The sequence below is a fragment of the Callionymus lyra genome, chromosome 3 (genome assembly GCF_982586985.1).
Source record: "Callionymus lyra chromosome 3, fCalLyr1.hap1.1, whole genome shotgun sequence".
NCBI lineage: Eukaryota > Metazoa > Chordata > Actinopteri > Syngnathiformes > Callionymidae > Callionymus > Callionymus lyra.
This window is the reverse complement of record NC_141820.1, coordinates 29,141,872-29,268,118: the sequence shown is the minus strand read 5'-3', so window position 1 is coordinate 29,268,118 and position 126,247 is coordinate 29,141,872. Positions and strand designations below refer to the sequence as shown.

Below are 126,247 nucleotides of genomic sequence, written 5' to 3'. Positions count from 1 at the left end.
TTCTGGTGTTTTTATTAGTGGGAAAATATTCCACACAACGTTATATACTATATATATATATATATATATATATATATATACTGTACATGACACTTGTATGGGCTGTATTTTTTGAGGTCAAAGTATAATCATGTTTACTAATTTTTTCAACACTTTTTTATTTCAATTGTACAGAACAAAACACGAATCAGTATCATTGTGAACATTTTTAATTTTAAACCCTATACAGAAAATAACTTAAAACAAAAAAGACAAACAATAACAACAAAAAGAAATTGTCAGATACCCGAGTGGTACAATAGAGTACATTATGAACCACCGCGGTGATCACAGACAGTGTAAAGAACAAAGAACCAGTTCACACCAGTAGTAAAATCTGTATGTTAAACCCAATACCTCTGTAACCCACCCACCCAAATTTCTGTTTCTTAATCAACATTATCTGGAATATATGAAATGTTTATTTGATAGTAAGATAAAGAAGGGGCATCCATGTTCTTTCAAATTTGTTGGATGACTTCTTTTTTTTTCCTCAAAATGAATTTGAAGGAAATTTAAGAAATGTTCAGATTTTACTGTATGTTATTTTGATTCTAGGTTTTGTTCCTTCATTCTATTGCTTGACGGCTCCTTACAACAGTCACGGTATATAATTTGGCCACTGAGTACATTTTATTTCCCTCCCTGCAATTCACCTTAGTTGTTGGATTTATTTGAAAAAAAATTATATATTTTGAATATGAACACAATTTTGATGATGACATCGGTGTGTTAAATGCAAAACTATAAAGATTAACAGACAATAAAGGGAAAACCTACTATTACAGCTAACACATGAAGAGGTGTGAGATTAGTTACTTAAATAATGTCATTTCAAGATGTCTCACGGCTCCACCGATGATCCACATCATTGCTTTTCTCCTCAGATTCTCCTTCACCTTTTATTTTAAGTAGCTACAAATCACAATATCATCAGCAAACATCAATGTCCATCTAAACGTCTAACTAACATTTAGCAGTCTGGCCTTTAAGAAAGGTTCAGGAACTGATTCCTGAACGCTCAATGAAGTTCTGAACATCCAGATTATTTTTGAAAATACTAACCAGAACAATTTCCTTTAATCTCTTCTTCACTACAGTTATTAACTGTACACCCATGGTTCTTAAGACCTCAGTCTGTAATTACTGTTATTATTATTATTAAAAATGTTATAATGCAATAAGAAATACCTGTATTTTGCATTTTTAATGTATTAACGAATCTCTTTCCTCATTGAACATTGAATTCATAAGACTAAAAATGATCAATGACTTGATAGACTTTCATATTCACACCAGTAATACCTGCCACTAACATCACGTTCTAGTGTTGATTTTACAGCATCACTACAGTGTTTAGTACAGAATCTTGTGCCTTAACACTCACTGTAGTATCCACCATGAAAGTTACATACTCTTTTACTACTTTTTATTAGTTATTCAATTAATTTTCAAACTCAAAATCCAATGACACAAATAAGAAACCCAATTTGAAAAGTCGTGGCTGAGAACTCCTCCACAATATGACTGCGTGGATGAAGGTGTCAAACACAATAATATTTATAAATACTGATCTCTGTGTGTAGGAACAACCTCAGTGTAGCCTGTGAGCTGCCGGAGTCTGGAGTAGCTCTTTGTGTTACACTTTGGCTTTGAGATATCATATGAAAAGTACTTTATAAACAAACATTGATCCAGGTATTTTGCGGTTCTTGTGGATTATGTCAATGTATTACATGTCAGAAGCTCAAAATAAAACCATGATTAAAGCTTCAATTTGACATCTGCGTTATGAAGATATATTTTTGTTGTATTTTATTTTTCTATATCAAATATGTTAAAATAAGGGGTGGGATTACAAATCAATTACAAAATAATCGTATTTATTAAACACTGAATAATTAGTATCATTGTATCTCATTCAATTACAATATTATTCATCACAAGTAGCAATACATGGTAAAATGATCAATTATTGGTATTCATGATCATCTGATAGAGGAAGGTTAGTAGTTAATGCGTTGACTTCACAGCAACATTGTGGCACATTGAGATGCTTAAGTCAACTTCAAGAACAAGAGTTTGATCAAAAAACGTTCTCTAAACCTGTGGTGCCCAACCTCTTGGTACCGGTCCCTGAGTCATTTGTTACTGGGTCGCACAGAAAGAGAAAAATGTTGTATAATTTATTTTCTATTGATTATTATTGTCTAAAATAACCAACATGTTTTCTTTCAAGTAACATTAGCATGTGTTAATTGACATGTTTCAGTCATGTTCACTCAAATAATAAACCTGCAACCTTGAGTGAAACACATATAAATATATATATATATATACATATATATATATATATATATATATATTATTGTTTTAACACAAGCATCTTTCCGCAAATATAATGACATTAAACCAGTTTGCGGTGCTAAAAAGGTTGAGGGGCGCTGCTCTAAACTGTCTGTATGTGTGAGTTTGTGTGTGAATGTTGTGTGTCTCTGTGTGTCCTGTGATAGGCTGGTGATCTGTTCAGTATGTCCTCTGCCTCTCGCCCTGAGCAGCCGGGATGAACTCCATTTCCTCACACCCTGCAAAGGGAATAAGCAATAAAAAGTAAGCAGCAGTCAAAAGATTCTCTGTGATTAATTATTTGTTGTTCCATGTTTAAGTCCCACCTCCAGCTATAGATGTGCTTTGCCATGCATTCTCTATTTGGTTCCATGTTATGTTTTAAGTAACATCCTTATCCTTCTGACTGAAGTCAGCGAACAGTATCTCTGTATCTTTAAATCATCAAACACGAAACTGTGCTTTTGAACAATGAGAATCATAGATAGCATTTTGGACGTTAAAAGCTATAGTTATATATATAGCTGTAGTTAGTGGGGCTGGAAGGGTGAGCTCATGAGGATTAACTAAAAACACCACAGTGGGTGTGTCACCGGCCCTCGTATATAAAAGACTCCCACACCAACTTAGGCAGAGTTCGGGGTATCAAGCTTTTGCCGGGTTCTGTCTACTTCGTCTCTCTCGACTTTCTAACCACAAAAGAAAGCTACAACAACCAAAATGGAGGCCATCAAGAAGAAGATGCTGATGCTGAAGGCGGACAAGGAGAACGCCTTGGACCAGGCTGAACAAGCGGAGGCCGACAAAAAGGCAGCCGAGGAGAGAAGCAAACAGGTCAAGTCAATACTTGCAGTTGGTTGTTGGTTTGAATAGAAAGTATAACCTTCATTTGTCCTCACAACAGCATGAAGATGAACTTCTTCAGATGCAGAAAAAGCTCAAAGGAACAGAGGATGAGCTGGACAAGTATTCAGAAGCTCTGAAGGATGCTCAGGAGAAGCTGGAAGTGGCCGACAAGAAGGCTGCGGATGTGAGTAAGCTTCCTTAAATATATCAGGAGACGGTAAGACAGTGGGGGGTTAGAAATATTCAGATTGTTTCTCTGCTGCGTTCCGCCGAACCCCACATGTTGATCCCCCCCAGCTGTCGAAAGGGATTGGGGGTCATATTTCTACCCTGATGTCAGATGCTTGTCCACCGCTCTAACAATGGTCAGGTCCATTTTAGGCGACGTTTTAATATCCACAGTTTTACAACTTGTTTGTCATTAAACGAATGGGAAAACAATGATAAAGATTGTTAAATTAAACAATAAATGATCCAAGGCCCATAAACAGCTCATATTGCAAGGTTCTTTCTTTTCCAAAATGTGATTATTAATAGAAATGGTAAAAGTTATTTTTTGTATAGCATTTATATGATTATTTGACAATCTATCTTTGACTTTATTGACTTCTTACTTTTAAAATGATTTGGCCAAAATGTCATTGATGCCTTTAACGTCAAATCTTTATTATAGACAATAAAATTTCAAGAACAATGAGAGACATTCATTCCTTTTCGCTGAATATTTGAGCCTGTATGAGACAGGTACTCGGGTCAAAAGAGTGGAAACATTTCAGGGCAACACAAACACATTCTCACCTTTTTAAACAATTTACAGCCACTAGTTACCTCTGTGTGGCTTTGGGCTGTGAGAGCAAACTTGAGTAAGTAAGTAAGTAAGTAAAGTCCCCAAAGTAAAAAAACAAAAGGCAAACATGAATTCCACACAGGAAGTAAACAGGCTTTCCTTTATTTTCTGAGACTCCTGTGTTTGCCTTGGTGTTGTCTTGACCATTTAGCATATATTTTATGGAGTATTGTTTTGATTGTTTAAGTGCTTTGTGACCCTGGTCTAGAAAAGCGCTCTACAAATGTAAATTATTTACTTAATCTAAGAGTGTCCTGTTAGTTATGAGGCAAAACAAAGTCAAAATAAAACATAAAAAGACAAAACATAAATGTAAGAAGATGATCTAATAATCAAAGGGATATCAATTTGTAAGTGACCTACCTGTTGTCAATACATAATGGTTAGCATCATACAAAAACAGATTTTATTTTTTTTAAATGGACACCATGATCTTTGATGATTGTCGTGCTACTGCAGAGGTAAAAAACACTAAATTAATAGTCAATTTCTAATTTAAATAGTGTCACCAGCACTTTGAGCCTGTTTTAAATTGGACATGCAATCTTAGTATATCACTCGCAATCTGTGGTTAAGCCCTTGCAACTCCTGGGCCGCGCATACCTTCCCTATCCGTTACTACGGATGGAGATCAGCTGCCATCGTTCATCTTTCAGCGATCTTCACACGTCCATGACACCGAAGCCTCCGGCAGCAGCATTACTTGAGTCAGGACCAGAAGAAACATCTTGCCAAATGTTAGTGACCAGCTTTCGTGTCTGACACAAACATTTAACTTGAAATCACTAACAACACTGGTGTCTTGGCCACGACTTGTTCATGTTGAAATCAATCGTTTTCAAACCACAGACTCTTAAAGATGATCATTTAAATTCCAAATTTAAGTTCTGTCCACTGTGCCATGTCCCATCAGGCGGAGGCAGAAGTAGCTTCCTTGAACAGACGTATCCAGCTGGTGGAGGAGGAGCTGGACCGAGCCCAGGAGAGGCTGGCAACGGCTCTGCAGAAGCTGGAGGAGGCTGAGAAGGCTGCCGATGAGAGCGAGAGGTAACTCTAGAGGGAGGTTCATGTGCCAAACACAAGTTGTCAAACACAAAACAATCACATGACCTCTGTAACTTGAGTAACTTTTATTATGTTAGACTATGTGTTGTCTCTGGGGCAAGGTGGGAAGGGATACTACAAATACATTTGTTTTCTGGCATTTGGGTCACCTTGACCCAGAGATAACACAAGGTTAAGATAATTAAAGTTAGGGGCGTCGAACATACTCTATCAGCAGTCTTATCACAGGCCGATAGAATTTATATTTATCAGGAATTTTGATATTTCCCTTTTTTTTCTATTCTTTTTTTTTGTTCCAAGTCTTTTTATTGTCAGATGTACATTGAAAAAAAAGAGTTTTTACACAAACTCCCTTCCCTCCCTCAAAAAGAAAAATATTGAATTATTATTTTAGGGTTGATTCGTCTTAACTATCTTTGTGATCTTCATCTGCTATTTACTTAATTACTCACTTGAAAGTTGTTGTATAGGGTTTGACATCTATCATCTATATGTCAACATATAAACATAAACATCAATCTAGTGTGATTCTGAGTCAGCGTAAAGTAAAGGATCTTGCCTTGAGTTAGATACATGTAGTTCAAACTTTCTTACTGGGAAAAAAAAAAAACATTTTTCTCTTGATATTATAAACTCCAGTCTCTCAAAGAAGTCACCCACACGAAAATGATCTAAGATGTATGTTATGTTGGTTTATTCTGATGCTTTTGTTAAGTTTTAAAAATAAATAAACACCAAAGTCATCATTCTTGTCCTCTAGAGGGATGAAGGTCATTGAGAACCGAGCCCTCAAGGATGAAGAGAAAATGGAGCTCCAGGAGATCCAGCTGAAGGAGGCAAAGCACATCGCAGAGGAGGCCGACCGCAAATATGAGGAGGTGAGTTGACTCATTCAAAGGTTCAACATGGACGTGCAGATGCACTTCAGCACACGTCTTCTTGTGGTCCAGGTAGCTCGTAAACTGGTGATTGTGGAGGGGGAGCTGGAGAGGACAGAGGAGAGGGCAGAACTGGCAGAGGCGTGAGTTTCAATCCCTCTTTGTCTTCGATACTAACACAAACATTAAACATATTCTGGCTAGAATTGACCCCAATCTAAAAGCTTGTACTGATCCTTCCTGCCCAAAGTAAATGTGCCGAACTTGAAGAGGAACTGAAGAACGTCACCAACAACTTGAAGTCTTTGGAGGCCCAGGCTGAAAAGGTAGACAATCCCTGGTTATCACGATTAAAGTAGTTTTTTTTTCTAAATACTCTTTTGTCATATTATAAGATCCATTAATCGTATTGATTCTTGATTTGTTTTCGATCACAGTACTCGCAGAAGGAGGACAAGTATGAGGAAGAGATCAAGATCCTGACAGATAAGTTGAAAGAGGTAAACATGACATTAAACCATGTGTTCTGATGAAAGATGATTTAAAGATGTACAGATGATGTGTGTTCATGAGAGGTGAGCTACATCACAGCCTCACTTTCTGTTTCAACAACAACAAAACTATTTATTATTTTGTTTGATTCCAGTTAAATCAAAAAGTCCAACAAAATATTTGTATCTTAATTTTAAGCTTGGAAAGCATATAAAACCAATTCTAATTGTAAATATCTCAAAATCAAGTGCATTTAAGAAGTAATAATGATTTATTTACTCGCTAAAGATCATTCAAAACCAGAAAACTATTTTTGCCAGTATTGTAAAAACAACACGCATAATTTTGGTTTAGTGGAGTACAGTATGAATTGTAATTTAAATAATAAGAAATCATATAAAATAAAATTATTAAAAAATTAAAGTGGGCATATTAAGATCCAATAACTTAAGTTCCTTTCATGATCCAAAAGTTCATGGAAGATACAAGATTCAAATTTAAGGAAAATATTTTAGAGACCCTTGTTTACTTTCCAGGAATTTTCTTGGATATTTAAATTGAACGTCTCAAGGCTTTAGGTGTGCTCTCTTAACTCATGAGTTAGACCGTAATGGTCACAGCAACCTCTGGATAAATGGACACACAGGACTTCTTAGCTCTGGTTTCACGTTCAACTAAATGCTGGTGTGTCTCCACCATAGGCTGAGACAAGAGCAGAATTCGCTGAGAGGTCTGTGGCCAAACTGGAGAAGACTATCGATGACCTGGAAGGTAAACACTCAGTCACCGCTGATGTTTAATAACCACTGTCTGAGACTCAGGGATGACTGACGTTTTTGTCCTGATCCCAGATGAGCTGTACGCACAGAAACTCAAGTACAAAGCTATCAGTGAGGAACTGGACAACGCCCTGAATGACATGACCTCCATGTATGTAATGACCGACACAAAAGCACAAACATACCTTTTCTTGTGTTGTTCTATCTGTTTAAATAGTTTAAGTCGATTTTATATTAGAGCTTACATCGCTATGATGAAGACTTTGGTGAGTATCAGGAGTGTTATCAAAAGATGGAGTCACTTGTGTCGATCTAGAAGAAACATCTTAACATTTTCAACACTATTGATCATCAATCCACCAACTCATCACTTGTGTTTATCTCTCTAGATAAAGAACGGCTCACAACGGAAGACAAAATTAAACACCTACCATCACGTTGTCTACATTCATTCTTGGTCGTCTTTCTTTGCGGATTCTGTTCCTGCACTTACCTTAAAAGAGAACTATTTCTTTTATATCCTTCAGTGAATTATGATTTAAAAAGGACCATCTCATCTCGGGTAGTTTTTCCAACAAATAAAAATAAATTGTGACAGGAAACTTTTTACGGAACTGTTTTCCTTCCAGGTGGTCGCAAGTTGCATTTTAGTGTAGAACATGTTTATTCGGAGAACATGAACTAAGACTTAGAGAAGAAGACTGAGGATGCTAAGTATTTAATCTGTTGTCCAAATGTCCTCGGAAATGTTTCACTGATTTTGTTTTTAACCGGCAAACAATCTATAATGAGAAATTGAAATGTGGAAGCATATGAAGAAGATGACGTTTGGAAGCCTCGTGTTGGTGTCAGAGCAAGTGAACCCAGAAGTAAAGATGCTTCAAAGCTTCGTGACCACTGCTTGTGATGACCTCCAGCATGACATAGGAAATCTTGCAATTGAAGAAGCTTTAAATTAGACCATGCAAGAAATATATATTATAATTTTCCTCCATTATAACTACTACAACAAACAGCTGACGATCAAATTAATACATTTTTAAAAAATAAAACAAAACAAAAAACACTATCTCTCTCATTCTTCTTCCGGCCAACCTAGGTAAACACTTCACAGTCTATTAGTTCTTGTTTTTGGTTGTTTTACTTTTTTTAAGATGAATCAATTGCGTTAAATTAATTGCTTAAGGTGCCCCTCAATGTTTGTCGATTTTTATTCTGTGCCATTGACTTGCCCAGTGTTTATTCAACACATATTACTGGTTAGTTTTGCTAATTCTATCTTGTAGATTAATTATAATTAAACATGTTAAAGTCATTCATTAGCTGCAAGATTAAAGTTTCAGAATCTAGAATATGATGTAGATTTATGAAAACCCTAAATAATAGAAGTATATAATGGAGAGTAGTGATGTAAAAGTCAAAGGAAAGAGGAGGAATTGTTGTTCAAATAAACAAGGGACTATAAAAAACGCTTAAGGCATGAAATAGAATTTGTTTTTCAGGTAAAGAGCTTTTTGCCTCCAGACATTTCAGCTACTGGGAGGCCAAAACAAATAGAAAGGCTAAACATATTCCCACTGACCTTCACCTCACCTTGCCACTCTTTCAAACATCCTCCGACAAACACCATCTGGACATTTTTAATTAAAACAAATGATTATGAGTGAAGCTTAGGTTGTTCAATTTAATATATATTTATATATATATATATATATATAATGTGTGTTTCTTTTATTGTAACGTATGTAAACAAGGGCGATATATATTGTGACATTGTGAAATGTCTTGGCTGTTTAGAGACTGGCTGGTAAATCATTTAAATCGCTCTTTCAAATCAAAATGTAGGCTCGGATTCAGCGTCCGGTGGAAACTGTGTAATACTCTCCCGTGTCAGTAGGTGGCAGCAAGTGGCTAGACTATACTGTGAGAGGATTTTGGGATTCGGATCCAGACGAAGAACTAAGTATTAATGCGGGCCAAATTTAAACATAAAACAAAGACTGGGTGAGTTTTAAGGATAATTAGAAAATTATTTTAATTCATTCTTATTTAAGAATCACTTTATATTGTTGGGCAACAGATTGCATTCATTTTATTTCTAGGCTGTTTGTGTGCCTCGAGATTATTTAAAAAGAAAAGTTTAAAAAAGCACTAGGTTGGATCACTATAGTCCGATCCAGTTTGCACTTAACCAGAATCATTTCTCTTCAGTCCACACCGAATGAATATCAAATTGAGAAGACGGTGAACATAAAATGTACAACATTATATAAGGTAGTTGATGTAAAAAAATAGACGTTTTTTTCACCATGTTTTGGAGATTAAAACAAATAAATCACCAATAATTAATTCAATAATGCTATGGTGCACATATACAAACAACAATTTATTTAGAAGTTCAATGACACCCACATGTAATCAAATAGAATCAGATTAAATCAGAATCAAAAATATTTTATTGTCAAGTTTCATGATACAGGTATCGTACTTTGGTGTGATTTGCATAAAAATACATGTATTGAACTTAAAATAAAAAACTAAACTCTAACTACTTTCACAGTTTTATGTTATTTATAGATAGATAAAACGTTATTGATCCCTCTGGAGATCTCCTCTTGATAAATAAAACACATCACTGCATCACAAAATTGTCACATCATTATAAATCGTGTTTTATAAATCAAGGAAGGTTCAGGTTTCCCTAGTTGTAGGAAAAAAACATGAAAGAATTTATCTTCATCTTTACCAATGTTCATGACCAGAATACAAGAGTAAGACAAAAAGCTGTTACACACAAAAAAACCAGGAAACCTTTTGAATTTTGCAGCATCACAATTAACAAGCAGACTAAGCTTTAATATCACGAATGAAAACGTGCGAATTATCTTTGATGATATTATTCTTGAAATCATTATAGGAACTTCATCTTCATACCAAGATATACCTATAAAAATGTTTATTTAGAATTACACTTTGTATGATTTCAGAAAGAAATGTAGGATGTAATTTATGTAATATTTTGATTGGATTTTTTGATTTTGACTTGATTGAATATTCATGTTTTTCCATTATACAGATATACAGTAGTTTTAGTTTCGGATCATTCCAGACATGCACCATTTGATGAATTTAATGTCAAGATTGAGATCAAATAAATAAAATCTCTCACTTTCTTGAACTTACTTACTTCACAGGATAAGTTGAATAGTTAAAAAGGTTTAAATACACACCAACACTGAATTTTGTCACATGCATTTACTTCACAGATCAATATTGGTTTCTTTTGATATGATCTGTGCTCAGGTCACTGTTAAGATGTCATACATGTCCTTAGATTTTCCCAACATAGTTTCAAATTGAACAAAGGAAGAAATGAGCTTCGTCTCTCATCTGTCAATAAATGAAGTCTGCACCTCTCAGTTCAGAATCACTTCAGAGGTATTTGCATAGCAATATAAATGAAGAACTCACTATAGGAGATACAGAGATCCAGAATCCATCTACTGTGCGTCTTCTGTATGTACATGTATGTATAATGTGATGAATATTTTCTCACTTTTTATCATTTTCTTAACAAACCAAGCTGTTTTGCATGGTACAGTGGTGGCACCAACAACCTTAAAATAGATTTCTACAACATTTTGGTCCATATACAGATTATAATTTTGTTCTGCCCCCATCATACGCCTTGTAAAGCAATGACTTTTTCTGAACCTTCATCTGAAGCACAAACTGTTGCGGTGGAAAATGTAGTATATCCAGTTTGACTAATTCAATTTGGTTCATCAGATGAAGAGGAGCTTTACCTCATTTTTTTGACAGTTAAATTGAAAACTTTTTTCCCGAAAAATATGATTTATTTTTTAATCTAACTGATCACTGTAACATTATGGGTGTTTTTCTTTACTCCCTGCTGGGATAAACTACTACAATAACGTGACGTGTCCGGACTACATGCTGTTGAAAGAAAGTCACTTGAGGTAGTTTCTCGGTTCGTTTCTTGAGAAGCCCCTCTTAAGAAAAACACTTCAGCTATTGTGCACTGGAACAGATAATCTGTGAATCAGTATTTTGTGACATGCTGAAGATTTTAATTTTGAATCATTAATCTCATTTTCCAATAGACATAAAAGACAGTCACACATAAATAGTGCCGTCGTCAAAAAGATGGGCCTGGCTTTGAATCATCTGCTTCATTGCTTTTGGCATTCGAATGTGCAATTATTTTAAATGATTCTCTTGTTGATAAACACACTTAATATACAAATACAAGACATTAAGTTTGCTTTTTATTGTAGAGATTATGAGTCCTATGACATTTATGGTCTGTACTCTTGGAATGTACTTTTCACAGTGATTTATGAATTAATAAAACAGTCAATGACGAATCGTCTTTCCTCGATTAAATCATTTGTGTGACCTCCCTGGGCTAGATCAGTGTTTCTCAACTGGGCTGGCTTTGGGACTTGTCATCTCCCAGTAATGTCAGGCTGTGAAATTCAGAAAAAAAAACCTCTAAAAAAAAAGCATTTTGAACCTGAAACATGTATAACAAAATAGTATTTATAACAACTGTCACATCTTGAAATTGACAGAGTTGGGCAACTGTCAAACAAATTCAATTTCAGGGCAAAATTATTTGGTAAATAAAGCCACTAATTTGGCTATTGGTAAGAATTAAAGCTATTTTTTTCTTTCCCAAACAAAGGCTGGAAACATCTCCACGACCACTTTACCAGTTAGGAATTATGACCTAGACTGTGTGTGCTATTTAGAGTGTGTCTCTGTAGGTGATGTCAGAATTGGAGGCGTTCACCTCCACACAATAGATCAAACCTCGACAAATCTGAGCCGGACCTCTTTCAGACGTAACAACGAGTCGGGCTCAGGGAAGAGTAACTCAGGATCAGTTCTCTCAACGGCTGCATGATCAGCAATAAACAAAACAAATCTGTGTTTGTGTGACTGTACTGTGACTTGTGCGAGCTGATCTTAGGAACTGCTGCTGAGGCGTCGTCGCAGCAACGAGGCAGGCTTGCTCTCCATGTCTTCTACATCACTTTCACATTGTCTCTACGAAAGATTCACGTGGTTAAAAGTTTAGACGCTCGAGTCCACGAGGTGAACCGAGAACATACCTCTTCCTCGTCCTGATCTGTGCAGCGGCTTTTCTTCAAGAGATTCAAATGCCTCAGATGATTACACATCCACACCATGTTGTACGACATCTGAAGGTTGGAGAGGTCAAAGCAAATGAATTAAGCTGCTGCCTGTCAGTCCGATACATCTTGAATCTGTAAACTGGAGCTAGAATTTAACCGTATAGCCTGTGATGACGAAGTGATTCCCAACTCAACATGGCAGCATCCGACCACAGAACACGGTAAAATGTACAACAAATCTCAAGTTTAACTCAAGACAACTAAGATAAAACTAAACTAAATCATATTAGTGATAAATGAGTCACATCCATGTAACATCTTGGAATGTTTTGATGCACTGTGCCAGCATGTAAAAAGTGGCATTTGTCTCACCATTAAACATGTTACACTGTGATAGTACAGTTTTTATACACCTTAAAGAAGTGCAGTAACATTTAAATCTGCTACAAATGCTCCTAGTTGTGTTGATGTTGCACCGTACCTGACTGAACTCCTTACATAAACAAGGCCAGAATCTCAGATTATCATCATCCATTAAGCTCACTATTACTCTTTCTGGCCAACAAGGAAATAAAGAAATGGCTGCTTATGCATTTATAATAAACGTCTGTTTAAGTCTTCAACCAATCAGGCTCTTTACGAAAATGTAACCTTTTATTTTATGTCTTGTGTTTTTTTATTGTAATACTTCCCATTTGTGTTCTTTCCTGAGTTTGTGCAGGTGCCTGTTGCTTTGCATTAGCTTATAAATAAATCAGCGGTTTAGCTTATATATAAAACTCTTTCTCAGCAACAGGCGCCACATTGTCATCACTGGTCTACGTCTTCCTCAGTTTGATCACCACCTTGTTTTTGGTACGCTTTGAGTCAACGCTTGAACATTTATTTTTTTGTCTTTGTATTTTGTGAATAAACCTGTGTGTAAACTCAGTTTGTGCCTGTTGCTTGGTTGTTCAACTTGTATTTGGGTCCAGCTCATATCCAGTCATCACTTTTCACAAATGTCAGTTGAGCAGCTAATTATACCAATAAGTCCTTTAATAAACAAAATAAACATGATTCAACTGAGAATTTTTTGTCGCCATTATTGTGATTTTGCCCAGAAATTAAATGACTGCTCTGTACTTTAAGAGCGACATCGAGGGTGAAACAACCACAAGATCACACTTCTGGACAAGAAAACCACACAGACACAGACACAGACACAGATAATGAAACCAGGAAACATCTTTACCGAGTAGTTCATGCAGCTTCTTAACGAAACTTGAAGCTGTTTTGTGCAAGATTTAAAAAAAAAAGTTTCTGGCAGAAAGGTGTGACTGAATTGTCATGGAACCTACAGACCGTCTGAAGAGTCGGTTTCTAGTTTTATCTTCCTGGTAAGTTGAAAATGTCTCTCAGTACTTCATTTAAGAAAATGCTGTTAAGCAGTTTGGTGGTCACATGACACTCACAGACACTGCACCGTAGGACAAAGGATCGTTTTTTTGGTCCTTCTAAGGATGAGAAATTATTATTTCTGTGAACCTACTCTTACCGTCTTCCTATAGACAGTGAATCCCTTCCTATCGTTACTTGAATGGTGCGTCCAGAGACTCACCTTCCATTTCCTTCTGGCATTGAACTTCTTAAAGCTTTTCATGTTGATGGACGATCGATTTCTTCTGGCCAGCTGCTTCTCATTCACCGGCTGCAACAGAAGTGGTTTGAGTTCCACGAGAGAAACACAAAGTAACATCCGAGAGTTTGCGGAGAGATGGAAAATGACCTTGATCCAAGGATGGCGGAGACTCTCCTCGGCCGTCATCCGCTCACTGGCAAGTCAAAGACAAATGCGTACGATTTAAAACATCGTAGTCATAAAATGTTTGTCCCGGCAGAACTGGACTCCAGGAAGAACCAGGACCAGCTCATCTCTATCACATGAACTTACCTCGGGTTATTCACCAGCAGCTTCTGGATGAAATCTTTGGCCAAAGAACTGGTGAGGCTAAAATAGTGATCGTCAAACTCGTAAGTTAAGGCAATGACGTTCCTCAAAGTCTCATCGTTGTTGTCGCCTTGGAACGGTGACAAACCACTTAATCTGAGGAGGAGCATATTAAGGATTAGCTGCAAATCTCTTTTGTCACAGTACAGTAATTAACCAGATAAAGATTTGAGAGGTGGATTTTTGAGGTAAATAAACTGTCAACAAATATGTTTTTGCAAAACTGAATTAAGTTTGTTCCTGAATTATAAAAAATGTACCCAAATAATTAACAAATTGAGTGAGTAAAAAAAAAAAGAAGACATTTCCAGGTTATAAATGTAAACTAAAAAACAGACAATAAGACAATGTTTAAAAAAAAAGAAACATGCAATCAGAGAGCTTTATTCTTTTTTTTTTCAAGTTAAATTTGAGTCTGAACTTCTGTATCATTTTGACATTTGTGTTTGTAATCTGGAACGTTGAATACAGGAGATTGAAATCACTTACAGGATGTAGGTGATGACGCCAATACTCCTAAAGAATAAGGTCATATTCAGCTCAGAGATAAATGTGGTCAGACATATAAAAAAACTCAAATAAAACATGATCATCAATATTCACCACATATCTGCTGCTGTGCTCAGAGGCTCACCGTTGATAAGCTCTGGTGCTGCAAGAGAAAGAAAAAATATAGGTTTTGCCACATGACGTTGGGAGACGGCAATTTCATTCATTTCTATCATCTTATTAAACCAAAGATCATTTTTCTGCGATTCATACACAAATCCTATATTGTTTTTGTTTTTTTTGGTCAATAATGACATTAAAAAAACGACTGTATTACAAAAGTAAAAATAGCTTGTTTGTCAACTGTGATCCGGGTCAGAGACTCACCTATATACTGAGGGGTGCCACTGCTGCTCCGGTACTCCTCGCCCTGGTAGAAGCGGTGTGCCAGGCCAAAGTCGATGAGCTTGATGTTGGGATGCGGGCACTTGTTGTCTGATAGCATGATGTTCTCTGGCTGTTTGGAGACAACAAATCTATGAGGGTGCGCAGATAAAGAAGTGTGTGTGCTAGAAAGATCAAGGTTCATATTATAATGTATAAAATGTGTTCTTATGAGAAACACAATGATTTAGATAATTCAAATCTCAACACCATAACATTTATATCAAATATCATACCAATGCCAAATAGACACTTTTAAATTAAACCAATGAAATAAAGTGTTATTATCTATTAGACACTACAACGGTGTTTTAAATCATAACTTTTTCGCTACCTTCAGATCAAAGTGAGCGATGTCCTTGCTGTGCATGAAGCCCAGTCCTTCAAGGATCTGCTTCATGAACTCGATGGCTTCACTCTCCAGCAGATTCTCCTTCTCTGCGATGAAGTCAAACAGTTCTCCTCCACCGACACTGAAAGTTAAAGATGCTTGTGTAACTATTTACTGTCCCAACAACGGAGAATGTGATATCTGGAATAAAGGACTCACATCTCCAGAATAAGTACCACCTCTGATTTGCTCTCAAATACATCTTTAAGAAAAACAATGTTGGGGTGCTGTAGAGCCTGAAGGACCTCAACTTCCTGTTCCACTTTGCTCTTATCCGTGCCCAGCCGACTGCATGAGTTCTTCCGCACCTTCATGAATTTGCCGGCCCAGGGAGTCCCGGTCGCCAGCTCAGTGACCTGACGTACCTGGCCGAAGTGCCCTCTAGATCGCAAAAAGTAAAATATATACTCAGGTTTAGTTATTTTTCACACCTCAAATTCAAGTTTAAATTTCACTCATGTAAACCACCGAGACAGGATCAAAATAAAAATACTGAGTAGATGCTTTTAATGTGGTATTTACTTCTTGATATGGAAACACTAACCACATATCTCAGTGCAAGAATTACATTTTCCATCAGAACTTTTTTTTTAAAACAATTTCAACCAAGTGGACTTTTAAATATCTTATATGCTGGGAAAGTATAAACACACTAAGTAAGTAAGTAAGTAAGTAAGTAAGTAAGTAAGTAAGTAAGTAAGTAAGTAAGTAAACATCATTTGTAAAGCACCCTTCTAGACCAGGGTCACAAAGCGCTTCAACAAACAAAAACAACACACAGCTAAAATACATGCTTTAAAAGGCTAAGTCCACTTAGGCCATAGACTTGTTGGTGATGAAAATCCTGTGTACGTAGATTACCTTCCAAGAATGTCACCAATACTGTAGAAGTCTTCAACATTCTCTGGTTTGAACATCGCCATGGTGACAGGCGACAGTTACCTAATTTCTGTTAAACCTGATGTTCCATCAGTTCTGCACGACCCAATCAGACCTGAGCAACAAAGACAACACATACTTGACAAGTTCAAACCATGCAATTCTGATACATGATTTCTGAACATCAGTGTTGAGGTGAAGTAAAAGATCAATAAATACATTTAGAAATCTTGAAAAAAAAACTCTTGTGTAATGTTTCTAAATGGTTGACCTTCATATTCAGCACCAATGTCGTCCTTTATTTATATTTTAGCCCATTCAGATAGAATGTCTTGTGTAAGAAGTAGATTTCCTAGAGTGAGAACAAGTTCTCTTTCATTCTTTCAACCACAATGTTAACAAGAAACTTCACATGAAAACATTGAAATAATTATTTCCAAAGATATGATCCATATGTTTTTACCATGGATATCAATAATAATAAAAAAGAATATACTGTATCTGTAGATGCTCTTGCGAACACTCAAGAGTTGTCTGTTGTTTGCAGATGTCTAGTTTATCATCAGAAGGGTGAAGCATCAATTGGATTTCAACAATTTCGGCTCCTTTTCTGATTTTCCTTATGGATTCTGATTATTAACGATTCTCTTGACTTAATATTTAGTGTTTTTGTTTATCATTAAAATGACCATATACAATAAACAATTCGACTTGAATATTAGTAGATTAAATATATAAGAATTCAATCTTCAAACAGATTTTCGTCGTCTTTTGAGGCATCGGTGCAGAATAGTGAAACTGGACTAGCAGATTTATAATTAATATATTTAATAACTGGAACTAAAAACCTGGAAAAAGCCTTAATGTAATCCTGTTGATTACAACAACAACAAAAAAACTAACATAAAAAATGACGCATTAATTACAGAGTCTGTCTTCTAAGGAAATTTCCGTTCTTCTACATGAACTCATTAAAAAAACATACTAGTTCCACAATTACACACAAGCAGCTTTTAAATTATCACTTTTACTTCAAAGCTTTACCGATGCCAAGTACTTTCTTAATGTGAATCAACTCCAAGTCCAAACGTAGCCAGCATTCGAGTGTGTATTAAGTCAACTTTGTACTAGTCGAACACAGCCTGTTACAGAAATGTTTAGGAGTTTTTTCATTGGATCGATTGCGAAATCATACAATAAAATGTAAAATTTGAAAGAAATGGAGTTTCAAATACTTCTCACTGTTTTAGACTTTGTTTGGAATGTTTGCTGTCCAGGTGCAAAAGTAAAAAAAACGTGAGTGCAGTGTGTGTGTGCGTGCATGTGTCACAAGTGACCACTATTCAAGAATTAGAGATTTTAGTCATTCGGATCAACAGCTCTGTAACCTGTAAATATTCAAACATTCGATAAATGGGCATTATGGACGATAGATGAGTTCTTCGTTTCTCTGTGTCAATACTGGAATAAGTTGTCAATTATTTTTAAATTGGAAAATCATTGAGTGGCTGCTGCTGACATGGGACACTTGAAACTTTGCTACAGGAAGGAGGGATATTGATTGAAATGCTTGTTAATCGTAACAGTAAAAACTTGCAGTACGAGTTTATTTGAACTATGTTTAAAGATTAGTTAAACAAGTCTGTCTGTTTGTCTTGTTCTTATTAACTCCATATAGATTGGTTTGCAACAGCCGACAAACTAAGACGACAACTTGTCAGGCTAGTGCAACATTCTAAATTCAAGTGAGAACCCCTCCTACATTTTCAATTATATTCAACAAATTTGAATTATATTTGAAAGGAGGTTTGCAGATAAACAAATTAAATTTGAATTGGAGGAAGAACAATTTCAATTCAATCCCACAGGTAAATTTGTTAAACTCCAATGTATTCCAATGTTTCTCACTGTCCAATAAAAAGGTAATTGACTAAAACGTATTATGGAAGATGGCAAAAATACATATTATATTTAATTTAAAAATAGAAATGTTATTTGAAATGTGATGATCTGAGTTAGTTTCCAGAGAAATGTTTGTCTGCGATTAGGCTCTGCTTCCTCCTTTGGTTACGCATATACATAAGTTTGAATCCATTTTCAATTTATATATGCTTTAGACAGTACATTAAGTATTTTTTAAACTAATTATTATAAATGTGAATCATAACATTTCTTGGTTTACATTACAAAGCTGTACACATACTGCACTGCTAAATTCATGAAATATTTACAAAGATTACCTTACAGTACACATACATAAAGCTCTATAGCTAATGCATGGAAGACTGTGTTGGCAATAACCAACAGGATGTTTATTATTAATGTCGTGTTTTCAAAAATCAAAAATAAACTCGTTATTTTATCAATGAAAGTATATCATAGGTATCAATAAAGTCTACCTATCTATCCATCCATCTATCCATCTATCCATCCATCTATCAATATTAATGAAGTAAATAACATTTCCTTAGCAGGACAACATGGTACGAATAATAATTCCGATCATCCCACTAGATGGGAACATCTTGACAGACAGGTATTAACAAATGTAAATAATCCGTTTAAATTAATCTCGGTGAACACTTCGGTAACTTGGTTCCTTCTGGGATATAAATCCATTTCTACCGATCCTAAATAAAAGCGCGTTTTATTCTAGTTCTCGTCACTCACTTTCGTTCGGAGCCGCGAGCCTCTGGTCTACCTGTCAGGACCTGTTGCTGGAGAGACGCATTCTTGACGCTCGTCACTCTTCTCACCGAATCTCAACTACGTCTCTCACCCATGAACGCACGGACGAGATAAAGTCTGGGGCGGAACCGCGGCGCAGAACTGACCCATATGAATCCCGCCGACGTCCGTGTCCGTGTCTGTGCTGCATCAGGCTGGACTAGAATGCGGAAAACGTCCTTTCATTAGTTTGATGTCAGTTCCGATTCATGCGTGGAGAGTCCTCTCGTTTATGTTGCCATCTGCTGGTTCACACTTGGAACTGCATCGTAAAAACTGTCGCAATAATACACTGCAGCCACAAAACTGTAATATAAACTATAACCACCAGCTGAAACCAGTTTCTCTTGCGTATCAAATACTGTTGCTCTGTTTAAATGTATATAAACTATGAGGCTGCCTGAACATTAGCTCGTGTCTCTGGCAATTCTCTGTTTAGTTATATATTGCACTGAACTGTTAAAGAGTTTTGACAGTGTGTTTGTCTCCTTGTGTACATTTGTTTGCCTAACGGATTTTGCTGTAGACCTCGTGTAGTTTGTTTTTTATAAAGTTACAACTTTGCCTTAACTAATACAGTTCCTAACATCTCATGCCTAAATAATATTTCAACAAGGGCTAAGAAATAAGACAATGTCCCATCTGTCTTCGGAGAACAACATGCTTTGATAATGTGAAATGTTTGACATTTACAGAGCAACAGGTTTTCCAAGTTTGGATTAAGGTAATAGTAATAAAGTTCTTAAGACAACAAACATGTCAGCAGAACGCTGAAGCATAGCTGATTCATGACCGAGTAATTCAGAGGTCTGGGGCTTCATCAGGCTTAAACAAATAAAAACGTTGGAATGAGGATTAGTCAACATTACAAATGAAAACAGCAACCCTAGAGGACATGATGCAAAAGAATAAAGTTTACATTTCTAAAATGAAAAATTAGATTTGATAACAATGTACATTGATTGACATTATGTGTATTGTAAAACGGCTTGTAAGACTCTTAGGTTGGTACTTTGGTATTAGTCTGAGGATTTCATTGAATTGTAGCGCAGTACTTCGTGGGAATGAAAACAACTACAAGACTGTGAAAAAGGACTGAACTTTATTGACTGGAGTTGAATATCTAAACACTGAAGAAGCATACAGGTTTATTTCTTCCTCCCCCAATATGGGTTGTTAAGTTAATCTGAAATCCCTGGCCCTCTTCAACTTCTCCCACCACCAACTCTTCAATCCTTAGTTCTTCTTCTTTGGGGAGTCGTACTTCCTCTTACTGGAGAACCAGAGGAGCAGAGGGATGCCGATGGAGGGAAGAGTCATCACACCAAAAGCCAGCCAGTCCAGCTGATGACATGATAAAAGGTCATTGTCAAGGGGATCTTATCAATTCTGGCCAGAAGAGATCATCAGTTCTACTTACATAGTGGGGGGAGAAGCGTCTATCGAACTCCCTTTGAGCCAAGATTCCTCCCTGACCGGGAGCGCTGGTGTAACCAACCTGCAAGAAGAAATCCATCATCCATCTTCATGCTCAGACACAATCCAGAAATTGAATATTTACCACGACTTGTCCGCCCTCCTGGGCCAAGTAGCTGACAGTAGCAGAAGTGAAGTTGAAATAGCCAGCCTTCAGGGGGCGCAACACCACCGTGTGAGAAACATTACTGGCACTGCAGTAAGTTGAGTTAAGGTAATGTGACAAGTACAAAGTGGTACAGATTCTGTTTGGGTCTTCTTCCTTGTACCTCAGAGAAACATCTGCATTCATGTTGAAACAATATTAATGCTATTAATTGAATTAATGCAAATTATGATTCAGTATTTTAGAATCAACACAATCGTCACAGAGAAGTTGCTTTAAATGTTTAAAATCTTTATGCCCCTGTAAATGAGGCAAGAGCAACAAGTGATGACCTTTTGATTTGATGTACAATTGATATAAGTGTTGTTCCAAAGTATATAGGAAGTTAAATCTAAAAAGAAGTGATCTAAAAGTAAGGAAAAACAGCAATAGGATACGGTGCAATTCTGTCCCACTTCACGTTGAGCATTCCGGAGACAATCCCAAAGTCTTCCGGGGGAAAAGAATCATCTGAAAGTTCCACTTCCAGGGCAGCACTGGGGAGAGAAAGAGATCAAATACAGCCCCAATCACATTATAATAAAGAAAGAGTATTTTTTTTAATATAATTTTTCTCCCTTTAAAAAAAGAGGGATACACAAGTTGGTAATAAGAGTCACCAAACATGGTGACCTTTTGATAAATGTTGAAAAAACTAGATGTTGACTATTTTGGGGAACAACATGTACAAACATTTAATGTAATGAAAAGTTTTAACAGAAAATAGCTAAAATGTTCAGCCTACTGCAAGAAATAGCCGAATATTTTATATTGCAACCAGTTCAGTATAATATCAAGCTGATCAAGATGCTGAGTGAGAAACAAACAAACTGAATAAACAAATGTAAAACTTGATTAAGACGTTATCTTTTGTCACATAACTTTGACACTATTGGTAGTTTTGGTTGCTATTGGTTTAACATTAATTTGGATTACAACAATTATTGTATTTCATATTATCTAGATTATGGTCAGCAGTGTAGCAGCTATAGTAGGGCTGTGTGATCATAGCAAAAGTCATAATAATGATTAAAATCAACTTAACCGAGTTGAAAATGTTCTTTATTTAACATAAATTTTTACTGAACCTTAAACCAGAAAAGTAGAAAATAACAAAAGAATAACAATTTATTGCTCATGTGAGCTCTATATTTATTTAATTTAATTATATATCCTTTGGGTTTTTTTGTCAGGTACAATGACTGTTTTGTTAACCACAATTACAACAGCCTATTTTAATTAGCAATTCTCCTCTAAAACATAAGTGTACAGGGGTGGGGCGCAGAACTGCAGCAATACAGTAAAGATGAGAACAATAAGCCAGAAAGGCTAATAGAAATAATTGCTTATGTCAAGTATTCTGTTTTTGTACTTGTGTAAAGCCAAAATGTAATCTTGACCAATAGCCCAAATGTATAATAGTATGAAATGGTTGGAGCAGAGATCATGGATGGACTATAGAACGAAAAGGTTAGAGATTAAGTTTATTGATTCAGTGTGATAAATCAAACTATTTAAACCTTTGTTTCAATCCACAATACCATTAGATTAGCTGTTTACCACATACTGTTCAATTATTTTGAACTAGTTTGAACTGGGACATCTCTTCAGAACCTGCCATACCCAGAGAGACACTAACCTGGATCCCACGTTGTAGATGTTGTACTGCAGAGTGAGGTCCCGACCCTCCACAGCATAGCGGTTCAGCAGAGACTTGGATGCCAGAAGACGAGCTCCATCTTCCCCAGAGCCCAAGCTGAGCAAAGCCAGCACCAAAACCAATGGCAGCGTCCTCAACTGTAAACATACACATTGAATGATTATTTAATGTCATTTTTAAACAGTAACAATGGGAGTAAATGTATTAGTGCTCATGACAAACAATGAAAGTGACACATATAAATGTAGTCACTATTGTCTTGTGTTACTAACCTTACAATAAATACATTTGAGATGTGTGACTATGAACGAATAACGATTGTGTTATAAATCGACTAAGATAACGATAAAAAGTCAAGCATTTAAATGTCAATTCAGTTGAACTGTTGAAGCTGATGAACCAAGAAAAAGATCGATGAAGTCAACAGACAGACTGTCGGGACGCTTACGTGGACAAAAAAAGAATGAATGTGTTCCTCGCTTAGTAAACACTCGCATGTTTCTATGCTTCTTACGACTTATGATCACTATACAACATATACATGCGTCTGCAGCAAAGAAACGTGAGCTAAGAATAAGGATAAAAATGAAAAGATTCGTAAGACATTACCATCATCATCCTGGGCGAATCTTGAACCGTGTAGAAGGAGTGGCGCATGCGCAGAGTTTTACATCTGCAGTTTAGGTGACGTGGGTTAGTAGGACTCGAACTGTTACCAAAAAGAAACAGCGCCTCCAAACGCAAGGAGGCAAAACTGCAGGTAAACTTCAGCAAACCCGCTGTTGATGACGTTTATCTCTAAATTTCTACAGTAAAATCTCTCCAAATTTAGCATGATAGTATTTAAGGTCTTCATATATTTAAGGATAATTTATTTCAAATTTCTACAGTAAAATCTCTCCAGATTTACCAAGATACTAGTCAAGGTCTTCATGAATCATGATCCAGTGGAATTTTTCACTAAGCTTTTAAGAGTTTCATTCTAGGATGTTTAGAATACATGTGTAGTAATTGAAAGATTATAATGATATTATTTTGAATTTACCCCATAAAAGTTCAAGATAGATTTCCGCTATAGCGCTATTAACACAATTTAAATTAGTTAATTCGTATTGTTGGTTGAAATAAATAAATGGAAACATAATCAATATAAATAAACAATATAGAACAGGATTGCATCAGGTTAAATAAATACAACATAAAACATTATTACTGTTAATTTATTGCGTGACAAAAACAATTTTCAAGTTAGCTTAAGCGTAAGCTTAGCAATAGACGCGCAAGATTTCTTCAGCGCGGGCTAACGTGACGGTCGTTCGCTGACTGCGGGCTCACGTGATGGCTATCCCAATAGTGTGTATACAAAATAAATCTCTGTTAATCCGGAAAATAAAAGAAGTTAATGTAATATATGGTCGAAATACCGGTCTAATAATGATTCACAAAGACTTTTTTTAAAGACATTAAAACAACTCCTAACAAGCTCAAAGTCAGACTCGTTGGGAACAAATCCTCTTTATTCTCGTGGGAAGGCCCCGCGGGGTTCTGGCACCTTATGACCCATGATTACATCATTCAAGCGCTGGTTAGGTGAGGCTTTCAGTTTATGTAACGTTTTCATATGTTCATTCCTCCACCCAGGAAACTGAAACTATTTATACTTGAATTAAATGACTTGGTTAAAGTTTCTGCCCAAGTACCAGTGTTTTAGAAGTTTCCATAAATATTATTTCTTTTTCTTTTTCGCTGTTTTGTTCTTTAAAAAAGGAAAAATGAAATATAGAAGCATACTTCTGTGTCTTTAAAATATGTTGCTTATGTACATAAATATATAGTTTAGGTGTAGGGTATAATTATGACTTTAAGTAGCGCCTTCTGTTTAACTGCAGTTTTACAAACTACACTTTACAGGTGCAGACATGTAGTTTGAAAACGTGTAAATGATTGAACCAATTTCAGTTTGTCATTCTGAGAAGAGGAATCTATGCATGTACACAAACCTCATAGTGTCGATACTACTTGCTTGTATTTACATCAAGTTTGTGCAGATTGGTTGGACACTAATCTCCCCTTACCTTGCTTAGCAAAACTGCTGCCGGTAAAATACAGATTTTGTTAAAGCCTAGAATTGAAGCGTTTATTTTTTCAGTTTAAGAATAAGTATCCTTTTAAAATAAACTGAACTAAACTGAACACATTAAAAGAGTAATAAATACATGGGGTATGTATCTTAATGTCTTCTGTTCACCTGGACAATCTATATACATTGGGAATTACTTTTGTAGATTAATCTATTGAAATAAAATTATATATAGAATGGATGTTTTAAATAAATTATAAAATTGTCCATATTTAGGTAATTAATCTCACAATCTCACAATTCCTGTCAATTAATATTGGATTGTTGTGTATTCCATTATTAAGTATATTAAAAATTAATTTAACGCGTTAAACAGCATGTGTTAAATGATAAGAATCTGTTATTTATTTATTTTTTAACTTCAACTTGTTTTGCTATAAGAAAATTTGGGGGCGGGGGCGTTTGTTTGCGCATGCGTGCGCATGCGTTCTCGGAGGTTTCCTGGATCCTATGCTGAAAAACGAAGGAGAAGACCGCCATCTTCGTGAGGTCAATTCAGCACTTTAAGGTAATAATCATTATTTTAATGTATACTTAGGACGAAATTACGTGCTTGATGACCATTTACGTTCTTAACCAGTGTATTATTTAGTGGTTTGCGTGTTAACATCCGTAAAAATAGCACCAAACCAACATAGACTTGCATTTAAATACTTGCACATTTTTTTAAATCAGTGAGTTCACTGAAAACATTTCTTTTAGGTAAAAAAAAATACTATCTTGAACATATTTCGTGCATTTGGTTGTGACATTGAATAATCCATACATATACAGTGTTGTGAAAAGTCAATTGAGTGCAATATTTGTATTTAGTTTCTATTCATGTTAATATTCTTTTTTTTAAAAACCTTTTACTAAAAGGCTTTTAGATTATTTCAAAATCCAGTAACGATAATGTACTGTAGTTGGGAAATCTGCTTTTTAATCTTCCTCTGAATGTTCTTAATGAATTATGTTACTAAATGTATGAATCTACAGATGCCCAGACATTGTTCAGCGGGGGGCTGCAAGTCACGGGACAACAGAGAGACCCGTGTTGCCGGAATCACATTTCATAAGTAGGTTTTTCATGATGGTGACAAAGAGGACTAGATTTAATAAATGAACAAGAAAGAAAATGGTTCTTTGTCGTTGTGTTTCCAAAGGTTACCGAAAAGAGCAGGTCGAAGGACCATTTGGATCAACAACTCCCGGCGCCCTGACAGCTGGGATCCTCGTACAGATTTTGTCTACTTTTGCTCAAAGCACTTTACCCCAGAGAGCTTTGAACTGACGGGATGCAGGTCAGGCAGGAAAAATATGTCATCGTATTTTTTGTCTGCATATTTGAATTTTAAATATGTAGCAAACCCCACTATTCAATCTAAATTCTACACACAGATGCACAATTGTAATATGACATCAAGTTTCAAAGATTGCTCTTTAATATTCAATTACTGTTGACATTTGTTAATAAGCTTATGATCCACATGCTTTTTATTAGGTTAATGTCACATCAGCTTAATTAAATTACGTCACAGCGAGACTGAAAATAATAAACAAACATCTGAAATGACCATGTGACTTCCTTCATGTCAACGTGAATTTTCATCAATGCTAACTCAATGTATGGATTCCAGCTGCTCATATGACAGGGCTCTGCAATAATCTTGTCTTTCTGATGCAGTGGGATTAGAAGATTAAGAGAAGAAGCGTTACCCACTATATTTGATTTCCCATCAGGACGCTCAAAGAAAAAGGAGAACAGGTAGTAAAACAATTCTAGTTTATTCATTTTTGTGAAATGATAGAGGATAGGCCTTGATTCTTCTGTTTTTCTCTCGCAGCAAGAAGAGTTCAGTCCTGGTGGAACAAGACGACGGTCAGAAGACGGCAGTGATCGCTTCAGAAGTAGACAGAGGTAAAGAGACGCCTGATGTGCAACCAGTTGTTGGAGAAGAAGAGTTGAACGAGCATATGAAGGGATCGTCTCCACCGCCATCTGACCCCGTGTCACCCTCACGGTACATGAGGCGCCTCCCACCTCCTCTGGGATTTTATTTGCCCAAGGAGCACAGTTATGCTCAACTGCACCCCCTGCAGTGGAGACGGCGTTACGATCAGGCCATCGACTGTCTGGAGAGGGTGTTACGACAGCTGCACGCGGCCCGGAGGAGGGAGAACCGCCTGCGAAGCACTGTACTCAAACTTCGTGATAAAAGACTGAAGCAGACTTTAAATGGGTCGCAAGAGAGTTTATGGAACCAGGTGAGACCTTGCAAGGCACTAGGAGACCAGGAGGTGTGCTATGCAGGTGAGGATTCTGGAATACTGGCGGACACTAAAGGCTGGAATGAAGTGAAGACTCCTTGCATGTATTGTGGTAAAGAACAACCGAAGGAAAAGGGGAAGATTGTGTCCAAAAGGGGGCGCAAACAGAGTCTTGCGAGCAGTGATGTTGACCGTTATGAAATAAGAGACGCACCAGATGAAGTAAAAGAGCTTTTAATCCCTGGGTTACAACATGTTCTAGTAGCAGCAGAACCTCTGTCTTGTACCGAACAGGAGCTTCATCCTACGAACATTTGTGACGGATCGGACCTAGAACCTCCTCAGGACCCTGAGCAACACTACTGGATACAGGAAGACTCAGAGTCTCACCTCATACTGGTTCCTGTCACCGCTGAAGATGGAATACAAAGCTTTTTAAAGATGGACCATGTGACTAGTGACAGGCCGACAGTGATGGTTGCTGATCTGAACCTGTCGAGAGATGTTGGTATTCTAAGTAGAAAAGATCAACATTCTGTTGTCAGAGAGGATGTGAGGGAGAAACTCAAAAAGCACCTGGAGGGGTTCCACCTTCAGCTCAGCACAGAGTTCTCCGTCAGCCCCTGATGGAACAAGAAAAGCGCCTCTGATGATGCAACAACAATGAAACAATAAAACAAGTTCCTTGAAACAAAATAACTTTATTTGTAGATATGTTTTGGTTTTCTGTGCAATCATTTATTTGAAGAATATTCCTAAAAGCAGGCATTTCTAAGCAAACAATCAACTTGTATTGTGCTGTATTATATACTAGCTATAGTTGAATCTGTATGAACAGACATGTATGTATTAGGTCTCTAAACTGGGTGATCCAGATCTAAACAAGGTTTGTGGGTCTTTGCCTGACGAACTAAACATTTTATTTTGAAGGGAATAGACCTTTACATGTTCTTAAAAAGTGTTCCTGTTTTTAAAATACTCTTCTTTATCCCCTTTAATTAGCCGTCACTGCAGAACAATTGACCAAAAGTGGCGACTAAATTCTTTTTCTTGATTTAGCTCACAGCTTGTTATTACTGCGAGGTTTTGGGTCCGACCAGTTAAGAACGCCCTTAACCATATTTACTCCAACAACAGGTGTTAATCCAAATGTAAACATTTGTCTGCAGTAGTATATTTGTTCTGAGCTAAGGGAATGTGTAACCTCAATTAGGGGGTCAGAAATAAGATGTATAAACTGATAAGTAGTTTATAGTAAAATGAAGGAAAACCTTTTGTAAAAAATGCATTGTGATGTCTTTGCTATTATTGTAAGTCGTTGCATTTTAAGGTTTGAAAATATTACCGCGATGATAAGTACATGTGATCATGGCAGAGGTCATTCAGGGTCTGTGGAATGGGTCTTTATTAGGTTTAAGTCCAATATATTTGGATATGTGGAAGTTGTTGACGGGAAAAAAACTTTTTTCATGTTTCTGATTCACATCATTTTGACACCAAAAAAGAGATTTTTCCCTGCAATAAATTGAAAAACGTTAGTGAGTTTTGAGATCTGTGAGGCGAGGTTCTTCCCGCTTTCTGTGGTTTTCTGAATCCCAGTGTCATCATACATAGTGCCACGCCCTTCAGGGATATCAACTGAACACCTCTTTCAGTTTACTGGTTCTCACTCTTGCGCAAACTCCCGCTGACTCAGAAAACCGGATTGAAGGAATGCCATTGTGCCTGTTTGTCTCGGCAGTGAAGAGGTTAACCTTCCGGGGATCAGTCCAGCCCAACCTTGTTGCATAAAAAGTTTTACCCAAAGCTTTCCAGATGTGCTGCTTTGGTTCCAATCCAATAAGTTTGTGCAAGAATAATTGTGACGTCCATTGTCATCTATAAAGTTACATAGAAAAAGTACAGAATTTACAGGCTGAGAGATTTGAGCCGTGCGTGAAAAGGCATTCCTGCGTCTTCTTCCTGGTTTTGTCCGTGCGAGGGGGGAGGATCCTGGAAAACAGGCAGCTGGTAACAGAAGATCCACTGACACTCGGGAGCAGACAGCCAAACACGCAGCAAGAAAACTTCCCTCCAGAGTCGCCATGACTCAGGTAAGAACCCCTATTTCACATTTCTTGCTCCTTGTTTTTCTACTCATAGATTTTGTGAGGTGAGTAAAGATTTTTAAAAAATGATCAGAAAACGTTCCAGGAATCATTTAAGGGGTTAAAGAACAAACTTTTGACAGCCTTGTAAAATCTTTTTTTTCCCCCTCATCTGAGTAAAACAGACCTCCAGCTTCTTATCTTTCTGGTCATTTGCCGTTCTGTCTACACGTTGTCTGTGAGCGTCTGCTGAGTTTGGGTGGTGAAAGGCTTGCAGCAGCTTGTGGTACTCCAGTCATACTTCAACTTTGGGTGTGGTTTTCACTAAGCTGTTGTTTCACTCAGAACTTCTAGTCAAGTCTGCAAGATGGCAGCGAGTCACCACAGCATCTCTTAAGTTAGGTTAAGAATTTGTGAAATTAAAACTTTGTGACCATGTGTACCTGGAATGTTGGCCCACACCCTCTGCTGACTACAGTAGGGGGCGACGCACCCAGAAAAATATAATAGATACTTTATAAAAAACAAACTACTCCTTTTATTGGACAATAAAATCGCTAAATCTCGTAAGTTATAGATTATTTGGCAGACAAAAGTCTTTCAGGAAACAAAGCCACATCTACACACTTGGTTTTGAATGTTACATTTGAACTGAGGGTTGACCATAATTCTCTCTTCACTGCTGTATATCTGGGAGTGGTTTTTCATGGAGGCCCACATGGGAACGTTGGACCAATAGTTGAATTAAAAAAAACAAACAAAACAAACACTTTTTAAGAAAATGTATATAAAAAACTCAAAATCATTGTTAGTTCTTGACTATTAGAATGACTGGCTTTGATTAAGAAAGAAAAACTCAGTGGAGTAGACACACATAACAGAAATATCAACAAATAGAACTTAACATGCAGACATGTTGAGCTTTTATGTTTAGATCTGAGTTTTTCTTTCTTTCTTTTTCTCACATAGTTGGTTTTTCTTTTTTTACAACCCAAAACTTGGATTTTCTCTGAAAGATTTCTCTTTGTGATCTTCAGTTTCAACATCTTAAACTTTTAAATGTAGATGCATACATAGAGGAATTATGAATACTTTATATATATATTTATATATATAAATATTTACACATTAGGGTTTTTTTTTTCTTCATTTTTTGACTAATTTGGACTTTAGTACTTTAGTACTTTAGAACGTTAATTAAAACCCTCAAGATTATGTACATATCTATGATTACTTTTGTAAACAATAGATTCCCCTCAAATCGGCTGACACCTTTCCTGACCACGCCCTCCTGTTCTTCTGTTACTTTATGAAAATGCAAATGAATAAATTCAATAACGGTTACGATTGGGAGTCAATTAAATTTACGATTTTTTTTTTATAGCCCTTTAAGTCTAATTTCATCAGTAGATTATATGAGGGGTTTTTTTAAACTTCCTTTTGTACATTAGGATTAGATATTTATACGAACATTCCCTATTTTAAATGGTAAGATTTCTATACCATTTCTTTGTGATTAATGGATTCATTTTGAATGATTGTACTGACACTTTCTGAATGTCACTGACTAAAGAGAAACATACGATTTTGTTCAAACTGATCAGTTACATCTGTCAGGTTGCAGGGACTTTCTCAGGTTATGACGTCAAATATTAAAACATAAATATATATATATAAACTTCATGATGAGGCTCTTTCACATCATGTAGAACAACACAAGACCAACATTTCTATATATTTTAAGTCAAAAAGTTCTCCCAACAGATGTTACTCTGTCCAATAAAACATTAGTAAAGGTATAGTAGTAAGTATTGCACTTCTCAGAAGATTATGAGGCAAGTATATACTATGTACTGCAGTTTAACGCAAAATTCGATCGGAATAATGTGTTTGATATTGGGTCATAAGAATGGAATGACTTGGCTACAAGCAAGTTTATTCTTCATCTGGAAATCCTTCTCAGCTGACTGACAATCATTTTAAACGCATTTTTTCTGAACACTGCCTTGGTGTGAACAGTGAGCGGCTTCAGAAAAATGTGTCATGTGAAAATAATTTCTGGTTACAAATACTTTTTGCACTGTTTTGTGATGTGAAAGACTAATGTGTGAATTAGGACTCAAGTCGGTTTTCTCTCTGTCTGCAGTTTTCAGACCTCGAGAAGGCCATTAACACACTGGTCACCCAGTTCCACTCTTTTTCGTCCGACAACTCACCAAAGCTGAAGGCCGATGAATTCAAAGGCATGGTGTCTTCCCAGTTGCCAAACCTGGCGAAGGTAAACGCTCTCTCTCCCCCCCGTGTCTATTTGTCGGATTGGAAGGGAGTGGCAATGTGCAGTTTAAACATGCTCAGACTCATTGAACACATGCTATTGTTCACTGTAAGTTAGCATTACTATCACACTACTAACAATGAGTCTCAATGTGTAGTGTCTGAGTACTTTACTTAAGATAAACTTTACTTTTTTAATGCTGCTGATTCCATTCTCAAAAATCTATATGTATTTTTAGTTTGTTCGTTATTAGTATAGGTCATGCAGTGATGAATGTCAACTCATGTATACATTTATTTATGATATGCATACGCATATTAATTACCCTTATTATGGGGTTATAAACTTGTAAAGGAAGCTAAAAGATAGACTAATAAATAGACAATGAGAGGTTATGAACAGAATAAAACAACTTATATTCTCTTTACTAGTTAAGTTGACATCTCTCCCTCAAATGTCTAATTAAGATTCCTATTAAAACTAAGTCAATTTTAATCAAAGTCATTATCCTTTTTAATTCTCTTTTTTTTATACATTTAATAAATGTTCTACTGTGTCCCAGTTCTTGTTTTATTTGTCATTGGTCCAATTGATTGTTTTTTTGTTTTTTTTTTAATTCTCCAGAGCCGTCTAGCTTAAAACTAGAGCATGGAATTGATTTACAAAAACAACTGATTAATTGCAAAGTTAAAAAAAAAAACGTTATTTACATTGTCAGCTTCTAATGAATCTGTTCATTTAGAGAAAGGGCATATATTTAAAGTAAACACTTATAATGTCTTCAAGACTAAGCTTATAAAACTGATACATTTAAAATACTGTTTCAAATACTTCAATTTGATGTCAATATTGGGTTATCGTAGCAGACGCACATTATCAACATTTTTATGAGGATCCAACAAGATTATAAAGTATAATCTTGTCAGTTTGGAAAGCGACCCAACTCTCTCACTGAACGTAAAGTAATGGGACGAGTCACTACTGATGTTGAAATGCTTGGCTCTTAGGTGATGAAGAGTTACACCCATAGTCATTCAATTACACTTAGTTTTTAATTCAAATGTATTTATCTATGATCGTGTTGTTTATTTCTGAATTACTGGTATCATGGTCAAAATATTGAACACAAGAATAAACTCAATTGACAGTTTTTGAATTTAAAATGGAGTATTTATAAGTGTTTTGACTAATATCTGATTTCTATCTCGACAGGGAGTCGATATGTCCGCATTGTTGGGGAAGATGGGTATGACTGACGCGAACGAGGGCATCTCTTTTAAGCAGTTCTGGGGCCTCATCCAGTCACTAGCCACCAACCAATGCGGTCTGCTGAGCAGCCAAAAGGGCACATCTTGCAGCTGCAGCCTCCTGTGAAGACTCGACATCGTTTTGGAAACTGGGACCAAGATCTTCTGCTCATCTCGCTAGTATATCAAATGATGAATTCTCATATCGTATTTTATACTCACTCAATTGAAACAAAGTGTCCAATCAGAATTGTTTACCCTCCATTTTCAGTAAGAAAACCAATGTAATAAATATTAAAACATAAATTTCTGCTTTTCTTTTTTTCAACAAATGCCAGTGTCATGAATTTAATGTCAGTAATTATGATCTGGCCATGGATCGCCAGATTATAGTAGGAATACCATGAAAGTAGAATACTTCAATAAATTGGTCAATTAAATCAAATATTTCTGATGCATCACAATTTTTTCTGTTCAGTTAAACAATAAAACATATAAAAACAGAAAACTTCTCTGTAAGGGTCAGTGAAGTATTCCTGTGCTATGAAAGGAGGATGGATTGTATCTATCATTAATCCGTGTTTCTGATGACTGTGATGTCCTTTTTAAAATGTCTCCTCAGGAAACCATTTTAGATACAAGCTGACACATTATTCTCTCGGGGAGTGTGTGTAAACAGTTGGGAGTGGCACATCATGAAATGATTTGATAGAAATCTCAGATTAAAAATTAACTCAAAAATAAGATTAGATTCAGTTTCAGTCAACGGGAATGTTGTTTAACCTTTATCCAACTAATTGTTTGTTTCCCCTACACATATTCTTCGATAATAAAGGAACTACAAACAGGTTTCTTGGTTATTTAAAAAATGATGTTTAAAAAAAATAGTAACTTGACTATGTAAATATATAACAATGAATAAGAGTAAAACTCATTAAGGTTATTGAACAGGGTTTATATGCCTGATGTTTAGTTTATCAATAGTTGTTGATAGTTGCTATAATGGCGTCAATAGAGCTGTAGCTGAATATTTGAAATGGATCAACAACTTTTTACCTGAGCAGACAGTGCTGCCCTCTAGTGGCTACAGCTCCATCTTAAACGCTGGCGGTTTAGACCTACGTTATCACATGGCTCTTTCCAGGTCACTGCTAATCCTCTCCAATCTTCTTTTTCTCCACATTAGCCATCGAACCCTGTGCTTTCCCTGAAGCTGCGACAGACCACCTGGGAAGCTTCTCTGGGAAACCAGGCTCTGGCTAAAGCTGTCATCAACAGAATTGGGTTTTCATTATTGTTTCAGGATATCTTGGAGAGCAGCCGCTCTGATGTGGAGTACTCTGAGTAGACCAGGGGACACTGTGGAGGACTCAAGAACACCAGGTACATTTAAAACGAGCGAAAATAAGGAATGCTACGTGTTGATCTGAATGTTGATGTTGCAGCATGAATCTCATCTACACTGTTATATATTTCTAAATTATATATTTTAAATTATATTTATATGAATATGAAGATTTCATTATATTATATTAAAATGTAAATTTTAGATTATTCTAAATTTGCCTTTTTTAACTTGTTAGATGCTTACTTTATTTTCAAGACGGTCATTTCTTTCTTTCTTTTTTCTGGAAAACCAGTTAATTAAAAAATAAAATAAACAGCAGACAAACGCTTTTGTCCGAAGAGGTTAAAGTTCAACTTGTTGATTAGTCTTTTATATTAGCAGATGTAATCACTTGTTAACCTGTTGTTAAATAGGAACCTGAGGTCAAACATGTGTTCATCAGTTTTATATTTATTTCTGAGAAAAGTTTGTGGTTTCCTCCAGGGCTCTCTTTTTTCATTCCTCATTTTAAACAGATAGAAATAAACAGAGAGGCATATTATTTAATGATCCCAATTGCAGTGTAGCAGCACTACACAACAAATGAAGACAATATGCTGTTGCTGTTAAAATGTCAATAACGACAATGACAACAGAATTAATTGACTTTCTGAAAGGTGATATGATTTAAATGATATGTCTTATTAATATATATTATATTATCTATGATTATATTTTAAATGATTTAATGAGCAGAATACATATATGCTTGTTTGTTACATTAGTGAATTGTATTTAAAGGAAATGTAATAGTGCCACTAACAAAAAACTGCACACAGACTCCTCCTCTGACAAATTTATTATCTGAACTTGACTTTTAACTTAAAAAAAAAGTTGCGATATTTTTAATATGTATGTACACATGTAAAATGACTACAAAATGATACTTAAACAATGAGATTACATTTTTTACGAGCTACATAACAGATTACATTATTAACAGTACATTATTTAATGAAATAATATGCTAAAAGAAATCTGAGTAAAATAACATTTTCTTGTGGGGACACCATGTGTGCAGAACTGCCAATGCTCACAATGTGCTCTTTTTGTGTAGAATCGGTGACATTCTAAATATTCCTTAAACATTAAACATTAAACATTTAATAGGTGTAAGTCAACTTATAAAGTACTCAACACATAAACACTAGAAACACGACTCACTATTCAATAAAATTCAATTTTTGACAAAGTTAAACCTTATTTCAAATGTGAGTTAATGGTACAGTATACTTTGTACAATAAAATAAAATGAATGCCTTTTTTTTCAAAAAAACCGGCGCTTTTCATATTTAAATTACTTGGTTGCTTTTTTACTATTCATTGAGTTGACAGTTTGTGTTGACCTGTGCTGGCGCAGTACCCCTGCCTGTCCAGTAGATGGAGCACGGTGAACCGTTGGAGGAGAAGGCTTTGTTATCATAGCAAATGTTTTCCGGTCAGCGTTTCTCTCTTCTTGTGCCGACTTTCAACATCAATGGAGGAACAGCAGGAGAAATAGCAGCGAGAGCCGTACACGGACACACGTAAGATCATTTCTCCGTCTAGTCGAGCGCGTTACTGACCATTGTTGTGCTGGTTTAATGAAAAGCACGTGTGTTCTTTCGCTGCTCAGCGTGTGATGCCACAGTTGTTCTCTCCAGATGTTCAGCCTCTCTGTTCCAAACAAAAGTATACTCCGTTGAGATAAGGCATGTACGATAGTGGAAAAACGGGTTTAACGATTGATTTTTTTTTTGTATAAAGAAAAAGAATAAGAAGAAAGAGAGAAAACAGTCAAGACTGTAAAGGTGAGGATTGTAGTACAACCGCATATAAACTGTTTATTGGAAGAACAGACGAAGAAGAGAAGTGTCATCAAGTAACACGAATGAGCAAAACAAACAAAAAAACAACAACCTTTGACGGTCAATAATAAATAGAACTTTGTCAATATCCCATGCACGTTTTATTATCCATTTACAAGTAAATACTTCCAAAAAACGTTACCTTGGTTTTACTATATGGATTTAGTTTTAAAGTATGTAGTATTTAATAAGTCCCCCTAAATGCCGCACAGAAAAATAAATAAAATATATAACTTCTGTTATTTTGATTATGACTAAATGTGTTTTGTTTTGAAAGAAGATTGTACTTTCTCTGACCCTTGAGGTATCAAGTTTACTCAAAAATGAATCTTGTAAACTGCTGGTAAAAATGTTTTCATATAAAGGTCGGTCCATGAATATAATACCCACATTAAACCGGTGCAAAGAAAGGTTGGGGACCCCTGCACTAGATTACAGTTCATCTAAAAAAAACTACAGTTTTGTCAGCTTTGTTCCATGAATAAATTAAATGTTTGGACTCAATAATCTTGAATGAAAAGTGATTTCCATGCAACACCATCTAAACCTTTCATAGATTGACTTTCCAGTGACAAGTTGCAAAACTCTTGCAGTTTCAGGCTTTTTCTTTTAACAATAATGTAGTATAATATATAATAGAATAGCATTAACCTTGTGTTTCAGATCCAGCGATGATCTTCAGTAGAACAAGAGGGTGTGGCTCCGTCAGCATCCACCCATCCTAATAGCTCCGCTACTCCGTGCTGACCCAAAGTGACGAGACCTACCGTGTCATGGAGAACTCCAGATTAATGTCCCTCGCCATGACTTTAATCGGCTGTCTAAGCCCGTGTCTTACCTGGCTGACTCCCAGAGTCTCCTTTCCACTTGGTAGGCCTCCGTTTCATTCTGCAAGAATCATAATCTCATAGAAGACTAACTCAGTTATTTGACACCAGGTAGTCCAGGAAGACACTTGGTCCACTTCACCAGCCCAGATGTCACTAACACCACCACACTGCTGCTCACTGAGCAGGAAGATGTGCTCTTTGTGGGAGGGAAAGATGCAGTGCTGGCTCTGTATGTTGGTCTCAGGGAAACTATTGTTCTGCAGAAAAAGGTGAGTCAACCAAAATATATATATATTAAAAAACAACATTATTGTGTCGTCTTAAAAGATTGGTTGTCATATACAGGGGGTGGTCAGGTTATCAAACTTTTGACAGTTGTATGACAAAAATTGCTCTTAGCGTTGCTGAATTTGAAGATGCTTAAGACCAGTTATATAACTACTCTACTTTAATATTCCACCTTCAAAGTCACCACTCTGTGGGGAGAAAACAACTGTTCAGCCATTGGAAATATAAACACAAATCCCTTAAGTGTCTCTTAATCTTTTTAATTAAAAAAAAGTATAATTTCTTATTAAAAAGACTAGGGTTGATGCCATTCCCACTGTTTAAATAATGGTTATTACAGGGATGGCAGGTGACAGTAATGAAGGAATAATTTGCTCTATTTGTTAGCCTGACAAGTGCTTTTAAGCATATCATCCTATTACATGGAACAGAAAAGTAAACTGTTTAAACTGAATGCTATACTTGTTAGCTTAGCTAGTGTCTAACAGTGCTAGCTGCAGTCATTCATTGGTGAAAGATAGTGCTTTGTATTCTTCATATCAAAACCTAAAACTTTGTATATTAAATCAAGGTTGACCATTTTTTACGACATGAAGAAAAATGATACGTTTTCAAATAAGTCATTTCGACTGACTCTGCTCTAGGTGAAAAAATATTTATTTGTTTGCTCTACATTGACATAATAGAAAAGAAATATAAAGGATGATCGATTATTAAAAATGTGAGATTCACTTTTTTATTCTGCCAAAGGAATGTTTGAAATCAGATACTTTTATTGCGTGTGTAGGAATGTTTTGTGGTGACAGTATGGATGTTCTTTTGTACATTTAGTTTAATTATAATGAGGTTTTTTTTTTAATGTCAAATGTGTTTAATGATGTAAAATATTGTAAAATGTATCATACTAGTTTTTACCATCATGCTTAGAGTCACTTTTTATCACTTGTTGCTAGTTTGGCTCTGTCTATATATAGGTTTATTTAATATTGTTCTTTTTTAAAACATCAGTCAAATGTTTGCTTTGTAGATGGATTGGAGCCCTTCGGATGAAAACATAGAGCAGTGTTCTATGAAGGGCAAGAAAATGGTAAATACAGATCTTCATCCACCTCTCTGGTTCAAAGACAATTGTGAATTCAAATCTATACTTTTTTTACCCTTTTTCTCAGACGGACTGTCCAAATTTCATCCGTGTTCTTCAGTTCCTGAACAAAACTCATATCTATGCTTGTGGAACATTTGCCTTCAGCCCTCGCTGCACATACATTGTAAGTTCTCTCTTTGATCCTGATCTATGTCTTTAAATATTTTACTTTAAATTATCTTTATTTCTATTTCTGTCTAGAATTTGGAGACCCTAACAATGAGTACTAGAGTGGACGAAGGAAGAGGCCGCTGTCCCTACGACCCTTATCAGCGCAACACTGCTCTTATAGTAGGTGAGATCTACACAAACCACTGTCTGTCGTTGCTTCTGGATATTAAAGTGAGCTGGTGTGTCCTGCTGTAGATGGAGAGCTGTATACTGGAACTGTTGCTGACTACAGAGGGAACCGGCCTGTCATTGCCCGACACCTTAGTCATGGCACCAAAGTTGACCTGAAGCTGGAGGACACATTGGGATGGTTGGAGGGTGTGTGTCTCACAATTAATTCATGTTTAATGATGTCACAAACTAAAAACCTTAAAGATGTTTTTTTTCTGTTTGGATAGATCCCACTTTTATCAGCTCCAGCTACATTGAGGACGAAGGGAAGCTCTACTTTTTCTTCAGCGAAGTGGGAAGAGAGTACGACTTCATCGATAAATTCACCGTCTCTCGAGTCTCCCAGATCTGCACGGTAAACAGATTTCAGGATTTTACATTTATGAATCTTTTCTTAGCTATTTCCTGGAATTAATTCAGTTGTCTTCTTTACTGAGTCACCTTAGGGTCATAGCTCTTTCTGGTAAATAAGTTCCTTCATATTTAGAGTTGATGATGCAATGATTGGTCTGCCATCTTTGGTATATTGGTCTGCAGTGCTGTCTAAGAAATGGGAATACAGGATTTTATTTTAAAATCATGATATCATGATTGCTCTTCTACAGCATCTAAAAGTCAATTTCCCTCCATATATAAGCATAAATTTAAAATAGGTCAAAATGAATTTTAAAAAGAGATTAGAGATAAAATGTTTAATTACTAGCAACATTGTAAGCTGCGTTTGACTGTTTTAATCTTGTGATCTTATTTGAGTTGTATCTATTCTATGTAGTGACAAGAGTCTGGAACAAACTAACATTCAAGAGTGACATTAAATCAGAAACTTAAACACTTGACATTGGACTGTAAAGGCACATGCTTGTCCACTTAGGAAAAGCTTTGATCATTTTTTTTATTGCCAGTGTTGTAAACACAACATTGGATTATTTTTATGTTGGCAGTACAGAGTAAACAACTCTAAAAATTAGATAACACAAATGATAACATGTTGCCTTAAAATGTGCTCCTTTCATTGTGAATACTGTATTCTTCATTTTTATTTTTGGACAAGACTACGCTGAGAAATCCTTATCAGTTTGTTTCTCAATGTGTCAGAGTGATGTCGGGGGTCAACGGACGCTGCAGCGGCGCTGGACCACCTTTGCAAAAGCTCAGCTGCTGTGTCAAGCAGACGGCGAGCTTCCCTACAACGTGATCCAGGATATGGACATCCTGCCCCCTATAGAGGGAGTGTTTGCTGAGGATACTCTCTTCTACGGCATCTTCACTTCTCAATGGTCAGTACACTGGCAGGGGAAACTTTATTATGTCATACTCCAAACAGGATGTGTGGATAATGTTTCCTGTCAAAGTCAGTTTCCATCTCCTACTGTTTGTTGCAATAAACCAACTGGAGAGTTGCCAGGATGCTAAGAGCAAGAGTATATGGACCATATAATCTAAACTAAAACTGTGTCGTATACTTTTTTGATTTCTATGTTGACAGGTCTGTCAACTCTGGACGCTCTGCAGTGTGTTCTTTCCGGTTGTCAGAAATCAAATCTGTGTTCTCTGGAAACTATAAAGTCCTGAACAGAGACACATTACAGTGGAGCACTCGTGTCCAAGAAAAGGTGGCCAACCCTGGGGAGGTAAAGGACCATTAGTTAAGAGCTCAATGATGCTTTGACAAAATAAGTCTTACAAACCTGCTGCTTTTTTTCCCCCTTTTTTCGTCAGTGTGGTCTACACAATACAACTGACAACGCCCTGCGCTTCATCAAAGAAAATTTCCTGGCAGACGAGAGCGTTCGACCTGTTGGTAGAAGCTTGACCCTGGTGTCAGCTGAGCACAGCTACAGTCATCTGGTGGTCCAGAGAGTTCTTGCTGCCAACAACAAATATTACACAGTCCTGTATTTACTCACTGGTAGGAAGCCTGAATTAATGCTACTACTTAATCTCTTTCTTTTGTTTGGCACCGTTTTGTGGCATAAACGTAACTCGATGTTTAATCATAGCTTGGACTTTGATTGGTCATTTAATCACCCGTCACGATGTAGTCACTCTTCCCTCACTGAACATTAACTATGTCTCTCTCCTGGTTTGGGCTTCAGAGTCTGGATACCTACACAAAGTGGTTCTGGTGCAGAGCAGGGCCTTCATCATTGAGGAGGTCCAGGTTTTTGAGCAGCCTCAGTCAGTTCTCAGCATGCAGCTCTCTAAAGCAAAAGTAGGTTCACGACTTTTGAAAAAGTCTTTGAATGTGACTGATATGAACGTTTTTTTCTCCGTCTGCTGCAGGGCTTCATATACGTCGGCACATCACAGGGGGTGGTCAGGCTTCCGACAGCCAACTGCTCTTTCTACTGGACGTGTGCGCAGTGCGTGTTGTCCCGTGATCCCTTCTGTGGCTGGGAGCCCAGTAGTAGAACCTGTGTGGAGATCACCAGTGGCAGGACAAATATGTGAGTAGGACAACGTTTTTTAGCTTGTGATATTTTCCCAAACTAGCGAGCAGTATCGCCTGTTTTTTTGGGGGTTTCCCCTATATTGAGTTTCTTTTAAACTGAAAAATATATTTATTATGTCTTATTGTTGCCTCCTTTGCACAGTGTGTTTTGGTTTGGTTTTGCTATTTGGGGTTCTGACTTATTTTGATTTTGGGCTTCTCTACTCACACAGATGTTAGAGGATCTGTTTCTCCTGGTTTACATGAAATCTCACAAATTATTACATCTCCATTGTAGCATATTTTTCGGTATAATTTACTGTGATTACAATGGTGTTTTCGTGTAGAAAAATTATAAAATTAATATATGTATACGTATATATATGTATATATTTGGTCTAATAATATTTATGACGATGGCATAAGTTTGGAAGAAATGGTCAAATGTAAGTTTCAAACCATATCAAGTTGATATTTTATTGAATTTTAAAAGTGAAACCTCCACTCTTGACAATTGTATACATAGAAACAGCAGCTCGCAGATGCTCCCGCATCTCGTGACCCATTAACGGAATATTCTCAGAGGCATGAATAAATAAAACGTGTTGATTATCTCTCCACAGTGTCCAGGACATAGAGCGTGGAAACGTGGATGAGTCGTGCAGCAGTGTTTCACTGGTACCTCGGGCCAGATTCAACCCACATAACCTGCCCGCAGGTGAGCATTGTTGGTCCTCTCATGTTGGTTCTGTGAGTGATTGACACCTGCCCATGTCTTCAGGGGAGCTGGTGCTGGTGTCCCTCAACGCCATGGTGCGACTGCCGTGTCCCAGGGCGTCCCAGCTGGCACAGCAGTTGTGGGAGCGCCCAAACAGTCGACTCTCCTCCGACCTTTTCCTACATTTGGGGGACGGGAGTCTAAGTTTCGTGGCAACACCGACGACCTTGGGGCACTATCTGTGTCTGTCCGTGGAAAACGACTACCAACAAACAATGGCCATCTATCAAGTGAAGCAGAAGAGCAGCGTGTTGCCTCATTTCCAGACCGGCCAGAGTTTGTCTGCGCCAACAAGCCTCTCGCCCACGACAGTGTCTCAAACCACAGAAGCTCCTCCCACTGAGACGGAGACAACATTATCAAGCCACAGCACTCAGGCCTCTGTTGACGGGAATACTTTAGAAGACAGAAACTCCTCCTGGTGGTCGGACAGTTCCGAGGAGGACTTCAGAGAAGGTGAGCTGCTGCAGTCCGGCCGCAGCCCTTGCTACTTGAAGGAACTCGTGGTGGTTTCCGTTCTACTAGTCATCTGCTTCAGTTTGCTCATAACTATACTTTTGTACGTGGTCAGGCAGAGATGGCGCAGCCGCACGACACCGCAGGCGGGAGAGAACCCAGAGTCCAACAGACCAAACCCTGTGGAACATGAAAGAATGAATGGAAACTGGGTTCTAAGCAATGGACAAAGTCTGCACAACCGAAAGGTTTTAGGTTTGGAAGGTTCACCTGCTGGTTCAAATGGACACTTACCAAACACCCCCATCTGAGGAGAATAAAACACAACCTGACTCACATCAGTCACTGGATAATGAAAGGTTCTGTGGAATGAGCCGACATGACACCTGTTGACCCGCCCACGTGTGAACTCTGAACTTCATGTATTGTAGAAATGTGTTTTCAAGGGAACAGAACCTTTATGTAGACATTATTATGAGATTTTGGCGTTTCCTCAATTCAGTGGCAGTTTATTAATCATTGTGTTGATGATCATGGTCCTATTTTTTGATTTTATGTCTAAGAGGCATGGACGGTATGAGTCAGTTGATCGTACAATTGAACTTCATTAATAGTTAATATCGGTGTAAAATGGACCTCAATGTTCAATGAGCAATGAAATCTACTTTCTGCCTGTTTTTTTTTTCTACAGGCTTTCTCTGTGATCAAAGATTTGTTGTGACCTCAGTTTGATCCGTTTTCGAATTACGATCCGTTATGATTTGTCTACTTAACGTCCCTGCTGTGCCACGTTGTAACTGGTTAAGAAAGGTTTTACAGTGAAATGTTTTATTTTTAGATTTTACTTCAGTGGTACTTCACTATTGTATCTTGTACGCACACAAGTTGGTTGGTTTCATGAAGAAACTGTGGCTCTGTCTGTTGTTGCAGAATAATTTTTGTCTTTTTAGAGCGTTATTTATGAAAGTTTATTTATGCTGATACTCATCACCCATTTTTAGATGTCGTGTTAAGTCATTGGCATAGCTGCACGTCACATATGTAGTAACGGTACAAGAAGAGTTTGAAATCAGATTTCTATACATATCAAATAATACACAGCCCAAGGAGACGAAAAGACCAGAATATAAATCCAACAGATGAACCATTTTAGCTGTTGTTGTAGCACAAAACTACAATAAACGTAACTCAAGGACCTCAGTAGGACATAACAACTGAATAAATGATGTTTAGAGCTTGTTGTCGTCAGTTCTCAACCCCTGTGCTGGGTGCCAATGTGTCACTGTTTGTTTTTTCAAAATAATGATTTATGTTGGTGGTTAATTCCACCTAACGGTACTATATATTTGTTTTGCTGAAAATAATTTCCAATCTCTTTGACTTCTTTTAATTTGCACTACAAATATTGTTGCTTTCATTTGTTAACACCAGTTGGTATCAGATGAAAGAGGAGCAGTGTACTGCCTTTTGGAATCAGGGTTAAGACGTTGTGATGGCTGCTGTTTGCCTTTGACTGCAATAAAGTCCCAATCATTTGAACCGAGTGATTTGAATGTGATGCATGTTATTTGTGCTCAGTTTTTAACTTCCACCAACACCACTGCTTTAAAAGATTTTAAGTAATTAGAAATTAAATAATGTTCCCACAACAGTGGTTCTCAACTAATGAAGAGAAGAAATAAAGTGATATGCTTTTATTTTGAAGGGAATTCACTTGAGATTGATTATGATTTTAGGTTGATGCACTTTATTACCTTTGTTTAGTCAACACTACAGACCACTAAACCATAAAGGGTGATCCAATCATCAGCAACATCAGCCCATGATAAACATGTACAGTATTTATGGTTTTTCTTTTTCTCGATTTGGGCCACAAACTGTTTACTGTCATTTTTATTATGGAGAGGTGGTTACGGTCCCAAAGCCCGAACGGGGCCAATCTTAACAAACGGAAGGATACTTCTCAATAAATGCAAAAGTTGATTTCAATAGATAACTTTTTTTTTAATACAGTTTCGTATAAAAATTTCCCACCTCTTGATACTGCCAGCTCATTCCTAAAAACTTTATTTAAAACTACAATAAATAATGCAATTAAATAAATTTAGGTCAATAATATTAGTTAAAATATAGTCATGAAATGGTTATATCTGAGCTGCTTGGCGGGGATCTACACTCCCTATTTTGTTTTTTGTTTTTTTCAGGCAGAAAATTGCATGACCACCTGGTAACCTTACTGATCATAATAAATCAATTAAAAATGTTTCGTTCTTTATTTCTTTAGTTCGTTCTTCTTTTTTCTTTTTTTTTACGTCGGCTCAAGTGAAAGGTAAATCTGCAGCGTCACGTTAGACAGGACAGAAAGTCCGCAGTCCCGCATGAGAACAGCGTTACACAGCAGAAAAGAAGTGCTGCAGTGCTGCTGCGCCAACACTCGCACTCAGACCTGGAGTCTGCAGCATCTCTTCTGTGTCCTGCACATCTGAACCACACCCTGGTGAGACACCAGACAAGGTAAGACATCTTCGTCACGGGACACACACCAATAGTTAAAAGTCAGTGCTCGTGCGTGTCAAAAAAACATCTCTGTGTTTTCACGAGTTCCTCCTGATGGATCCTGGTGAACCTGCTAAAATAACTATGGTTCTGTAGTTTCCAACTTTTTATAGGTCTGGATGTGGGGTTTCAAATCATGCATGTTTTTCATTCGTTCATTCGCTTGTTTATGCGCGCGCGTGCAGGTGCTGGCACGCGCGTGACATTGACAGTTGTGTGTCAGCAGCATTTGTGCGTAACTTCTTTTTTTCTTCATTCAAATCATTTAAATCGTTATGTGTAAGAGTGATACATGCAATGCACCATTAATTTTGGTGTTACTTTTTGTGTAGATTTAAAGTCGACATAAACACTTCATCATAACAGTTAGTGACTGTTGTGCAGACTTGTGTGACTTCATTGTGTCTAGAATAGATCGTCATAAATGTCATACATGAGTCACTTCTGGAGGATGCCAAGGGCATCGGTGCCAATGATAGGGAAAAAAACCCTGCTGGCCTGAAGGCAGCAAATAAATAATAAATAGTTTTAAATAATTTAAATAATTTGAAATATAAATGTTTATGCAATTATGTAATCACTGAATAAATGTATATTGTTAAAACATAATAACTATCAAGTTATTTATTTTTACTTTATTTACGTGTATATTATTTTTACTGTATTTAAAAAAAACATTTGCATATTTCAATCGAAATAAGAAATTTAAAAAATGAGTGAAGGAGATTACTTGTGCACATAAGCATATCTTGCATACGTTTCTATATATAAATTATGTCTGGATTTTTTTTATCAAAATATTCATCATGAAATGTAAATTGTGAAATTGTTAACTGCTTTGTATGATTTTTTTTACTTCTCTCTCTGGGGCAAGATGGCTGAAAAAGACCAACCTCCTCCAGTGGGGAACCTCTCCCCGGGACAACTTCAGTCCCTCCTCAAGATGGAGCCAAAAACACTAGGAGTGAGTGTTGTTTCAACCACTCCTTCATTATTAAATTGACCCAAATTCTTGGTTAAAGTTTCTTCTTTTTATTGTGTAGGCGATCCAGATTGTTATCGGTGCTTTAATTCTCTGCCTGAGTGCTTCAGTGCTGCAGATCCATGAGGTCCACTTCACCGGAGATGTGGCCTTGTTTTTGATTGTTATGATTCAGGTATGTTTGTTGATAGTCAAACATTATTTTTATCTTAACCTTTTGATCATTATAAATCATTATAATTTGTATTATGTCCCCCAGGTGACCTTGTCTGGGTCCGTGTTGATCCACAGTGGGAGGAGACCCTCTCTGTTCATGGTGAGATGCAAGAATGTCTGGTTATTATACATGAAAATACAATTATCGGCACTCAAAACAATCTTCAAAATGATAGATTTTTAAATGGAAGTGTAATCGTTTCATCAAAATTAATGATGCACTTAATTTTTTTTTTTTAACTCATTGTCAAAGGAAAGTTTTATAAATTATTATTGTGAAAAAAATGAACTTTTGCTATATTCCAAAGAATAAAACTTGTGTTCACTGGTGTTATTATTTCCAGGTCAAATGTGTGCTGGTTCTGCATCTCATCAGCGCCGCCTTCGCGACTGCTGCTCTCGGCCTGATGTCCAAACACCTTCCGTACCGGCAGGACTCGTACCACTGCGAACACTGCCGCCGCCTGGAGCTTCACGCTGTGGTATTGTCTTGCTTCTGACTTGACTTTGTAAGATTGTCTCGTTCATCTGCCGTAGAAGTCTTGAGTCTTGTCTGGTGCGAGACTGAAACAATGTTCACTGGACATAAGTATGAATTTAAAAACAATTTTGTCTCTACTGTCCAATACAGCAACATTGTTTCAGGAAATGCACCGGGCTGATCGAGCAAAAGTGTAAAGTAAGTGAAAGAAACTGTTTCAACTTTAGTCATATACTTTGTAGTAACTGTCATTTTTCTTCATAGCCTCAACCTGTCCTGTGCTCTGACTCTTCCATTTGGTTTTGCCAACTCTAGCTGTTGATTGATGGGATTCTGGGAACGCTGGTGGTCTTCTTGGTGCTGGAACTGTTGATCTGTATCACTGCTATGCTTTTTGGACTCAGTGTTCTGGCTGCTGGAGGAACCCAGGTGAGTGGGACTCAAGGGATTAGTTCCTATCCATCCATAGAGGGACATAGTACATATCTGAGAGATGCAATATCCCTACTTCCTGTTACAATGACTACTGCTTGACCATTAGCTGACCATCATTTGACCACTGTTGGCAGAAGACACCACTAAACGGTCTTAGTTGTGGGCCGAACAATACTTATATATTTAACAGTAAGTAATAGTCTGAGTGTGATAAAGCTCATATTACCATACTTTGATTATATTTGTGTTTGTCCTTCACCATAATCACCATTAAAAACAGTCTCAGTATTCTATATTATATCTGTTACTTATCCAAGCATGAGCAGTGGCATCTTTAAAGATCAAATTATCAACATGAATCTACTTTGATTTTGAACCAAACAAACTTGCTTAGAAATTGAATTCACAGGCCAAATTTTTACATCTGGCCTTGGGTCTTGGTTGTAGGAAGTGGCTCTGACAATAAATCTATGTCCATCACTGTGGTCCTAAGACAACAGTATGAGTGTGAAATAAAACACACTGAATCAATGTGTCAAGAGTGTGGATTAAGAGTAACTTCCTGTTTCCTGCAGGTTGCCCGACAGGCTCCAGTTTATCCACAGTCACGCCCACCGGTGGTACACGTGGCTCCGGCAGAGCCTGCAGTATACCAAGCTCCCGCAGCACCCAAAACACCAGCCGGACCACCAGTTGAGGCAATTCATGTGGTCCATATTGCTCCGGCTGCAGCGGAACCGTCTCAGGTTATTTTCATGTTTACGTGCACCTCTGCTAGTGTGGTAGATCAACACATTGTCTAACTTTTTTTTGACATTTCGTATTGTGTTCCAGGTTGCAGTGGTGGTGACGGAACCAGAACTGGAGGCTGTTGAGGACAGAAGCCCACCCACTGAACCTCAGGTGGAGCCAATGGACTTTCTACATTGACATTCCTGACATAGAGGAGAATCTGGGGCAGACATGGTCCGAAAGAAGAAAAACTGGAAATGTTCCACACAACAACAAGAAAATCATGTTTCCGAAGATAATATTCTATAAACTCTGGAATATGGCAGATGTTTAGGTTAGTCCAGATAAATTATCAGTTAGTTAAAGTTTCTAATGCGGAGAATTGCAGAATTTCTTCAGATGTTAGGTTTAATAATAAGTTTGGTGAAAATGTGACAACAATGCTCGGACTCCTGGGAAGCTGCTCGGTCTGCCCTGACAATGGAAAAATCGTGTACATTAAAAATAACTTTAAAATAGGTCCCTCTGGGTCAAAATTACCTATATTTATCTTCTTTTTCATGATATTCTATCTATTTTTGCTGTTAACTTTGCTGTTATTGTCTGCTTCCTGTGTTCACTCACACACCGCTGCTTGTTTGTAAATATGTTCATAAAATAAACTAATAAAAAGGAAAAGGTGGAAATGCCTCGTCCAGGTTGGAAGAGTGACCCTTGCCCAGCCAAAACAATTAAAGTACTTTTTGGTTTTATTTTGATGAAGGGTGGAGTGTGATTAGAGGAGAATCTTTCAATTATGCGGTAAAGAATGAGATCATCCAAAAGGTATCATACATCCATTTCTCATGCCTTGTACCACATTGGATTCCTTCCAAGTGAGCCCCTCTGCACACAGGAGCCACTGGAGCAGATGCACAGCAGGCTCTTTAATTTTGAAAGAACACGTGTAAGCAAAAGACAAGGATAAGATGGATGAACTTGAACTACTTGCTCCATCTGACAACAATGCAAGAAGATGATGGTCAGCCGGAAGGAATTCAAAGCAGTCGCCCAAAAAAAACAACTTGAAATAATACAAATCAGAATTGATCATTTTTGAGTGATTTGAGTGTTATTGCCCAATCGTTAATTATTAAGGTTCAATGCGTTCCAATGTAAGTCCTGCTCCGACACTTTAGATGGCGCTACAAGCCGCGAGTTGATTAGGTTTTTTGCAAATAAACAATCGAAGAAGAATCACCGGCCATTACGACAAAGAAACCGAACCGATTCATAGAGATCCACTAAACATTTCTCTCTTAAAATTGTACCATTAATTGCCAAAACGTCGTACGCAATGAGGTGACTTATTTTTATTTACTTATTTGCAACGAATGTGATGAATGGACGAGAACATTGTGCGTTTTGTTATTGTTTTACACTGCAACGAAGCCACATATGTAGTGTTTGTCGTTATTTTACACTGTTCAAAATGAGAAAAGAGATTTTATGTGTTTCACTTTTTTTGCAGAGGGGATCGCGGCAGGGGTCGTGGTGGCCGCTTTGGGGCTCGGGGAGGACTGGCCCAGGGGTGAGTCGAACTACCGAACCTTTTACTATAAACCTGTTTGTAATGAAACCGCTTTCTTAATAAACGAGGCCAGGTGCTTCAGTAGTACACAATATAATACTAAGATATTAATAGAAGCTCAGTTGTTCAGTTGAGATTCACAGTAGAGAAGCCAGTTAAAGTGGTCCAGGCATCTTTAGGTGGATGGATTTACACACGACCCTGTTAAGTTTCCTTGTTTATTTCACTGAATAAGAGTGTTTTCAATATAAATCAAATTATTTATTTTTTTGCCATGTAATTGAACACGTTTTATTTTTAAATTAACTGATACACAAACTGCATTAGCAGATTCAGAATCAGGAATCCTTTATTTGTCCCGCGAGGGGAAATTCAGTAACAGTAAGTATTTATAACCGAGCTAGCTGGAATCAATATTTAATAATATTCTTTACAAAACTAAAGCACAATGAATGATTTGCATCTAAATTAAAATTGAATAACAAACCTGTTCTTTTTAATATTAAATTGATGACAGTTTTTGAAATAAATGCAAGCATTCTGTCTCAATTAAGTGTCTCATCCACTCCATATTGTCCATTATGTAGTGGATACGATTAATAGACTCTTAAGTGGTTTATATTTTTCCTAAATACAATGAATTAATTCGAAATGCCTTATCCAAGGCATTTAAAAAAATAGATTTACAATGATCTCACTGTGACACTTTAAAATAATGAAAATATTAAACATTTTTGAGATATTCAGCGACGTTTAAAGATGCTTTCTGAGTTCATAGTCACAGCTTAAACTGCTAATGTTTCAATTGGACTCATGAATACTAAAATAAAATTAAATATTTGGTTTTGATTATGAATCCATGCAGTAAAATTCTAAGTTACAGTGTGTTTTCATCTTTGTTACAGATATCGCCCATTTGTCCCTCACATTCCGTTTGATTTCTATGTGGTGAGTAAAAAAAAGTATATTTTCCTTTGCCTCAGTGATCCTAATATTTTACTGTGTTTTTGTCACAGTGTGAAATGGCCTTCCCGAGGGTGAAGCCTGCACCAGACGAGACTGCATTCAGCGAGTGTCTATTAAAGAGAAATCAGGACTTAAGCCCCACACCTGCTGAACAGGTTTGTGTACAAACTTAATTTTGTCCAAGTTTGTGTTGCTTTTCATTGATAGTTATTTATTTCTATTTGAAGAGCCATTTCTTGTAACAACCATCCTTGATCCTATTTAATTGATTCTTACAGTCGTCAATCCTGTCCCTCGTCACCAAGATCAATAATGTCATTGACAACCTGATTGTAGCACCTGGTACCTTTGAAGTAGTAAGTACTTTTAGGTTGTGTAGAGCTAAATGTTTGTGTATTAATTGTGCGCTCATATGTTGTGCCTGTGTGCAGCAAGTAGAAGAAGTGCGCCAGGTTGGTTCTTACAAGAAGGGAACCATGACGACTGGACATAATGTTGCTGACTTGGTGGTTATTCTCAAGATTCTGCCGACATGTAAGTGGCATTTAAGTCTTTCATAACATCTTGTAATAGAACAAATGGTAGTATAGTATAAATATTTGTGTTGAGCAGCATTTCCATTGCCTGGGTCTCTCTGACAAGTCAGGTTGCAAAGTAGAGAACTATACAAAAGAATAAACAAGCAACAGTCATCAGAAATACACTGAAGCTCTATTGTTTTAGGGCAAAAATATGGAAATGTGCTTTTATTTTGAAAGGGAAAGTGTTATTCAAGTTGGCCAAATATGAAGTTTCTGCTCTTGTATAGTATTGTCACTTTAGAAAGTCAAATAGATATAAATTAAAGTGATGTGATTGGATAATAAAGTATAAACTCTATGAAAGGTAATGTTTTTTGTTGTAAATGCATCATTATTAGTGAAGACACAACTCATGGTTAACATTGATGATAAAACTGTTCATATTTCTTTAAGGCATTGTGTTGTGAATAAATTATTTACTACCATTTTATTTTTGGCACTTCACATCTTGTATACTTGACTATTATGAAGTTTAATACTTGCTTATTTCTTTTAATTTGTGTCTACACTATTATTATCGAATTGTTTCTATGTTGTCTCCGAGTGTAACCAAAAGATCATTTAATGATTTGAAAATATCATATTAAGCCACAAGGATATCCAAAAAGGTTAAAAATGACAGCAGGAAAATACTCTAATCCATCTTTTTGCTTTGCAGTAGAGGCTGTAGCAGCTCTCGGTAATAAGGTGGTGGAGACTCTCCGCACCCAGGACCCCACAGAAGGTATTTTTCCTCCTAACATCAGGTGAAATTTCCTGTGACGTCACGCCTAATGCTGCGTCTTCTGTTGCTCAGTACTGTCCATGCTGACGAACGAGACCGGCTTTGAGATCAGTTCTGCAGACGCGACTGTGAAGATTCTCATCACCACTGTGCCACCCAACCTGAGAAAGCTTGACCCAGAGCTGCACTGTACGGTCAAACTCAAGAGAGTTTATTTACTATAAAGAACATCTTTGGATGGTCCTAATCTCTGTGCTCTCCAGTGGACATCAAGGTGCTGCAGAGTGCACTGGCCGCCATCAGACACGCCCGCTGGTTCGAAGAGAACGCCTCTCAGTCCACGTGAGCCTCTTCGATTCATCTATGGCTTACTTGGTTCTAACAGCTTCCACCAAACATTGTATTTTTTATATCCAGAGTCAAAGTCCTGATCCGACTGTTGAAAGATCTCCGACAACGTTTCCCTGGTTTTGAGCCGTTGACTCCCTGGATCCTGGACCTTCTGGTGAGACCAAAAAAGGAGTTTTCTCTCGCTCTCAGTTTTTGACACTGAATGTGTTCCAGGGTCACTCGGCAGTGATGAACAATCCATCCAGGCAGCCACTGTCTCTGAACGTGGCGTACAGGTGAGTCACCTCCTGGTTCTCCTCTCTCGGGTCCCATGTCTCCTCTCACAGGTGTGAACTCTGTGCAGGCGCTGTCTGCAGATGTTGGCTGCCGGGCTCTTCCTGCCGGGCTCTGTAGGAATCACAGATCCCTGTGAGAGTGGGAACTTCCGGGTCCACACTGTTATGACACTGGAACAGCAAGTATGTTACAAGATCCTTTTTTTTTTTTTTTTACTAGTTTATGGTCGTGTTCTTTTAGTAAATATCACTGACACAAGTATCTTGACTCAAGCTGCAGGTTAACGTCAGTGGAGAAACTTGTTTTCATAATAAAATGCATTTCAGACAGTCATAATCAATACACCAGAAATTAGATGTATTGTTTTTTCTTTCTGTGTGGACTGTTTAGCAAATCTTCACCTGGACCGGTGGTTGGGAACTATTATTACAGATAATTCCGTAGAGTCCAAGATCAATTTCCAATGTTGTATTAAATGTATTAAAGCTCTTTTAGCAAGTAGTAATACTAATAATAATACTTTTTTTTTAAACATTTTTTTAAATTTAAAAGGCTATGGAGAAATAGAAAATATAGAATAATTGAAATTAAATTATAATGAATTCAACCTTTCAATAATTTAAACATTTAATTCAACCATTCAATATTGTGATGGCACTGATATACTTCCGCATCATTGTACCATTGATCTAACTTTTCCTGGGATGAAATGTTTTGACGCTCATGGAAGATTTTGTGGTGAAGTAATGTTTTCTTTCTTGTTATTGCCGCACAATAATCCCCAATCACTCTTTGTGCAGGACATGGTGTGTTTCACTGCCCAGACTCTCGTGAGGGTCCTCTCTCATGGAGGCTACAGGAAAATCCTGGGCTTGGAGGGAAATGCCAGCTGTAAGATCTCAATTATATCTAGTGCCGGTTAATAGCATGATCACAACACATCTATTTTTGTCATGGACTTGTCTGAACTTAAGCTAGTAGGAAGTTGAGGCATATCTTCTCCCGCTCCCACTGCACTACTATATTTATTTGAAAATTATTTATTTTTCAGGTTATTGATCTTTGCTCTCATTAGTAGGTTTTTTTGGGAAAACGTTATAATTTTCTACCTCAGATAAATCATTGATAAATATTGACAATTTTCTTTTCATTCATGACTGTTTTGATTTCCAGATCTTGCTACAGAAATGTCCACGTGGGACGGTGTGATCGTCACTCCGTCAGAAAAGGCCTACGAGAAGCCGCCTGAGAAGAAGGAGGACGACGAAGAGGCTCTGGAGGAGGGAGATGGAGAGGATGACAGCATGGAGACTCAGGAATGAGCAGCTCAGGTAGGATGGATGGAAACGTTCAGCTTCTTCTTCAAAAAAGGGTCTAGTCCACTGAAGCTTCTTTTCAAACAAATATTTAAGTTAAGACTTGGTTTGTGTTTGTTGCTTTTTATTTTTGATTATTTTACATTTAGTAACAACATTCACTAATCCAATACCAAATACAAAAGCCCTCACAACCCATCTAATTACCTATCCAGAGGTCAGTCATGCATCTATTTAGTTTCCCTCTATTGCCTTATTTTAATATGGTTTGAGTTAAATGTGGCTTCATTTCTGTATAGATTTTCTTATAGTTTTTGATTTAATGGTTTTGTACAACATGCAGACATTCTATTTTTGTCTCTTCCCTTGTTGATACATTTGTGCTCAGCTACAATGATAAAGTTACTAAACTAAATGTCTTGTTTTTTATCTAAATACCGTGACCAACTATTTTGTCTTTCTGCAGAAAATCCCAATGGCAGTTTTGTGGAAGAAGACTTTTTCATCTTTTTTTTATTTTTTTTTAAGGTATTTTATTATTTGTCTTAAGGAAACGGTAAACAACTTGATCGACACAAATCTTTTTTATGAAGTCAACCAAATTTTATTTACACATGTCCTCATGTTACTCTGAAACATGTTTTTATTGTTTTTTGTGTGTAACATCTTTCCATCAATTGTTTAGCGATAGTCATTGACAACCCCGTCATTGACAAATTAATAAAAAATGTGAAAAGTTAATCCAGAATTAAGCGTCTCTCTCATGCCCACAGTTAACAATTAAACCAAACATCCCTCTTGGGACTAATATTGGACTAACCATTGTGCAACTGCAGTTAGTTCAGCTGAGTTTTTAGTCTTCTGTTAATGGACTTGAATTAAAGATGAAAGCCTGGAATTGTGCTCAAGTCATGGTTTTAGTTTGAGCCAAGGGTGGACCATGGTCAGTATTGACAGCAGGGATGAGGTCAGACCACATGCTCCTACGAAGCCAGACCCAGTAGAGTAGAGTCCCAGTCGGTCCAACGGGATGAAGAGATCACAAGTGTTCCTCAGCAGGTCCAGCAGCAGCGGAGGGTTGTTGTATAACACCGTCGTCAGCTGCTGGAGCCGAGGGCGAAGACCACAAGTGGACGGGTCCGGCTCAGGGGAGGAGGGGGACTTGGTAGCCTTGTGTTGTGATTGGTTCTCCATGAGAATATTCAGCTCATACAAGTCCCGGACAAGGTTGAGAATCAGAGAAAATAAATAATACCTGCAAGGACAGCATCTGTCAAGAGACCTCGCCTTGTTGTTGCTACGGCAACCGTCCTGCTGTCACTTACCTAAACGATCTCTGACTCCACTTGTTCTGGTCAAGTTTGGGGGCCAAGCCCACTTTCCCAGCCCAGAGAACGTTGTCGCAGGCAAAGTACAAGGCTCTGTTCAGGTGGCTGATGGTGATGCAGAGGCGCAGGACGCTGTCGGACAGGTGGATGGCCCGCTTGGCTCCCTCCAGCGCCTCGATGGAGTTTCCTAGCCTCACAACTGTCACACACCAGAATCATCACACGTGTTTCATGTCATACTAGGGTTTTTAACTGCCACAGTGACTTCTTCAATCTTTATTAAAACATTAACTTATTCTCGGTTTAAAGGCATGTCACCTACCCTTCCGGGTGAGACTCAGGTGCGCTTCCAGCTGTCGAACAGTGGTGTAGAGGTGTGATGCTGCCTCACGTCCCTGCAGCGTGTGAGCCAGCAGTGTGCAGCTGTACTGGGCCGCTCTGGTGTCAAGACACACAACATGTCTCACACACAGCAAATACACACTTAGTTCTACAGCAGCTTCCTGGGAGAGTTACGCTTCTTGACTGAATTGTTAATGACAACTCATTTCATGCTAAGAGGCGTGTCTCGGTGCTTATGATGACGTTGATGTGTTGATGTGTTTAGATGTTTTATTTTTTTGTTTAAAACCAAAAAACGGGATTGGACTGATAGTTTAAATGCGACACGAGACTTATTCCGGACTCTGGAGTTCAGAGGTAAAACACGTCCGTGTGTGCATATGTGTTATGTGCATTCACGCCATGAGTGATGAAGCTGGGACGTTACCGGAGAAGTTTCTCCTTCGCTTGGCTCTGCGTGTTGAAGCGCACCCATAAATCCATGTTACTTCCTCCACCGTCCCTGCTGCTGCTAGCTGGCGCTACTAGTCATTAGCCTGACTACAATACACTTTGTGGCACAGTCGCCCTCTGTTGCATTGGCGGTGTAACAGCAACGTGCGAAACGGTTAGCATGCAAAGTTGCAGTAATTACAGCTGAAACAACGGTTTGTTATAGGTGATTAAAATGTACCTTTTTCTACTTTGAATCATCTATTCGCAATAATAATGTCCAGCATTACACAATTGTGGTTAATATTGATGCAATAAAAGGTTAATTAATTTTAGTGTTTATCACCAAAGATGTATAGACAAACATGGCATCCAGGCACCATAAAAATGGGATATTAGTAGACACCATTTAATGGTACAAAACATCAACACTTTTAAATGTTATAATTCATTGAGTCACCAAAACACTGTTCAACCCATAGAAAACGAAACACGCAATAGGCCAGAGTAACCATTTATTCCTGCATTGCATGCGGGGAAACCCTATCAAAAAACACACCCGTTAGCAGAAACCTACCAAGACCGGGCTTAACAAAAACGATATGAATCTTTGAATGATCAAGGTTTGCTGGGAGAGTGTGATGGAAATGCTCCGGAAGCTTCCAACATTGTCTTTCTTCTTGCCGTTTCCTTAGCAACATTATGGTTGAGCCGCCTCAGCCGTTCCTATAGTAGAAGAAAGAAGAGCTTTTATTATCAGAATATCAGCAATTAGAAACATTAGAGAAACGTTTGACAGACCTGAGCGTTCTGCAGGATATTATTTACGAGCACAACTCTGCGTCTTGCATTGAGGAGTTTCTTTACATATGGGTCAAGATCTAATGCCACTTTTTGGTGTTCGTTTATCCTGCATAACTCTGTTGGAAGAAAAATCATTAATTACAATGAAGAGAAACACTTGGCAAAAAAAAACTTAACACTTGTGACACGTACTTGTGGCAGCAAAATGTTGTCATTAACAGTTAAAAACCATCAATTACAATTACAATAAAATAGATTTGGATATAGTGTCTGCTGTTTTTCTTATATCATGAATGAAAGATTATTTCAATTTAAAAATCGGAAATAAATTACAGAAATATTTTATGGTATATTTAGGAATGTTAATGAATTAAATCACTACTTTTGATTTGTAATTGGAAAATTAAAATAAAATATCTTTCATTGTTTTCTGTCTCATTTTTCTTTTTTACTATAGTCTTTCAATTATTTTGCCTTCCAAACAGTTCTTTGAAAACAACAGAGTTCAATGTTTGGTTTTACTTACAAAAAAATCCCATATACTGTAAAAAAAAAAAACACATTTTATTTCAAAACAAATGAGATTTTTAAAATGTCTCAAAACCAAAACCTGCTGCCCAATTTCTGTCCCAGATACCTTTGTAATATATAATAACAAAGCACTATTCAACGAAATAAACACATGTAAACTGCAGTTTGTCATCAACTTTTCGATGCCCTTTGGTTGGGTTAGTGACGTCATCAAAACGCGCATAACTTATTGAGTGGCTGACAGGAACAAATCCGTCAGTAGCGATCCTAAAGTGTTTTTTAATGTTGGTCCTGCGCTGCCAGAAAGGTGTAGTGTTCAACACAACTAATGTATTTAAACGTGTATAAGGGAGTTACTGGTTTGTATGTACTATGTATTTATTTTGATTATTCATCGTGTGCATCAACCAAGAGATGAAGTTACCTGTGGCCAGATTATCAATGTGGACTCTTAATTCCACCTGGCTCTCTCTGCGAACACAAAGTGACAAGAAACATGTACAGTGATGACAGTCACGAGACCATCCCAGAAGATGCCAGTATCATTTAATTGTATTAACATTAGAACACAATGCGATTTACCTGACCGAGTGGACATGCAGGTCAACCTGTTGAATCGCTGGCTTTAAAAGATCCAGCATCCCTTCAGCAATCGCATCTTTAGCTGGACATTGTTCCATCACAGCGACAGAGGCGGCCATTTTGAGTGCCCAAGACAACAGGAAGCGACGCTACGTCACGGTGACGTCGCACGCTCCATTTTCTCTCCGACGTCGGGCTGCGATAGCTTGTCCTCTCCTTAAGAAGCCTTTCCCCGGTGGCTTTCTTTTATTTTTTATACAGAGTGGAGAACACTGGGTGCTTGTCTGTTTGCTTAAAACGACTGCATTTCTTTATACCGGAGATTAAACGAGTCACTGCAGGACGTTTTTCCAGCGCGGCCACATTGTTTGCAGTTAGCCCCCAAAGCTAATCAGTGCTAGCAGGATATCTCGACTAATGCAGCGTTCATTGTAAGTATTGAATGGAACATGCGTCTAACTTTATATATGTTTAGTAACTTCCTTGTATGGTAGGGTTATGTTCTATAATTGTAACTCCCAGTGCGGCTTCACATGAGGCCTAGTAGTGACTCTAGCAGTCAAGACGCCAGCTGGTCTTCGGTTGAGTTACTGCCATATATCGACATTTTGGATCCTCACGTGACAGATGGGCTTTAAATGCCGCATGTTTTGAGTAAATATGTTACAACTGTGTACAAAAGTGACTAGCTCTTTAAACACACCTTGATGCTACACATGTGGTTTATAATATATTTGTAGTCATAACAGGCGTGTTTTAATGTTTTTAACTGATGTTATATTTACACCAAGAGCCATTTTTCTCATTGTTTTTATTTTTTTCTTCTATTTTCTCTAGGGGCCTGCAGTCCAAGCCTGTAAAAATGAGTGCGGCATTTTCCCAAGAAGTTGTCCTGAAAAGCACCACCAAGGTTTCCCTAAATGAGCGGTGAGGAGCCACGCAGTGTCAGCAGTTATAAACCACATGATGCAAGGCTTATCCATGGCCTGTGAAGGGGCTAGGTCTCTATGGAAGCCTACTTTACGGGACAAGACCTGAAATGGAAAGCACTCTGTCTGACCCGTGTGTGTACTGTTTTCTCTACAATGCCAGCCCTTGTGTCTTTAATAAATGGTTAATTTATTACCTTTAAACTTGGGCAAGCAGTACACACAGTCAGGGGGAGATTGTGTTGAGATCATAATGGATCTGAACCACTCAACTATTCCACGGCACAGTTTCTACCATCTTTAGAGATAAAAGAAAAGACATGAAATGCTGCTTCATCTCTTTCAAACTCTAATTTTCACTCTCCTCCTATCAAAGATGAGGCACTTAGTCCAAGTGTGGACGTGATGGGTCCCCTCCCTCAACCATTGACGTATCAGTGGTCTTTCACATCACGATCTATGCTGTAAGTGGCTATAGCGGCCTCTTTAGTGCCCAAAGCCTCTGCTGCTAGAGGCTTGTAAGTGGCAACCATCTCTTTCCTCTGCCTTTCTTACTCTACCCTTCTTCCTTTTCTAACTGAGGTTTTTTAGCAACATTTAAAGTATACTATGAATATCAATTAAGTACTTAAAAAGTGCCATTCCAAAGTGGAATACAAAATGTGGAATCCTGCCTCATCCTCCTCCTGCTATATGTCCCCTCTTTCACATCCTCTTTTTCCCCTCCTGCCTCTAAAGCTTCACTAACATGTTGAAGAACAAGCAGCCCACTGCGGTGGGAATTCGGGCCACCATGCAACAACAACATATGGCCAGTGCCCGCAACCGTAGGTTGGCCCAACAGATGGAGAACCGCCCATCTGTGCAGGCAGCTCTGAATCACAAACAGGTATGCTCAGGTGGGATAATGGCGTGAAGTTGGTAGGTTTACAATTCCAGAACCATTTGTTTCAGAGTTTGAAACAGCGTCTGGGGAAGAGCAACATCCAAGCCAGACTGGGTCGTCCCGTCGGGAACTTTATGCGAGGTGGACCGACTGTTGGCCGTGGAGGAATGCGAGGGATGTCGCGTGGTGGACTTCGAGGAAGAGGACGAGGAGGCTTAATGAGAGGTGCTCTGTCCTTGAGGGGTGAGTTTTATTCTAGATATTCAATATGGATACCACTTCATTGATCCCTTAGGAAAACTCCTTTTTGAAACAGGAATTCAACTCGCCACACAGAAGATCAATATTTTTTATAGGTCACAAAGGATAGACTAGGTCATCTTCTTAATCATGCATAGTACAGTTTGATGGTACAAGAAACGAATGATCAGCAATTTGTTCAAGGAGTATACTGATGACCAAATGATTGTAGTCTAAAAGAGTATTGACATCCTGTAATGTGCCTTTGTGTTGCATTTTCAATCACAGCTTTGTCCAACAAACGTCTCAAAACTTCTTCTTTTTTTTTTTTTTTACTTTTAAACAGGAAAGAGATTCTTCACAGGCGGCGCTTTGCAAGTCCGTAACTCAACTGGCCGTCTTGCAATTCGTAGAGGAGGCCGTCAACGAGGTGGGCCTCCTGGCAGAGGGGGTACACTTGGCAGAGGAGCTGCTCGTGGGTCAATGAGGGGTAAGAACTTAATTTTTGAGAGAGAGCCATTTTGAATCTGACTTGCTACATCTGTATTCTCGTTAGGCCGTGGTGGTATGCGTGGTCGGGGTGGCTTTGCTGGACGAGGCGGGCGTGGACGAGGTCGAGGCAGAGGTCAAGGTGCAGGTTGGCCCGTGGTCACCCGAGAAGAACTGGATACCCAGCTGGATGCCTACATGTCCAAAACCAAAGGCCACCTGGATGCTGAGCTTGATGCCTATATGGCTCAGGCAGACCCCGAAAGTATGGAGTGACCTAAAGAAGAATCCAGAACTGTACAGAAGTGTTGTTTCCTTGAAGAGGCCATTTAGGAGCTGATGTTCTCTTTTAGTATATCTGTCTGGACCTCGGAATTTGTAAGCTTGTGTTGAAACTGTTAAATTGTTCTCCCTGACTTTTTAAGTGAAATGTTTTGTTTTTATTTTTCAAGTTTTCGAATACTTTTTAAAGAATGTATCATGCAAAATTTGAATTTGGCTGTGTGGTTTCTTTACACATTTTTACGATCACTGCTTGGTTATAAATGGAAGTAAAGGACATCGAGTTAAACCTGGAAACTTGATTATGTTTTTAAAACCATCACCTCTCAAAGCAACTCTGGCATTTTCAGTCTTAAGTTGCAATCAAAGTAGATTGTCCCTTCTGCAAAAGTAGTAAACTCTGTATTTAAACTTTTTATTAACTTCCTGTTTATGAATTAGTCGGAGAAGCCATTACCGGAGTGTCAAAGATATGAATGAAAACACGTGATGAAAGTTTTGATTAAAGATATTTCCTTACATGGATTTCAGTCTGTTTATTCCACCATCAATATATCTGACCTATTTATAATGTTAATCGTCTTCTTTTTTGCAAGAGAAGAGATTCCATGTCAGAACTTATTTTGGGTGTTCACATGGATGAAAAAAACTAAAGTTAATTACAGTTTTTGGCTCTGCAAGTATTGTGGTCACATGAATAATATAAGATAAAAATAATCATGTTACCTAGAGTTTCTAATTATCGATGTGATTGTTGAAATATTGTAAGGATGCAGATTCATTCATTATCCAGCGATATTGCAGTTAAATTAAAGAATAGGAAATGAGGAATGAGTTCATTCCACCTTTGTTTTTCATATTGTAATTACTTTACAGCAACATTGATGTATCTTGAAATTGATAGCAGTTTTTTTTTTGAATAAAATATTTCGTTCTTCGATCTTTGTCCATGGAAAGATCGAAATGTAGCTCAGACGTATTTTTATACTAACATCCTAATACTAATTAATACCCAAAACCGTGTTTCCTCCTTAAATTTGATTTCTGGTATCTCCATTTATTATCTTTATACGGCACATTTCACAGTTAGATTAATACTAGTTGATTCAGTAGTAGAAACTACAAACTAGATAATAACGTGTCGGCTGCTGGGTTACTAAGCAACGTTGAATTGGAAGTGCAGTAAAGCGTTTTTCTACTGTCGTGGACTATAAATAGCTTTGCAGCGCGACACGAGGTCTCTTCTTCTCGCTCGACTCATCCAGGAAGGACGAACTCTCCACTTCTGCGGCTTCATTTGGATGGTTTGTTAAACTTTTATCTTCACTTTTTCCACTCAATGTGTTACGAGTCCTGCTTTTTAATGTACGTGACAATAGCACAGCTGTCTTAAACGCTGAACCTCCACACGCGGTTTGTACTGGAGGCCGCTGTTCCTCATGTCGGTCTCCTGCTCAATGGAGAATCGAACGATGGCGGCGGTAAATAAAATCAGGTTTTGCTTTCACCTCTGCATTATTTGTTGTTGACCGGTGTCAATGAGGCCTGGCACAATACTTCAGTTAACTCGAACGATGACTTGTCTCGCAGGACGTCTATTATACACGTGTTGGTTTCTCGTTAGAATCTAGTTTTGAGGGGATGACTATGCAATAATTGTAAATGCATTTATGTCGTAAATGGTTGGCACAGTTAAAGCTCTTGATTCTTTGAGTACAAAATGTCAAAGGTTATTTGTATGGCTATTGAAACTACTCTCTCTGTGGCAGGAAGAACAGGAGGACGAGGAGTTGACCATGTGCTGTTGGCAGGTGAGGTGCTTTTCTGCTGCAAAACTAAGATTTTAGTGGTTTTGATGATTGGCAATAAAATGTTCAACTGCTCTGATCCCTGAAAGAAGGTTGCCCTTCTGAACGACCGACACATTGTCAATGTCATTTCGTTGGCCTTCTACTGTATAGTTAATCTTCATGTGCCCCCCAGACCTCCATCACATGACCCCTGCTGAGAAAAGTCTCCAGACTGCTGAACCAGCACCAGGTGAGTGCAATAAAAAGTGGGTTTGCGCTTGGTATCTGCAGCCAGCTGTTCTATAGCTGAACTGTTCAAATTAAGTGCAAGAACAATTCAATTTGGCATCGTTGGGCTCCAGGCTGTTTAGTGTTTGGAATCCTGGTAAAACTGTTGAAACATTTGTTTGGAAGATAAAGTTCTGATGTTCAGTGTGTAATGCTCACTTTCTCTTCCTCCACCAGGCTTGTCATGTGACTCTTCAGAGATGAATCTTCAACTGCTGACCATCACCCAGGTGTGTACAGCTGTGTGGCCTATAAACTCTGTTGGTCAAAGTTTCTTTGGATTTGAGGCTTGTCTCGGCTAGCTCTTGCTGTAGAACATAGTCGCTGGAGATGCCTCAAAGAACAACACTGTAGTTTACGCTTTACCCACATTCATACTTCAATTGAGAATTGTGGGATACAGCTACAGGACATTTAAAAACCCCAAAACCATGTTACTCTTTTCCTCCTGAAGACTCTTTCATTAGAGCTGTGAATTTTTTTTAATTTTTTTTTCAGGATGGACATTCCAGATCTAGGCCATGGCCCTCTGAGCTCTGCCCTATCTAGAGTAAGTATTTCAGACTACAGTGATGGATCTGGTCATATACCAAGGCTCTCAGACACTTCTATTGCTGACTTGCTGTGGAATTGACCAAAAATTATAATCCATTGAACTTCAGTAGCAGAACTCTGCTGTGAAGATTTGTTGGAAACATTCATACAGAGCCAATCTAACTGCATAATTTTACTTCAGTGTTTGGAATCCTGGTAAAACTGTTAACACTTGTTTTGAAGAGAAATTCTCTTTGAGCATTACACTGAACATCAACTTTTCTTCCACCAGGCTTGTGTCATGTGACTTAACAGAGGGGACTCCTCGATTGCTGATCGTCACCCAGGTGTGTACATGTGTGGTCTATAAACTCTTCAAAGGTCTGCAACTGTTGGTCACAAATTTTCTTTGGATTTGAGGCTTGTCTCGGCTAGCTCTTGCTGTAGAACATAGTCGCTGGAGATGCCTCAAAGAGCAACACTGTAGTTTACGCTTTACCCACATTCATATTTCAATTGAGAATTGTGGGATACAGCTACAGGACATTTGATAAAATTATGTTACTTTCCTTGTGTTGTCTATAAGTTACTAGAGGTGGTTTAGGACATTAGCGGCACTAAGTTCAACATGCTTTGAAGTTATGACTTTATAAAGTTCTTGGTGAATGAGGGCCGATCCAATTATGACTTGATGATGATCTTCATGCCCTGCTTTGTTTATACAGTGATGCCTGTGCAAATAGATTCATATTGATGAGTACAGTAGAGGTCCAAGATTAATTTAAAGGGTTGGGTCACCTGGAATTCAATTATCACTTTATTATATTCACACCCCCGTGTTGAATAAGCTTAGGGTTTCTTTTCTATGTAATCCGATCCTTTTAGTGGACATTGGAGGTTTGAAATTTTACTTTGAACTATTACTTTAAAAGGTGCTCAAATCAATACATTAGTTGCCCTCTCACTTAGCGTTTGACTTGTCTTGCAGGATGTCTTTCTTAATGTCATTAAAATCAAGCTGGTGCACAGTTGGTTCCTCCATGGAAACTAGACCTGAAGGGATGACAAGGTAATGCTTGTTAATGCATTTATTTTGTAAATGGTTGGCACAGTTTAAGCTCTTGATTCTGTCTGGTGGATTGCAGAGGTCAGACCGTGCCTAGAAGAATTAAATTCTTGCAACTCACTGAGGTCAAATCTCTGCCACAGTGTTACTAAATTGAATTGACAATTCTTATGAGCTCCTGAAAAACTGAATGTCAATGTAATTTCATTGGAGTTCTACTTTGTAGTTAATCTTCGTGTGCCCCCCAGACCTTCATCACATGACCACTGCTGAGAAAGGAAGTCTCCAGACTGCTGAACCAGCACCAGGTGAGTGCAATAGAAAGTGGGTTTGCACTTGGTATCTGCAGCCAGCTGCTCTATAGCTGAACTGTTCACATTTAGTGCAAGAACAATTCAATTTGGCATCGTTGGGCTCCAGACTGTTTAGTGTTTGGAATCCTGGTAAAACTGTTGAAACATTTGTTTGGAAGATAAAGTTCTGTTCAGTGTGTAATGCTCACTTTCTCTTCCTCCAGGCTTGTGTCATGTGACTCTTCACAGATGAATCTTCAACTGCTGATCATCACCCAGGTGTGTACATCATGTGTGGCCTATAAACTCTGTTGGTCAAAGTTTCTTTGGATTTGAGGCTTGTCTCGGCTAGCTCTTGCTGTAGAACATAGTCGCTGGAGATGCCTCAAAGAGCAACACTGTAGTTTACGCTTTACCCACATTCATACTTCAATTGAGAATTGTGGGATACAGCTACAGGACATTAAAAAAAAAAAAAAAGACCAAAAACAATGTTACTCTTTCCGCCTGAAGACTCTTTCATTAATGCTGTGATTTGTTGCAGGATGAACGATCCAGATCTAGGGCATTGGCCCTCCGAGCTCTGCCCTATCTAGAGTAAGTATTTCAGACTACAGTGATGGATCTGGTCATATACCAAGGCTCTCAGACACTTCTATTGCTGACTTGCTGTGGAATTGACCAAAAATTATAATCCAATGAACTTCAGTAGCAGAACTCTGCTTTGAAGATTTGTTGGAAACATTGGCAATGAGGCCTGACACGATGCACTCCTTGGGTTGTCTAAATCATAGTTTATTTTAAACATTAGTTGCACGTTTCAAATGTTTTAGTCTTTCGCGCCAAAATGGAGCATAGTCATGATGAGACTTGCTGCTTTTGAAGAGACAATCTCGGCAAACGGGAAGTTGCAAGAGCAACGCCTATCATGACGCAATGTCTTCACGCCCTGCTTTGTTTATACAATGAGGCCTGTGCAAACTGAATACTGAGTACAGTAGAGGTCCAAGATTAATTTAAATGGTTGGTTCAATCATTTTCATGTCGAATAAAAACACACTTGTTACTCTGAAAATAATCCAAACCCTTGGAGTAATGGGCAAAAATGTATCGTTTCAATGTAGTGACGAGTGCCGTTTGGCTGTCTTTGTCCAAAATGACACACTTAAAAACATCCAATACCTTCAGGGTGCTCGTCTGTAACGCCCATCTGGTATTGAAGCCTTCACCCAAGTTATTTTGTCAGGAAAAAAAATGAACACGTGTGTCTAAGCAGTTTTTAGTAGGAACTTCTAGGACATCATTCTAACCTTGAATTAACACTTGTGATGTGATTAACTGGGAAAGACTCATAACTTGCACTACAAAAGAGCTTAAAATGTACAGACTTGTCTTTTTTTTTTTCAGAACAGTTTATTTTGAGGCTTCAATACAAGGTGGCATCACAAATGAGCACAATGGAGGTTTTTATGTGCGCCATCCTGGACGAAGACCTCTGGCTGTTAGTCGCTTTAGAAAAGTGGACTTGCAATTTTCTAGAACTAAAGAGAAACATAACACTGAAAATGGTACCAACCGTCAGTTGACATAAGTGAAGTTTGACTTTTGGCTGAACTAGCATGACCATAGGGATGCAAAATTCACAGTTGCCCTCTAACTTAAGGTTTGCCTTGTCTTGCAGGATGTCTCTTCATGCATTAAAATGGAGCTGGTGCACAGTTGGTTCCTCAACAGAAAATGGACTTGAAGGGATGACAAGGTAATGCTTGTTAATGCATTTATTTTGTAAATGGTTGGCACAGTTTAAGCTCTTGATTCTTTCTGGTGGATTGCAGAGGTCAGACCGTGCCTAGAATTAAATTCTTGCAACACGCTGTGGTCAAATCTCTGCCACAGTGTTACAAAATTGAAATGACAATTCTTCTGAGCTCAATATTTCTATTGAAACTACTCTCTCTGTAGCAGGAAGAACAGGAGGACGAGGAGTTGACCATGTGCTGTTGGCAGGTGAGATGCTTTTCTGCTTCATGACTAAGACTTTAGTGGTTTTGATGATTGGCAATAAAATGTTCAACTGCTCTGATCCCTGAAAGAAGGTTGCCCTTCTGAACGACCGACACATTGTCAATGTCATTTCGTTGGCCTTCTACTGTATAGTTAATCTTCGTGTGCCCCCCAGACCTCCATCACATGACCCCTGCTGAGAAAAGTCTCCAGACTGCTGAACCAGCACCAGGTGAGTGCAATAAAAAGTGGGTTTGCACTTGGTATCTGCAGCCAGCTGTTCTATAGCTGAACTGTTCACATTTAGTGCAAGAACAATTCAATTTGGCATCGTTGGGCTCCAGACTGTTTAGTGTTTGGAATCCTGGTAAAACTGTTGAAACATTTGTTTGGAAGATAAAGTTCTGATGTTCAGTGTGTAATGCTCACTTTCTCTTCCTCCAGGCTTGTGTCATGTGACTCTTCACAGATGAATCTTCAACTGCTGATCATCACCCAGGTGTGTACATCATGTGTGGCCTATAAACTCTGTTGGTCAAAGTTTCTTTGGATTTGAGGCTTGTCTCGGCTAGCTCTTGCTGTAGAACATAGTCGCTGGAGATGCCTCAAAGAACAACACTGTAGTTTACGCTTTACCCACATTCATACTTCAATTGAGAATTGTGGGATACAGCTACAGGACATTTAAAAAAGGGCCAAAAACAATGTTACTCTTTCCTCCTGAAGACTTCAAGTTCATTAGTGCTGTGATTTGTTGCAGGATGGAATTTTAATCCAATGAACTTCAGTAGCAGAACTCTGCTGTTAAGATTTGTTAAACATTGGCAATGAGGCCTGACACGATGCACTCCTTGGGTTGTCTAAATCATAGTTTATTTTAAACATTAGTTGCACGTTTCAAATGTTTTAGTCTTTCGCTCTGAAATGGAGCATAGTCATGATGAGACTTGCTGCTTTTGAAGAGACAATCTCTGCAAACGGGAAGTTGCGACAGCAACTCCTATCATGACGCAATGTCTTCACGCCCTGCTTTGTTTATACAATGAGGCCTGTGCAATCTGAATACTGAGTACAGTAGAGGTCCAAGATCAATTTAAAAAGTTGGTTCACCAAAAATTCCAGTTTCACTCATTTTCATGTCAAATAAAAACGCACTTGTTACTCTGAAAAGAATCCAAACCCTTGGAGTAATGGGCAAAAATTTATCGTTTCAATGTAGTGACGAGTGCCGTTTGGCTGTCTTTGTCCAAAATGACACACTTAAAAACATCAATACCTTCAGGGTGCTCGTCTGTAACGCCCATCTGGTATTGAAGCCTTAACGGAAGTTATTGTGTCAGACAGACATCTTCACTTTTTTTTTTTCCCCAAGCAGTTTTTAGCAGGAGCTGCTAGGACATCATTCTAACCTTGTATGAACGCTTTTGATGTGATTAACTGGGAAAGACTCATAACTCGCACTACAAACGAGCTTAAAATTTACAGACTTGAGGTTTTTTTGTTCAGTGTGTAATGCTCATTTTCTCTTCCTCCACCAGGCTTGTCATGTGACTCTTCACAGATGAATCTTCAACTGCTGACCATCACCCAGGTGTGTACAGCTGTGTGGCCTATAAACTCTGTTGGTCAAAGTTTCTTTGGATTTGAGGCTTGTCTCGGCTAGCTCTTGCTGTAGAACATAGTCGCTGGAGATGCCTCAAAGAGCAACACTGTAGTTTACGCTTTACCCGCATTCATACTTCAATTGAGAATTGTGGGATACAGCTACAGGACATTTAAAAAAGGGCCAAAAACCATGTTACTCTTTTCCTCCTGAAGACTCTGATTTCATTAGTGCTGTGAATTTTTTTTTTTTTTTTTTTCAGGATGGACATTCCAGATCTAGGCCATGGCCCTCCGAGCTCTGCCCTATCTAGAGTAAGTATTTCAGACTACAGTGATGGATCTGGTCATATACCAAGGCTCTCAGACACTTCTATTGCTGACTTGCTGTGGAATTGACCAAAAATTATAATCCAATGAACTTCAGTAGCAGAACTCTGCTTTGAAGATTTGTTGGAAACATTCATTCAGAGCCAAACTACTAACTGCATAATTTTATTTTGTGTATAGTCTTGTTGTCATTTTGGGATTGATTGATCTTTACTTCTTTCCTGCCTCAGGTTTCTTCGGATGTGTGCACATGGAAACTACTTTGAAATAAATGTCTTGTGTTGAATAAAAGATAATTATTTTAAAAATTGCCTTTTTTTTTTTCTGCTTGCGTTAGTTATTGACAAAGGGTCAATGGATTGCTTGTAGAACATTTAAGGAATGAGGATTCTTGAACTATATTGGACGAGTCTGTCCTGTTGACCTCTGCCTTGAACATGATTGGCACCTGAGGTAATGTGTACTTGTTTCAACTGTATAGTTTACTTTGTGAAGCCATAGCTTTGCTAATGTAAGTATGTTGCTCATTAAGTTGTTAAGGCATAGTTCTTTTAGCTTGTGGTGGACTAGTCCTGAAATATTTCAATAGTTAAGTGGAACGTTGACTCAGTTTTGACCTAAAGCGGGGTTATTTAAATGGCTCTTTGTGCAGGTTTTTATTTGGTCCAAGCACACGAGTGAACTAGTCAGAGCACCTCATGTCATTAAACTGAAGTCTTCCTGATTGCTTCAACTCTTTGTATTTGACTGGTTTGACCAAAAACCCGCACTATCCTGTATATTTGAGGACCCAATTGTAAACTGACCTAAATGCTTGACGCCTTAGCTGCCAAAATCTTAGAGGTACAGAATAATGCAATAAATGTAATGGATAAAAATCACTGTTACATGTTCAAAGTTGTACTTTTTGGTTCAATTGTGAGTCCATTTTAATTAAGTCCAATTTCACTTAACGTATGAACAAACTGAACTTGTTTGGCTCTTGTTGAAACTGACGTCAAGTTTTCTCACCAACCACAATGAAAGCATGGAATTATTCCAGCTATAACAGAACATGTTATAAATGGGGTTTTGCTGTTTTTCCATGTTTTCAATTAGAGATCTAAATGAATGATTATTGAACATTTATTTTAATGGAATTTACTGCTGATTGTTAAATTGAGATTCTAAAGTCAAATTCAGAAAAATGAAAACTTTTCTACTGATCTGTTAGTAGATCTGACTGATCAGTCTGTTGGCAAAATTTCATAAAACATGGCAATATATTTAGAGAAGGCATCACTTGTTGAAGGGAGTTCATATATTTTTCTGGAAAGCCTAAAAAGTGAACAAAGTTTCATATTCATAATTGATACTTTTAATTGTGCAGTGAGTAGATATAACTTTATTGATCCCTCAGGAGGTCAGCTTCGGGAAATTGTTATTCCAAATAGCAATACACAGCAATACATGATGATAATTAATGAAAAATAAGAATAAGGACATGAACAAAGTTTCTATGAAAAGAAAGAACAAGATGACACAATCTAAGTTTAAGATAAAGAACATCAAAAACAAATAAAGACAAAGGATACAAAGATTAACATAGAATAGAATTTCATGATACTTTATACTTTAACTCTTGCCACAAAGCCCAGAATTTTGAAGAATCTTATATCACTAGGAATGAACTTTAGACTTTAGACTTTCTTTATTGTCATTGCATAGAAGAACACAGTGAAAAACTGGCAACAAAATGTTGTTGCTTGGCAACCGTTTAAAACACAGCATAGGGTGATAAATATAAATATAAATAAGTTATAAATAGTGAAATATAATATAAACAGAATAAATAAATGTTTGATGAATTAATGAGTCCCTGAGTCTATTAGTGTTGCACCTGGGAAAAAGCATTCGTGCTCCATCTGCTTCTCTGTTCACTGATGACAGTGTTCAGAGGATGACTGTCATCATCCATGATGGACAGTAGTTTGTCCAGTGATCTCCTCTCAGCAACTGTCACCCGTAAGTCCAGCTTCATGCCAACCACAGAACCAGCCCTCCTGATCAATCTGTCCAACCTGTTGACACTCCTCTTGGACACATTTCCACCCCAACACACCACAGCATAGAACAGGACACTGGCCACCACAGACTGGTAGAACATGCAGAGGAGCTTCTTGCAGATGTTAAATGATCAGAGCCTCCTCAGAAAGTACAGTCTACTCTGAACTTTCTTATAGACATGGTCTGTGTTGCAGGACCAGTTTACTGTCCAGCCACACACCGAGATACTTATAGTTGTCAACTATCTCCACCTTGTCACCTCTGATGGACACTGGACGTGGTTTTGTCCTGGACCTCCCGAAGTCCAAGACCAGCTCCTTGGTCTTTGAGGTGTTCAGCTGCAAGTGGTTCCTCTCAGTGTACATATGTACACTGTATACAGAGTACAGTGTACTTATCAATGGGGATCAATAAAGTTTGTCATATATATCAATGAGAAGATACTATTTTTTTTTCTGATTTCCATCAAAAGTTTACAAATTCAGTAACACCGTCTGTGATAACAACAAAAACATTAAATATGAATGTGTTTTTATTGAGTTAAAGTTACAAATAAAAGGCGTTTTAAATTGATGCTAGCTGACTAAATGGAATAAAAATATTTATTATTATATTCATATATATATTAACGTCAAACAACTGCCATTATTGTACTTAAAAACATCAAATAAATATTCTAAATATACCGTTTCCGGTTTCACAGCGCCATGTTGTTTAAGGAGTCGCACACACGGAGCACGCGCTATCCTTTCTTCAGCATGCGGTGTTCACGCGCCTTCCTCGGCCGCTGATTGGCTGCAGCTCCACATAAACATTGTTCCTCCACCAACTGCACTGCTGAACACGCACCCAGCCACGCTGCTCGTCCTGGCCTCTGATTGGTCACATTGCCTCGCCATATAAAAACCTGACCGAGTGACTTGTTTACAAGTGAAGTTCAGTGAAAGAGTAGCAGTCAATAATCGAAGCTGTTTTTCTTTTTCTTTCTATTTCAATCAATTTCCAGTCATTCTCGGGTCAAAGTCATGGTAGCCATGGCCAAGAGACTGAAACACTTTCAGATCGTTTTCGCGGATCCATGCAAGACCTTCTACTGCGGAGGGGACCTGGTGTCCGGACGAGTGGAGGTGGAAGTGAACGAGTTGACTCGCGTGTCCGCCGTGAAGCTGCTGGGCCTGGGGAACGCTAAAGTACAGTACGCTAAAGGCAAACAGAAGTGTCGCCAGGAGGCCGAGTACCTGCGCCACGAAGAAGTCCTGCGCCTGGACGACCAACCCTCAGGTACGTCGGTGACACCTCGTCGCTAAAGTGTTCGTTAATTCAACGTTATCTTTCATTCTAGACTCTGACGGATCCGTCATATTGAGACCTGGCAACAAGTACGAGTACAGTTTCGTGTTCGAGCTCCCCGAGCAAGGGTAAGTGTGTGGACATGATGTGATGTTGGGGAAGATGTTAACTGTGACAACCCAACAGGAAGCTGGTTTCGTCATACAAGGGGAAGTTTGGCTACGTACAGTATTATGTGAAAGCCCAGATACTGAGGCCCCAGCACCAGGTGACGGAGTGTAAGAAGTCTTTCGAGGTGGAGGAACCCCTGGACGTGAACACCCCAGATCTACTCGTGAGTTTCATTCAAATCTGACGTAAATCCTTCACCGTCGTCCCATCTCCAACCTTCTTCCTTGTCTCTTCAGTGCCCAACAGGTGGAATGAAGGAGAAGAAGGTCACCTGTTTGTTCATCCCTGACGGACAGGTGTCGCTCAACGCCAAGATCGACCGCCGTGGCTTCTGCGAAGGCGAAGACATCTGCATCAACGCCAAGTTCGAGAATACGTGCTCCCGGATCGTGGTCCCTAAAGCCGCCATCATCGCCAAACACACGTATCAAGCCAACGGGCGAACGAAGATGTTCCGCCAGAAGCTGTCGTCGGTGAGGGGGAACCACATCATCTCCGGGATGTGCGACGCCTGGCAGGGGAAGTCCATCCGAGTGCCCAAGATCAAACCCTCCATGCTGGGCTGCAACATCATCCGAGTGGAGTACGCTCTCATGGTGAGTCCCCATCAACGAGTGCTGTTCTTCTAGAGGAAAGATCTCAATTAAAACCTTTTTGTTGTGACATCCAGATCTATGTACACATCCCTGGGAGTGAGAAACTGATCCTGGAGCTGCCGCTGGTCATAGGAACATCTGGTCTGGGCAGCCGCAGCAACAGTGTGAGCAGCACCGAGGGGTCCATCAGCAGCTCCTCCTGGGTGTCCCTGAGGGTGCCCTCAGAACCTCCCAGCTACTGCGACAGTGCACGCGACTGCCGCCTCGACCAGCCGCTCACGCCGCTGCTGGATGACTTCGACGGAGACGACAGCCCCATTTTCATGAACTCTTCGACGTTCCAGTTCCCGTCGCCGCCTTCATACACAGAGGTGAGAGGTCTGATGTCTGATGACGTCTGAACCGTCGGTCTGACCCAAGTGTTGTGTGTTTCAGTCTGAAGAGGAGTTCGGCAACACTGCACGCATGCTGCCCGTCTGCTAGACACCACGTGTCCTTCACTATCTCCCGCTGCCATGGGTTTGGAGCGCTAATCTGCTGGTGGAAGAACTGGCCAATCTTCTTCCGTTTGGACGCTGTATAGTGGGTCTGGAGATCCAGCAGCACACGAGTCTTCCAGGGACTTGCTGAGTTCGACTGTCCTAGCTATGACGGTGTTGCCAGCCTGCAGGGACGTCTCTTCTTCTGTGGACTTATGACATTCCGGGAACTCCCTTCTGAGAAGTTCTGCTCTGGAATGTGGTCCAGTTCTGTTCCACTGATGCTGATGAAACAAAGATAACATGTGTATGTTTCCTGCATGTGTACGTGTCTGAAACACGGCCATGTCTTCTTTCAGTCTTCGAGCTGCGGTGACTCTGCTTGTGCTGGAGGAGAAACTTGTGCAAGATCTCTGAAGATCTAGAGTGGTGTGCACATTAATATATCTGAGTGATGCAAAATGTTTGCCTTGTATTCCAGAGTATTTTTGTATGGAACCCAATATTTTTTGTACAAAATGGCACTTAATAAAGCACTCATATGACCTGTTTATTCTTGACCTGGCTGTTCACTCTTGCTACAGCACACGAAGATTGTTACTCAACAGGAAACCTACAATATGTTGGGAAAACCAAATTAACTTTCAAGATTTAAACAATGATTTCTCCGGATGGGAAACAAAAACCAAACCAAATGAGCTGGTTATTGAAATCTATATTAAGAAAGCCCTGTGTGGACATATTCCTGCGCTACATTCCTTTGACATGATGGCGATGATCTGAAAGAAGACATGAGTTCTGCACCTTCAGCAGCTTCTCTAGAATCAACGTTCTCACAGCTTTACTATAATAAGGATGAAAGAAATCCATAAACTGTTAACTGTTTGATAGTGATTACTTTTGAGGAGAGTAGGCGTGTTTGTGAGCTAGCATTCTTTTATATTCAACATAAATCCCCTTAAAAACCAACAAAAGTGAAATATATATATTTATTTTAAGGTTTCAGGTGAAAGAATATAATTCGGGGAAGGTGATTTCCCAGAAGTGTCGAGCGAGAGTGTACATGCAGGGCAAGGATTTCTAATGTGGGTGAAAGGTGGCGTGAGTCGTCTCCAAAACAGGCAGCAGGAACTTGGAGAGCGTCTGATATGTTGGCAGCAACATGGAGCACGACTCGCTCACGCTCCAGAAAGGCTCTTTCATTGGCTGAGCTGGAGCTTCACGAGCTCCTGCATCCTATCGCCAGACTTTCTGTTATGACTCACCTGCTGTTTACTCACTGAGTCGGGGCTTGTCCCTGACAGAGTACTGAGGATAATACAGCAGCTGCTTTGTAATGTGTCTGAGCCTCACCCCTCATGACCTAGTATAGACTGAAAGACAATTGAAGTAAATGAAATGCATCATTAATCATTAACATTCACTTAAAACTATGGATGATGTGTTTTGCAAAACAAAATGATGGAGATGTAATATTAAAGACTTTTCAGGAGACTGAAATTACAAGAAAAATAAAATAAATAAATATATATATATATATAACCTATAGTGTAGTTCAGTACTAGCAAAACAAAAGTCATTATAATAGATCAACTGTTATGACACTTCGAAATGAGGTGTTCTTGTTATTCATTTAACACATTTGAGGGTTATATTTTAAAACCGTTGAAATAACTTTTGGGAAAAACTGGGAGATGAGGTTATTGGGGGAGGCATGCACATTTACAGTGCTTTCTCCATTTTCTAAATGTTATATAATACACTTGATGGAGTCTACTGACTCCTTCAAGAAACATCTTAAGACGTTTTTATTTGTTCAGGCTTTTTCTGGGACTCCTGTTGTGTTATCAGTTTATCTTGCCCTTTAAAGTATATACTTTATTGAGTATTGTTTTGATTGTTTAAGCGCTTTGTGACCCTGGTCTGGAAAAGCGCTATATAAATAAAAAATACTTACTTACTTACAAGGTAACATCATAACAAGAAAAGGTTAACTATAATAAAAAAGGTTTTACTTTATTTTGTTTAAATGAAACTTAACATTTTAAAACATACGGACTAGGCCTAAAAAAAGGTCAACAGGTCAAAGGGTCTTCTCATAAAGGAAGTTGTGAGTTAAGGGCACCTTCACCTGAAGTACGTGGAACTGGTCTGTTGCGAAACCTCACATCTGCTCCACTTTATGTTCCTCTTTGTGCTCCAAGTGTTTTTGTCTCACTTCAGTCGGAACTGTTTGTCCCGGTGGCTTGTTATTGTTTGTGACGTCACTTCATTTTTTCACTTTTCCAGTCTCGAGTTCAGACTCGAGTCACATGACTGACATCACTTCCTTATCAGAAGCTCGCGGTTACACCTTGTTTTTCTAGGTCGAATCTGAAAATCTGTCACATTTTCTTTTTTACATTAAATTCTTTCAAATAAACAATTTAAAAATGGAACGGAAGCTATTAAACCACTAACTCGTAGTTCAGTTTAAAACAATAAATCATTGAATTTGCTTTTAGGAATAAACAGGTAAACATCGAAACAGGTTAATCTACCAACAAAGTCAAATCACATTTTAAACGATTTAATAAATAATAATAGTGTGCATTTAAACGTTCGTACTTTTGTGTCAATTCTAAATACAGTTTCGGATCATTTACGCTTCAACACGTTTGATTTTTGGGGACTTAAATCTTTTCTCTTCCAAATATACACGAGCTTCCCTCGTTGAATTATGTAACGTCTTGTTTTTCAACCTTGATGGACGTGTTTCCAAAGCTCTGTTCACTTCAACACCTGCGATATCTGAGCCTCTCAAGGACGAACACAGACCCCAGACCAGAGACTCCCCTCGCCCCTGCTGGTGAAGAACACAAACTGCACCCGGAGTCAAAAGCCTTGGAAGCAAATAGTTTGAACCTTTATTAAACATAGCTTGCAAGATAAATATTACAAAGTTATTTCCTCCAAAATTAGCTTGTTTTTTTTTTCTTCTCAATCAATGCATAATCTTCGATGAAGTGGCAGTATTCAAACAGCTTTTATTGAACCGGTAAATATCGAGGATGTGCAAAAGGTCGGGTTCGACATAAGCCAAAGGAAAGCAAGGACATGAAATGCTTTTTCTTCAAATTAATGGCCATTTTCAATGAATTTGCGGTGAGATTTTTGCTGGTGTCGGCAGGAAAAGTCTACATGGACTCAGTCACACTTGTTTGGTCGATTCCCAATTCTCCTTGGTCGAGCTGCCTCAAGGTCAGCGCTCACGATGGGGAAACATCTGCATCTCAGTACTCAGTAAAAAGTAGGTTTGCAGTTTTAAACAATCACAATAGTTGCATCTTTGACGGCTTTGATAAGACTCAGGATCAGATCTTTACTCCGGCAAACTTCCAACGGTTTGGAATTCCCTGATGAATCCAAGTTTGAATAACGGTTTAAATATCGAATCAAGTGCGAGATGAATGAAACCCTCGTTTAAGGGACGCTGTTCCCTTACCATTGAAACTTCACTATGGCCAACATTTTGGTAATATGCTAACATTAGTTAGCTTAGTTTAACTTTCTCAATTATATCCCATAACACAGTGACTGTGCCAGGTCGTTTCTTGGCAAAAACTTCATGGCCAGCGTAGCCAAATAGTTGTTTTTTGAAATCCATCATAGACGGTTGATGAAAACCGTTTGGACATTCAGACCTTCATATATTGAATTTGCCTAAAGTTTGAACGTGGCCTTCCCAAGGTCACTGTGTCAGTCCAACCCGGGGTCGGTCCCTCGGTTCCATCTTTCAATCCTAGTTCCAGTAAAAACCATGGTACTGAACACGAGCAGTAAATAAGATTGTTTTAGCTTTTGAACTGACCAAACCCATCGACTAGGGTTCCCTCGTGGAGGATCTGGAGTCCAAAGATATCCAAACGTCTACAGTGGGGTGTCGACTCACATCCCGGGTCAAACACTGAAACAAGAAGAAAATCTGTACGGATAACTTTTCACTTCTTGCTAGTATATCTTCTCTAAACCACGGCTCTCCACTGAAACACAGCCATATATAGAAGAAAGATTCTCTAAATAAAATTGTGGTAACTGCATGTTGGAATCTTAAAATTATATTTGCGAGCTAACAAATATTTGTCTACAGCAGCTGTACTGAATATTTTCCCAAAGCTGAGTCAGCGATCCTGGCATGAGTTACGGGTCTTTTTTTTTTCTTTTTTTTTAGCCATCAAACAAGTCGGAATCCTCACTTCCAGGGACAAAAGGAACTCGACATTCCCAGCAGCGGCAGCCGGAGTGTGTATGCGTGTGCTGCCATGGTAACCGGTCGTCCAGTGAAAGTGAATGAACTGTATCCGCGTCAATACTTGCAACCGTTGAAACATAAATATTTATGAGTGTTTGTGTCTGCAGTGAAATATTGGGACATCAACCTCCTGACCAGGTCTGGATCAGTGAGCACTTTTCTGCGAACCCTCCAGTCCAAAAGTGAAGAGCATCAAAGGGAGCATCATTTAGAGGCCAGAACGGAACCCGAGAGAAAAAAAAAAAAAAAAATCCCAAACATTTTGCACATTTGTTACACAATTAATACACAGTGTTCACAAAACGAAATGACAAGCTTCACAATATTCATGGCTTTTGTTTGCTTTTCTACACAATATACAACCATTTGATGTCTTTTTTTGTCAGAACAAGGAGGAAAATAATGTACATTGAGCTAAAACCTGGAAAAGATTTACTTCAGTATTTCTTCTTTAGCTTTTTTTTTTTTATACTGTGAGTTTTTTTTTCTCCAAGAATTTTAGGAAACTGGGTTGTAAAAGTGCTCGTGAAGGCTCAGAGAGGCCGAAGCTACGGCGAGCGTTTGAAACTGGAGCAGCTCAAGAACCTTTTCTGCTCCGCAGCCAGATTTAGAAGCGGCACTCTTCACTTGTTCCAGGACCTTAAAGACTCATCGGAGACTCCTGCTGATGACTTCAAGACCACGGTGAACTTGAACTCCATGTGCAAAAACATGTACTTGTAGAAGGAAATCCTCAGAAGATGTGCAAGTGTTCTGGATTAAAACAATTTGCTGATGAATCATGGCAACATCTAGGTAGTGGAGCGACTCGTTTGATGAGGTGAAGAACGAGTGATCCACACCAGGTGGTTCAGTCGCTCACATATATTTTGTTACTATTTTAGGACAGCCTGCATCTTTGACTGAGCTGCACAAGTATGTTCTGACGTGTGGTCGAAGGTATCCATCTTTCAACCAAGATAGGAGCATCACATTTGCTCATGATGACCTTGATCAACCCATCAATGCACTTAGTGTCATTATTTCATGATGAATGTGAAGCAAAAATAAGAATATTTTGTTTGTCAGCTAGAAACTGAATGAGATAATAACAATGAGTCATTATTTTGTTGTGACTGGTTCTAAACATGTTTTTAGGTGCAGCTTGTATCTGGTAAAGCTGTCGACATGTAATGCAGAATACCTGGAACATGATCCAGATCAGTGTTTCTCAGCTGGGGGTCAGAACCAACAAGTGGGTCACGAAGACTTAATCTTTTTGCACAGGCAAACCCCCCAATGTTATTTTCTCTCATTTTGAAGCACTTAAAAGTATTATAAAATAGTGATAATTTTTTAGAATAAGATGCTTCTCTCCTTAATTGAAACAACATTCCAGACCAATAGAGCAACAATCTTAGCAGCATCAGTCAGTGCTAAACATAGAAGACCTTATTTGCATTTAACCTTAAGTTCTTACTTTATATTGTATATCTCAGCTTCAAACTACTTGCTTTGCTTTATACAAACTTAAAGAAAGTATTGCATATCTTGATGTCATGATGTCCATCTGAAGTACAATCGATCATCTATGTTGAGGTGCGTTGGAGGTCAGAAGTTCACCGCTGTCTTGATGGAATGCTCAGCACAAGACTGACGGACGAGTCATTAACCCTGGACCACAATATTTGTAAGGTCAGCCTGACTCGAGCATCCATGCGTCGGATGTTGGTCTTCATTGCACCGTCGATTAAAATTCTTTTTTTTTTCTTTTTTTTCCAAAAACCAAGTGATTCCGTTGAGCAGAAAAAAGAAAACCATCATATCAACCGTGACCCGCCGCTACCCGTCACTGAGGTGACCTTCAGTGGGCTGGAGAAAAGTAACAATACTGGAGCCATCAGTTACAGGTAGCAGCACGACCTCCCAGACTTCACACCAATTGTCTTTTTTCCCAAGTGGAAATACGCAAAGTGCTCCATAATGATTGACGCTAGTCTCTTAGCTAGCGGGTTCTCCCACACATTTTGTACAGTTCCTAGCTTTGCTGATCATTATCGTCTCCTGACGACGACACCTTTCAGGCTCTTCATGAGGAGACGCTGCAAAAATAAAATTACATTGAAAACCCCTGTTACAAAAAAGGCGGGGTTGGGGGAGGCGGGTCGATCAGAAAATAGAAGAAGATAATGGACCCAGATCTCCGGGTTTGTACGTACAGAGTCGGCGGCGCTTGCACCTCCAGACCAGAGTCACTTTGTGTGAAGATAAGAAAGAGGAGGGGAGTACGAGTCTGTGCATACTGGTGTGCCAGGGGAGGAGAGTTGGGGGTCATCCTCTGGAGAAGCCACTGCCTCCATCAGTCACGGGGACCCCTGGCGTTCACTTCCGGGTTCTCTTGTAGAGCAGGACATGTGACCTCCCATAATAATGACGAGATGATACTAAAGGTGCGACCCATCCACCCTCTGAGAGAAAAAAAAAAAAGAATTCGAAGGGTGGGTTTAAGCAACTGAAGTAAAAGAAGGGAGCAGCAGAACTGCTGTAAAGCTGGACCACAGGAACTGAAGAAACGTTTGAGTGTCTTGGGTGTGGTTGAAGGGTCTGCACAAGGACAGGCACTGCATGCGATGGTGGAGGGGGGCCAGCTGATCCAGGACTGCATCAGTGGGAGGTGGAGGGTCGGCCCTATTTCTGCCCAGTGATGGACTGAGATATGGATCGAGGCGGGATCATGTCTAACAGATATTCTCTTTGCCGGTCCGCTAAGCTGGAGCTCTTGTGGCCTCCGACGGCTGCCGGGTTCAGATAGGCGATGTTCAACCCTGCGGATGCAAAGACAAGTGTCAACACACGGCTCAGTTCCATCTTTGTGTTCCACTGATCTTCTGGATCACTGAGAGGTTTTTAAATCAAGCTCTAAATAAGGCCCACAAATATGAGAATACGACACTGCATTAAGCCCTTTGGTCATCGTATGGGTTCAAGAGTCACAGCAGCAGGACTGAAGACCACACTTGCATTGTGCACCTTCTCTTAGTCTACTGATCATCGGTGTTGAAATGCAAGCAGCAGCGCCACCTACTGCCCACATTCGAAACAGCAACATGGTTGACGAGCAACAAAATAAAGATAATACATATATGTCAGAGTGGGGGTGACATTAAAAGATTTGGTTTGAATGAAAGTATCATAAACTCATTTTTAAAAAAAAGAACTTGTTTTCAGGGAAAAGATGGACATTTTTAGGCTTAAGCAAGATTTGTTTGTGGACGAGCCATGTCATCATAGCATTGGTAAATGGAGTTATTTGAATTTATGACACCCTTTACCAGAATATCTGTTTTTCTGTATTCACAAGACTAGGACTAAACAATTTGGGGAAAAATAATCAAATTACGTTTAAAAAAAAATCAAAAAAAAATCAATCTTTTATTCTGTACGCAATTTTCGTTTGGACATACTAACAAAGTCACTGTCTGAACAACATGTTTAATAGAACCAACATACTGTACATCTCTCTTTCCATGTAGGCCAGGCCTGCATATTATGATGAAATGTGATTAATTGATTTAAATAAAGTATCTTTATTTAACTTTTGAAGCGCAAAAATGAAAACATGAAACTGCACAGCACACCTTGGGTAGAAAATATAACAAATTATTTTAAATATAATTAAAAAATATTTATTTTCTTCACTTTTTAAGTGCAAACTCTGCAGTGCAGATTTGAGAATTTCATTCTATTAAATAGCGACATCGATATCGATTTCCATTTTAAAAGATTCTTCAGCCTTACATGAGATGAAACGATCCCTTACATAACGAAAGAGTCGTTTCTATACACGACATCTTCGCCGTAAATTCAGACGTGTGATTGTTTGGTGGAGTAAGAGCTGCTGTGAAGGTGCAGACGTTCTCACGTCAAGTTAGTTTTACATTAATCTTAAACATTAAGTCTGAATGAATTATGTTTACACAGTGCTTATAAATAAGGCCCCAGGTTTGTGTGCGAGTGTGTATCTGGACTTTTTCACCGTGTTGTCTCCCTTGCTGAGCACACACACACAAACACAAATGAATTTAACAGCCAATGAAATGGCTCATTAAAGGAGGACCTGCTGATAAGCTACCTGGGATGTTGTAAATCTGGCGACGGCTGTCGTGCTGCATTCTATTGCTGCCTCCACCGCCACCACAGTGCTTGGCGCTGCTCATTCCCATGAGGCTGCTGGCCACCGACAGCTGTGAGGCCTGGGCAAAGTTGGACAAGACCCCTCTGGCAGAGTTTGACAGGCTTCTCTGCATCGAGGCCTGGGGCTGAGGTGCCTGGAATGAAGACATCCCATGGTCACCAGTGTGGTCAAGAGACGCAGAAGGAGCGTGGCAACAAGCTCATACCTGACGCAGGGCGTGATGTCGGAGCATGGAGTCCGTCTTGGAGGCGTTGGGGCCAGTAGGGGCCGAGCTGGGGGTGAGTGCTGCCTGCTGCTGCAGCCGCTGCTCGATCTCCTGCAGGGATGCAAACGCAAAGGATTTACAAGCGACATTCATCATCTACTTCAGCTTAATTGAGAAATAAGGGACACATTCAGGACACGGAAGCAACAGAGGGAGGAGAAGCAGGAGATGCTGACCTGCTCCTGCTGCAGGGCCTTCACGAAGGCATTTTTCAGCCGGTTGGTGTGTTCCGCCTTCAGAGCCTTCTTCTGATTGGATGTCATGCACTGCTCACACAGGATGCGACCGGCCTTCTCCTGCTTCCAGTGCGGAGTGAAATCTGTCTGGCATTGGGCGCAGAAGAACGGCTCCATGCGGTTCAGCGTCCCTCTGAGTTTACCTGACGGAAACAAAGTATACAGTGAGAGCCGATCCTGGACACAGCATTAACATAGATTAAGTTAACTATATCATGCTGTTGGACTCTGGGTGTATGGGTGGAATGATGGAGTGTCTCAGGTTTGCTCAATTCTTGCTATGCCGTATATACTGTGTGTGTGTGTGTGTGTGTGTGTGTGTGTGTGTGTGTGTGTGTGTATATATACACATTACAGACTATTAAAGATTATTTGAAAATATGATTGTATCTTTTACGTACAACAAAATTATATTAAAAATGATCCGTTTAAAAAGAGAAATGGACTCTATACCAACCTTGACTGTCGAGCACGCTCTGGACCACCTCCTCCAGACCCACCATGTAGATGAACTCGCTGTTGGCAGCGGAGGGCAGGAAGTGAAGGAGTGGGGCAGGGGGTTTGGGAGGGGGGATCTCTAGAAGGGTCTTCTCTAACTGCTTTCTGAGGGCGAGTTTGGCTGCAGCCTGGCTGCTGGCCTGGTCGGCCATGGAGCTCACACCCCCACTGATCGAGCTGGACATGGTTGACGGGCTCGCGGCTCCGCCCAGACCTCCTCCTGCTGAGGCCGCGGCCTGCATGTGGGCCAGGTTCATGTAGATGGCACTGGAGCTGGAGCGCTGGGACACTCCCACCTGCTGACTGGCCTGTGAAGCGCAGAGAGCGAGTCGTTATTGTCCGACTCCATAACACAGCCTGACCCTCGTCTCTCACCTGTTGGTAGCTGACCGGTGTGCCCATGCTGGTGGACCGAGACATGCTGGGTTTGTTGGAGAGCCGCTGGGCCTGTAGCTGAGCCGGGTTTGGCGCTATTACCCGCTGTGACATGAGCATAGGAGGCAGGTTTGCATTGGCTGCCGACCTGATGACCGTGTGACCCTGCGGTGATTCAAAAAAGAGCATCTGGTGACACAAGAGTTACAGTCAAGATTCTGCAGCATTCATTTGACATCTTAAGAGGACGAGAAAGAGAACAGAGTTAAACGCCTTGTTAAGATATCCTTGGCCTTTTTTTCAGAGCAGAATCAAATATTTTCAGCTGCAGTAAAAAAAACCATTAAGGATTATTAACTTCATAAATCTATTGACGCTCGACCAGTGTCATGGCGTAGTTACACGAAGAAGCACTAGAGGGCAGCAGCAGCCTGTAAAACCCACATATCATCCGCCTTGTAAACGAAAATATTCAATTCAAAGCATGAAAATGAAATGGAAGATCAGTCTGACGCTATAAGGCAAGAAACAATAAAACTCAGAAGCTTATCTCATTAAAATCACTTCTTTTATAGTTGGGGTTCATAGCTTTGTTTTGAAAGTGTTGTATAGCGCAAGTATAAAAATTGATTTTAACAAAAAACATTTGTATTTTAACACATCAATATTCACTTCACCAAATCTTCACCCTGCTACGTCTATATCAGTTAATCTGTCAAAGACATATCAGCTTCTAACAGCCTGTAGATCTGTACATGAGTATGAACGTTCACACTTAAATTTAATAAAAATACGTAATACATGTTTTGTTTTTTTTAAGTATACAGTTAACTTCTTCCCCCTGCCAAGAACGCTTTGTTATTGCCGTCACTATCACTCGGATTAGTTTTAAAAAGGGACATTTGTCAGAATGAAACACAAAAAACATACCTGTGAAGTGCGAAGGTTCTGGGGTTCTTGGCTGTGTGAGCCGGGCCGCACCGGCATCTTCCCGAGGCTAGATGAGCTATGAAGGCCAGAGGGCTGCACTGACATTGTGGAGCCTTGGACCATTGGAACCTGCACGTAATACCACACATGAGTATTTTGATGGCTGGAGTTGATTTAAAATCCCCGAATAAGTAACAGCAAATGTGAATCAAATAGATGTTATGATCAACAATAACATTCTGTGTCAATTAATACCAACTTGAATTAACATTTTTATACCATCTTGAAAGTGCCCTATTTTTGGTTTTGTACCGAAATATAAACTTTTGACATGAGGGCTGATAGCAATAAAATAAGGCCTCTCTGACACACTTAAAGGGTGGGATGTCTGGCAGAGTTGCGATAATATCTGTTTCTGTATCTCAACCCTGGCATGAAACAGAAAAATTCAACATGTTCTTCTGTGCAAATACTTTATCAGAAGCAGATTTAGGTCAAGTCTGTTTGGATCTGTTTGGAAAAAAAAAAAAAAAAAAAAAAAAAAAAAAAATCTCACCTCAGGTTTTGTTCTTTGTATGACACAAAAAAATAAGATAAAAAGTTGTCCACGATAGGAAGGAGTTAACATTTCTAACTGATTTATGGAGGCATGTTTTTATGTAGACGTGATCGAAGTCACAACAAATTATGAAAATAATATCTGGGTAAGTCAAAAGTTATTTTACAACAGCTGTTAGTAGTGCTGCATTAATATGCGCTCAGTGGTACATACAGAAGTGTCACGTGACAATCATGAACTCCCACAGTCCAGAATTTAAAACGGTGTGCACGAACAATAGACTTATCTACTTCTTATTGAACATACATCAATTCCTTTGTGCAAAACTGCAGGGAAGATTCATTGATCAAAATGTAGATTTTTTTTTAAATTTTAATTGTATTTACCTACTCGTCAGTGCTAAATCTTATTCTCGTGACTATTTGTACCAGATTGAATATACGTTTTTTTTTCTCACTGTCCTGCATTTACTTCATCTATAAAAGTCAACAACATTTTTTACTATTTGACAGCCAGATTGTGCTCTGGAAAGAAGATGCGATTATATTGGGAAGTGTTTTTTTGCTGTGGCTGCCACTCCGGCACAGAGAGTGGTGAATGCTTCATAAGACTTTTAGATCCTGATGGAATTCGAGACCCCACCAATACTGTATTATACGTCCTGTGTCCCATTATAAACATTTCCAGTAAGTCTTATTGAAACCCATTGATCCAGTTTAGAGTTTCTTTCTACTAAACATACTGACATATGCCTATTGTGTTTGTCTTATGTGTCCTGGCCTTTTATAGTAAATAGTTTTAACTGTGTATTGTTTTTGATTGTTAAAGGGCTTTGTGACCCTGGTCTAGAAAGGCACTTTACAAATAATTACTATAACTTACTTATCTTAATAAACTCTTTGACAGAGGAAATACAACAAAAAGAAGTCCTCCAAATTTAACTCAAAATAAAAATCTGTAATAGTTGGCAATAACAAATCATGTAGCATCAACTGACAATGGCCAGGTATGTGACCAAAAGTGAAGGTTACAATCGTTAATCGGCTGCAGTTTTATTGCTAGGATGAAATTTGAAATCAATAGTGACATCACCAACCTTCTGGACCACATTCTCCTTCTGCAGCTGACTCTGTCTGAGCTTCTTGAGCAACACAAGTCGTGCCTCCTCCAGACGCAGCTCCTCTCTCAGAGCTTTAATCATCTGTTGCCTCTCCTCGCCGGTCTTACCCTAGAACAAACGCACAGAAACTGTTGATTTCCACTAGATCTTGGTCAAAATTCTTGAAGCCCCAACATTTAATTTAATAAAGACATCGTCTCACGGGAGGGATGTGGTTGATATCTTACCTTCAAGATGTCCAAGTTCATGCTGTGCAGACGCTCTTCTGAGCGCGGGGTGGTTCTAGGACTAGATGCCTCGTTGTCTGACAGAATGATGACATCTGGTGATGGAGTTTGACGATCATGATCCGTTTCACTAGATGGACAAAACACACATTTTAGTTAACCTAGCATCGTAAACAAAACAAAATCTTGTAAATGAATATTCATTGTGTGTGGTGACATCATTTATTTTGCATCCCAGGATGTAAAATATTAAATAAATCAATAAAAAAACTCAGATCTCCATTTTCCTCTTTGAGCATTACCTACTTACTCTCTCCACCATTTCCATATGTTGCACTTGTGTAACTGCTTGAAGGTTAACATACAAATCAGGAGAATAATTTTTTTTTAGTGGCATAAAACTAATGATAACTTACTGACGATAACCTCATGATAAGCTACTTCCAGCTCATGTAGAAAAGAAGCAAGAACATCTTAAATATACAGCTTGGAAAAGTTGCGCACATCATATTATGACTATTGTACTGCAGTGTGATATATTAACCAGAAACAAACCATTACAGTGAGTTATGAAGGCACAAAAACAAACACTGGATGTGAGAAACAAGTCAAATGGTTTTCGGTTAAATATCTTAGGTACTACATGGATACATATTAAAGTGAAAATATATAAATGATGCATATTAAAAGTTATAAAAATGCATAGAATGGCCAGTAGTACACTTTGACCATCTTTCTTAAATCTACATTTAACCAGAATATAATGTTGCTATTTGTATATTCTTGGTCTTCAGTGGTCATCTGCAAATAATAAATATGGTCTTAAGGACAAAACCTATGAAGAGATGAACCTGAGATTATTATGCCTGTAAGTAGAGAAGGTCTAGGAGTTCATACTTATCTATATTGATGTCTGTGTGAGTGTTTGGATGGGAAGTAACCGATCACGAGAAGGTCAGGTGAATTTCTAATTGAAAGTTTTTAGAAGTGAGAATCCCCGCCAAACTCAAAAGCCTTCTATGAAGAGTTAAATTTGCTTTGACCTGCAAAGCCGTACAAAACCTGCATTAGAAACTAGGGTACCTGCTTGAAGGTGTCCAGATAGCAGACCAAAATGAAGACACTCTCCTTACAACATACACTTCACCACTTCCTACAATCTAAACTGTTCCCCAATGTCTTCCATCTAAAGCTGCCCGAGACGTCTTTATGGAAGACAATGAGTTGGAGGAAATGAAAGTGTATGTTAATATTTATTTTTTATATTTATTTATCTTACAATATTTGACATGCATATTTAAAATAATTGTAAAGTTTCTGAGGTTCCTCAATCTAAACAGCATTGAACTTGATCTTTGAATTTCTGCTGTACAATTGGAGCATATTCACCATACTCATGACCCAAGAAGAGTTACATGGTCTACTCAGTCCAATAATGCTCGACTACTGCAGATTTAAAGTGTCTCGAATGAGAAGAAAAATAATGTACTGCATGCAAAGGATCAGTAAAAAATCATCAGAGACACTGCAGCCATGCAGCTGAGAATGTTAAGACAATGGAAAGTTACAGCATTGTAGTTAAAAGCTCCTTGTAAGTGCTGCAGCAGCCATCGAGACGGAGAAGACCACCTTATCTTGTTGAAGGGGACATAGGTGCTGACTCAGCAAAACAATTCTGCAGCCACAAAATCAAAACAAACCCAGACTGCCTGTACATAACCGTGACCAGGAGAGTATCAACACAGTGCTTCCGTTTTGTGAGAGTACCGACTACTATCTAGTACAGGTGTGGACAGTAGTTGAAAAGGTTGTGGTTCATTAGGTCTTATAAGATGTGCTGGGGGTCCCCTACTTTCATAGCTTGCATTGAACATTTACCATAACCATCCTATAGTTCCCTTTCAAACATTTAAATAAGCATTTCAAAGAGACAATCTTCTTAACGTTAAGGCATCATTTTGGACTTCAGTACACCAATAAACCATCAAGTCTGAATTCAGCTATATAATTCTGAGCCACAGCCCTTCTTACCTGTATTTTGAGATTTAATTTGAATTGTAATGTTGAATGCAATTGAAATTGTAAATTTATTTTATTTGTTTGAAGTTTCTTTCTGCCTTTCGGTACATCATGTGATAAAAATACATTGATAACAAACTCCTGTATGATACATTTCCACATTTCCAGATTTTAGTCTGGGGAGAACCTAACAAAGTCATAACTTCAAGATGCAGTAGGTCCCTCATGACATGTTTTGAAGAGGAATAATTTAAAATTCTGAAAGTTAAGTTTTCACATTAATTGCCCTTTAAGTCTAGTCCGAGTTCCATAATAATATCACATTGATTTGTCTAAACCATATAAAATATGTACATTGACACCTGACTACAGTGTATGCTAGCAGCAGATAACCACTATAGTCTGCTCCTGTAGGAACAAACAACAACACTGATGTAGCAACACAAATAATATGTTAAGAATCCAACATATACCCTATTTGACTTTTGAACACACTGGTTCCATTTTTAAATACTGCCCATCATTAACAGGAAGTCAGTGTAGCTGATAGTTAATAAATAATGAGTTAAATATCCGTATAATGATTGTTAAAACTTTTAATATTTGTATAAGCAAATCAGGTCTAATGATTTAGGTTGTTGTGTGTAAAAGGTTTTCGATCTCTTACCATCTTGTTCCAGCGCTCATATCCACTGGTTCATCAAGCATGTTCTCCTTCCCATTCGTGCTGCTTCCCACATGGCTGCCATGTCCTCCCAACCTCACACCACCATTCAGTTTCTCTTCGTAGGCAGCAGCTCCCATTAGACTGCGGTGGTGGAGCGCACTGGCTCCAGGGCCCTTTCCATCTCCCAGGGGCCCTGTGAGCTCCAGTCCAGCAAAATCAGAGAGATCCTTGCGCTTAAGCAGTGCCAGCATCTTGAGACGTTCCATGGCTTCATGGCCCTCCATTTTGAGACGCTTGGCGAGTGCCTCCTCTCGGTCACCCGGCAGCTCCAGACCCCTCTTCAGCAGGTTCAGCCTTAGTGCTTCCTCAGACTTTTGTTCCATCCTAGAGCACAGAGAACGGATATAATTGTTAGCAGCAGAACTGTCATTAACTCGAATATTTCTGTGCAAATCAGATTAAATCCATTAAATTGTATAAAAAAAACAAGGTATAATTAACATGGACAGTCATACTGAAACTGAGACCAGTTTTCTGATGCATATGTTTTAAGGACCTAGAGTTTTAACCCGTGCCGAGTCTTATTTTGCTCCTTCACAGAACTATCCAATAAGATTAACTTCCACCGTCTCATTCAGTTGAGACATCATGCAAAGAGTCCTTGTGTCCCATGTTTCCCTCTTTGCCATAATGTTATAAACAGTCATTTTTGAAAGATACACATGGATGAAAGTCATTGATTGCAAATATACGTCAATTCAATGCTATAATTTAGTCCTTTGATTTAAATTATTAGGTTTAAGGATGAGGTTTGTAGCAGTTCTGTACACAGTATATATACACAAGTTTAACTTGCGGCCATCTTAAAATTTTATTGGGTTGCATCGATGTAAAGCTCAGTCATTACAGATTTTACCATAAAGAAGTCATTTTGTCGCAGGGTTTAATTAAAGAAAGGTGAAAAGTTTAGCACCTTAAAAACAAGCGAAAAGAAGAACTTCACGTCAAGAGTATTCCATCCATGTTAGATGCTAGAATTGTTGATGCTCATAACCACTGTACTGGCTCCTCTCATACGGTTTATTAAATGTTGTGTACGTATGTTCTTATGTACGTTCTGTTTTTAGTTGATGCAACACTAATTGCCCTACAGGGACTGAGGTGCATTTCCATGCCTACCTACCCAACACCACATGTTAGACGGCTTTATTAGTGTTTGACAGTCATGTTATGTTAACTAGACGCATGCTTGGTCCCTGGATCTTTGTTAATGTCTGCTCGGAATACATCAAACCGGTTACAAGGTGTAACGCGATGTGTTGATCTTGGCTTGAACCATCTTCACATAGTCTAGTATTCAGGTCAAGATTGTTATAGTCATTTATTGATATATTGAAATCCTAATCTACAAAATTGTATAATTTTCTTATGGAAAGTCTTAAGACCATTCAACCGCAGATTCCATTTCTATTCATTTGTTTTACTCTACGCTGCATAGGATTTAAAAAAAAGATAGCAGTTTTACTCAAAGTTTTTTTTTTCTGACTAGTCTCTGATGTAAATGGATGCAGTGTCTAAACATAAGGTAGAACTAGCCATGGACGTCTCTTTAGGGCTTAATTTCTGCATTTAACTCACACATCTCTAGCATTGACGCAAAATGTGATTGATTGGCAACAACAAATTATTTGAGTTGCAATGCAAGACAACAACAATAGAGTGGCTGCTTGACAACAACGATAAGACACCGAGTCCAGGCCCTAAACCTCACTGGCTAGACCTCCAGTTGGTACTGGACTTCAGGAGGCAGCGGGACAATCCTGCACTTCTTATCAAAGGAGACATAGTAGAGACACGAGAGGGTCAGTGACTTCAAGTTCCTGGGAATATAAATATCTCAGGACCTGAACAACAATACCCTGCATATGAAAAGGCACAGTGGTGGCTTTACTTTTAATATCACTAAGGGATTCCAACCTGTCCCAGGCACTGCTGCTGCCCCACAGAACATTTTCATTTAAGTGTTGTTGAGGTACAGGAGCAGCTCTGGTCAGATCATAATACGAGCACAGTGACCTCTCCATCATACATCTCTCAGTCTTTCCTCGTAATGTCACATCTCAGCTCGGAGCTGGAAACATCACCATAGATTTGGGGTCACAACGGAGGGTAAAATACAGTTTTTTGTTAGAGGTACAACCATAAATCTACATATTGTATACTTCCGATTTGAAATGTTATGGTTCTATAAAGCACACACAATTTATTATATCAAAATCAGAGTATTTTATTAATGCCATTATTAGTGATCCACTGTTTAGGAAATAGTTTTGGTATAATGTGCAACATCAAACATTAGAAAATAACCGTTAGTTCTTTTAAAGGTTTAAATATTTAATTTAGAAGTACTTGCTGTACAGTGGGTTGCGTCGCATTTCCTTGCAGAAATAATTTGAAAACAACATGAATCCATACACAAAGGTGTTGCACAGATATCATGGGGGTGGTTTCAGAGGTAAGGCCCGGGAGGATTTCTATAAAGCTCAGAATCTGAAATAATCCCTCAAATTAAATGAAATAAACTCGATATCATGTTGCCATAACAGACAAAGACATTATCATGCTGCTGCTTCAATCTATTTGCCTGGCGTGAGCGGTTTCTCCACCCAAAATTGATGGAAGAACTAGAGAGGTCTTCATGTCTCCACCACAGAGGATCTCAACCCTCAAGAGGTCTATTGGAAAACATTTAAACTGACATTCGTTCCAGGCGGCCAAACTATAACAAGTGGTCACAAGTGGGGATCACTTTCAGATCAGCAGGGCCTGCATTGTAAATAAAATAATGCTTGTTTTCGTTCTTCACCTCAAATACAACCACCAAAACTTTGTTCGCCACAGCAAAGGATTATGTTGCGTAAGCGTTTTACATTGAATTAGCAGAATATTAAAGCGTGTCTTTTTAAATCAACTGTGTATGACCTGTTTCCTATTTCATTGCACAACACATATACAAGTTAAATGTCATTCATCCATTTTCATATGTCAACATAGCGCGAGGTTGTCACACAGTTACAGCATCCGTGTGAGATAACCTGTAGAAGATAACGTACTTTTCTCAAAGTCCTCAGTAAGTCAGTAAACATAAAACCCGCTTTCTTTTGCCTACTTCTCTTCTTGTTAGGCTTGTACTTCCAGCACTATGGTTCGTTTTATAACTCATTTGTGCATCTTACAATAATATAGAAATGAACTCAATGAACTTAAATAATATCCTATGATAATTAGATGGGTAGAGGTTCTGTAGAGTGAGTTACACATGAATACATAGCATTGTTGTTTTATTGCTCACACATCAGTGGGTTTTGTGTAATTGCGTTTCAATTTCCCTTCCACTTTGTAGTACTGTAGTTACTTGCTTATATGTTGTAAAATGACATCTAGATAGATGGATATAACTTAGTTGATCAGGTGTAGAGATCCAAATGGGTTGAGGTTTCAATTAAATCAGCTCTGAATTAGTGCAAAACTAGAGCCACCATTATTGTGTTGTGTAGTTTGATGCTACTGCTAAAGGTCTACCATCATTTGACATCTCACTTCAAGACTGTCCCTCACGGCGTCCTTTGATTGTCCCACGATCTTTAATATTGTGATGCACTAATCTGTCCTCCTGTAACATCTGTTATCCTCTTCACATCTATTTAACGCAGGGAGGAGTCTTGCTGATTACACAACACATCCCTTCCTGCCACTGGCCTACTTCTCAATTCAGTTCAATTCAGTAGTGATGCAGTGGCGGGCCACACGCTCTCCTTTCCATGGACACAAAACTTCCATGTTTATCCTTCACCGGTAAGAACCGTGCGCACATATCGTCAGGAAATTCCCCTTTTTGTTTTTAACCATCGGGACACTTCACAACATGATAGTAGCCTACATCACCCTCCGTGCCCCCCCCCCCCTGAACCCCATAATCCTTAGCGACCACACCACTAGTTCTGGCACTCTTCCAGGCCGACATTTCAGGCACATCTCGCAACTATAAAAGCCGGCATCGACAGGACGGTGATGAAGTCATTCGAGGACAGACAGGCAACAAGGAAACTTAAGACAAAAGTTGGGGAGGCACAAGCAAAAAAAAAAAAAAAAAAGACCAGGCGGAGACACTGTCCAGACATCCACTTACAACCCGCATTCCATCAATAGGCAGCGTTCAGAACCCCTTCTCCATTTGCAGCTGTACTGTACCACAAAGAAAACCCCTCCCTTCTCCTTTACCCTCCCCCAGTCCTCAAACCTGTGCCCCCCCCCCTCCTCCTGCTCACTGTTAAAATAAACACATGCTTACTTTCAGGGCCTGTGCATGTAGCCAGAACTGTTACGCCGTCCAATCAGGAGTGGGCCTGAAGTGCGCAGATATGTGCACATGTGCAAGTGTGTGAGATGGATATTTTTTTTTTTGTCTTGCAGTATATGCATCATCCTCAAACGTCTTTGTCTGCAGGCTCAAACACACACTCTCACACACACACACACACACACACACACACACACACACACACACACACGCATGCAGAGCAGAAAGGAGGCAGAGATGACAACTCTCTCCTGACATAATGCCAATACTTAATTCCCTCTTCCCATCCCCCAACACACGCACACACTCACAAAATGTTCTTTATGCACGGAGCTGCTCGTCTATCAGATGGCGGCAACCAAAATGTCCTCCGCACAATCAGCAGTCATTTAACCCGTCCGCCGTTAACGCTCGTAGAAAGGCGTGCGGGCACGAAGGTGAGCACAAATGTACCGTCGAGCCTAATTTTTTTTTTACCAGCGATCCGCATAACGACAATTTATTTGGCTGATGCAACTCCTCCCTCGACTTGTTTCTTTCACGCGACGGTACAAACCCTTTCACGGCTCTTATTCAGTGGCTCTACATCTAGATGTCAGTGCTACGGTTCGAGCCGTAATGGTGGAATAACTGCGACTCAACACAACATTTGATTTGAAGTCAAATAAGCTAGACTTCTATCGAGACCTACTTATTCAATTTACCCGTTCTGTGTCGGGTAATCCTCTTAGAGCAGGAGTACATCTTCAAAAACATTTAGGTGTGCACTACATGTGTAGACGTTATATCTGAAGTGTTCTTAAACACACACCGTTTGGTCCTCCAGCACTTGACATGTTTGGGGGTTCTATTTGCTCACAGTACACTTGCACATGGTTGCAGAAATATGGCATCATAGCACTAGCATGATATACATTTAACCCTTTATTTATCCTCAAAGTCACCCTAACCCTCAACACTGACTAGCTACAGGCGTACTGTACACATAGTCACCGCTTAGCATGTTCTTTTACGGGACATTATATTAAAATGTAGAAGAAGTCATTGCAAGTTAAACATACAAACCAATAAATAATTATAATAATTTCTTGACAACTCTTAGTTACCGAACTACTCGTATAAATGACACAAGTCTGTCTAAGAACAGATTGACGGCAGAAAACTGTGGTGAAAGAATTGTGATGACCCCTGACCCCATCTCAACAGAGGTGTTAGTGGCAAGGAAAGGAGTATGTCAAATCACAATAAGCTCTTTTCAAAAGGAAACTTATCACATGTTTTCTTTAAAACAAATGACATCCGATGCCAAATACCACCAACACAAAGCAAGACAACATACTGTAGTTTTTACCGATACAAGTAGAAACTTCACCACAGCTATTGCACTCAACATGCAACTGCTGTTCAGCTCCCACAAACCTTTCTAGATATACTCGCTGGCTAGCTTGTGTAGCTTTACCATTCATGAGATAGCATTTCTGGGTCAACCACACCAATTCAGGTTCATGACCCAAAATGATCAATCTGAAGATAATAAAAAGATTTAAGTTTGTAGTTCATGACAACAGGCCATGAAGACAGTTACCTTTGGGAAGGTCATCACATACAAAGATAAAAACAACCTTGTTGATACACTTCCTCCTAACTTTTTGGTTTAACGGTAAAACCTCTCATCATATCACAAGCAAAGTTCCACCAGAAGAGAGCAGCTGACCCAGTACCAGAGGGGACAGAGTTAAATAATATAGGTCAAAAACAGGTGATGGGTTAACTTCTTGGGTTAACATGCCTTCAAGTGCAACAGTTGATGTTTGCAATCTTAAACTTTATGAACATAAATATAGCCATTCATATGTTCAGTATACATGTAAATATTCTCTATAGTACTTGATAACTGTAGTAGCAAAAGGAGCAGCAGTGTTGAGGACCCAGAACCAAGCAACAGTGTACAGGAAGATCTGGATACCGTTAACATTTTCCTGGCATCTGTGTGCAGAACAAAATGCATGCACCACAATGGAACGTTATTATGTTAACAACATAACAGATGTTAATTCTCACGACACGTTTATTTTAATTCAGGGAACTTGCTGCAGCTCTTCGCTTCCATTATTCACTGAATAGACAGGTTTACCTGACTGGAATGATTCATAAGTGGAGAAAAACAGGACGTCGCCCATTATCATGGCGGCGTCATTTCTCAATAACGCACACTAAGCTGTATGTACGTCAGGATATCAGCAGAAGTTGGGCTTATGGTTGTGAATAGAGCCACTATTCTGGGCATGTGAACATGTGTCCCACTGTCAATTTGTGTGACAATGAAAAACGAACTTGTCCAGCCAGCTTGGCCCTGCGACAGACTGGCTTCCTGTCCAGGGTGTCCCCTGCCTCTCGCCCTACGATACTGGGATAGGCTCCAGTCTCCCCGTGACCCCGGGATAAAGCAGCAGACACTGAATGAATGAATGAACTCGTCCAGCCAGACATGAGTTCAAATAAACTGGGCCACCTACTTAAGTAACTTGTATATATATTTTTTACAAAGTAAAACTGATTAATTTAACGCCACAGGTAATTAAAATTAAATTGATTTTTGGAGTTTCAATAAAATCACATTCGGAGCTAAAAATGCCTCAACATGGCAAACGCTTGAACATGAAAAGTAAAGGTATAATCTATGAATAAATACTGAACAAATGTTCAGTTTTGGCGAATCTGCTTTGCCCTGAGCATGTAGACCACTTAACATTTCTAAAGAGAAACATGAAATGAAACCATGTGGTACTAAGTGGCAATTAAAGTATCCACTGACTGAATGACTATTGTTGATGTTTGTTTTTTTGCAGTCCTGAGTCCTGAGCAGTTGACAGCTTTTGGAGTTTGTTTTTTTTAATTCAGATTTTATCATGAACAAAATACAAAGATATATTTTAGTTGCAGCAAATATACACAAAATTACAACTCTAGACTTAGCAACTTGTAACCCAGAAGACCGGATACTCAGTCAAAACTATCTGTTCAAAACAACCACAACCAGGAAGGCCCAGACTTCTTCCACACCTTATTGTCAAATCTGACATTAAGATTATTTCTTTTTCTTGAAACTCTACCGTCTGGAAAAGCGCTATATAAATACAAATTACTTACTTACTTACTTATAGTGCATATATTATGATGTCATCAGTTTAAACGTGAACCATCAACAGAAGTCTTCTTGAGGTTCAGATCATGTGCACTTTAAACCGAAACTGTATTAATCTTTGCATCAGATAAAGTGGTCATACAGAAAAATAAGCTCTTTTAAATACTTAAATAATTACTTTTGGACTATTATTAAATCAACAAACATCAATTGTTAACACAAGACTATCCATTTTGAAGAGGATATGTTGGTCTTTCTTAGGGAGCCTGGGATATCCCTCAAAGAGTGTTTTTGTTACATTACATTATTCTTCAGTGTGTCTGGTTATTCCTTCAACTGGTCAACATTTTAATCCTCTGGAAAGAGAAAAATATGTAGGTCAAAATAAGTCTTACTAAATCACTTAAAATCAGCCAATAGGAAAGATTTGGGAATGCACATCTCCCCAAAACCGTCAAAAGGGGTTTGCCCCTGAAGTTGTACTTTAACAATATGGAAATGACTTAAATCACTAGACAAAATTACTGATATCACTTGCATAAAGAATAAACAATTTCCCAAAGGAGACCTCCTGAGGGATCAATAAAGTTTTACCTTACCTTAAATAAAGTTTTACCTTAAAGAACGTCAATGAAACAGTTTTAAATACTGCACAAAATCAACGATTATATATAATTTAAATTCAACTTATTAAACTCAGACCTTTAATTGTTCCCACACACTATTGAACATTATCAATGATGAAAAGAAAAAACTAACCATAAATATTATCTGTGGCCTGGTGGAAAACAATCATAACCAAGAATATCTCCATCCCTCCGCTCTATTTCTTTGCAGAAGCAGGATTTTACTGAACTCTAACAGCTGCAAAGAAAAGGGTGTTACACATCTCCAACAGAGAAACTCTAACATTAGCTTTACAAATCTGGTCCAGAAGTTAAGTACACCGTTATAATACATGCAACTGTATTTAACAATTCTAGTTGAATATAATTTATATTGAAAAAAATCTTTAAAAATGGGAAAAAAAATCATTCTATGAAAACTGTTACTTGGTGGGATAATACTACAATAAGTAAGATCTTAAATTGCAGAATATAGATTTATTTACAAATATTTGAATTGTGGGAATAACTTGTTCAATTAGGAGTATTGCAGGTCTATATTCTTCACATATCAACAAGGTAAAAAAGGGATAGAAACCTACTGTAAAACCAGCCTCATACAAAAGGTTCACAATAGACCACTCACGCTTCTCATTCATACAACATTTCATTTCTGGTTGTTTCTGTTTTCATGTCAGCCTTGTACATTTGTAATATGTAGATAAAGTAAGGGGGAGAAAAAAAGGTCAGGCATCAGTCCAGCATATTTGTGTGAGTGAGAAGTGAAAGTCTGTGCAGCAGAAGCAAAATTCCCAGTTTGCTAGAAAGCACTTAAGTTTAGCATTTGCTCCAAATTTCATTCATCATTATTGCTTGCTGTTATGGGGTGTTGTTGACCATTGTCAGCCATTTTTTCTTCTAATGGAATAAGAATTTTTTACTGCGTGAATATCTTATCGTTGATCATTAGTTATTAGGAATTATTTTTGTAGAGAATGCATCTGAATCCGATTGGCATCATTGGCGGAAGCCTAAGGCGCTGGGATCGGTAACAGACATGAAAATGTGGTATCGAAACATCCCATTCATACTGTAAATCAAAAAGAAAAATAATTTCATATTGAGCTGGGGTGAGTTCTACTACGAGCCAAAGTACTATGAAGTTGTTTTCAATTCAGACCATAACCACTTCCTTACATGACTCAACTACCCATTACACAGACAATTGTCCAGTCACCATTTCTTACACACTTTTGACTTGAATTTACTTTTAAATTGTCTTAAAAAAGCTGCTTCTCATCCCCTAAAAGAAAACTGTGAATAGTGCTTCATATGCAGTAGTACAACAAAGCTGGACTATTAAGGAATATTTAACAATATTGTCAAAATATAAATACACAGAAAAATAGTTTGGAGTGAATTCATAAAAAGTATGTGTGAATGGCTGTCAAAAGCACTACCGAATTTCCCCTCGCGGGACTAATAAGGGATTCTGAAAAAAAAAAGGGAATTAATTCAAAAGGTCCGTAACAACTGATCTTCGAGCGTGGGTTGCCAAAACCAAATTAAGTTTTTTTTTTTTTTTTTTAAATACTAGTTATACTAGTAGTTATTACTTTCTGTATAAATGCAATTTATTTCCATCAAAATAAAATAAGATAATGGCAAATGCATCATTAAAAAACAATTATTAGTTACATTATTATTGGATGCAGATGAAGAGAAGAGGTAAACTTACTTCTCTCTTTTTACTATATTGCTTAAAATGTTGACGTTTAAAAGATCACAGACAGCCAAATAGAAGCCAAAAGTGGAATGTCAAGTAAAGTACAGTCAGACATGCAACAGATACCAGGATGCTGATTGGATACATTTCTTTTTTCATGTGACAATGTCATGCCCAGATGAACTAAGATGCTGCAATAAAGGGGCAATTTTGTTTGTGCCCCACAAGCAGGATTTAAAAAACAAGAAGCGTTCACCAAAGTACGCTGAAACTAATTATTGATTCATTTCATTAAAAAATTAAATATCCCCCGATTCACCAGCTGCTACCTCAGTAAAGCACTCAGCCAAGGCATACCTCTGCCAAGGACTTCACCTCAGATCTCTCCTCATCTCATATTTTCATCCGCTTATCCAGGTTCAGGCAGCAGCTCCAGCAGGGTGGCCCAGACTTTCCTCGCCCCAGCAACCGACTCCTCTTAACGCAGAGGAGCCCCGTCTACTCTGAGACTCTCCTGGATGACTTTATACAAAAAAAAGGACCATGCTATGAACCCGATACATTTGGTCAACCGTGTGATCTAGCACTGAGGTGCAGAGGGAGACCATGCAAAAGCATGAAGGTCCATAAATTCAGGAAGAGAAAAAGCATATATTAATATTTAGAGGCCATACAAGTTATTTGTAAAACCTTCAAACCTTCCCATGTTCAGATGGAACTACAGAAGCAAAAACATAACCACGCAATATAAATACTCTACTGGACTTCATCTCTCCATCCTTTTGTCAGTGTTTGTAAAAGAATAATAGCTTACGTTTTGAGTTGAGACACTATTGTGCAGTCACACAAGCATCCGATTGAAGGTGTCAAACTTATAATGTGCCATTGTAAATTAATGTTGTTAAAACATTTTGATGTGAACTTTATTAAAACACATTGTCGTTTAGGTTTATGAGCATTTTGTCCAGAATATTTAAGCAGCAGGTCATGGTGACAATGTATATGGGATGTGTGTCATCTCTCTCTTTAGCTTTCTCACTTGAAAATGACACCAAAAGTGAACGTTGACTGCGAGAAGGTTTATTGACAAAACACGGAGACTAGCACTTAAAGCCAGGCCCGACAACAGCGCAGCTCTGACTGACAGACTGAGGCAGTACTTTGTCGGAGACATGATAACAGTGCCTCAGTTACCTGGTCTTAAGTCTGGAACTGTTCTATGCTGGTTCACTGTCTGTAGACTCTTTTCCATCCCACGTCCAGTGAAAAACTGTTTGATTGTGTGGCTGACTCAGACCTTAGGATTCCAACTATACGACTTTCCCAAAACCAGTGTCTCCCCAAATCTAAAGTGGACCACCGTTTGGTTTCCCCCTGTATCCCCGAGTCAAGCAGCATCTCCACACACACACACTTGCACACGAGGACATGAGAAACGAGACCAACGCTTGCATATGGCTAGTTTCGGATACTAATGATACCAATCAGGATGAGGCCCTTAGCAACAGACGTGGAAAAGATTGTTTGGTGCAGAGGAGACGAGGACTGTGGGACAGTGCTCAGGAGCCAATGGCTAGCCAGAGAAATGTTTAGCAGTCGACTGAAGCCACTGCTATTTTGACGCCATGCTCTGGAAGATAATTACAGAAACCTTCACCTGCCGTCTGCACGCACAGCATGGACACGCAAACACACACACACACTTCTTTATTAAACTAATAACATCTCATCTCGTTGCTATGACAACGGTTGTCTATTTTTAAGCTGTACCACTAATCAATTCCTATTCTGCTGTCGCCTAAGAAGGGGGGGAAGGGTGGGGTGTGTGTATGTGTGTGTGTAATATTGGGGGCGGGGGCAAAGGGGAGGAGAAAAGGTGGGTAGGAGGAGGGGGTGAGTGTGAAGTTGGAGACAAAGAGCTCATCTACTTCCTCTGTGGAAGTGGATGAGTGTGTCTGAGAATCATCTTACAGCGATCCATGGGCAAAATGATCAGCTGACCTTTCCATCCGACTAAATTCCCCTGTCAACGTCCTCACTATGAGCGTGGCATGGACCGACCAACAAAAGTCCATCACATCAACCGGGAGGTCAGGGCAAGTCGGCTTGTCTTGTGACCCTCACAATGAAGGCCGTCTAGGAGTCAAGCTCGGGGCTTATCACTTCGACTTCCTTCAGCTGTGGAAAATAGATTTTTCTTTTCTCTTTAAAAGCCAATGCAAGCATCCCACTACAAAAGTTGCACATACACACACACACACACACATATCTATACTCTAAATAAAGTTGTTCATTTATTTTGCACAATAGGGCAACGACGTGGGTGAAACTGGTGTTTTTTTGTCATGTTGTAGTAAAAAGGATCTACAGTATACCGCAAATAGTCGTATCTTACAGCGTGAGATCATTTGGATATTTTTGTCATTCACTGTAAGGTTGAAAGCAAAAAAATGGGAATTTTAATAATGCATTTAAATTTCTCAAATTTGGACGAATAAACTTAGGAAATCCAATTTGCCTGCATTTAACAATAAGCCGGAATTCAGCATGGAAAGGGTGATATGCATTTACTTTTGCAGAACTCACAGACTACCACAAGTGAACTAACCAAGACCATCTGAGGACATAGTACATAATAGAGAGGGAGAACTATAAGTTGCATCGGCCCCCTGATCTCTTTCAATGGATGTGGTGAGTAAACATGTTTTCCGTTGTGTTCTGGATCGGAAGAACAACAATCCATATACCTTGCTATTTGGTTGGATCTATGCCATTTTCCTAACATTTTGGGGGAATCAACGATTAAACCAATGTTACCTACCTCCACAAAGGTCTGAAAGTTAGCCACTGTCCACTTCTGCTCTGCGACAAGTAGAGCTAAAGATGACCATTAGTCATTCAAGTGAAGCAGGAATCGATCAACATTATAAACAAACGTTACCCATCTATGAAACCCTCACTCTGTGTATGCAGCATTTCAAGCTAGCAGGAGCAAAGAGCCAGACTGCTGCATGCTGTTAGTTCAACTGAGCAGAAATAACAGCAAAGGTATAACAAGGAAATGTCTGGAGTTCATGTAATTGGACAAGCAGCTGTTTTCGGACATCGGCCACCAAGGTTTCAGACACCTGCAGCGGCACTGGAAGTCAATGAAGTCTGTGAGAAACATGTACCCGTGCTGTGTTAAGAACTGTTGTGACCTGAAGTACACATGTTGCAATTTGTGTTCTACTATCTGAGCATTTTTCTGGTAAACTGATGGTTAGTTTTATGTTTAAAATAACTGTAAATATGCTTAATCTTTGTCATTTTTGCACTGAAAGGGAACCTAGAAAGAGTAATATTTTAATTTTAACATGTTTTAAATCATTTATCTCTGGCTTTTATGATCTCTGGCTTTCTTTTTAAACGGGTATTTTCAACTACTTATTAAAAGGAATTCATAAAAACAAATACAACATTTTAACAACTACGGTTGATGTCATTGCACTGGTAAATTAAATACTACAACATTTTTTAGTTTTTAGCAAACCGAGAACAGAAAAAAAACATTGGAAATGTCAAATGGAAGTGAATTTTTGATAATATTTTTCATCGCAATCTAGCAATTAACATAAAACCTATAAGTAGTTTCCTATAATAAGAATGGCAAAATACTTGAGTTGATAATGTGTACCACCAACTTTGCAAATCAACACAAGAGATATCTTGATGGGCCAAGTCGACACAATGATTGACTTAATGTGAGTGAAGACGTTGCGGTGACTTTTCTTTCACAGAAATGTGTTATGAGTCATTTCTATACAAGTCTTAAGAGAACTTTAAACTGTCAAAGCACTTTCGTTACACAAGGGCTACACTACTCCTAATACGAAAGAGAAAAAAGACCACAATGAGAGCAGGACAAATCTAAAGATGTTACAGAACGGGAAACCTTAGGGTCTTGGAGTTGAAGCTCCAGAAGTATATGGCTGTGCTACAGACAGAAGAATGAAACGCATTATTTTCTTGCTGAAAAGGTTATGTGTGGAACCAGTCTGAGCCGGTTTGTAACCAGACTGTATGGATTTATTTCTCGATTAGTGGCCGTTAGTGGTTAGATCATCACATAGTGAGACATGGAGAAAGCCAGCTTTTTTTAAGAAGAAAAAGAGGAAATCTCTTGCCACTAACAAAAAAAGAGTGCATAACTTCAGACCACAGGGTGGGGCAAAAGCTGTTTCACCAGCCAAATAGGAGGGAGAGAAAAAAAAAAGCGGGAATACAACATATAGTGAAAACGAGTTAGAATACTTTATTAGTCCCGTGGCAGATTGATATGTGTCGGGTTCATAAAATGGTGCCCGTTAGGTTACCTCAAAGAGGAAAACGGTTAAAGGTTCTAATGCTATTCTTGCATACAAACATCCTAACTGATGCAGATAATGTAAAAGTGTTCGAAGGAGAGTAAGGTGAAAAAAAATCAATCTTATTCCAAGGAGTTTTGGCTGTAGCTTATACACTGTAAAGATCATTCACGATTTAGAAATGGATTGATTAGTGGTAAACAAAGTTGCCACTAAAAAGTCACACAACAGAGTCTCGGGATAAATGTTCCTTAGTTGCTGCATCGTATAAATGCTTAGATTTGGTCTAAACTTAATTAAAATATTCTATGGTTATCTATTTGATATTTTTAATAAACATTGACACAATTACATTAATTTATTTCCAGATTAAAAATATTTGATTTAGAAAGAGAACACAAATTCAGTTTAAAGTTAAATTAGGATGAAACATTTGTGTATATACCCACATGACTGTGTCACAGTATAAAGAAAATAAAGTATACTTGTAGGATAAGCTAATCTGACTCGCAACCACCACCTTTCCAAGCCATGCCAACCAACCTGATGTCCTGCAACAGTATTCCAAGGCTGTCTCCTGTAAGCAACATACATTTCAAAAGTGTATGTGGAATTTCATTTTGGACTAAATAATAGGCACCGTAAATACTGTATATGTGTATTCCTGCGTAGAATAACAAGCCATACCTTGGTGAGAGGGAACCTAACTTCTATTACATTTGATGTACCTAGAAAAGGAGGGAAGGTAGTGATCTTACAAAATGCCTGAATCACCTCATCTGACTCCCTTCCACACAGCGAAGCATTATCTCTTGCCCTCACCCCGAGCCAACCATCACAATCCTTGGAGGACACCACGGCGTCTATTTCTGTCACTTGCATTCTTCACGTTCGGCATCTAGGAGCTTAGTAAGTAAGGATGGAGACAAAAATGTCATCCATACATTCGTTTTAATCCAACCCCGTTCTTTTTTCTCCCTGGTTAATGTAACACGGTAGTTGGTCAAAAAGGATACCATTATTTAGTAAAAAGAGACAAATGAGGGCAACATTGTCACAAGTAAGGACTGTCAAAGCACAGAAAAACGTTACATAAGGTCAGCCATTCAACATGCAGTTATTGGTGATCAACCGATAAATAGAAAAAACATGAATAACGGTTGTTTTTTTTTGGCACATCGGTAAAAAAAAAAAAAAATGTGCATCATCTCATTCAATGCTAGTGTGATTTGTGTAAAAACGTGTTTAAAGGTAGGCGTCAATGTTACCACCATCATGGCTTCTATAGTCAGCAGTGTTTGTCGGCATCACTGCCGTTATATTTGGTTAAACGTGTCATAAATACGACAATATGGCATAAGCTTCTACTACTGCTGCTGGTGTGTGTTATTCGCCTGTCTCGTGTGTGTGTGCGTGTGCGTGCGTGTGCGTGCGCGCCTACACAGCGGCCTTGTCCTTACAGTATGATGCTCGGAGGCGCCAGCAGCCATTTAGGTGCATATGGAGCGAGCGGCGTCTCTACGTGTAAATGGCTGATGCGTGATCAAGGCTCGTCTCTCAATGAACCCCCAGAGACCCCGGAATCTAACAATGAAAACCCGGACCGGAGGTATTTTTCGACCACAGGCTCTCTTACTACCTACAAGAACCTTTTCGGCTTTTTCTTCCCCTTTTTTTTTCGTTCCGAGCGTCTCACTTGCTCAGGCATTTCCGTGCAGACGAGGGTTCGGGGGAGACGGCGGTGGTCGCTGACATGTCAGGCGGCATCACTGACTCGTGAAGCTCTTTTGTCTTGACAGCGAAACCACACGAAACAACAGCTAGTTCTTCTCGTGACACTTCGTGCCGAATCCCGCCGTTGCCATTTCAAAACATCCCCCCCCCCAACCACCGTTCACGCCTAGGCCCTAAACGCATCCTCGGACTCACCTCTACCTCCTGCCGCCTCAGAGTGTAAGGTCTCCGGGTTCACGGTCCGGTCCTGACGCGCTGCAGCAGAGCCTCAACACCAGTCCCGGGCACCGGCAGGAAACACTGACGCGTTGATTGGACCCAGGCAGTCGCTCACCCTCTCGGTGCAGCTACGACACGCCTGTGATTGGCTGGAATGTCCAGACAGACCGTCGATAACTTTCCTCTGCGCCCCGTGATTGGTCCGTTCGCCGCGACTGCGAGAGACCGATTGGTTAATATTTTTAATGGCCGAATTAAGCAGTCAGCTGATTGGTGTATAGTAGTGTTGTTGTGGGTGTCTGCCTGCAGAGCTATGATCATTCAGAGAATGACCACGATTAAAATGTTTATCTCTCTTTCTGTCTAGGACACAATTGACTCGCATTTATCTGCTTCTTTGATTCCAGACATGTCTACTTACTTCCCAACTTCTTTTTAACAGTTTGTGGACACTCCTTAATGCCAGACTGTGCCTAACACTGACAACTCCTCGACCCTAAACCTGTCTTGAGTCAAAGATTATTTGCCTCTTCATTTCATTCCGTGCCTTTTGTCTGTTCTTAAAAATAGCCAGTCCTACTGGCTGAGCAACACAACAGATTTTGAAGCTGAAAAAAAAAAAGTTGAAATCAACCCCGCCTTCACCCACTTATTTCCATGATGACGCCGTACATTCCATTTACTTTTGTCAAACACACAGATTCTGTATTTTTGATACTTTGATCAGATGAAGTGATGAAAACATTCAATTTGAATGTGACTTCAGTCACTGTTTTCCAATTATTTAACTTTGAATGGCTGTATGTTGTTGATTCATTGCATGTAAAGGTTCAATAAGACAAGTGAGCAACTGCTTTAATTTATCCTGTAAGATTGTATGTCAGCAATGATGGTCCGATTATTTCGTTGTTTTTAATGATGTGCCAAGTGACCTCTTAGTATGAAGGTCATAAAGACTGTTTTGGAATTAATTGGATACTTTAACATTTTTCATATATATATATATATATATATATATATATATATATATATATATATATATATAAACACCAGAAGTGCATTCACTAACAGTATGTACTTTTCAAATTATGTGAATGATTTGTCGCTATATGTAATAATCAAAAAAACTTGGCTCGCACTATAACTATAATAAGAAGCACTAAATAGTTTACTGATCAGCTTCAGAAGGAGTTAAAGACAAATAAATGAGGGCTGTCAGGTGTAAGAGGTGTGTGGATCTAATGTACAAATGTTTTTCATATGTTTATTAGAATATTTGACTACAGATACCTCTTTTTCCGTGCTGATCCTGATATCAGGTTAAATCTTCACTTCTGAAGACGGGTAAGTAAGACAGCATGTTAGCTAAATCTTCAGTAAATTGACCATAAATATCAAATCATCAATTTAAAAGTGCAAAGAAACACTTGAAAATCCAAATTGGTTTGTCTTGTTTAGCACTTTAACAACTGTTCTTTATACTGTACTCCTAATGTCTGATTTTCTCATGTACTACTTCCCTAAAATACAAAGCAAACCAACCCTAAACCCAAGTAAGCACTAGAACAACATATTAACGCCACACAGAAATGACCCAGACTCAGTTGCCTCAACCTCGGACCTTCTTCATGATAGACAGAGGCACCAATCACTACGCTAACATCAACAAAAAATAAATATTTACAACTTAGATGATAGATCAAGCATGATGACCAGTTGAATGTATAATCAGCACAGTTGAACTCCAGAGAAAACCATAGTTCTACTCGGAATTTAGATGTTAAACAAATAGTTCCAATTGAGGTATATGGCTGCACTGATATGAGACATTTTCACACACACACAATATTGTATATTCATTATAGTTTAAATATGGAATTGGACGGTTGAATGTTAATGTGTTATAGTATCATATTTGTATTTATTTAACAAAAGAACCTGCCAGGAAAGCTTTGTAAACAAATTTAAGCTCATATATAAATGGCAGAGAGAAGATAATTTGCAAGATCGCAGTTACACCATTCGGACACTAGAGGGAGAGAAACACCACTTTTCAAAAAACTGTCTGTATAGTTCTTTTAAATTATTTTTGATGACTAAAGATGAACGTTTGTCAGGATAATAAACTCGTCAACAACACTCCACCTTCGCTTTGTCTGACTACTCAACGTTAAATAATCCTGTATGATCAATAAAGTTTTACCTTACCTTACCTTACCTTATTATGTTCAAGGCAAAGTTTAATAAGTTAATTGTTTTCAGACTGATGGAGCTCTTGTTAGGAGTGTGAAACTTGCTGTTCTCGGATATAAAACAGTATCAGGGGAAAAAACTCGAGATAGAAAAACTTACCTAAAAATGTCAAATTATCCGACAGCAAAATACATTTCAAAGATTGCATTTATTTATCTATATATAACACTGGCTCTTTTCTCTGAATGAGGGTTTATGTAATTCATTGAACAGTCTCAAAGCACACACACATAATAGAATTGTAATTTTTCCATATTTTCTCAAATATCTTTTACACTACATATCACAAAACCATGTAAGAGTGAGAAACATTTCCCACGTTCATGTAACTTCCTGACCACAGCCAGGCGGGCACTGGCCTGGTTAGTTCCAGCACTGTTCTCAGAGCTGGCTTAGAAATAAACTGAGTCACAAACTCACATTTATTACACTGAGATCAATAAAATCAAGCCTCAAGAGTAGTGACGGAGTAAATACACTTCCAAATCCCTCCCAATACTCCCAAAAGTATGTCAGCATGCAGTAACAATTACCTTAAAAACCTTCATCTTGTTGGAGTCTTTTTAGTTAGAGCCTTTTTTTACAATCAATCATTAATGTGGTTATATAAATAGCTAGAAAAAATTCACCATTAAGTGGTTTAGAGTTTGGACCCCCCATGCAGACATGGATCATATGGCACGTGCCAATGGTAGCCGAGAACATTTCTAAACATGAACTATAATCCTTCAACTATTTTATATTTCAGGCTCTCAGAAGTACAGTAGTTTTGAAGTTGGGAAACTACAGCATACATACTTTAATAGCTTTTCAGAATGGCTGCCTTGGTGCTTGGTTCCGTTTTACTATTGCTTATTTTGTTTGTTATTTCATTCTTTTATTCTGTACAGTAAAAATTTCAATTCTTGAGTTGGGGATTGAAGAGGAGCAACAGAAAAAATGGAAACGTCTGATTTAGGGTTGATAGAACTTGAGCTTGGACAGGAGACTCATGATCTGGCCGAGCTGTTCAGTAGAATAAACTTTAATATATATGTTAAGTCAAACACAGAGACACAGGTTATAATGAAACGTCTTTATTTGGTTTGAAACATGCCAGCATGAGGAAAGGAATGAAGGCTTAAAATGCAAAAACAGACCAAACTAACAAGAAGATCTGAAGGCATGTTTGTGCTTATATTTAACTTAATATAATCAAAATACATGTGATACTACGTAAGGGTAATATCCATTTAACTTAACTTGAACCACATATATAAAACAGGGAATGAAAAAAAGAGTGATGACGTGTTAATGCTTCATAATACATTTGGTTTCATGTCTGTAGTTGCCTTCAAGCTTCATTCATCTTCCATTCTGGTCACACACACAATTCACACTTCAGCACTTAAAGCTTTATGTTTACAAACCTTAAAAGCACTTTGAATGATTAAAGCTTTGTTCCTTCTTATCTATAGCAACCGGTTTCTACGTCTAGCATATTTTCCTTTCCACTTGTCCTCTAGTAACTTGAACTATGAGTCAGGCGGGATGTGAGTTTTGGTTAAATAGACAATCGCTAACTCCATTTGACTTTCCATGGAAAACTTTCCGGCTAAAAAAGGTCACATCAAATCTTACAAATCTTACAGAAATCTTACAAAGAAAGAAGTTATTATGACAACGAGCCACAGTTCGTGGCATTGACCATAGTTAGCAACAACGCTTTTAAAACAAAGTACACAATTCATGTTAAAAAAAACACAAATAATAAACAACAAAATAATCTTTAGGTCCATGTGTGTGGTTTTAAGAAACAACAACACAACTCTAGTAGTGTGGAAGTTTCTGGAATATCTTGTAGAACAAATGAAATAACACTCATCAGCTGAACATTCCATATCAATCAGTCAATCAAATCAGTTTGGAGAAGCTACATCTATATTATAATGTAATAGAAACTATTTTGGTTGAGAGTGTAGTGTGTACATCATTATTATTTCTTTATTTCTTTGCTTTGGTCATAAACATGTTTCCACACTAAAGAGCAACTATTCATCAACATTTCTTCAAGACAAAGAGCTAATCTAAATATTTCTATTGACATAAATGTTCTTCAAAATATCTGACATTTTCTTTTGGTCATTCTTTTCAAAAGGTTAAAACAAAGAAGGGTTTATCCTAGAGGGGTTTTAAAAGAAAAAGTACTGGACGAAAATGTTTTGAAATCATGAGCGAGCATTTTTGGTTCTAGGTTGAGCATTTAAAAGAGAAATTAAGAAGGATTCAGTATGAATTCTCCAGATAAATAAAAGAAAAAAAGTCAACCAAAATCTTTATATCTTTGGGCATCAGTCAGCTTGTTTTTTTCACAAGAGAACCCTTCATTTTTGGATAGGCTGTCCGTGCATTCAGGTCATTCATCACCTGAAACTTCTTTCCAACTCGGTGTGGTCGGAATCCCAGGTTTCTTAGTTGGAATAAATTCGGATTTTCTTCGTATGACCAACACAGTTCTGTTCAAGACGGTCGCTTCGAAAGACAATCACACCTTCAAAGGTTTTGGAGAACTTTGACCAATGGCTTGTTTAAAAAGTTGCCGCGCCACAGTTCTGTTCTTCAGAGTGTTAAAGCTTCAAAATGGCGTGGACGAAAGCAAGTAAGGGTTTTTGGTTGGCACACAAGGCATTTTAGGCAAAACAGGCCTTAGCCATGGCTTCGACATTCTTGAGGTAGACTTTCTTTGGGGTGAACAGCTTCAGGGCAAAGTTCACAAGTTTTCAGGTAAGGCTGCAGGGATTTCTTCCCTTAGTTATGGCAGGAGAACAAAGGCAAAGTGTCCCTTGTCCAAATGTATGGCAACAAATGGGACATCAAGCAGGAGATCTCTGAGAAGGACAACATTTTGGTTATAAAGCAGATACTCCTGGTAAATGGACGAAGGCAATGAGCTTTGGTTTAAGGACGTGCGGTGGGACAGTTCTTGGTACTGGCATCATATCTTGTGGTAGATGTGTGAGCAGCGGGTTTACGAGATAGATCAAAACCCATAAAGCAGCAAAGGTTGATGAGCATTTGGATTTTGGTGGACGGGAAGAGGTAGGAGTTGTGCTGAGGAAGATATGCTATCCAGAACTGGTTCCTGATATGGTGGAGGAGTGCTGATCGATGAGGACCTGGCAATGACTGGGACAGACCACCTGCAACAGCCAGAAAGAGGTTAGAAAATAACCTTTTTTTACACTAAACATCATCAACAAACCTCTGGCACAGGTGCGGGCCGGAGACCAGTCTTCGGGTCTTTATGAAGCATGTCCTGTGTCTCTCTACTGCAAAACAAACTGATAAATAAAAACAGCATTAGCCACACGTTCATTTCGGGAGGATGATTTCCACCAGGTAGTTCCACTAATGCACTTGCCTGTGGCGGTATCCGAACAACAGGAAGAGAACAAGAAAGATGATGCAGGCTGTGCCAATATGGATGCCAATAACGATGCTTCCCAGGGAGGTCTCTCCATCACGACATGGGCATGGATCCTTCTCTCCTGCACACGTTAGATTTTTGTCACAGAATGGTCATGATACTTCAATCAATGCTTGTACACAGATTAAAACATCTATTAAACCAAGAAAGTCAAAGATTATGTCTATACTGTGAGTACTTTAATCTGCCCACACCCATAATCCACCTTAATATCAATGGAAAAAAAAGATAATTCGTGTCATGGAATAAAGCAAGCACCATGTTTTTCTGTAACATCTGATTTTAACTCAGAATTTGAAAGCAAAAACTGTCATCTACACAGCAAAATGAAGATATAAAAGATATAAATGAAGGTGTACTATCTTGTTGTAATTAATTAAACACGTGTTGCGTTCAAGGACAATTAGTGACTGTTAATCATGTTTATTAAGATGTTAAACATCAGGAAAATTCTGTATTTTTTAAAAACCACGTCAAGCTAGTTTTTAAATGCAGTGAACTTCTTTTTTATTACTATTATTCGTCTTTTTTTACATTTTTATTTTCTCATTGTGTTGCTCCCTCCTCCACTATGTGCAGCTCGCTCTCAGGTAAGTGTATAAACTATAAACCAATGTTTTTATGTAAAGCATATAATTATTTTGTGTTTTGAGACTTATATTCGTTTTTTATATAATAATTTGAATACTGTTGTCTGTATTGACTATTTTATTGAATCTTTTTAATATGAATTGCTGTTTTTAATTGATCTAAAAAAATGGTTATTTCTGAAAAAAGTGTTTTTTTTTATAAAGAGTGAGTGACAAGAGATTGATTGAATGAACTCACCAGTAGAATGAGCCGTCATCATAGCCTCACCCAAAGACACAAGTCTCTTTGAGGAGACGCTTTCTCCATTTCCATTGTAGGACACCAGCTTGAATTCATACACAGCACCGTTTTCTGAAACAAAATTACAATTTCAATTGTTGCTCGTTTTATAATAAAATGAACGCATCTTTTCAGGTGGTGTTTTTTTTTTTAGCTCAGACCTCCAAAGCTGTGAAGCAGTTAATGGTAAGAGGTTAAACTTACGCAAATGAGCGACAGTGTGGGCGTTGACTTGAGAGGGGAATTGAACCGATCCTTGGAAGTCAACCTGGGGGACCCTGCGATAGGACAGCCTGAAGCCCTCTGCCTTGCCCGCCTTGTTTGGGAGTTCCCAAAGAACCTGGACAGCACTTGAGTTGACCACCTTAGTGAAGAAGGTGGGAGCAGCTGGCACTGGATAAAGACAGACAATGAATTGAATATAAGGCAGTAATTAGTGTTATCTTGACAGTAGTAGAATAATAATGTTTCGGGGCCAGAGTCAGCAATCTTTGATATAGGAAAAAGCAATTTTAATTAGATCTAGATTAAGAATTGTATTCCTATATTATATAATTTAGATGAGAACCCCCATTTATACTATTTTATGTGATCAATCATTTTTGATCTCAAATAAATAAAGAGGGAACAATAAAACCCTTGAAAACATATACAGGGTATCTATTGATAACCGCATCAACTTCAAAACCTTTAGTGACCACTGGGTGGCGCCACATTTCAAAGAAGAGTGCTTGAGGATGCTTCTCCAAATAGATACAATTCTGATGAAAGTGACCGTGCCTCGTATGTACGTCACGTGATCTGACACTGGTATACGGTCTTATCTGTTTCAAGTTCGTAAATGACTTGTGAGGTTTATTTAAGTACTTTGTACATCAATGGCCTAAACATTTGAAGCAAAATATGTTGAATCATAAGAAAAAAGAAAAAATCACCTCCACCCAGCGTTGTGGCCACCACTGTGTTGGACTGCTGACTGGCTGCCAGGGGAGAGTAGGATTTGACGTAGAGGGAGTAGGTTGTGGCTGGCTCCAGTTTGGTCACGTTGTGCTGGAAGGTTTCTTTGCTGGTGGCCTCTTGCAGTTCCAGACTATCAGATTCTGAGACCACATGAAGAGGAACATGAGAAAACAGCCTTTACTTTTTTTTTTATAAATGATTAAAACCAGGTGAGACGTTTCTAAAAATTGATAGGTGGAGCAACCAATTCCTATAAACACCTATACTTGTGTGTGTGCTACTCCATAGCTTCTAAAATGTGCCTTGCTCAAGAGCACTGTGACAGTGCTCAGATGCTGCCTCTCCTGTAAACCTGAGGTTTGATGCCCACATTCAAAAAACGACATGCTTACCTCCTAATTTACGAATGTGCATCACATATCCGATGATGTTCTCACTGGCATTGGCCGGGGGTTTGTTCCAGGAAATCTGCAGGGTGTTAGTGGACACGGCCTTGGCTGTGAGACCATGGGGGACCGCAGGGAGGTCTTTGGCCAAGGCCACTGCCAAGCGGGCACTGGCCTGGTTAGTTCCAGCACTGTTCTCAGCAATGCACTGGTAGATGGCCTCATCGTCACTGTCTATGCGGGTCAGGGCCAGGGTACTGTTACAACACACAGGAGAATCAGTTCAGTCTTGTATTGGAATCACAATCTCCCATACATTAGGAGTTAAAGTCCTGATTAATGTTCTTTATCGAAATGGTTAGCACAGTATCTTTCCAAGAAAGAAATGTTCTATTCCAAGCATTTTTTTTTACCTGTTGTTATTGGTCAATTTGACATTCAGTCCTGGAATTAGGACCTTTCCATTTTTCAACCAGATGAGATGAGGTTCAGGGACACCTTGAGCCACACAGGTGAAAACAGCGCTGCCCCCTGCTGGTTTGGAAACGGACTGTGGCCACTGCAGAAATTCTGGGGGGGCTGAAGAAGAAAGTGTTTCATAAATATTAAGCTTTACAGGCTTATATATTATCATCCACAAAACCTAATACACACAAGGGGAAAAATGCTTGTAGTAATAAAGCATCTTATCCTTAACCTTTCCATATTCCCTAATCATGCTGAAATCCTTCAGGCCCTCATACACATACCTCGCTGGTTTCTTTATTAAATGTATTTCCCATTTTAATGCTCTTATAACACATCTAAGGTGAACACAAAATCCATACACACGCACACAAGCATGCATGAACACTCACAAACAAAGGCACACACTCTCTTCTTCTGTCTTGAAACAAAGAAAATCAATAAATGAATGAATAAATTGACCCACTGACCTATTTGATCAGCCTGCATTTGACACACACACACACACACACACACACAACCACACACACACACAACCACACACACACCCCCACACACACACACACACACACACACACACACACACACACACACACACACACACACACACACACACACATAGCGCAACAGACGGACCCACTAGTTATACATGTAATAAAGACGCTTGAACCTGCTCGTAACAAAAACATTTCACTTGTACGAGGTGAGGATCTCAAAGTTCCACTGACCTTGAACGACAAGTCGACCGAGTGCTGTGCGCCTCATTCTGGTTCCAGGTCTGTTGGCCGCGCACACATACACACCAGAATGTTGCAGCGACACATCTGAGATCATCAGGTTTCCTGTACCAAGAACCTGGATGCCCTCTACGCCAATAGAGCGTCCATCTGAAGGAACAAACGAAATATATTTCATGTTGATGAGGACTCTTTAGAGGACTAGTGTTCCAGGTATTACGGGGGGTTGTATTGATTGTTTTACCTAGTCGACTCCAGGATACTATAGGCCTCGGGTTTCCAGTTGCGATGCACTCCAGAATAGCCGTTTGATGCACTGTCAGTGTCAGATTTTGGGGTCCTGATAGAATGACGGGTTCTTTGTAGGTTCTCAAATGTCCTCCTGAACAGAAGTATGCAAGTTAGTAGTTCTTAATTTACACTGACATTATTTGCAGTAGTTGCCAAGGCGCACCGGTAATGTTGAGCATGGCTTCGTTGCTGTAGCGAGTGTTAGCACTGTTGCGAGCAACACAGCGGAAGGTCCCAGAATCCACATGCTTCACACCGGTCACTTGAAGCACCCCCATCGGGAGGAGGGTGTATCTGAGGGTAAAAATGTCTTATGAGCATGTGCACTAAAGAAAGTCAGGTAAGTAAGTAATTTATATTTATATAGCGCTTTTCCAGACCAGGGTCACAAAGCGCTTAAACAATCAAAGCAATACTCAATAGGTGACGTCACAAAGCTGATACCTGAGGTCTTCAGTTGACAGCGGTATCCTGTCTTTCTCCCACGTGATGTCCGCTTTTGGTATTCCATCAATTTGGCACTGAAATCTTGCTACGCTGCCTTCGTCCACCGACATCGAAACTGGGTGAGTGTGGAACTTTGGTAGTGCTGTGGAGATAAAAAAAAACACACGTTTGAATTTAAGAATGAGGTTTGAGTCCTGTTTTAAAGCTACCTTTTTTCAAACTTCTTTTAAAAAGCAACAGTATAAATTCTGAAGAGCAGTGTATCATCTCCTGGCTTGCAAAAGTATTTTTGTGTCAACTCACATGGCTTTAGGACTAAAGTTTGGACTAACCAAGCTAATGAAATGCTTGAGTTCACCCCTAATACTTTGTTATTTTAACACTTATGTATTTGGTATATTTATTGTGGCGCTGAAAAATACTTACATGCCAATTGTACTTTGGCCTTGCGACTGACCAGCATGCCGTATCGGTTTTGGGCGGCACAGTCATACTCGCCCATATCTGCATCAATTCCCTCTCTCCGTTTTTGGAAGCTTTGAATGAGAAGGGTGCCGTTGGACAGAACTTGAACCCGCGGGCTGGTGGATAAAGCCAAGCCATTTTTCCGCCATGTTATCAGGATAGGTTCCTCTCCCTGTACGCGACAGTCCAACATCAGAGGGCGATCCCTCACTGCAATCACATCACTGGGCTCCTTCAGGAAGGAGAGTTCGGATGCTAAGGTGGAACCTGAGGGTAAGAAAGGAAATATTCTTCATCAGATGTTTGTATAGACACTAGATGTGTTTTTTTTTACCAAAAATGGGAGCAAGCATTGAGTAAAATATATCAGCATCTAAGTAGGCGCCACAAATTGTGAATCCAAACAACAATAAAGGGTAAATTCCAATGAGCTGTCCATCCAGGGAGGGCTACAACAATAGCAGTGGGCAGGAGTTAGCGCAGCCCTTTTGAATGCATCATCTTCATGAGAATAGAGTTCTGAATATTATCGTCTGCACTAAACCCCCACGATCCTCATCCTAAAAGTCCATCATGCACCCCGGGGCACCATCTGCCCCCTTCTTATGCATCCCACCCACCCCTCCTTCTTCTTCCCATCCATTCAAATCCATCCCGAGGTGACTTTCCCATGGCACCAAGGTCCACGTCCCATTCTTGTTCCCTCTTCTTCTTGACCTTGCTAACACCCAATCTTTTTGGGGTGTTAATGTCCTCATAGCCATAGAGACCATGAACCTGAGACAATAGCCACCATCTGCACTTGAGCTCTCTCTTCAACACGGACCGTCCTGGCAACTGACCTTGACATTGGTCTGGCATTGTCCATTTTATATATGAAAACTTCCTATATTGCTATTTTCTCAAGAGGTTTATCTTCATTAGACATTTTTGATAGTGAAACAACTTCAGAAGTTACGACTCAATTGCAAGTTCCTGGTAGCAATTATTCTATTGGATCCAATAAGTTTTTGAAAATGTCATTGTTTGGAGACTGGACAAAGTGTTTTTGTGGTCTAGTGGCCTCAAACAACAAAGACCAGCCTTCTACTTGCCTGGTGAAAGAACCTCCAAGTTCAACTTTATTCTCGTATTATAAGATTGATAGAACTTCATTGGGATTTTCATTTGGGAAATGATTATATTATAGGAGAAAATTGGGGCTTTCCAAATATTCACACCAATATATTTTTGTATTTTTATTATAGCAAATTATTCTGTGGGGCTGAAATAATTTCTCTTTCAATGGTTTTATTGGAGTCTCAAGAGTCTGCTGCCAAAAAGGAAACATTTTGGCTCCTTAGTGTTAGAGCAAATCCCATTATTTTTAATTTGAGTAGTGCACTGGAAACACACGTTATTTTTGAAAACAAACTATCCACTCTTTTGCATTGTATTGTCTTTATGCGAGTCATTAAAGTATATATTTTATCAGTTACTCTATATATTATAATATATTTTTTCTATTTGTTAAAACCAAATCCCAAATTAAAGTATATTTTCAACTGTGTTTGATGAATTCTTTGTTGAGATGAAGAAAAAAAAGCTTGATCGATACTGCCAAGGGGTCGATACAAACTGATGCTTAAGGGGGATACTGGGGTGGGAATGTCAACGACCCAGAGAGGTTGATTGGTCTTTTTCAATATAGAGAAAGGATGTTTTAGGTATGGGTGATGCTGAGCAACCCCCCACCTCAAGCCAATGGGTCATGGCCCATGTGGGAGTCAGACGAAGGATGGATGGGGGGGTGGATTAAACATGGGTGTCCGGCCGCTATTGTTCAGTTGGCCGTTGCACATGACCTTCGCAGATTGCATTCAAATCTGCATAAAAGGCAAAAAAGATGTTAAAAGTGTAAAAATTGAGGATCATATTTGAATGAAACCCCTTAGTTATGACACTATTTGTCCTAACTAATAATTCAAGAACGTTCTCCTGTTGGGAAAATCAGTCTTTTTCATCAATTATTATCATTTACATTATTATTATCCCTCACCAGGATCTGGTCTGTGATCTGGTTTTAAAGGCCACAGTCACAGTCCCTCTGCCCTAAAATGTCCAGTCCACATCTAACTACATGTTATCTCTGAAAAGTCCACAATGTCAGATCCCAATATGGGGGAATACTATGTCACAAAGACGTTTACAAGAGTATATCTGTAAATAAAGGAGTGGATGTCTCTCTGTTTTTTAATTTTGAGTGTTAGGTTGTCTTTTAAGATCGACATTGTATTTCAGTGGTAAAAGATGAATCGTGCAACTATGAGATGTCTGTTATCTCATATATTATTGTCCTTCTTTGTGTTTTATCTGGGCCAGTACTTGTTTCGCTGCAAGCTTTTATATTACTGTGTCTTTTAATGAGTCAGCACCACACACACATTTGGAGACAAATACACTTAGGAACAAAGTTCAAGTGTCAGGCCGCTTTTAGTGTCTGTTTGTGTGCATGTGTGCGTGTGTGTGTGTGTGTGTGTGTGTGTGTGTGTGTGTGTGTGTGTGTGTGTGTGTGTGTATGCATATGTGGGAGGGGAGTTATGGTCATGAGCAGCTGTGGGCAGAACCCCCACATATTTATTAAAGTGTGCAGACTGAGGTTTTCTTATGGAGATGAGGGTGTGAAGGTCAGGTCAGTGAAGACAGAGGTCAGGAGGAGCCTATTGTGCCTGGGCTAACCTTATCCAAGCTGACCGAGAGGACCCCACATCCCTGCCCCCTCCTGCAATGGTCTAAGGTCACTGACTTGACCCCCAGTGTGTCTGAGTTAAAGTTGGAGCCCGAAACCCTGTGTGATAATGGTGCCTGAAAACAAGAGACATTGACACCCACACATCTATACAACTAGCTGCAAAATTCAACTGCATAAAGAAATAAACATAAATTGTATTTGAAAGTTAGAGCAACAAGAAAACACATTTAATATATATTTTTTTATAGAGACATTTTCAAGAGATTTTTATCATTAAAGCAGCTGATGATCAAAATTGTTAGATATTAGTGTCATACTATCATTTATTTTAATTTTGTTTTATCAGTTGACATAGTTTAATTTTTGTTTTCATGACATACACAAAAAACATCAGTAATCATATGCACTCTTCAAATATTATACTTTCATGCCACAGATCAGGGAAGTTTAATCCCAAACTTTTTCCATTTCCATTTCAACATAGTAGTAATAAAACAAAATTGAACTTACACAAACAGAGGTACGCTGCCAGGCAGAGGAGTAGGATTCTTGGTTTCATCTTGTTTCTTCGTCTTAAAGCTGCTCAGCCAAATAAATCCAAGCCGATAGAAAAATACAAAAAAGTAGTCCAATATAGAATTTCCTCTCCTTACTTCTGGGTGAATCTTTGGTTTTGGATAAAGCGTACGTTATCTTTTTTAAGTCATTTCTTGTCAATGCTGGCCAAACTCCCTGGCCGTGCACTGCTGCTGGTCAAGTCCAAAGCCACACTAAGGATATTGGGAGGAGGACACCTCAGTCCAGACCAGGCTCATTACCCATTCCGTTGTATTGTTGTCGCCGGACAGAAAGTGATGGAGCAGCTTTCCCTGACCCCGTAGCACATCGGCCCTCTACCAGCCAATCACAGCGCAGCTGAGATGGAGACGTGACCCCTGCACCCTGAAGCCCTAATTGATATTCATTTAAACAGAAGGATGCTGGTCATCCCCTATGTCCCAGCTGTGGCCTGGAACTGGACATGCTGGACCTCGTCAGCTGTTTGCCTCTCGCTCAGATAAGTCTATTTCAGGAAGACATTTGTATATCATTAATAGGCAAAAATACATTTTAATCTTCATGAAGAACTGGAATGTAATGTGATATTAAATCATATAATTACATTTTAATATATTATATATATTTTTAATATAATATATATTTAATATAAATGTAATTATTGTGAACTACATTTGTAGATTTGGTCAAAATTGGATCTTGGACTAAAATAAAAGTTAATAAAGAAGTTGGATATTTTTCTCGAAAGTACATAGTGAGGTGTTACATGTTCACATGGAGTACGAGTTTTAGTAAAGAAGCAAAGGTTAATATAAGAATACTATTAACAAAGGATTGTTAAGAAGGTTCATTAACTATTTTACTTGTTAACTTAGCCATACTTACTGTAGTTTCATGACTATTGTCAATTATTGTTATTGTCAATGTTTATTTGTATATTTATGCAGAGAAATCGAGAGCTTTGCCTTTGAGGACGCTGCATAGATCTGACCCTCCATCTTGGCTTCACTTGTGGACAAGACCCACAGATTTTAGTACTTTCACACCTGGAGAAGGGTCTTTATTCCACCATTTCTAACTGAGAACCGCTTCTCTCCTAAACCCAATGTCTGAGGCTTTGGTTAATGGGTCAGATAAAAAAAAGCTACAAGGTGATCATCAAACTGCCACTGAAAATGTCCTGTGCTGTGTCTCAAATCACATACTTCTCTTAGTGCACTGGCGGTTAGTATGCATCAGGATAGTGTATGACTAACTAGTACGCAATGGTCCATACTAATGGATGGACTTATGCTCGAACATCTCTTACGGACAAGCTGTGACCAGCACACAAGTCCAGTTGAGAGGCTGTTCCTCCCAAGCAGGCTCCAAGTTGGGCGACAATAAACAATCCGATCCACACGAGAAATGTCAAAGCCCTCTCGTGAAAAGAACTGACCTAACGCCTGAACTGTGTGTTAAGTTTAGTCCAAGACTGTATATCTAGTTGATACTTCTCAGCCTTGTATAACAACTGATTATTTGCCAGAAAATGAAGTATTCAATAGGATGCCAAGAGCCAGTATAGAAATATGGGAATTGGACCCTGCATCTGCCCCTGGCCGGTGTCCAATCTCCCATGTACCTTTCCTAAAGGATCGATCTTTGGTGGGCTCACTGATGAGGAGAAACCACTTTGTTTTTTTGGGCTGATCCCAACTGGACCCAATGTGTGTACTTGCCTACAACCCCTTCCAAAAGGCTTGGCTCCAGGTTTGGTTCCTAGTGAGGCACATCCGATCAACAGTTCTTAAAAATTGTACTCATGAGGATTACCACCTATAAAATGATTTATTAATGAAATGATTAATTATTAACTTTCATGGTTTTGAAGAGAACAGTCAGCATTCAATTCTCATCAAAATACATTTAATAAATGGTCTTGCGTCAACATTTTCAGAACATTTAGACAATAAACAATCCAGTTCTACAAAAGTACAAAATTAAAAACGTAATTAAATATATTTTTAACAAACATTAGAGAAAAGTGTTTGAGGGGTCTCACATCACAGCAGCACACTAAAACGCTGACTTACTGATTGAGTCATCACAACTTTTCGAAATTGTTTCCCTTTTCTATATCTAACTGTTTTTTTGTGGGTTTAGGCACAATATCTACCTGCATCATGTAAGAACTGCTGATACACTACAGATAAGTCCCACTTTTGTCATACACTGACTCCTTTAAGAAACATCTTAAGACGTTTCTATTTGTTCAGGCTTTTCCTTGATTTTCTGGAACTCCTGTGTTGTTCTCAGTATTATCTTGATCTTTAAAGTATGTACTTTTTTGAGTATTGTTTTGATTGTCTAAGCGCTTTGTGACCCTGGTCTCGAAAAGCGCTATATAAATAAATAAATATTACTTACTTACTTACTTACTTACATTATAGGGAACCCAGGGCCGTTGGCTGTAGAGAAAAGTCTGATAGTGTGCCGAAAGGTTTCACTTCTAACCTAATTGCAGTTAGGGTAACCCTTGTGAATATGGGGGCATATGTTACCATTTAAGAACATCCCTCCACAGACCATCATTAACCCACCACCAAGTCGTGCTGGAAGATGTTGCAGGCAGGAGAACATTTTCTAGGACAACCCCTGACAATCTCACACCTGTCTCACTGTGAACCTGATACTGTATGTAAAGAGGAGTCTAAGCCCAATGATAACCTGCCAATACGTATGTTCTCTAGCAAGTGTCAACACCGTTATCAATACCATCCCTGTGGGATAAGTTTAAGATTTGATTGTTTTGCATCACACCAAGACCCTAATCAATTGCATGAAAAGCTGTAAAGCTTTATTCTCACTTGACTCAAACCTTATTAAGCATGAGCCCATAAAATGTGAAATAGGTAAGAAACACTGTATATTTGAGAGTAACTATTCACAAATATGTAAGACCTTGGTAACTGATATATATATTTGGAATTAGTATTTAATGAAATTCACTTTTGTTTAAAGTGTCAAATCATAGTAAAGTAATCTCAAAACACTGCAGTTTAAATAACACTTCATAAGAGAAAAGAAAAAACGATTCCAGTGAATAACAATGAGCTTCAAAGGCGAGGAAAAACTTGCTCAGTGTAAATGGTCTTCTGATATGACCGGCTGGGAGTGAGAAGAGAGACACATGGATGAAGAGTGAAGTATAGGGGGGAGGAGAGACTGGGAGATAAGAGAGAACAGTGTAGGGGCAGGAGGGTCCATAAGGGGCCATGGAGGAGATTCTGGATCTCTTGCCACTGTCCTGTCGAGGTGAAGGAGATCCTGAATCCAGCAGCATGTTCAGAAGGTGCTGGGAAAGGTGATAGAACACTCTGGCTCTGGGGGAGATGAGAGGAAGAGGGGGGGGTTACAGCTGCACCGGTGATAAGATATAATTCAGAATGAGAAACAGAAAGACTGGTGTGTAAAACTCCTCCAGCAAGCTAAACCTAGAGCAGCATGATAACTGAAGGCCCTGGCTCCAAATAGATATTTGTAGATTTGTGGTAAAACTTATAGATCAGAGTTGAAGGAGCGTAAAAACTAGAACAGTGCTATATGATTAAAACTTCTGAAAGGTTGTCCAGGCATTGGGCTGTGAACCCCTTTACTTCTATTTCCTGTTGGATGTTATGCAAAATAGAGGAAAAATACATACATATAGTGTCACTGCTCTTATACTTCTTATTGCCATCATGACACGAAAGAAACATAGGAATGCTTCCGGCATTTTTTCTTGTGTAGATACAGTATTTTCAATCCATTCTTCATTAAATCCTCTCCTTTCCAAATTGACATGACTCCATGTTGCATGAACTGAACTGGAGGTTCCCCACCTGAAAAAAGCAGACAAAAAGCGACACAAAGTACTGCAGATTTGCAAAACTACAGTTTACTCTTTTTTGCTACACGTTAATTATTTATGGGTGAAAGGGAGGTGTTCGTTGAACAGCCCTGTCCTAGAAGGGTGATATTTTGGATGAGATCTGTGATTTACAATCGTGCTTAACCATGTAAAGCTTTGTATGTAAAGATAAATATCTTAAACCATATTCCAAATCTACTGGAAGTCAATGCAAAGAGGAGAAATGTATTCTCTTGTATTCTCTTAGTCCGGACACGAGATGCAGAGTTCTGAATAAGCTGAAGAGTTCTGAGAAACTTTATTAACATCCTGACAGAAGACAATTACAATAGTCCAGCCTGGAGGTAACAAAAGCATGGATGAGTTTCTCAGCAGCGTCCAAAGGGAGGAAATGCCTGATTTTTTAAATGTTACAAAGGTGGAAGTAGGCAGTCTGTGGGATTTGTTTTATTTGTGAATTAATGATAAGTCCTGATCAAAGCTAAGACCCAGATACTTTACATTGGTGCTAGTAGTGGTAGTGAGCCCATTATGAAATGATGAACCTCAGTTTTGGGTCATCCAGAACTTGATGAAGTGGCTAAAAGATGGTAAAACAACCAGGTTCAAATGCCAGTTTTCAGTCATGTAAAATAAAGTTACATCAAGATAAATAATTCCATTATTTTTCCAACCTTTTTATGTGACCTATAAACTGTACAACACACCGTTACATAACTGATGACTGTGTTCAGTTTTAACAATTACATTAAAACTCACGTTCAACTGGAGTCAGCACAAAGCTGTCACGAATTGAAGTGTCACTGATTAAACCCTAAATTAAGTTCAGGCTTTTCCTGGCCTTTTTTTCAGCACAAGCCATGGTCCACAGAGAGATTCCAAAGCATCAGAGGAAGATATCAGTCAGGCAAAGGCTACAAAAGAATGTACAAGGAATTAAGTATACCACAGAACACAGTAAAGACTGTCATCATCAAGTGGGGAAAATACAGCACAACAGGGAGATAACCAAGAACAGGACGTCTGTCCAAAATTGATGATAAGACAAGAAGATATGTGGCTCTGGCCGATCTTCCTCAAGCCATCTATGAGCTGGGATGTTACTTTGGCAACCATGTGTTTGTCTGACAGCTCAGGTGTGTACAGCCTGCCCAGCCTTCGGATCGGATGCTCTGCCAGAAGAGGGATCTTCTCGTTGTTCACCAGGAAGGAGATGTTGTCAATCCTGACCCCTTTGTGGATGGAGAGGCTGCGGGATTTGGCTGGCTTTATTCTCAAACGGGCCCACATGAGATGTTCTTAAGAGTGGTGATATCATTCATATAACAGTGCAGCGCTGGGAGATGCTGCCCTGACTGTGTCTTGACTCCACGGGCTACCTGCCTGCTGCCTACCAGGATCACTTCAAACGCCGTTGTGAAAAGGATGGGGGAGATGGAACTCCAACTGGTGCCAACTCGTATAAAAGAATAATAACTTGTCAGGGAAAGAGGCCGACAGCAACGTTGAAGGAGCTGCACGGATTTCTTGAAAGTACTGGCTGTGTAGTACACGTGACAACAATCTCCTGTCTTTTGCACATGTCTGGGCTTTGGGGTAGGGTGTCAAGACGGAAGCCTCATCTTACAAAGCCTGGCTTGATTTTGCAAAAAAACATCTGAATGAAACCAAGGTTGAACTTTTTGGACAAAATTCTAAAAGTTATATTTGGTGGAGAAAAACTCTGCTCATCACCAATAGACCACCATACCTACATTGAAGCATTGTGTTTTTCTAAATCTAGTACTGGTATGGAAGTATATCAGTGCCATCAGAATTTTGAATGGTTGAATTTATTTGTTTCAAATATTAAAAATAATTTCAATTATTTAATAATTGTTATATTTAGTGGATCATACTTGCATAAACGATCAATCCGTAGATTCTGATGTCAAAGGATTTAAACAGAAACGATAGTTTACGCTGATGGTCTGATACTTCACTATAAGACACAAGAGTTTGTGTCAGTTAATGTGTTTTCTTGCCTTTTGGAGTTGCGGGATCGAAACCTGCTCTAGAACTTTTGTCATGTCTTAGAATTATCTCCAGTTGTGTTAAGTTGGGTTCGAACCACGGGGCTTCATGTTCTATGAGAGCGTGCACGCGTACTTATACATGTCTCAATTGATGTTTTCATTGCATTTTTTTTAAGATCACGAATAGGGAAATCATTGGGATTTATTTAGAAGAAATTGCATTTTTTCACAGAACAAACGTTATAAAGAGTCAGTCTCACCAGATATGAGATAATTGAAAATGACATCGCTTGACAGAAGTTCTTGAGCATCACATTAACAGACGTTATGGTTGGAGCTTCAACAAACTGTGTTATAGTGAAGGATCAGACCAGAGTCAACTATCGTTTCTGATTAAATCCTTTGACATCAGAATCTACCGATTGACAGTGAGATGTAGTGAAAACGTTAAAACAAAGTTGATACTTAAAAATATTGAAACTGATGCAGCAGTGATGACGTCACCTGATCGTTTATGCGGTAGTATGATCCAGTAACTCGGTACTCGATTGGTTTTGTCTGGTGGCACTTTTATTCTGAATTTAAAAGGTTTTGTATGTTTTAATATTGAATTTAAAATGCTCAAAAAGATGATATTGAATTAAAAACGATTTGTATTAAAAAAACATTGAATAATTTAAATTAAAATATAACAAATATTGAATAATATAAATTAAAATATAACAAATATTGAATCATTGAAATTAAAATATAACAAATATTGAATACTTGAAATGAATTAAACCTTTTCAATATTTCAAAAAAATAAATGAAACCATTCAATATTCTGATGGCACTGATAAACTTCCATATAATGAGTCCATAGTCAGAGTGGAGGGAATTATGAACCGTTGTAAATACCAGTCAGCGTTGGCTCAAAACCTTCGGCCTTCTGTTAGAAAGCTGAAAAGCACGACGATGGCCCAAAGCAAACATCTGAATCAACAAAAGAATGGCGTCACCTTCACTGGAATAAGATTGAGGCTAAGACTGAGACCAGGCCAAGAGTCAAGACCTGAATCCCATCCAACATCTGTGGGCGGATCTGGAAAGGGCTGTACACAGGAGATGCTCTCGCAGTCTGTTAGATTTGGAGGGGTTTTGCAAAGGAAGGGTGGGCAAATATTGCCACATCCAGATGTGCCAAAAAGGCCAAAGTTGCAACAAAGTATTCGTTTAAGAGTGTGCATATTTATGCAACCAGGTTATTAAAAAAAAAAAAGTGGTATATTTTCACCCTTTATAGGGTTCAAGATATTTTTCTATTTCATGCAGGTATTAAAAAATATTGCAAAACTATTTTTCTTGCTGTCATTGCTTGTACATCACGAAAACATGGCATTTGAACAGGAGTGTGTAGACTTTTTATTTTCACCGTATCTGCAAGGATACAGGATTATAATAATAATTATAATGTAATTATAATGTAATATAATATATATATATATACTTTCATCTATCCTTATTAAAAAACAAAAATTGGCTGTTGTCTGCTAACAATGAAAATGTATAGTGTTTTCTGTTCAGATGACCTACTGGAAGTATATAGTGTCGACTATCTCGATCTCGTCACCCCTGATGGACACTGGAAGTGGGTTTGTCCTGGACCTCCCAAAATCCAAGTTTTGGACTAATTTATATAAATGAGTCAAGGTATAAATAAGGCTTAGTGACTGTATATTTCTTGTGGGGTAAAATAGAATGGGTTTACTCTTCTCTAATAGTTTTATAAAGGACATAAAACTACTTTTGCTAGGATATGAAGGAATGGACTACTTTCCCATAGGGGATCTCCAAAGGGATTAATAAAGTCTATGTAATCTAAACTAATGGAGTTGTGGCTACAGGGCTGAGTAAGAATCTGGGGTAATTCTTATTATCTTCAATGAGTGATGAATAATAGCTGGCTCTGGCTATCCAGAGTGATGTCCTGTATGTTTTATACAATTTTGCAGGGTCAAGTTGAATTCCCTTTTTTTGTTTAACTCCATTTATTTTCTAGTTATCGTGAATACAGCCTTTTTAGATAAAGTACAATTAAGTTGAGCGTGTTGTGAGTCTTGTTATCAATGTCATGGCAACTAGGGATAGCGCATAAGTCGCCTGACATAATAAGACTGGGTATTGTTTTATTGTTCTTAGGGAGTTACCTCCTTGAATTTGGCCGTGACTTGCACAGTGGATGTGGACACTTGTTTTTTGAGTTCACCTATGTCTGAGTACAGCTTGAGAAAGCCTCTGATCTAGTTCATTAGGATGGAGAGCAACATGGATGACTAACATATAAACTTGTGGGTGATGGTAAGAGTCAGGATGCTATACATGTATAGAAAGCCTTTAATAAAGTTCATCAGGAGAAAGTGTGGTATTGCATGAGGAAGTCACTCAAATCACTTTGATGCTGATATACTATATAAAGCACTAGGTGGTGGTACCGGACCTTAGACAGGGCTTTGATAAAATTCAACATCAAGAAAACAACAAAACATTATTCAAAGT

At 38.7% G+C, this 126,247-nt stretch overlaps 14 protein-coding genes, 2 long non-coding RNA genes and 5 other non-coding genes across 26 annotated transcripts; 14 read left to right on the top strand and 7 right to left on the bottom strand.

Annotated features, from left to right (window-relative positions):
- The first annotated feature begins 3,022 nt into the window (after positions 1-3,022).
- tpm3 (tropomyosin 3) lies at positions 3,023-8,358 on the top strand. The gene is made up of 10 exons (XM_087787441.1): positions 3,023-3,219; positions 3,290-3,415; positions 4,992-5,125; positions 5,904-6,021; positions 6,094-6,164; positions 6,272-6,347; positions 6,459-6,521; positions 7,215-7,284; positions 7,365-7,443; positions 7,682-8,358. Exons 1-10 carry the CDS (start codon positions 3,106-3,108, stop codon positions 7,683-7,685), a joined length of 855 nt encoding a protein of 284 aa, XP_087643567.1. The 5' UTR covers positions 3,023-3,105; the 3' UTR covers positions 7,686-8,358.
- A 1,369-nt stretch (positions 8,359-9,727) lies between these two features.
- LOC148084365 (death-associated protein kinase 2) lies at positions 9,728-19,525 on the bottom strand. The gene is made up of 12 exons (XM_087787440.1): positions 19,318-19,525; positions 16,630-16,762; positions 15,928-16,149; positions 15,712-15,850; positions 15,321-15,450; positions 15,048-15,096; positions 14,934-14,960; positions 14,388-14,540; positions 14,223-14,268; positions 14,055-14,144; positions 12,431-12,520; positions 9,728-12,365 (listed from the first exon to the last, which is right to left on the bottom strand). The coding sequence occupies exons 2-12, from the start codon at positions 16,689-16,691 to the stop codon at positions 12,285-12,287; spliced, it is 1,089 nt and encodes a 362-aa protein (XP_087643566.1). The 5' UTR covers positions 16,692-16,762; positions 19,318-19,525; the 3' UTR covers positions 9,728-12,284.
- Positions 19,526-20,457: 932 nt separating this feature from the next.
- ssr2 (signal sequence receptor, beta) lies at positions 20,458-23,317 on the bottom strand. Its single transcript, XM_087785907.1, has 6 exons — positions 23,265-23,317; positions 22,635-22,792; positions 21,394-21,492; positions 20,936-21,044; positions 20,795-20,872; positions 20,458-20,718 (listed from the first exon to the last, which is right to left on the bottom strand). The coding sequence occupies exons 1-6, from the start codon at positions 23,310-23,312 to the stop codon at positions 20,611-20,613; spliced, it is 600 nt and encodes a 199-aa protein (XP_087642033.1). The 5' UTR covers positions 23,313-23,317; the 3' UTR covers positions 20,458-20,610.
- Positions 23,318-25,255: 1,938 nt separating this feature from the next.
- Positions 25,256-28,482, top strand: thap7 (THAP domain containing 7). Its single transcript, XM_087785906.1, has 5 exons — positions 25,256-25,303; positions 25,774-25,853; positions 25,941-26,078; positions 26,462-26,542; positions 26,622-28,482. Exons 2-5 carry the CDS (start codon positions 25,774-25,776, stop codon positions 27,670-27,672), a joined length of 1,350 nt encoding a protein of 449 aa, XP_087642032.1. The 5' UTR covers positions 25,256-25,303; the 3' UTR covers positions 27,673-28,482.
- A 399-nt stretch (positions 28,483-28,881) lies between these two features.
- On the top strand, positions 28,882-32,960 carry s100v2 (S100 calcium binding protein V2). The gene is made up of 3 exons (XM_087787439.1): positions 28,882-29,138; positions 31,279-31,410; positions 32,620-32,960. Exons 1-3 carry the CDS (start codon positions 29,130-29,132, stop codon positions 32,779-32,781), a joined length of 303 nt encoding a protein of 100 aa, XP_087643565.1. The 5' UTR covers positions 28,882-29,129; the 3' UTR covers positions 32,782-32,960.
- Positions 32,961-35,450: 2,490 nt separating this feature from the next.
- Positions 35,451-43,635, top strand: sema4ab (sema domain, immunoglobulin domain (Ig), transmembrane domain (TM) and short cytoplasmic domain, (semaphorin) 4Ab). Its single transcript, XM_087787436.1, has 15 exons — positions 35,451-35,567; positions 36,552-36,758; positions 36,827-36,987; positions 38,034-38,093; positions 38,176-38,274; positions 38,352-38,445; positions 38,517-38,639; positions 38,720-38,847; positions 39,588-39,769; positions 39,979-40,123; positions 40,212-40,401; positions 40,589-40,704; positions 40,776-40,939; positions 41,547-41,641; positions 41,705-43,635. Exons 2-15 carry the CDS (start codon positions 36,662-36,664, stop codon positions 42,466-42,468), a joined length of 2,418 nt encoding a protein of 805 aa, XP_087643562.1. The 5' UTR covers positions 35,451-35,567; positions 36,552-36,661; the 3' UTR covers positions 42,469-43,635.
- Positions 43,636-44,489: 854 nt separating this feature from the next.
- On the top strand, positions 44,490-48,245 carry LOC148084360 (uncharacterized). The gene is made up of 9 exons (XM_087785905.1): positions 44,490-44,671; positions 45,588-45,677; positions 45,757-45,870; positions 45,955-46,011; positions 46,256-46,393; positions 46,543-46,590; positions 46,708-46,821; positions 47,403-47,573; positions 47,662-48,245. The coding sequence occupies exons 2-9, from the start codon at positions 45,588-45,590 to the stop codon at positions 47,755-47,757; spliced, it is 828 nt and encodes a 275-aa protein (XP_087642031.1). The 5' UTR covers positions 44,490-44,671; the 3' UTR covers positions 47,758-48,245.
- Positions 48,246-48,789: 544 nt separating this feature from the next.
- Positions 48,790-54,084, top strand: ilf2 (interleukin enhancer binding factor 2). Its single transcript, XM_087787432.1, has 15 exons — positions 48,790-48,900; positions 49,070-49,129; positions 50,035-50,077; positions 50,146-50,250; positions 50,374-50,451; positions 50,527-50,629; positions 51,335-51,400; positions 51,473-51,589; positions 51,664-51,742; positions 51,818-51,905; positions 51,965-52,026; positions 52,095-52,209; positions 52,828-52,918; positions 53,201-53,358; positions 53,810-54,084. The coding sequence occupies exons 1-14, from the start codon at positions 48,896-48,898 to the stop codon at positions 53,347-53,349; spliced, it is 1,161 nt and encodes a 386-aa protein (XP_087643558.1). The 5' UTR covers positions 48,790-48,895; the 3' UTR covers positions 53,350-53,358; positions 53,810-54,084.
- A 148-nt stretch (positions 54,085-54,232) lies between these two features.
- pex11b (peroxisomal biogenesis factor 11 beta) lies at positions 54,233-55,559 on the bottom strand. Its single transcript, XM_087787433.1, has 4 exons — positions 55,441-55,559; positions 54,994-55,109; positions 54,669-54,870; positions 54,233-54,598 (listed from the first exon to the last, which is right to left on the bottom strand). Exons 1-4 carry the CDS (start codon positions 55,494-55,496, stop codon positions 54,253-54,255), a joined length of 720 nt encoding a protein of 239 aa, XP_087643559.1. The 5' UTR covers positions 55,497-55,559; the 3' UTR covers positions 54,233-54,252.
- Positions 55,560-55,947: 388 nt separating this feature from the next.
- On the bottom strand, positions 55,948-57,547 carry snapin (SNAP associated protein). The gene is made up of 4 exons (XM_087787431.1): positions 57,363-57,547; positions 57,205-57,251; positions 56,247-56,365; positions 55,948-56,171 (listed from the first exon to the last, which is right to left on the bottom strand). Exons 1-4 carry the CDS (start codon positions 57,479-57,481, stop codon positions 56,064-56,066), a joined length of 393 nt encoding a protein of 130 aa, XP_087643557.1. The 5' UTR covers positions 57,482-57,547; the 3' UTR covers positions 55,948-56,063.
- A 26-nt stretch (positions 57,548-57,573) lies between these two features.
- chtopa (chromatin target of PRMT1a) lies at positions 57,574-60,713 on the top strand. Its single transcript, XM_087787430.1, has 6 exons — positions 57,574-57,793; positions 58,200-58,289; positions 59,030-59,180; positions 59,246-59,420; positions 59,764-59,907; positions 59,974-60,713. The coding sequence occupies exons 1-6, from the start codon at positions 57,780-57,782 to the stop codon at positions 60,180-60,182; spliced, it is 783 nt and encodes a 260-aa protein (XP_087643556.1). The 5' UTR covers positions 57,574-57,779; the 3' UTR covers positions 60,183-60,713.
- Positions 60,714-61,396: 683 nt separating this feature from the next.
- Positions 61,397-68,406, top strand: LOC148084350 (uncharacterized). Of its 5 annotated transcripts, XR_015710762.1 has the most exons (17): positions 61,428-61,492; positions 61,958-61,999; positions 62,172-62,228; positions 62,444-62,496; positions 62,765-62,816; positions 63,093-63,147; positions 63,789-63,869; positions 64,115-64,174; positions 64,384-64,438; positions 64,704-64,756; positions 65,841-65,918; positions 66,125-66,166; positions 66,339-66,395; positions 66,608-66,662; positions 67,702-67,754; positions 68,029-68,080; positions 68,326-68,406. It is a non-coding gene; the product is annotated as an uncharacterized LOC148084350 (long non-coding RNA). The 5 variants fall into 5 exon arrangements; XR_015710765.1 differs by having other exon boundaries at positions 61,397-61,492; positions 61,967-61,999; positions 68,029-68,396; XR_015710761.1 differs by having other exon boundaries at positions 68,029-68,396.
- On the top strand, positions 62,034-62,107 carry LOC148084355 (small nucleolar RNA Z40). Its single transcript, XR_015710812.1, has one exon. It is a non-coding gene; the product is annotated as a small nucleolar RNA Z40 (small nucleolar RNA).
- LOC148084354 (small nucleolar RNA SNORA18) lies at positions 62,548-62,682 on the top strand. Its single transcript, XR_015710814.1, has one exon. It is a non-coding gene; the product is annotated as a small nucleolar RNA SNORA18 (small nucleolar RNA).
- Positions 64,491-64,625, top strand: LOC148084353 (small nucleolar RNA SNORA18). The gene has a single exon (XR_015710815.1). It is a non-coding gene; the product is annotated as a small nucleolar RNA SNORA18 (small nucleolar RNA).
- On the top strand, positions 66,201-66,274 carry LOC148084352 (small nucleolar RNA Z40). Its single transcript, XR_015710811.1, has one exon. It is a non-coding gene; the product is annotated as a small nucleolar RNA Z40 (small nucleolar RNA).
- LOC148084351 (small nucleolar RNA SNORA18) lies at positions 66,715-66,849 on the top strand. The gene has a single exon (XR_015710813.1). It is a non-coding gene; the product is annotated as a small nucleolar RNA SNORA18 (small nucleolar RNA).
- A 2,650-nt stretch (positions 68,407-71,056) lies between the features above and the next one.
- Positions 71,057-73,228, top strand: txnipa (thioredoxin interacting protein a). The gene is made up of 6 exons (XM_087787428.1): positions 71,057-71,422; positions 71,484-71,559; positions 71,618-71,765; positions 71,839-72,198; positions 72,273-72,569; positions 72,634-73,228. Exons 1-6 carry the CDS (start codon positions 71,167-71,169, stop codon positions 72,679-72,681), a joined length of 1,185 nt encoding a protein of 394 aa, XP_087643554.1. The 5' UTR covers positions 71,057-71,166; the 3' UTR covers positions 72,682-73,228.
- Positions 73,229-73,654: 426 nt separating this feature from the next.
- On the bottom strand, positions 73,655-74,947 carry LOC148084348 (uncharacterized). The gene is made up of 2 exons (XR_015710760.1): positions 74,809-74,947; positions 73,655-74,050 (listed from the first exon to the last, which is right to left on the bottom strand). It is a non-coding gene; the product is annotated as an uncharacterized LOC148084348 (long non-coding RNA).
- Positions 74,948-75,557: 610 nt separating this feature from the next.
- Positions 75,558-104,305, bottom strand: gatad2b (GATA zinc finger domain containing 2B). Of its 2 annotated transcripts, none has more exons than XM_087787434.1 (11): positions 104,150-104,305; positions 88,039-88,422; positions 85,353-85,482; positions 85,102-85,233; positions 83,447-83,575; positions 82,517-82,705; positions 82,101-82,449; positions 81,584-81,786; positions 81,348-81,458; positions 81,080-81,275; positions 75,558-79,772 (listed from the first exon to the last, which is right to left on the bottom strand). In XM_087787434.1, the coding sequence occupies exons 2-11, from the start codon at positions 88,419-88,421 to the stop codon at positions 79,636-79,638; spliced, it is 1,959 nt and encodes a 652-aa protein (XP_087643560.1). In that variant the 5' UTR covers position 88,422; positions 104,150-104,305; the 3' UTR covers positions 75,558-79,635. The 2 variants fall into 2 exon arrangements, with proteins under 2 accessions (XP_087643560.1, XP_087643561.1); XM_087787435.1 differs by having other exon boundaries at positions 82,517-82,681.
- A 5,225-nt stretch (positions 104,306-109,530) lies between these two features.
- LOC148084346 (immunoglobulin superfamily DCC subclass member 3-like) lies at positions 109,531-115,374 on the bottom strand. Its single transcript, XM_087786069.1, has 14 exons — positions 115,191-115,374; positions 114,475-114,780; positions 114,046-114,190; positions 113,765-113,895; positions 113,555-113,692; positions 113,302-113,460; positions 112,522-112,687; positions 112,115-112,365; positions 111,698-111,862; positions 110,967-111,155; positions 110,721-110,834; positions 109,827-109,953; positions 109,683-109,746; positions 109,531-109,605 (listed from the first exon to the last, which is right to left on the bottom strand). Exons 1-14 carry the CDS (start codon positions 115,372-115,374, stop codon positions 109,531-109,533), a joined length of 2,214 nt encoding a protein of 737 aa, XP_087642195.1.
- Positions 115,375-126,247: the final 10,873 nt, after the last annotated feature.

Excerpts from the sequence above, each read along its gene's own strand:
- chtopa (XM_087787430.1), top strand. Across the intron at positions 59,421-59,763 it reads AGGTGCTCTGTCCTTGAGGG|GAAAGAGATTCTTCACAGGC; the intron begins GTGAGTTTTATT and ends ACTTTTAAACAG. Across the intron at positions 59,908-59,973 it reads TGCTCGTGGGTCAATGAGGG|GCCGTGGTGGTATGCGTGGT; the intron begins GTAAGAACTTAA and ends TATTCTCGTTAG.
- s100v2 (XM_087787439.1), top strand. Across the intron at positions 31,411-32,619 it reads AGTTGCCAAACCTGGCGAAG|GGAGTCGATATGTCCGCATT; the intron begins GTAAACGCTCTC and ends CTATCTCGACAG.
- LOC148084365 (XM_087787440.1), bottom strand. The coding sequence starts at position 16,691 with ATGGCGATGTTCAAACCAGAGAATGTTGAAGACTTCTACAGTATTGGT. Across the intron at positions 15,851-15,927 it reads GTGGTACTTATTCTGGAGAT|TGTCGGTGGAGGAGAACTGT; the intron begins GTGAGTCCTTTA and ends TTTAACTTTCAG. Across the intron at positions 14,541-14,933 it reads GGCGTCATCACCTACATCCT|ATTAAGTGGTTTGTCACCGT; the intron begins GTAAGTGATTTC and ends GCTCCTCCTCAG.
- LOC148084360 (XM_087785905.1), top strand. The coding sequence starts at position 45,588 with ATGGCTGAAAAAGACCAACCTCCTCCAGTGGGGAACCTCTCCCCGGGA. Across the intron at positions 45,871-45,954 it reads TTTTGATTGTTATGATTCAG|GTGACCTTGTCTGGGTCCGT; the intron begins GTATGTTTGTTG and ends TATGTCCCCCAG. Across the intron at positions 47,574-47,661 it reads CTGCAGCGGAACCGTCTCAG|GTTGCAGTGGTGGTGACGGA; the intron begins GTTATTTTCATG and ends ATTGTGTTCCAG.
- LOC148084346 (XM_087786069.1), bottom strand. The coding sequence starts at position 115,374 with ATGCCAGACCAATGTCAAGGTCAGTTGCCAGGACGGTCCGTGTTGAAG. Across the intron at positions 113,896-114,045 it reads CTGTCAACTGAAGACCTCAG|ATACACCCTCCTCCCGATGG; the intron begins GTATCAGCTTTG and ends TTTTACCCTCAG. Across the intron at positions 110,835-110,966 it reads CCACACTGTCGCTCATTTGC|AAAACGGTGCTGTGTATGAA; the intron begins GTAAGTTTAACC and ends ATTTTGTTTCAG.
- sema4ab (XM_087787436.1), top strand. The coding sequence starts at position 36,662 with ATGGAGAACTCCAGATTAATGTCCCTCGCCATGACTTTAATCGGCTGT. Across the intron at positions 38,446-38,516 it reads CAACACTGCTCTTATAGTAG|ATGGAGAGCTGTATACTGGA; the intron begins GTGAGATCTACA and ends GTCCTGCTGTAG. Across the intron at positions 40,940-41,546 it reads ACCAGTGGCAGGACAAATAT|TGTCCAGGACATAGAGCGTG; the intron begins GTGAGTAGGACA and ends ATCTCTCCACAG.
- gatad2b (XM_087787434.1), bottom strand. The coding sequence starts at position 88,421 with ATGGAACAAAAGTCTGAGGAAGCACTAAGGCTGAACCTGCTGAAGAGG. Across the intron at positions 82,706-83,446 it reads AGAACCTTCGCACTTCACAG|ATGCTCTTTTTTGAATCACC; the intron begins GTATGTTTTTTG and ends TTGTGTCACCAG. Across the intron at positions 81,787-82,100 it reads GAGCGTGCTCGACAGTCAAG|GTAAACTCAGAGGGACGCTG; the intron begins GTTGGTATAGAG and ends TGTTTCCGTCAG.
- ssr2 (XM_087785907.1), bottom strand. The coding sequence starts at position 23,312 with ATGCGCCACTCCTTCTACACGGTTCAAGATTCGCCCAGGATGATGATG. Across the intron at positions 21,045-21,393 it reads AAGTGGGACAGAATTGCACC|TGCCAGTAATGTTTCTCACA; the intron begins GTATCCTATTGC and ends AACTTACTGCAG. Across the intron at positions 20,873-20,935 it reads AGGAGGGCGGACAAGTCGTG|GTTGGTTACACCAGCGCTCC; the intron begins GTAAATATTCAA and ends TTCTTCTTGCAG.
- thap7 (XM_087785906.1), top strand. The coding sequence starts at position 25,774 with ATGCCCAGACATTGTTCAGCGGGGGGCTGCAAGTCACGGGACAACAGA. Across the intron at positions 25,854-25,940 it reads GCCGGAATCACATTTCATAA|GTTACCGAAAAGAGCAGGTC; the intron begins GTAGGTTTTTCA and ends GTGTTTCCAAAG. Across the intron at positions 26,079-26,461 it reads TTTGAACTGACGGGATGCAG|TGGGATTAGAAGATTAAGAG; the intron begins GTCAGGCAGGAA and ends TTTCTGATGCAG.
- pex11b (XM_087787433.1), bottom strand. The coding sequence starts at position 55,496 with ATGGATTTATGGGTGCGCTTCAACACGCAGAGCCAAGCGAAGGAGAAA. Across the intron at positions 54,871-54,993 it reads CCTGAGTCTCACCCGGAAGG|TTGTGAGGCTAGGAAACTCC; the intron begins GTAGGTGACATG and ends GGTGTGTGACAG. Across the intron at positions 54,599-54,668 it reads TGGAGTCAGAGATCGTTTAG|GTATTATTTATTTTCTCTGA; the intron begins GTAAGTGACAGC and ends CTGTCCTTGCAG.
- snapin (XM_087787431.1), bottom strand. The coding sequence starts at position 57,481 with ATGGCCGCCTCTGTCGCTGTGATGGAACAATGTCCAGCTAAAGATGCG. Across the intron at positions 57,252-57,362 it reads CTGCATGTCCACTCGGTCAG|AGAGAGCCAGGTGGAATTAA; the intron begins GTAAATCGCATT and ends TTGTGTTCGCAG. Across the intron at positions 56,172-56,246 it reads ATATCCTGCAGAACGCTCAG|GAACGGCTGAGGCGGCTCAA; the intron begins GTCTGTCAAACG and ends CTTCTACTATAG.
- txnipa (XM_087787428.1), top strand. The coding sequence starts at position 71,167 with ATGGTAGCCATGGCCAAGAGACTGAAACACTTTCAGATCGTTTTCGCG. Across the intron at positions 71,423-71,483 it reads CCTGGACGACCAACCCTCAG|ACTCTGACGGATCCGTCATA; the intron begins GTACGTCGGTGA and ends CTTTCATTCTAG. Across the intron at positions 72,570-72,633 it reads CGCCGCCTTCATACACAGAG|TCTGAAGAGGAGTTCGGCAA; the intron begins GTGAGAGGTCTG and ends TGTGTGTTTCAG.
- tpm3 (XM_087787441.1), top strand. The coding sequence starts at position 3,106 with ATGGAGGCCATCAAGAAGAAGATGCTGATGCTGAAGGCGGACAAGGAG. Across the intron at positions 6,022-6,093 it reads CCGACCGCAAATATGAGGAG|GTAGCTCGTAAACTGGTGAT; the intron begins GTGAGTTGACTC and ends CTTGTGGTCCAG. Across the intron at positions 6,522-7,214 it reads TGACAGATAAGTTGAAAGAG|GCTGAGACAAGAGCAGAATT; the intron begins GTAAACATGACA and ends TCTCCACCATAG.
- ilf2 (XM_087787432.1), top strand. Across the intron at positions 50,251-50,373 it reads GCCCCACACCTGCTGAACAG|TCGTCAATCCTGTCCCTCGT; the intron begins GTTTGTGTACAA and ends TGATTCTTACAG. Across the intron at positions 52,210-52,827 it reads TTATGACACTGGAACAGCAA|GACATGGTGTGTTTCACTGC; the intron begins GTATGTTACAAG and ends CTCTTTGTGCAG.